At 46.3% G+C, this 121,896-nt stretch overlaps 1 protein-coding gene across 1 annotated transcript; it reads right to left on the reverse strand.

The window, feature by feature from the left end:
* Positions 1–62,356: 62,356 nt before the first annotated feature.
* Positions 62,357–120,940, reverse strand: ndufa10 (NADH:ubiquinone oxidoreductase subunit A10). The gene is made up of 10 exons (XM_080198759.1): positions 120,831–120,940; positions 119,031–119,199; positions 117,781–117,996; positions 116,656–116,742; positions 114,487–114,608; positions 98,902–98,981; positions 92,294–92,348; positions 79,535–79,620; positions 65,114–65,222; positions 62,357–62,619 (listed from the first exon to the last, which is right to left on the reverse strand). Exons 1-10 carry the CDS (start codon positions 120,885–120,887, stop codon positions 62,551–62,553), a joined length of 1,050 nt encoding a protein of 349 aa, XP_080054885.1. The 5' UTR covers positions 120,888–120,940; the 3' UTR covers positions 62,357–62,550.
* Between the last annotated feature and the right edge of the window lie 956 nt (positions 120,941–121,896).

Here is a 121,896-nt window from a genome sequence, read left to right on the forward strand (position 1 = left end):
TCATTTTAAGAGACTATCGTTCCACGGAATAGTGGGTACAGGATGGATGATGGCACCCCTTTCACTCCAGTGGAAAGGTCACAAGATGGATGAGGCAATAATTGAAGTAGAGGCTTTGCAAAATTTGATAACATTCTGCCAAATAATTGTTATTAATTTCAAGGACACGGTTTTATTTCTTTCAGCCAGCTGAAAGGTGACTATTAGTGCTAAAAGAGGGTGGGCAAATCATCTGAATTGAATTCAAAGAACAAGGAACAGCACAGCACAGGAACAGGCCCTTCGGCCCTCCAAGCCTGCACCGATTATGATGCCTGCCTCAATTAGGACCGTACACACTTACAGAGTCCATTTCCTTCCAGTCCAATCCTATTCACGTGTTTGTCTAGATGCTCCTGAAACGCCGCTATCATATCTGCTCCCACCTGAGCTCCTGCTCTGCCCAAGACCATAAGGAACTACAAAAGGTCATGAATGTAGCCCAATCCATCAGCAAACCAGCCTCCCATCTATTGACTCTGTCTACACTTGCTGCTGCCTTGGAAAAGCATAATTAAGCTCCCCACACACCCCAGGCATCCTCTCTTCCATCTTCTTCCGTTGGGAAAAAGATACAAAAATCTAAGGTCACGTACCAACCGACTCAAGTACAGCTTCTTCCCCGCTGTTGTCAGGTTTTTGAATGGACCTACCTTGTATTAAGTTGATCTTTCTCTACACCCTAGCTATGACTGTAACACTACATTCTCCACTCTCTTGTTTTCTTCTCTATGAATGGTATGCGTGCAAGAAACAATACTTTTCACTGTATGCTAATACAAGTGACAATAATAAATCAAATCAAATCAAACCAAAACCTCCCCGGGCAGCATGTTCCAGGCATTTACCACCTTCTGTATAAAAAACTCGCCCCGCACATCTCCTCTAAACTTCTGCCCACACACCTATGTCCCCCAGTACTTGACTTTTCTACCCTAGGAAAAAGCTTCTGACTATCCACTCTGTCAATGCCTTTCATAATCTAGTAGAGTTCTATCAGACCTCAACCCTCAATCTTCGTCGTTCCAGTGAGAACAAACCAAGTTTCTCCAACCTTTCCTCATAGCGAATGCCCTCCATACCAGGCAACATCCTGGTAAAGCTTTTCTGTACCCTCTCCAAAGCCCCCACACCCTTCTGGTAGTGTGGCGACCAGAATTGTACACAATATTCTAAATGAGGCCTAACTAAGGCTCTGTACAGCTGCACTCTCTTAAAAGGGCAAGGGCCAATAATGTCTAATAATACATCTATCAGCTTCCTTTTGGGGGAGAGGGGTGTGGGTTCAAATCCAGAGAAGTCCCTCTCCAACCATTAATTGATGTAATGGCGTTCAGTAACATGGGCTCGCACGTCAGGCCCAGGCTATTGATCTGGGGACATGAGTTCAAACCTTGTCAATTAATACGTCTGGAATATAAAACTATTTCAGTAATGGTGACGATGCAACTGTCATCAATAAAAACCCATCTGGTTCACTGAGGAAATCTGCCATCCTTAGCCAGTCTGGTCTATGTGTGACCACAGCAATGTGGTTTAATCTTAAACCAAAAGAGAAAATGCTGGAAAATCTCAGCAGGTCTGGCAGCATCTGTAAGGAGAGAAAAGAGAACATAAGAACATAAGAAATAGGAGCAGGAGTAGGCTATCTAGCCCTTCGAGCCTGCCCCGCCATTCAATAAGATCATGGCTGATCTGAAGTGGATCAGTTCCACTTTCCTGCTTTCTCTCCATAACCCTTAATTCCCCTGTCTATCAGAAACCTATCTACCTGTGATTTAAATATATTCAGCGAGGCAGCCTCCACCACTTCAACGGGCAGAGAATTCCAGAGATTCACCACCCTTTGAGTGAAGAAGTTCCTCCTCAACTCTGATCTAAACTGCCCCCCTCTTATCCTGAGGCTGTGTCCTCTAGTCCTGATGTCCTTTCTAAGCAGGAAGAATTTCTCTACCTCTACCCTATCCATCCCCTTCATTATCTTATATGTCTCTATAAGATCCCCACTCATCCTTCTAAACTCCAACGAGTACAGACCCAATCTATTTAGTCTATCTTCATAGGCTAACCCCCTCATCTCTGGTATCAGCCTACAGAACCTCCTCTGCACTCCCTCCAAGGCCTTCCGCAAGTGCGGCGACCAAAACTGCACACAGTACTCCAGCTGCGGCCTCACCAGTACCCTGTACAGTTGCAGCAAGACCTCCCTGCTTTTACATTCAATCCCCCTTGCTATAAAGACCAGCATCCCATTCGCCTTCTTGATCACCTGCTGCACCTGCAGACTGGGTTTTTGCGATTCATGCACAAGGACCCCCAGGTCCCTCTGCACCGTAACATGCTGCAGCTTTTCACCTTTTAAATAATAATCCCTCCTACTATTATTTCTGTCAAAGTAGATAACCTCATGCTTGCTAACATTATACTCCATCTGCCAGGTCCTCACCCACTCGCTCAGCCAGATCCCTCTGCAGACTTTCCACACGCAAAAGAGCTGACGTTTCGGGTCCAGATGACACTTTGTGAAAACTAAAAGGCACAGAAAGTGAGAGATATTTATACTGCAGGCGGAGGGAATGGAAAATGGGTCACAGAAGCCAGGGGAGAGGCTGCTAATGGCAGCCCATAGAGAGAATAAAGACCAAACATCAGAGAAGCTGAAATCAGAGGGTAAACTGTGACAGATGAAGATGTTGGGGGGGGGAGAATGTTTGCGAGGAGGTATCAAAGGGGAAAGCAAAGGGGGAGAAAAGGTAAAAATAATGTAGGGGGGAAGAGTTGGGGGTGCAGAAAACTGAAGAAAGACGAGGAGAAATGAAAGGTGGAGAGCAGATAAAAGTTAAATAAAATAAAATAAAAACAAAGGGGTAGAGCAAAGCATCTGAAGTTGTTGAATTCGATGTTGAGAGAGGAAGGCTGTAAAGTGCCGAGCTGGAAGATGAGATGCTATTCCTCCAGTTTGCGTTGAGCTTCACTGGAACGTTGCAGCAGGACAAGGACAGACATGTGGGTACGGGAGCAGGATCGTGTGTTAAAATAGCAAGCAACCAGAAGGTCAGGGTCCTGATTGCACACAGACCAAAGGTGCTCAGCAAAGCGATCACCCAGTCTACACTTGGTCTCTCCAATATAGAGGAGACCACACTGGGAGCAGCAAATGCAATACACCAAATTGAAAGAGGTGCAAGTGAAACACTGGACCTTGGATGGGAAGCATAGACGGGGTAAAGGGACAGGCGTTACACCTTCTGCGATTGCATGGGAAGGTGCCATGAGTGACGGGAGAGGTGTTGGATACAGTGAAGGAGTGGACTAGGTTATCCTGGAGGGAATGGTCTCCGTAAGATGCTGACAGAGGGAGTGAAGGGAAGATGTGTTGGCGACACGGGGGGTGTTTGACTCTTAGGGTCCTCTGAAATGGCCAAAATGCAACACGGCGTGGTGGCACAGTGGTTAGCACTGCTGCCTCACAGCGCCAGGGCCACGGGTTTGATTCTTGCCTCGGATCACTGTTGGTGTGGGGTCTACACATTCTCCTCGTGTCTGTGTGGGTTTCTCCGGATGCTGTGGTTTCCTCCCACAGCCTGAAAGACATTGCGGATGGAGAAAGAATGGCTGCAACAATAGTGGCAATAGTTGTTTTAAAATGGCTTTTCTGGCTGAGATCTAAGCATGCTAGGGTTTTTGGTCAACTTATAATTAAAACGAGATCGAGAGACTCTAGTCTGGGAGCTGTGATCTGAAGCCTCTCGGATAAAGGAAGCTATTTATATTAATCCAGATATTGTGGCTGTGATTTATCTGGCTGTTATGTGTAGAACATGCAGTTGAAACTAAGCATAATCGTGTCAGTCACAATTAATTTCACTAGATATTCGAGCCATGTGATCAGTTTCTTGTTACACAGTTGGCTGGATGATGGAATCTTCTGGAAGCAGGTGGAGAATTGTGGATAAAAAGACATGTGCAGCCTTTGTTTGGCAGCGATAACTCAGAAGAGACCAACCATCGTAAGAAGAACTGTACCCTGAAGGATGCTTCAGAGAAGAAGAAGATAGATTCTACATCGAGGATATTTCTTGGCCAAGTTTTTCTTAAACTGAATAGTATCTATTTTCATTTAAGTAGTTAAAGTTAATGTCCAGTTAAAGTGTAGTTTAAGAGTTAAAGTTCAGTTGAGAATTGATGTTCGGTTAGAGTTAAAGTTCAGTAAAGAGTTAATGAGTTGCAACTGTTTATATTTGGGTTGGTACTAGAAGTGTTAAATTAAGAAATAGTTAAATTACTGCACTTGTTTGTCTCATTAAGCTCGAAATGATTAAATTAAGTTAAAGGTGAGTAACAACATGCTGGTTAGGTGGATTGGCCGTGCTAAATTCTCCCTTAGTGTACCCGAGCAGGCGCAGGAGGGTGGCGACGAGGGGATTTTCACAGCAACTTCATTGCAGTGTGAATGTAAACCTACTTGTGACACTAATAAATAAACCTTTCAAAGAAGAGTTGGAGGGCAGTTAGGAATGCGCTACAAATGTTGGCCTTGCCAGCGACACCCACATCCCATGAAAAAATATAAACAAATAGTATACTGTATTTACACAAAGTGTTCTGGTGCAACTAGCTCTGTCGGTACAATGTTCCCCTCAGGGGTAAATTCTCCTTTGCAATAACAGATGTTTCCATTACTTACAAAGACTGTCCTCACATCTCTAGATAAATTTACTGCCTCCTTTAGGGGGCAGCATGGTAGCACAGCGGTTAGCACTGCTGCTTCACAGCTCCAGGGTCCTGGGTTCGATTCCCGGCCTCGGGTCACTGTCTGTGTGGAGTTTGCACATTCTCCTCGTGTCTGCGTGGGTTTCCTCTGGGTACTCCAGTTTCCTCCCACAGTCCAAAGATGGGGTTGATTGGCCATGCTAAGAAATTGCCACTCAGTGTCCAGGGATGTGTAGGTTAGAGGGATTAGTGGGTATAATATGTAGGGATATGGGAGTAGGGCCTGGGTGGGATAGTGTTCGGTGCAGACTCGATGGGCCGAAGGGCCTCTTTCTGCACTGTAGGGTTCTAATGCTGACTTCTGTGTGGCTTTGTTCTGGGGTTCTAACACCCAGGAGGATCTGATCCCAACCAATTTCATATAGCCGAGGAAATTAACAAGGAGTTTGTGCTGAATTTATACAAGACACTAATTAGACCTCAACTGGAATATTGTGCACAGTTCTGGGCACCTCACTGTAGGAGGGATGCGAACACATTGGAGAGAGTGCAGAAGAGGTTTACGAGAATGGTTCCAAGGATGAGAAACTTCAGTTATGAGGATAAATTGGAGAGGTTGGGACTGTTCTCCTTGGAGAGAAGGCAGCTAAGAGGAGATTTGATAGAGATGTTCAAAATCATGGGCTGGACTAGACAGGGAGGAACTCTTCCTGCTTGTTAAAGGATCGAGAGCGAGAGGACACGGATTTAAAGCGATTTACAGAAGAAGCGAGTGTGATGTGAGAAAAGCCTCTCTCACCCAGCGAGTGGTTGGGATTTGGAATGCGCTGCCTGGGAGTGTGGGCAGTTCTGGTCCCCTCATTTCAGGAAAGATGTCATTTCACCGGAGACAATTCAGAGAAGGTTCACTAGGATGATCCCTGGTATGGAGGGACTGAGGAAAAGTTAAACAAGTTGGGACTCTTATCATTAGAGTTTAGAAGAATGAGAGATGATCCTATTGAAACATATAGGATTCTTAAGGGGCTTGACAGTCTAAATGCCAAGAGGATGTTTCCTCTCATGGGAGAGTTTCAGAGGGCAAAATCTCAGAATAAAGGGGCACCAATTTAACACTGAGATGACGAGGGATTTTTTCTCGCAGAGGAGCTTTGGAGCTCCTTGCCTCAGAGAGCTAAGGGGGCAGAGTCTTTGTGTATATTTAAGACTGTTAGGGAGGGACTTCCAGGATTTTGACACAGCGACAGTGAAGGAATGACCGACATGTTTAAAGTTTATATATCAATGTCACAAGCAGGCTTACATTAACACCGCAGTGAAGTTACTGTGAAAATCCCTAGTCTCCACACTCCGGCGGGTAAACTGAGGGAGAATTTAGCACGGCCAATGCACCTAACCTGCACATCTTTCGGACTATGGGAGGAAACCGGAGCACCTTGGAGGAAATGCAGACACGGGGAGAATGTGTAGACTCCACACAAACAGTGACCCAAGGCGGGAATCGAACCCGGGTCCCTGGCACTGTGAGGTAGCAGTGCTAACCACTGTCCTACAGGGCTGCCCCAAGTTGGGATGGTGAACTAGTCATCAGGGAACCATTAGATATTTGTACAAATCCATCTGGTTTATCAATACCAACTCAGAAAGATAATTCTTATGTGGCCTACATGTGACTCTAGATCCACAACAATGTGGCTAATGCTAAACTACCCTCTGAAATAAATGAGTGAGACACTTAGTGGCATAAAAATGTACATCTGGTACAAGTACAGTACAAAGAGCTACCCAGTGCCGACAGGAGCATGAACCAATGCTTTCTAGAGAAGTAGGTGAGAGAGGAAAAACTATAGAACATAGAACATAGAACATTACAGCGCAGAACAGGCCCTTCGGCCCACGATGTTGCGCCGACCAGTTAAAAAACAATGACCCTCTAACCTAAACCAAACCCTTTTCATCCATAAACCTATCCACGGACCATAAACCTATCCACAGATAGGTTTATGGTCCGTGGTATAAGATCTCTTAAACTGATGGAAGTTTATTGAATTGGAATGATGATAGTGTGAAATGGAAATCCACTTCTACCTAACTGAAGCAAATGGACTGAAACGTGTAATCGGATCTATATGAATGTAATGTTTATCCACTGGAAATAAATGATTACCCAAAGGTACATTGCAATGCGAATGTCGCATGTCACAACAATCATAGAGGTTTATAGCATGGAAACAGGCCCTTCGGCCCAATTTGTCCATGCTGTCCCTTTTTTTTAAACTCCTAAGCTAGTCCCAATTGCCTGCATGTGGCCCATGTCCCTCTATACCCATCTTACCCATGTAACTGTTTAAATGCTTTTTAAAAGACAAAATTGTACCCGCCTCTACTACTGCCTCTGGCAGCTCGTTCCAGACACTCACCACCCTCTATGTGAAAGAGTCGCCCCTCTGGACACAATCATCGTTACAATGAGCTGTTTAATGTTCTGCTGTGTCTCTGGAAGGCAATTTGTGCCCCCTCATTGTGATTGTTGTGATTCACTGGGGTTATTCTTCTTTCTTTGATTTTGAGGTTTCCCCACAGGCTGAGCTAATGGTTACCTTCACAGCGAAAGCAGAGAGCGGTTGGGAGCGTTGCGAAGTAATCAAAGCCAGAGCTTGGCACAATATCACCCGAAGCACGGGATAAAATATCCTGGCTAATATCGTCTCTCACTCTCTTTCCCCTTTGTTGATGGCGACACTACACTGGTGGATTCCAGTGCCTGTCCTGAGATCTGATACAGGACACAATGACACAGAAACTAGAAGCAGGCCATTCGAGCCTGGACTGCCATTCATTGCAATCACGGCTGATCTATAGCAAGGACATCCTTCCTCAGATAAGGATACCAAAACTGCACACAGTGGTCCATATAGGACGCAAAGGTCCAGAAACACAGATGTTAAGGGACATTCTAACAGATGCTAGGGAGACAATGAAGCAGGAATATTACTTCAAGTTATTCTTTAATAGTTCATGGACATTGCTGGCTCATATATTGCCCATCTCTAAATGCCCCTGAGAGCTGGAAAGACGGGAAGGATACAAACAGTTTACAAAGAGATGTTGATGGTGTAATCACCTCAACAAGGCTAATGAGGTGGGCACCTTAGAGTATGAGCTCCCTGATTGAAACAACGATTACCTGCCCAATCAGGGAGACTCATCTGTGTATATATTGAGGAGCAGCAAGTCTGCTGGCGCTCCGGATTCTGACTCTGTACCTGAGGAACTCTTAGGAGTGGAGATAGGTTTGTAATTAAAGGGAATCTGGTGAAGGACACTCATCTCTGAGGAGTTATTTCAGATAGATTAATAAATGGGCAAAAGATTGGCAAATAAAGTACATGACGATACAAAAATCTATGGTCACGTACCAACCGGCTCAAGAATAGCTTCTTCCCTGCTGCCATCAGACTTTTGAATGGATCTATCTCGCATTTAGTTGATCTTTCTCTACACCCTAGCTATGACTGTAATACTACATTCTGCGCCCTCTCCTTTCCTTCTCTACGAATGGTATGCTTTGTCTGTATAGCGTGCAAGAAACAATACTTTTCACTGTATACTAATACAGGTGACAATAATAAATCAAATCAAACGTGGGAAAATGTGAGTTGTTTGTTTTAGAAGGGAGAATTAAAAGTTAAATGGAGAAAAACTGCAGAAAGCTGCAACACAAAGGGAATTGGGGGGGATTTGCACACAAAACACTGAAAACTAGTACACAGGTGCAGCAGGCATTCAGAATGGCTAAGGGAATGTTGGCCTTTATTTCAAGGGGGCTGGAGTATAAGGATAGGGAAATCTTTCTGCAACTGTACAAGGTACTGGTGAGACTACATCTGGAGCAATGTGGGCAGTTTTGGTTCCCTTATTTAAGGAAAGATATTATTTCATTGGAGGCAGTTCAGAGAAGTTTAAAGTTTATTCATTATTGTCACAGGCAGGCTTACATTAACACTGCAATGAAGTTACTGTGAAAATCCCCGAGTCACCACACTCTGGTGCCTGTTCGGGTACACTGAGGGAGAATTTAGCATGGCCAATGCACCTAACCAGAGCGTCTTTCAGACTGTGGGAGAAAACCGGAGCTCCCGGAAGAAACCCATGCAGACATGGGGAGAATGTGTAGACGCCACACACACGGTGACCCAACCCGGGAATCAAACCCAGGTCCCTGGCGCTGTGAGGCAGCAGTGCTAACCATTGTGAAATGGAAATGTTCACGAGGATAATTCCCAAATTTGGAGGGATTATCTCAGGAGGAAAGGTTAAACAAGGAGAGATGATCTCATTGAACCATACAGGATTCTTAAGGGGCTTGACAGGGTAAATGCTGAGAGGATGTTTCCCCTTATGGACCAGAGGGCAGAGTCCCAGAATAAAGGGCATTAATTTAACACTGAGATGAGGAGGGATTTCTTCTCTCCCGGGGTTGTGGGCCTTTGGAACACCTTGCTACAGAGAACGGCGGGACAGAGTCCTTGTGTATACTTAAGGCTGAGATAGAGAGATTTTGATCACAAAAGGAATCGAGGTTTACGGGGAAAGGACAGGAACTTGGACATGAGCAATGTTGGTTAGATCAGCCATGATCCTTTTGAATTACAGAGCAGGCTACAGGGGCTGGATGGCCCACACTTGTTCCTATTGGATAGAGTGACTTGCTAGGCCATTTATAAGTTAGCAACATTACTGTAGATCTGGAGCTACATGTAGGCCAGGCCAAGTAATTTATTCCTATTAGCTTACTGAAGTTTTGTTGTGGTGAATATATGTTGTATGATTTCAAGATGGAATTAGTAAGAAATCTCACAACACCGGGTTACAGTCCAAAGGGTTTATTTGGAATCACAAGCTTTCGGAGCACTGCTCCGCTCACCTGGTGAAGGAACTGCACTCCGAAAGCTCATGGTACCAAATAAACCTGTTGGACTTTAATCTGGCATTGTGAGACTTCTTACTGTGCCCACCCCAGTCCAATGCCGGCATCTCCACAGCGTTGGTTTAAGGAGTGGAGGGAAATCATAGAAATCATAGAACCCTCCTGTGCAGAAAGAGGCCCACCAAGTCTACACAAACCACAATCCCACCCAGGCCCTACCCCCATATCCCTACATATTTAACCTGCTAATCCCTCTAACCTAAGCATCCTAGTACACTAAGGGGCATTTTTAGCATGGCCAATCAACCTAACCTGCACATCTTTGGCCTGCGGGAGGAAACCGGAGTACCCGGAGGAAACCCACGCAGACACGAGGAGAATGTGCAAACTCCACACAGAGTTTGGGCGGAAGGGGGTTCAGGATATTGACTTTGATAATCAAGGGGCAAATGGCCTTCTGTTACTCCTAGTTTCTATGTTTCTATATATTGTTATGAGCTCTGGTAGGCAGCAATTGCTTGCTGCCTTTTGTCCCACTGCCCTCTACTTGTATACCTGGGATGACATATCAATATCCCCCACAATATGATTGGACCTAGGTTGCCAAAACCAACAGATTTAAATTTAATAGGTTCTTGGTATCTGAGTGCCTGATTCAAATCGATTGGCTGAATTTAAACCATTCAAAAGCCTGAAAGCCTGTTATCTTGGTAACACTGCTGCCAATAAAAATATTTCAGTTTGGGCTCTCTGTGTACTTGAACATTTTTAACAAGCACAGAAAAGGCACCACCTTTTAAAGGGACCATGCAATGCCTTCCCCCAAGCATTTTGCAATTTAGAAGCACCAATCCACAATTATTGTACTCAACTTTGCGACAGTATTCATATATATATATATGATATCACAAGTCCCTCAGGTATGGGAAACAAGCAGAGAAGTAGTATCTAGGTAAGAGAACACCCATCTGTAAATAAAGCTCTGTGGTTTTAAACCCTCATGCTCCTAGTGCCATTTTCCAATGTACAACAGTAAGGATGGCAGATTTCCTCCCCTAAAGGACATTAGTGAACCAGATGGGTTTTTCCAACAATTAACAATGGTTTCATGGTCATCAGTAGATTCTTAAGTCCAGATGTTTATTGAATTCAAATTTCATCATCTATCATGGCGGATTCAAATCCGGGTCCCAAAAAAATCCCTATTGTGCAGAAGGAGGCCATTTGGCCCATCAAGTCTGCACTGCTACAATCCTACCCAGGTCTAATAAGAGGTTTATAAGATGATGAGAGGGATTGATAGAGTGAATGTGCAGAGACTATTTCCTCGGGTGGATGTAGCTGTTACTAGGGAGCATAACTATAAGGTTCATGGTGGGAGATAAGGAGGGATGTCTAAGGTAGATTCTTCACTCAGCGAGTGGTTGGGGTGTGGAATGCACTGCCTGCTGTGATAGTGGAGTCAGACACTTTAGGAACTTTCAAGCGATTATTGGATAGGCACATGGAACACACCAGAATTATAGGGAGTGGGATAGCTTGATCTTGGGATTGGACATAGCTCGGCACAACATTGAGGTCTGAAGGGCCTGTACTGTGCTGTAATGTTCTATGTTTCTATGTCTTATCCCCATAACCCCACTTATTTGCCTTGCTAACCCCCCAGACATTAAGGGTCAATTTTGCATGACCAATCAACCTAACCCACACATCTTTGGACTGTGGGAGGGAACCAGAGCAGCCAGAGGAAACCCTCGCAGACATGGGGAGAATGTGCAGACTCCACGCAGACAGAATTGAAACCGGATCCCTGGTGCTGTGACATAGCAATGCTAACCGCTGTGCCACCGTGACATCGTTGGGAGGCCCCAGAACATTACCCTGGATTATCGATCATTTTGTGCAATAATATTTGGGTTAACTACGTCCATCATGTTACAATCTGAGGAGCTTCCATCCAGTCAAATAAACATTACAGACATTACAAAATGGTCATTACAGATACTGCAAAGGTGCTTAAGTTTCTACACAGATCAGGTTTCACTCTAACATGCTTCAATGCTATTGTGATGCATGTAATATTCACCGCACACATTCAATGTGAGTCAGGCAGCCTGAGGGGGTTCTGTACAATTCCCCACCCTCAGTCTGCTGTGACTGAAAGATCTTAGACAGCGATCTCCCCTCATTGTGCCTCTGCAATGGGATGGCCTAAGCGGATCCCTCAGCACAGAGCCCTGGGTTTTGGAATGTGAAATAGAACCCCTACAGTGTAGAGAGAGGCCATTTGGCCCACCCAGTCTGCACCAACTTTCCGATAGAGCCTCTTATCCAGGTTCTCACCTCTCACCACCCCCACCCCAGCCCTGTAACCCCAAGCATTTACCCCATTAACTACCTACCATTTACCCCACCTAACCTGCACATCTTTGGACACTAATGATTTGGACTAGATAAATGACTTGGAAGAGGGGGTAGGTGGTGTGATCAGCAAATTTGCTGATGACACCAAGATGTCTGGATTGGCAGGCAGTGAGGAGCAGTGTCTGGCAATACAGCGGGATATTGATAGGCTGGTTGATTGGGCAGATATATGGCAAATGGAGTTTAATCCGGATAAATGTGAGGTGATGCATTTTGGCCGGAATAATGTAGGGGGGAGTTATATGGTAAAGGGTAAGCCCGTAAGGAGTATAGAATCGCAGCGAGACCTGGGGGTGCAAGTGCACAAGTCTTTGAAGATGGCAGTGCAAGTGGAGAGTGTGGTGAAGAAAGCCTATGGTATGTTAGCCTTTATAGGAAGGGGTATAGAATATAAGAGCTGGAGTCTAATGTTGCAGTTGTACAGAACGTTGGTTAGGCCGCATTTAGAGTACTGCGTCCAGTTCTGGTCGCCTTACTACCGGAAGGACGTGGAGACCCTGGAGAGAGTGCAGAGGAGGTTTACCAGGATGTTGCCTGGTATGGAAGGACTGGGGTATGAGGAAAGATTGAAGAAATTGGGGCTCTTTTCCCTTGAAAGACGCCGACTGAGGGGGGATCTAATAGAGGTATATAAGATTATGAAGGGTATAGATAGAGTAAACAGAGGTAAGCTATTTCCTATGATAGAGACATGTAGGACAAGGGGCCATGGACTTAAGGTGAGGGGGGAGAGGTACAACACAGATATTAGAGGGAGGTTTTTCACACAGAGGGTAGTGGGGGTATGGAATGCTCTGCCAAGTAAGGTGGTGGAGGCAAACACGCTAGAGTCCTTTAAGAGTAACTTAGACAGGCACATGACTGGGTTGGAGATGGGTGGATATAGGAGATTGTTTTAAATAAGGGTCATTAGCATTGGGGCGTCCCTGGTAATGTAAATAGTTATGGTATGATAATAATGGTTTTTCTCTTTTCATTCACAGGATTTAAGTCGGTCCACCTCGTATCCAACGAGGGGCATATACTTAACCTGTACATTTTTGAACACTAAGGGACAATTTAGCATGGCCAATCCACCTAATCTGCACATCTTTGGACACTAAGGGACAATTTAGCATGGCCAATCCACCTAACCTGCATATTTTTGAACACTAAGGGACAACTTAGCATGGCCAATCCATCTAATTTACACATCTTTGGACACTAAGGGACAATTTAACATGGCTAATCCATCTAATTTACACATCTTTGGACACTAAGGGACAATTTAACATGGCCAATCCATCTAATTTACACATCTTTGGGCACTAAGGGGCAATTTAGCATGGCCAATTCATCTAACCTATACATCCTTGGACTATGGGAGGGAACCGGAGCATCCAGAGGAAATCCATGCAGACACGGGGAGAACGTGCAGACTCCACACAGACAGTCACCCAAGGCTGGAATTGAGCCCCGGCTCCTGGCACTGCGAGGCAACACTGCTAACCACCGTGCCACCAATATCTCACCACCTGGGCCTCAGATGCACGCTGGTGATAAAACAGAGCTGGACTCAGCAGTGTTGAAGCATCTTAAGAGGCAGCCAGTTTGTTCAGAGAGGTGCTGGCTACTGGGGACAGGGGAAGGGACCCTTTCTAAAGAAGTGGCAGGACTTTCAGCTGGTTGGGGGGGGGGGGGGTGTGGAATTGCCAAACTGAAGGCAAACTGCTCCCCATCTGTAGTGTGACTCATTGATTAAGTAGCAATCTCTGGTGTATGATTGGAGTAGTGAAGGGGAGAGGATTTATGTCTTTGGCTGGCTGTACAATGCTCAGAGTAATGGCCAAGAGCAGAATTAAATCACTTTCTGGCCTCTCTAGACATTAATGAAAGAAACAATCGTCCCAATATGCAGAAAGCAGATTAAAATGCTTGCAAACTTACAGGAAATGTAGCTCATATAGCCTACGTTTCACACACATACAAAGCCCATTTAACTGGCGTCTTCCACACCTACTGTCATTTGGCAAATTAAACCACGTTTCCAAGAGCCTGAAGAATTTCATTAAGAATTTAATTACACATGACGGAATTCTGACAGACTCTGGAAGGTACATTAATGACCTCCAGAGGTAATACCTTGTTACTGCATTGCCTCCATTGAGGAGAATAGGTGACAATCACCGCGTTAATTGTGTCATCATTTGCTCAATAATAACAACAAACACTTGCATTGCTGTAGCGCCTTCAATTCAATAAGAAGCTCCAAGGTGTTTCATAGCTGCATTGTCAACCAAAATGGCTCACCGAATCCACTGGGGCAGAGAAGACACTGCTGCCTCACAGTGCCAGGGACCTGGGTTCAATTCCCGCCTTGGGTCGCCGTCTGTGTGGAGTTTGCACATTCTCCTCGTGTCTGCGCGGGTTTCCTTCAGGTGCTCCGGTTTCCTCCCACAGTCCAAAGATGTGCCGGGTGGGTGGATTGGCCGTGCTAAATTGCCCCTTACTGTCAGGGGGGCTAGTTAGGGTAAATACATGGGGTAATGGGGATAGGGCTTGGGTGGGATTGCTGTCAGTGCAGGCTCGATGGGCCGAATGGCCTCCTCCTGCACTGCAGGGATTCAATGATTCTGTGAAAAGGAAAATATTGGCGATGCGGGAATCTGAAACATAAACAGAAATGCTGGAAAATCTCAGCAGGTCTGACAGCATCTTTGAAGAGAGAATAGAGCCAACGTTTCAAGTCTGGATGACCCTTCATCACAGGGGGACACGATGACCTGATGCCCGGTTTGAGTTAGGTTTGAAGGAGAGGCCTTTTTTCAAAAATAATTCCTGGGGTGTGAGAGTCACTGGCTGGGTCAGCATTTATTGCCCATCCCTAATTGCCCCTTGAACCAAATATCTCGCTCAGCCATTTCAAAGGACATTTAAGAGTCAGTCACGTTTTTCTGGCTCTGGAGTCATATTAATGTTAAAAAAATTTATTTATTAGGCACAAGTCGGCTTACATTAACACTGCAATGAAGTTACTGTGAAAATCCCCCAGTTGCCACACCCTGGCGCCTGTTCGGGCACATTGAGGGAGAATTTAGCATGGCCAACGCACCTAACCAGCGCATCCTTCGGACTATGGGAGGAAACCGGAGCACCCGGAGGAAACCCACGCAGATACGGGGAGAATGTGGAGGTGACCCAAGCAGGGAATCAAATCCGGGTCCCTGGCGCTGTGAGGCAGCAGTGCTAACCACTGTGCCACCGTGCCAACTCTATGTAGGCCAGACCGGGTAAGGATATCAAATGTCATTCCCTAAAGCATGTTATTGAACCAGATGGGTTTTTCCAACAATTGACAATGGCTTCATAGTCATCAGTAGATTCTTAATTCCAGATTTTTATTGGATTCAAATTCCACCATCTGCCGTCGTGGCATTCGAACCCGGGACCCCAGAACATTACCCTGGGTCTCTGGATTAGGAGTCCAGGGCCAAAGGAGGAGAGGAAGGCAGAGAGGTTTAGGGAGGGAATTCCAGATCTTGGGATCCTCCCAGGCTGCCAATGGTGGAGTGATTAAGATCAAGGATGATCAACAGGCCAGGATTAGAGTAGTGGAGATACCTCAGATAATTTATGAGGCTGGAGGAGGTTACAGAGATAGGGAGGGGTGTAGGGGCTGGAGGAGGTTACAGAGATAGGGAGGGGTGTAGGGGCTGGAGGAGGTTACAGAGATAGGGAGGGGTGTAGGGGCTGGAGGAGGTTACAGAGATAGGGAGGAGTGTAGGGGCTGGAGGAGGTTACAGAGATAGGGAGGGGTGTAGGGGCTGGAGGGGGTTACCGCGATAGGGAGAAGATGTAAGGGCTGGAGGAGGGTACAGAGATAGGGAGGGGTGTAGGGGCTGGAGGTGGTTACAGAGATAGGGCGGGTTGTAGGGGCTGGAGGTGGTTACAGAGATAGGGAGAGGTGTAAAGGTTGGAGGAGGTTACAGAGATAGGGAGAGATGTAAGGGGGCTGGAGGAGGTTACAGAGATAGGCAGGGGTGTAAAGGTTGGAGGAGGTTACAGAGATAGGGAGAGATGTAAGGGGGCTGGAGGAGGTTACAGAGACAGGGAGGGGTGTAGGGGCTGGCAGAGGTTACAGAGATAGGGAGAGATGTAGGGGCTGGAGGAGGTTACAGAGATAAGGAGGGGTGTAGGGGCTGGAAGAGGTTACAGAGATAGGGAGCGGTGTAGGGGCTGGAGGAGGTTACAGAGATAAGGAGGGGTGTAGGGGCTGGAAGAGATTACAGAGATAGGGAGCGGTGTAGGGGCTGGAGGAGGTTACAGAGATAGGGAGCGGTGTAGGGGCTGGAGGAGGTTACAGAGATAGGGAGGGGTGTAGGGGCTGGAGGAGATTACAGAGATAGGGGGCGGTGTAGGGGCTGGAGGAGGTTACAGAGACAGGGAGCGGTGTAGGGGCTGGAGGAGGTTACAGAGATAAGGAGGGGTGTAGGGGCTGGAAGAGATTACAGAGATAGGGAGCGGTGTAGGGGCTGGAGGAGGTTACAGAGATAGGGAGGGGTGTAGGGGCTGGAGGAGATTACAGAGATAGGGAGCGGTCTAGGGGCTGGAGGAGGTTACAGAGATAGGGAGGGGTGTAGGGGCTGGAAGAGATTACAGAGATAGGGAGCGGTGTAGGGGCTGGAGGAGGTTACAGAGATAGGGAGGGGTGTAGGGGCTGGAAGAGATTACAGAGATAGGGAGCGGTGTAGGGGCTGGAGGAGGTTACAGAGATAAGGAGGGGTGTAGGGGCTGGAGGAGGTTACAGAGATAGGGAGGGGTGTAGGGGCTGGAGGATGTTACAGAGATAGGGAGGGGTGTAGGGGCTGGAGGAGATTACAGAGATAGGGAGGGGTGTAGGGGCTGGAGGATGTTACAGAGATAGGGAGGGGTGTAGGGGCTGGAGGATGTTACAGAGATAAGGAGGGGTGTAGGGGCTGGAGGAGGTTACAGGAATAGGGAGCAGCAAGCCTAATCTGGAATTTAAAAAGAATGAGAATTTAAAAAGTTAGATTTTGCTTAATGAGGAGTAAATAGAGGCTGTCAATCACAGAGTGATGAGTGAATGGGACTTGCTGCGAGTACGGACACAGGCAGCAGGGCTCTGATCTATTCCTTGCTGCTGTTAGCAACATATTTGTGTGACAGCTTCTATTCTAATTCCCCAGAAATGGAAGTTCCTACTTGAGAAAATGAGCAAAGATTAACAGCAGCCTGGCAAAGTTACCATAGCCCCGGATAGAGCTGCCTTGTTGTTCCAGTATCTCACAAACTCCAAAGATGTGCAAGTTAGGTGGATTGGCCGTGCTAAATTGAGTTTTATTGCTAAAAAAGCAATAAAACTCAATGTAGGTTAGAAAATGTGACTGTATCCCATCCATAGTCGACTGCATTATGGTGGGTCTATGGTCCAAACCAGGCTGGGTGAATTTTAAGGTGTCAAACAGCAACTCAGGAGATGTCCTTTTTGGGAAAAGAACTTTGAATTTTACAAGTAGGGAAAGCATGATGTCATCTACTTTGTAAAACAACGACAAAAGGTAGATCTGCAGACAGAATTAAACCAGAAAGCCATTGAACCTGCCCAGGTTCATCCAAGCAGCCTTCTCGTAAACAGAAATGGTGTTGAAAATGGGAGAAGGATTCCTTCCAACCTGTTTCAGCTTTGAGTTCACCAACCTTTTGGAAATTCGACTTCAAGAAGCCTTGCAGCTTACGAAGAAACCATTGCTTTATAAGATCTTCACTTTAATGAAAGCATCAAGTCATCTAAGAAACTACTAACCTGCTGCAAAAGCTATTGATGCAAGCATAATTGTAATTGCATATTGTTCTACTTTCATCTGAATCTAATCTTTGTGCGAATGATTCTGTGTGTGAGTTGAGTTGTCTGTGCCCAAAAGATATTCGGATATTGCATTCATGAGTGATGGATCCTTTATTGCCTTCTTATTGATAAGGAGGAGAACTGAAGACTTCCTAAGATTTCTTCAGTCTGTGCTGCTAAATTGTGTACAGTTAATTTTTTTATAGGGCATTTCATACAACCCCTAGTAAAGATAATAGTTTCTACTCACGCACACAGTAAATTTACATATGATGCAAAGAGGTAGACCCGAAAATAGCTGTTTCATCGTGTCCTGTCAGTAATGTCATAATCTTTAGTGGTTGACAAATGGTTTGTCCGTTCAGACAATGGTCACTTAATCATGTCTTTACTACAGTTTTGGTGCTGTTAGCAAGGTCATTCAGCTGCATCCTGTTGATAGATATAGTGAAACATCCACCTTAGTCTGCGCTGTCTATTTCATGTATATGCCAGTCTACAGTCGGGGTGCTGCTGCTGATGTGCTAATTTTTCTGGTCCCCTGGCTAACCCCCTACAGATCTCAATCTCTTCTCCCACAAACTGAGTGAGATATTATGCTATAAACCTCTGAGGCAAGGTATTGAAAGAGTGGCATATACTTACACAGACCATCAGCACATTCCACCATTTAACTTCCTTGAGCCTCTTCCTGTTGGATCAACTCCCCAACTTCATCTAACACTGCCCCTTCTTGAATATCTCTCAATCCCCTCACTCAACCAAGATCTTCCGAGCTGAGTTTTCAGTTTTCCAATTCAAGGGAAACTTGGCGAGGTGGATCTGAAACTGGCTTAGTAATGGGACACAAAGTGGAAGGCTGTTTGAGTGACTGGAGGCTGGGGTCCAGAGGTGTACCACGAGGTTTAGGGCTGAATCCCTTATTATCATCATCATAAATGATATGGATGATAAAGTGGGAGAAAGGGTCAATCAGTTTGCAGATTGGGAAAGTGGTTAGTTCTGAATAAGGAGGTTACAGGAAGATGCAGAAGGATTGGTCAGGTGGGCACAGCAGCCCAGATGGTATTTAACCTCGATAAGTGTGAGGTGATGCACGTGGGCAGAAGAAACAAGAAAGGGAGTATTTAATAAACACCAGGACACTGGGAAGCTGAGGAACAGAGGAATCTTGGAGTCACTATTTACAGATCCCTGAATGTGGCAGAGCAGGTAAAGAGGATAGTTTAGAAGGCATACAGGGCTCTTGGTATCAGTCATGGTATAGAGTATAAGAGCAGGGAGGTAATGTTGGAGCTGTACAGAGCATTGGTGAGCTGTATGCAGTTCTGGTCACCTCACTATGGGAAGGACGTGATAACACTAGAGGGGGTAAAGGGGAGATTCACCAGGATGTTATCTGGGATGGAGTGTTTGAATGAGAAGAGACTGGATAGGTTTGGATTGTTTTCCCCAGAGCAGAGAAGGCTGAGGGGGACAAGACTGATGTGTATAAGATTATGAGGGATATAGACAGGGTGAGTAGGGAGCAGCTGTTCCCCTTCTTTGAGGGGTCAGTCATGAGAGGGCATTAGGGGCAGGAGATTCAGTGAAGATTTGAGAACAATTTTTTTACTCAGAGGGTGGTGGGAATCTGGAATGCGCTGCCTGGGAAGGTAGTGGAGGCCGGAAACCTTACAACCTTTAGAAAAGTATTTGGATGAGCACTTGAAACATCAGAATATCCAAGGATATGGGTCATGCGCAGAAAAATGGGATTGGAGCAACTTTAGTTGTGAAGTTGTACGAATGAAGTAGTGGCATGATGGGAAAATTGGTCAAGTATTTGGTACAAAATAAGGGAAGCTGATCAAACTATTCCAAAATGCCAGACTCCCGTAAGACTTAATAAGACTGACTCTGCATAACTTAAGACATGAATAAGACCAGAGAAGGTTAAGCTGTGTCTGACCTCGGTAAGACCTGATAAGGCTGACTCCACATGACCTAGGGGTGTATGAGTAAGACAAGATAAGGTCAGGGGTGAAGGAGCCACCAACCTTTTTCTGTTCTATCAAAAGACAAGATAAAGGTATGACTGATGAGACAAAGAGTTCTAGGAGGTCAGCGGGCTGTACCATGATTTATGACATTGCTTATGACGGTACTACTGATCAAATTTCTCAATAAACTCTGGTCACACAAACTGATAATGATTATGTATAAATACTGAACTGATTCTTTATGTAAGGGCGGACTTGAGGAAGAATCAGTGAGTCGTAACAACGGCTCTCTGAACACAAGTTTTTGCCAATACTTCATGCAGTCTTTTGTAAATAAAGACAAGTTATTTGTTGGAACGGACTTTGTTGAGTCTTTCTACCAGAGTCAAGAAGCAGGAAAATTTCCACTTCAACATAGTAGTAGTTACTGCCAGTACAAACGCAATGGGCTGAAGGGCCTTTTCTGTGCTGTATTATGATTCTATCCTCAACAGACTCTTTGAAGGAGAAAGAAATAGTGCGTGCGGAGACTTGAGATCACAAGAAAGGTAGTTGAATGCGTTGCTTCAAAGGAGGAACTTTTTTTATATTAATAAATAAGAAAGTTTAACAGTTACTCAGCAGAACTGTAATAACTATGAAAACAGGAGCACGAGTAAAACAGGTTAAACTCGCCAAAGCCCCACCAAGCTCAAAACCCACAAGTGCCAGTAAAACAAAACAATTACGAGGACATTCTGTATTCAAAATGACACTGTAGCTATGAGCAACTCAAGATCCAGATAATATTCACCCACATTACAGAAATATACTTTAATTTCATTGAAATCACTTCAATGCAGAAGAGGCCATGTGGCCCATCGGGACTGCACCAACTCTCTGGCAAAGTATCCTGCCCAGACTTTGTCCACACGCTATCCTTGTAAACCCACACATTTAGCATGGCCAATCCACCTAACCTACACATCTCGGGACACTAAGGGGCTATTTACTATAGTCAATCCACGTCTTTGGACACTAAGGGACAATTTACCATGGCCAATCCACCAAACCTATACATCTCGGGACACTAAGGGGCAATTTACTATAGTCAATCCACGTCTTTGGACACTAAGGGGCAATTTAGCATGGCCAATCCACCTAACCTACACATCTCGGGACACTAAGGGGTATTTACTAAAGTCAATCCACGTCTTTGGACACTAAGGGGCAAATTAGCATGGCCAATCCACCTAACCTACATATCTCCGGACACCAAAGGGCAATTTAGCATGGCCAATCCACCTAACATACATATCTTCGGGCACTAAGGGGCAATTTAGCATGGCCAATCCACCTAACCTACACATCTTTGGAGACTAAGAGGCAATTTACCATGGCTAATCTACCTAATTTACACATCTTTGGACACTAAGGGGCAATTTAGCATGGCCAATCCACCTAACCTGCACATCTTTGGACACTAAGGGGCAATTTAGCATGGCCAATCCACCTAACCTACACATCTTTGGACACTAAGGGGCAATTTAGCATGGCCAATCCACCTAACCTGCACATCTTTGGACACTAAGGGGCAATTTAGCATGGCCAATCCACCTAACCTACACATCTTTGGACACTAAGGGGCAATTTAGCATGGCCAATCCACCTAACCTGCACATCTTTGGACACTAAGGGGCAATTTAGAATGGCCAATCCACCTAACCTGCACATTTTTATAGTGCGGGAGGAAACCAGAGCACCCGGAGGATACCCACACAGACATGGGGAGAAGGTGCAAACTCAACACAGACAGTGACCCAAGGCCAGAATTGAATGGCTCCCTGGTGCTGTGAGGCAGCAGTGCCAACCACTGTTCCACCATTCCACCCTAAAAAGTAAAATATTAAGTACAAGAATCTTGGTGTAGCTTGTTTAAACATTCAGTTTCTGCTCTCTCTGTGATGGCTCACGATATTTCTCAGAACTGTATGAGCTCAGTAAAGCCAAGTGATTGATTCTCAGAACAGAATGTGGACTTTATCTCGAAAATCAGTTGTAACCAGGCTTGAAAACAATTCCTTGTTGGACAAAAGCCGCAGAAAAAGCCTCGAAGGGAAATGTAAAGTTTTTTTGGGAGTTCTCAGAAACCATCAGCTTGGTTTATTTCCCAATTGCCTCATGTTTTAGTGCGAGTGGTAGCGGAAGAGAAAACATAATCTGCGAACATTCTGGAAAGGAGCAGATTGATTCTGATAAACTCCAGCTTTTGTCTCCAGAGAAATCAACTCATTCTGGCAACCTCAGCTCCCGGTGAACTCGGCTGTTCCCTCATTTTGAGTTTCTGCAGTGAGTTAAAAGGTGAAATGTTGCCTCCAAAGTGAGGGGATTGGGCGCAGGTAACAGGAATGGAGGGCTATCCGCAAGGACTGAGGGAAGAAAATGGCACCTACTATTCCTAGAATCATAGAGTCCTACCCGTGCGGGAGGAGACCATTCAGTCCATCGAGTGTGGCACTGCCAAGTCGGGTGGTGGAGGCGGACACACTGGGATCGTTTAAGAATTACCCGGATAGTCACGTGAGCAGACTGGGAATGGAGAGATACAAATGAATGGTCTAGTTGGACCAATGGGCGGCACAGGCTCGGAGGGCCGACGGGCCTGTTTCCTGGGCTGTACTGTTCTTTGTTAGTTCTTTGAGTCTGCACCAACCACAATCCCACCCAGGCCCTATCCCCACAACCCCATGCATTTACCCTAGCTAGTCCCCTTGACGCTCAGGGGCAACTTGTCATGGCCAATCCCCCTGCACGTCTTTGGACTGTGGGAGGAAACCGGAGCACCCGGAGGAAACCCACACAGACACGGGGAAGAATGTGCAGGCTCCACAAAGACAGTGACCCAAGCCGGGGATCTAGCCCTGGTCCCTGGTGCTATGAGGCAGCAGTGCCAACCACTGTGCCCCCATACCGCAGTTACAGCATTAACCTTCCCACTGTTGGTGGGGGTGGAGGGGGGTCTAACACGATGCCCCAGGCATTTCTCAAATCTTCTATGGTGATACCTCTTGCTAAGGCACTGGGGAAAAGGCAGGGTGCATGCCAGCTGAGTACGCAGTGCATGGCAGCCAGGGTGACTGGAATGCAGGAAGTCCAATGTGTGAATATGGCCGGGATTCTCCGATCTCGTTTGCCCCAACTCCCCCCGCTGCCAGCGAGGGTGGACAATTTGGCGCTCAGCCAAAATTCCATTCACTGCAGCGGGACTGGAGAATCCCAGCCGCGAGTGAGGTCGGAGAATCCCAGCCATGGGCGAGGTCAGAGAATCCCAGCTCCGGGTAAGGTCGGAGAATCCCAGCCATGGGCGAGGTCGGAGAATCCCAGCCATGCACAAGGCTGGAGAATCCCATGGATTGGCCATGGTAAATACATGGAGTTACAGGGATGGGGGTTGGGGGGGGCCCTGGGTGCAGCACTCTTTAGGAGAGTAAGTACAGACTCAATGGGTCGAACAGCCTCTTTCTTTAGGGATTCTATTGTATTCTCTGATAAGATGTTGATGAGCCAAGAATAGATCGGAGGAGTGAGACATTGACTGGACATAAGACTGAGCAGAGAAGTGGCAGATGGACTCCAACCCAGATAAGTGTGTGGTGATTCATTTTGGCAGGTCAGATAGGATGATAGATTATAATATTAAGGGTAAGACAGCGTGGAAGGTCAGAAGGATCTTGGGGTCCGGGTTCATAGGACGCTCTAAGCGGCTTTGCAGGTGGAGGATGTGGTTAAGAAGGTGTATGGTGTACTGGCCTTCATTAATCGAGGGATTGAGTTTAGGAGTGGGGAGATAATGCTGCAGCTGTATAAGACCCTGGTCAGACCCCGCTTGGAGTACTGTGCTCAGTTCTGGTCGCCTCACTACAGGAAGGATATAGAAGCCATAGAGAGGGTGCAGAGGAGATTTACAAGGATGTTGCCTGGATTGGGTGGCATGCCTTATGAAGATAGGTTGAGCGAGTTTGGTCTTTTCTTCTTGGAGAGACGAAGGTTGAGGGGTGACCTGATAGAGGTGTATAAGATGATGAGAGTTATTGATCGAGTGGATTCTCAGAGGCTTTTTCGCAGGGCTGAAATGGTTGCTAACAAGAGGACACAGGTTTAAGGTGCTGGGGAGTAGGTACAGAGGAGATGTCAGGGGTAAGTTTTTCACTCAGAGGGTGGTGAGTGCGTGGAATCGGCTGCTGGCGGTGGTGGTGGAGGCGGATACGATAGGGTCTTTTAAAAGACTTCTGGATGAGTACATGGGGCTGAGTAAGATGGAGGGTTATGGGTATGCCTAGTAAGTAGGGACATGTTTGGCGCAACTTGTGGGCTGAAGGGCCTGTCTGTGCTGTAGTTTTTCTATGTTTCTATGAGTGCCAATGAGTTGGTGGGCAAGAGTAGCGTGCAGGGAGGCTGGGTGGTGGGGTGTTGAGGATTCTTCAAGGAGGACAAGGGAGATGTGGTGACCAAATGATTTGGATTCTGATCTAGTACAGAGCTTCTCAGGTGAAGGAAGAAAGGCAAAACCATTGGATGAAAATGAAAGGAAGATCTTGCATTTCCTCTTGCTCGGGCCACTCCAGTAGTTAACGGAATGAAATATAGCTGGAAAATAGTCGGTCCGCCCCTTATCTTTCCCATCAGTTCACCTCCAGACCTTCCGAGGACCAGGCATCTCACTGCAAAGCCTGTCTTCCAATATACCTTCCATGTTGACTGTTACTCCTCTCGCCCTTTGGTCACCAGTGAACCATACTTGCCCATTCCAACAGAGGTACACAGCAACGTCAGTAGCTGTTATGTACAGTGGGGGCATGTCCTTTTAAGAGAATGGGTCAGGTGACTCAGGTCACAAGCTCCACCCAGGGGAGGAGCTTACCAAGCCAGTCTTGTGCTGAGATACAGACATGTTAACAAACGTGTTCCAGCTAGTTGACTCCCTCGTGGTCTCTTAATAGACCATATTAGGCCTCATACCTAATAGTAACCAACCACACAAAGACTTACTGATCAAAGTCCAAAAAACCTTTACTTTTAGATCAAAATCTCCAGCTTCAGCCAGGCAAAATAATAATTCTACTCTAACGTTTCACTGTTTATCAAGTACACAACACGTTTTTCAGAAGTGTATGTCCCAGATGATTTGCCTTGGCAGCAGTGAGAGCCTCCACTCTGCAAACTGTGAATTTCTTTCCCTCCGCCATCAATTGGTTTGTGTAATGGTGTCAGATTGCAAACCCAGTCGAGGCTTTTGTAGCTCTTTTCCATCCAACTGTACCTTTGTGTTCCTGAATGTGCTTTCGACGGTTCTGACAAGTTAAATTGAACAGGAGGAAATGATTTAAAAGCATTTCATAAAAGCTGGACGGTTTGAAAGATACATTATGGCCCAGTGCATCCTTGAGCTGATTCAAGATTGACAAACTACTGCCCGCACTCATTGCATTCTACCGTGCCGCAGAGAGCAGGGACTTTGCCAAAGTCCCGGGTTTAATTACTTGGAGTCACGCAGAACATTAACATCACCAAATTGGAACAAAGTTTAAAGCTTATTTATTAGCCACAAGTAAGGCTTACATTGACTGCAATGAAGTAAAAATCCCCTAGTCGCCACACTCCGACACCTGTTCGGGTACAGTGAGGGAGAATTTAACGTGGTCAATGCACCTAACCAGTACGTCTTTCAGACTGTGGGAGGAAACCGGAGCACCCGGAGGAAACCCACGCAGACACGGGGAGAATGTGCACAGACTGTGACCCAAGCCAGGAATCGAATTGGGGTCCCTGGCACCGTGAGGCAGCAGTGCTAACCACTGCGCCGCTACTAAATCATTGTGGCACTGAGTTCCTCTTTCTACGTATCTCCAGCTCACTTCATAAATTTAGAACTTGGTTCTGGGACGTCGGTGTTGCTGGCTAGGTCAACGTTTATTGCCCATCCCTAATCACCCCTTGAGAAGGTGCTGGGTGAGCTGCCTCCTTGAACCCGCTGCAGTCCCTGAGGTGTAGGTACACCCAGAGCGCTGTTAGGGAGGGAGTTCCAAGTTTTGACCCAGCAACAGTGAAGGAATGGCCGATATATTTCTGAGTGAGAAGAATTTCCAGGTAGTGTTATTCTCAGGTATCGGCTCCCCTTGTCTTTCTAGATGTTAGAGGCTGTGGGTGTGGAGTGATCTGCTTAAAGAGCGGTGGTGAGTTCCTGCGGTACAGCATAGAACCCCTACAGTGCAGAAAGAGACCATCAGCCCATCAAGTATGCAGTGACTCCCTGGCAGTGTATCTCACCCAGCTCCTCCCCTCCATCCCATCCATTTACCCCTCACATTTCCCATGATCAATCCACCTAACTTGCACACCTTTGGACACTAAGGGGCAATTTAGCATGGCCAATCCACCTAACCTGCACATCTTTGGACACCAAGGGGCAATATAACATGGCCAATCCACCTAACCTGCACATCTTTGGACACTAAGGGGCAATTTAACATGGCCAATCCACCTAACCTACACATCTTTGGACACTAAGGGGCAATTTAACATGGCCAATCCACCTAACCTACACATCTTTAGACACTAAGGGGCAATTTAGCATGGCCAATCCACGTAACCTGCACATCTTTGGACACTAAGGGGCAATTTAACATGGCCAATCCACCTAACCTACACATCTTTAGACACTAAGGGGCAATTTAGCATGGCCAATCCACGTAACCTGCACATCTTTGGACACTAAGGGGCAATTTAGCATGTCCAATCCACCTAACCTGCACATCTTTGGACACTAAAGGGCAATTTAGCATGTCCAATCCACCTAACCTGCGCATCTTTGGTCACTAAGGAGCAATTTAGCATGGCCAATCCACCTAATCTAAACATCTTTGGACACTAAGGGGCAATTTAGCATGGCTAATCCATGAATTCAATAAAAATCTGGAATTAAGAATCTACTGATGAGCATGAAACCATTGCCGATTGTCAGGAAAACTCATCTGGTTCACTAATGTCCTTTAGGGAAGGAAATCTGCTGTCCTTACCTGGTCTGGCCTACTGTGACTCCAGAGCCACAGCAATGTGATGAACTCTCAGTTACGCTCTGAAGTAGCCCAGCAAGCCATTCAGTTGTTACTACAGAGAAATTGAACAAGAATATTAAAATTCACACCCTCGAGTCTATCCTATGTCAATTTTGCTTTTCTTGTGATGACCCAGTCGAAAGTTGACCTCACCATTTCTGTTTACTCCCATTCCCACTGAAACCATCCGAGCACAACGTTGGCCTCAGAGAGGGAATATTATCCTGGAGGAAAGCTGGACATTGCAACAGCTTGACAAATCTCAGCTGGAAAAAGCCCGAATGAGCAGAGAGTATTCTGATATTCAAATGTAGTTTATGTGGATTAACACTCTAACAAACTGCAGAATACATCAACATTTGGTGTACAGCATTGCAGGAAGTGTAATAGTCGGAGCAGTAGCTACTTAGCAGGTAGCAAGTGAATATGGAGAGTGTATATGTGTATATTGAGTGTATATGAAAAATGTAGATGAAGAGTGTATACATATATATGAAGAGTGTACATGAAGAGTATGTGTGAAGAGTGTATATGAAGAGTGTATATGAAGAATATGTATGAAGAGTGTATATGGAGTGTATGCATATATATGAAGATTGTATATGAAGAGTATATATGAAGAGTGTATATGAAGAGTGTATACATATATGTGAAGAGTGTATATGAAGAGTATGTATGAAGAGTGTATATGGAGTGTATGCATATATATGAAGATTGTATATGAAGAGTATATATGAAGAGTGTATATGAAGAGTATGTATGAAGAGTGTACATGAAGACTGTGTATGAAGAGTGTATATGAAGAGTGTATACATATATATGAAGTGTATATGAAGATTATATATGAAGGGTGTATATGAAGCGTGTATATGAATAGTGTATATGAAGAGTGTACATGAACAGTGTATATGAAAAGTATGTATGAAGAATGTATATGAAGAGTGTATATGAATAGTATTTATATATATAAAGAGTGTATATGAAGAGTGTATATGACAGGTGTATGTGAAGGCTGTATATGAAGAGTGTGTATGAAGAGTGTGTCCATATGTATGAAGGGTGTATATGAATATACTCATACGAAGATTTGATTTAATGTCACATGTATTAGTATAGAGTGAAAAGTATTGTTTCTTGCGCACTATACAGACAAAGCATATCATTCATAGAGAAGGAAAGGAGAGGGTGCAGAATGTTGTGTTACAGTCATAGTTAGGGTGTAGAGAAAGATCAACTTTCTGTGAGATAGGTTCATTCGAAAGAGAATGTATGTTTATATGAAGAATGTACATGAAGAAGGTGTGCGTGAGTAGAAGAGCTCTCCTATCTTCTTATTCTTCAATGCAGACCCCTCCGTTTAGATTAACAGTTGTTGTCCTGGTTTGTTTGGTACAGTTGTGATAAGAGGCAGCAACAGAACAAAGAAGCGAGAATTGGCTAAGTTGGTAAATGATGACAATGTGACCAGACTATGGTTGGTTGCCAGATACGTGTAGCAGGTGGTAGTCTCACGTGAGATATTTTTGAAAGGTTGTTGGAGGCAACAAAGCCAGAGAGAGCAGGCTTTTGGAGAGAGGGAGAGAGTGTAAAATATTAACGAGCTGCTGCACAATGAAATGCAGACAAGGATTGCTGTTAGCTGAAATCACGCAGCTACAGGGAAATGTTTGTGCCATTTGCCAGCGATTCTGAATGCCAACTCCCTCCCAGAACCAGAGGCTGGTGCCAATGCTGGAGTCTAATGGGAATGGATAACAGCCAAAGTTACTTTACTTGTGTGGCACTAACACACTGTTTACCCTCAAAGTTAGCTCCACTGAACTTTATCTGGAATCATAGAGTCATAGAGGTTTACAGCATGAAAACAGGCTCTTCGTCCCAACTTATCCATGCTGCCCTCTTGTTTAAACCCCGAAGCTAATCCCAATTGCCCGCTTTGGCCCATATCCCTCTATACCCATTGTACCCATGTAACAGTCAAAATGCTTTTTAAAAGACAAAATTGTACCCTCCACTACTAATACCTCTGGCAACTTGTTCCAGACGCTCACCACCCTCTGTATGAAAAAAATTGCTCCTCTGGACTCTTTTGTATCTCTCCCCTCTCAACTTAAACCTATGCCCTCTAGTTTTAGAGCCCCCTACCTTTGAGAAAAGATATTGACTATCTAGATTTGTGCCCCTCATTATTTTATAGACCCCTATTAGATCAGACCTAAGCTTCCTATGCTCCAGAGAAAAAAGTCCCAGTCTATCCAGCCTCTCCTTTTAACTCAATCCATAAAGTTCCGGTAGCATCCTAGTAAATCTTTTCTGCAATCTTCCTAGTTTAGTAATATCCTTTCTATAATAAGATGACCAGAACTGTACACAGTATTCCAAGTGTGGCCTTACCAATGTCTTGTATGACTTCAACAATACATCCATCTCCAGGATTCAAAGTTCTGACCAGTGAAACCAAGCATGCTGAATGCCTTCTTCACCACTCTGTCCACCTGTGACTCTACCTTCAAGGAAATATGAGCCTGTACCCCAAGATCTATTTGTTCTGTAACTCTCCCCAATGCCCTACCATTAACTAAGTAAGTCCTGCCTGGTTCAATCTACCAAAATGCATCACCTCGCATTTATCTAAATTATACTCCATCTGCCATTGGTCAGCCCACTGGCCCAATTGATCAAGATCCCGTTGCAATTGGAGATAATTTTCTCCATTGTCCATTATGCTGGTGTCATCTGCAAACATACTAACCATGCCTCCTATATTCTCATCCAAATCATTAATATAAATGACAAATAACAGTGCACCCAGCACTGATCCCCGAGGCACACTGCTGGTCACAGGTCTCCAGTTTGAAAAACAACCCTCTACAACCACCCTCTGTCTTCTGTCATCAAGCCAATTTTACATCTATTTAGCTCCCTCACCTTGGATCCCGTGAGATTTAACCTTATGCAACAATCTACCATGTAGTACCTTGTCAAGGTACATTATCTCCCCAAACTGTAATGATCACCTTACAGAAATATTAAAGCCTCCATCATCACACACAGATTAGCATGTGCATTGCATCAACTGCCCAATCAATCCTTCAACCTCCTTACAGAAGAAAAACATGCACAATACACCTAAATACCCTGCAAAGACAATGGGATTGAACATTATCAGAGGATCAGTGCTGAGGGAGTGTCGCACTGTCTGAGGGTCAGTGCTGAGGGAGTGTCGCACTGTCTGAGGGTCAGTACTGAGGGAGTGCTGCATTGTCAGAGGGTCAGTACTGAGGGAGTGCCGCACTGTCAGAGGGTCAATACTGAGGGAGTGCCGCATTGTCAGAGGGTCAGTACTGAGGGAGTGCCGCATTGTCAGAGGGTCAGTACTGAGGGAGTACCGCACTGTTTGAGGGTCAGTACTGAGGGAGTGCTGCACTGTCAAAGGGTCAGGATTGAGGTAGTGCCGCACTGTCAGAGGGTCAGTACTGAGGGAGCGCCACGCTGTCAGAGGGTCAGTACTGAGGGAGTGCCGCACTGTCTGAGGGTCAGTACTGAGGGAGTGCTGCACTGTCAGAGGGTCAGTACTGAGGGAGTGCTGCACTGTCAGAGGGTCAGTACTGAGGGAGTGCTGCACTGTCAGAGGGTCAGTAGTGAGGGAGTGCTGCACTGTCAGAGGGTCAGTACTGAGGGAGTGCTGCACTGTCAGAGGGTCAGTACTGAGGGAGTGCTGCACTGTCAGAGGGTCAGTACTGAGGGAGTGCTGCACTGTCAGAGGGTCAGTATTGAGAGAGTGTTGCATTGTCAGAGGGTTAGTGCTGAGGGAGTGCTGCACTGTCAGAGGGTCAGTACTGAGGGAGTGCTGCACTGTCAGAGGGTCAGTACTGAGGGAGTGCCGCACTGTCTGAGGGTCAGTACTGAGGGAGTGCTGCACTGTCAGAGGGTCAGTACTGAGGGAGTGCCGCACTGTCTGAGGGTCAGTACTGAGGGAGTGCTGCACTGTCAGAGGGTCAGTACTGAGGGAGTGCTGCATTGTCAGAGGGTCAGTACTGAGGGAGTGCCGCACTGTCAGAGGGTCAGTGCTGAGGGAGTGCTGCACTGTCAGAGGGTCAGTACTGAGGGAGTGCTGCACTGTCAGAGGGTCAGTTCTGAGGGAGTGCTGCACTGTCAGAGGGTCAGTACTGAGGGAGTGCCGCACTGTCTGAGGGTCAGTACTGAGGGAGTGCTGCACTGTCAGAGGGTCAGTACTGAGGGAGTGCCGCACTGTCTGAGGGTCAGTACTGAGGGAGTGCTGCACTGTCAGAGGGTCAGTACTGAGGGAGTGCTGCACTGTCAGAGGGTCAGTACTGAGGGAGTGCTGCACTGTCAGAGGGTCAGTACTGAGGGAGTGCTGCACTGTCAGAGGGTCAGTATTGAGAGAGTGTTGCATTGTCAGAGGGTTAGTGCTGAGGGAGTGCTGCACTGTCTGAGGGTCAGTACTGAGGGAGTGCTGCACTGTCAGAGGGTCAGTACTGAGGGAGTGCTGCACTGTCAGAGGGTCAGTACTGAGGGAGTGCTGCACTGTCAGAGGGTCAGTACTGAGGGGTTGTCGCACTGTCAGAGGGTCAGTGCTGAGGGAGTGCTGCACTGTCAGAGGGTCAGTACTGAGGGAGTGCTGCACTGTCAGAGGGTCAGTACTGAGGGGTTGTCGCACTGTCAGAGGGTCAGTGCTGAGGGAGTGCCGCACTGTCAGAGGGTCAGTACTGAGGGAGTGCCGCACTGTCAGAGGGTCAGTATTGAGGGAGTGCCACGCTGTCAGAGGGTCAGTACTGAGGGAGTGCCATTCTGTCAGAGGGTCAGTACTGAGGGAGTGCCACGCTGTCAGAGGGTCAGTACTGAGGGAGTGCTGCACTATCAGAGGGTCAGTACTGAGGGAGTGCTGCACTGTCAGAGGGTCAGTGCTGAGGGAGTGCCACACTGTCAGAGGGTCAGTACTGAGGGAGTGTCGCACTGTCAGAGGGTTAGTACTGAGGGAGTGCTGCACTGTCAGAGGGTCAGTACTGAGGGGTTGTCGCACTGTCAGAGGGTCAGTACTGAGGGAGTGCTGCACTGTCAGAGGGTCAGTACTGAGGGAGTGCTGCACTGTCAGAGGGTCAGTACTGAGGGAGTGCCACGCTGTCAGAGGGTCAGTACTGAGGGAGTGCCGCACTGTCAGAGGGTCAGTACTGAGGGAATGCTGCACTATCAGAGGGTCAGTACTGAGGGAGTGCTGCACTGTCAGAGGGTCAGTACTGAGGGAGTGCCACGCTGTCAGAGGGTCAGTACTGAGGGAGTGCTGCACTGTCAGAGGGTCAGTACTGAGGGAGTGCCACGCTGTCAGAGGGTCAGTACTGAGGGAGTGCCGCACTGTCAGAGGGTCAGTACTGAGGGAGTGTCGCACTGTCAGAGGGTCAGTACTGAGGGAATGCTGCACTATCAGAGGGTCAGTGCTGAGGGAGTGCCGCACTGTCAGAGGGTCAGTACTGAGGGAGTGCTGCACTGTCAGAGGGTCAGTACTGAGGGGGTGCTGCACTGTTAGAGGGTCAGTACTGAGGGAGTGCCACACTGTCAGAGGGTCAGTACTGAGGGAGTGCGGCACTGTCAGAGGGTCAGTACTGAGGGAGTGCCGCACTGTCAGAGGGTCAGTACTGAGGGAGTGCCACACTGTCAGAGGGTCAGTACTGAGGGAGTGCCGCACTGTCAGAGGGTCAGTGCTGAGGGAGTGCCACACTGTCAGAGGGTCAGTACTGTGGGAGTGCCGCACTGTCAGAGGGTCAGTACTGAGGGAGTGCCATTCTGTCAGAGGGTCAGTACTGAGGGAGTGCCACACTGTCAGAGGGTCAGTACTGAGGGAGTGCCACACTGTCAGAGGGTCAGTACTGAGGGAGTGCCGCACTGTCAGAGGGTCAGTACTGAGGGAGTGCCGCACTGTCAGAGGGTCAGTACTGAGGGAGTGCCACACTGTCAGAGGGTCAGTACTGTGGGAGTGCCGCACTGTCAGAGGGTCAGTACTGAGGGAGTGCCATTCTGTCAGAGGGTCAGTACTGAGGGAGTGCCACACTGTCAGAGGGTCAGTACTGAGGGAGTGCCGCACTGTCAGAGGGTCAGTACTGAGAGAGTGCCGCACTGTCAGAGGGTCAGTACTGAGGGAGTGCGGCACTGTCAGAGGGTCAGTACTGAGGGAGTGCGGCACTGTCAGAGGGTCAGTACTGAGGGAGTGCGGCACTGTCAGAGGGTCAGTACTGAGGGAGTGCCGCACTGTCAGAGGGTCAGTACTGAGGGAGTGCCGCACTGTCAGAGGGTCAGTACTGAGGGAGTGCCGCACTGTCAGAGGGTCAGTACTGAGGGAGTGCTGCACTGTCAGAGGGTCAGTACTGAGGGAGTGCCGCACTGTCAGAGGGTCAGTACTGAGGGAGTGCCGCACTGTCAGAGGGTCAGTACTGAGGGAGTGCCGCACTGTCAGAGGGTCAGTACTGAGGGAGTGCCGCACTGTCAGAGGGTCAGTACTGAGGGAGTGCTGCACTGTCAGAGGGTCAGTACTGAGGGAGTGCCGCACTGTCAGAGGGTCAGTACTGAGGGAGTGCTGCACTGTCAGAGGGTCAGTACTGAGGGAGTGCTGCACTGTCAGAGGGTCAGTACTGAGGGAGTGCTGCACTGTCAGAGGGTCAGTACTGAGGGAGTGCGGCATTGTCAGAGGGTCAGTACTGAGGGAGAGGAGGAAGATAATGAAAGATAAAAATGCAGAAAGGGAAAGTGAGGAGGAGGGAGGCAGATGGACTTGGCCAACTCCACTGGAGACTGATGGAGATGCTGTTCTGCGACTTGTCTTTTCAACTGGATTGCGTGCAAGCAAGAATCTTGTACTGGTGGAGGGTTGAGCTTGAGAGCTGTGCTGTAAGCAATCTCCCAGCACGCTACAATAACCAGTCGCACGGGTTCCAAACTGTTCTATCATACCAGGACTTTAATACAATCCAAACATTTAACAGGAAAGACAAACACACCAGAAAAGGTGGTTAACCAATTCTGCCCCCACTGAGACTGCCAGAAGGTATCTCACTCACTGGCCTCAAACCCAATTCCTCTGAGGGCGGTTTGGGAAAATATTGAGATATATGTGTGACCTCATTGCAAAATAAGTTCCCTAAACTGCCTCTCCACGTTGAGAAGAGAATGGTTCCCATTATTCTTAAAGATGCCCTTGAACTCCTGGATAGTTATGCTGCTGTATCCCCAAATTGTGTACATCCCTGACCCGTCTATCTTGATCGGTGAAAAAAATCAATAAAACTCGGTGTAACACATGGTGTAGAATCATAGAACCCCCTACAGTGCAGAAGGAGGCCATTTCTCCCATCGAGTCTGCACCAACAACAATCCCACCCTGGTAATCCCTCTAACCTACGCATCCCAGGACATTAAGGAGCAATTTAGCAAGGCCAATCAACCTGACCCTCACATTTTTGGACTGTGGGAGGAAACTGGAGCACCTGGAGGAAACCCACGTAGACGCGATGAGAAAGTGCAAACTCCGCACCGACAGTCACCCAAGCCGGGAATCGAACCTGAGTCCTGGCGCTGTGCTACATGAAGCATAATGACAAGGTGGTGGCCAAGTGGTATTATCGCGAGGCATTCTCGGGATCTTTCACCTGGGAACCTGGAGGGAATGCAGAAACTTCTCTTAGGCAGTCATCCAGCTTTAGTGATATATGTGGAATCATAGAATCGTAGAATGATAGAAAAACTACAGCACCAACAGGCCCTTCAGCCCACAAGTTGCGCTGATCTTATCTCAACCTACTAGGCTTACCTATAACCCTCAATTGTATTAAATCCCATGTACTCATCCAGAAGTCTCTTAAAAGACCCCATCGAATTTACCTCCACCACCACCAATGGCAGCCGATTCCACTCACCCACTACCCTCTGAGTGAAAAACGTACCCCTGACATCTCCTCTGTACCTAGTCCCCAGCACCTTAAACCTGCGTCCTCTCATAGCGACCATTTCAGCCCTGGGAAAAAGCCTCCGAGAATCCACTCGATCGATACCTCTCATCATCTTATACACCTCTATCAGGTCACCCCTCAACCTTCGTCTCTCCAAGGAGAAAATGTTGAGCTCTCCCAACCTATCCTCATAAAGCATGCCACCCAATGCATAGTTATATTTTAAATTAAAAACCCACCTTTCCACATTCAGATCAACAATGATTCGAGATTGAGGAGAATCCTTCTATATTTCAGTGAGTTGGTTTAAAGGGGGTTCTCCTTTACCGGAATGTTCTCTCCCTCCCTATCTGCCAGGCTCATGTTAATTTCCCCTCTCTCTTTGACGTGTTTGGTGAATTGTGGGGAAGGTTTTGCCAACAAGCTCTCCAGGATAAATAACCCACACAGCAATTCATATTAGCCCAAATGAGGCATGCGGAATTTACAGTGTATTTGCTTATTGATGTTTTGTACAAGTTCCCCAGTTCTTAATCTCCAGATGTGCCATTATATGACTCGCTATAACTGCCAAAGCCTCTTATAACACATCAGCCCAACTCCATAAGGGGTAGTGAAAGAGATCTCTCTGTTAACCAACACAACATAGTTGCTGTATGCTCTTAACAACACCAACATAGTTTCTGTCGTTCTATTGCAATAGAAGGTGTGGTTGAAAAATAACATAGGAATGGGCTAGATGGATAGTTAGCGCTGATGCCTCACCGCACCAGGAACCCGGGTTCAATTCTGGCCTTGGGTCACTGTCTGTGCAAAGTTTGCACATTCTCTCCGTGTCCACGTGGGTTTCCTCCAGGTACTCCAGTTTCCTCCCACATTCCAAGGATGTGTGAGTTGGGTGGATTGGCCATGCTAAATTGCCACTTTGTGTCCAAAGTTGTGCAAGTTATACAAATTGGCTATGCTAAATTGCCCCTTAGTGTTCAAAGATGTGTAGGTTAAGGGGATTAGCCATGCTAAATTGCTCCTTAGTATCCAAAGGTGTGCCGGTTAGGTGGATTGGCCATGCTAAATTGCCCCTTAGTGTCCAAAGATGTGCTGGTTAGGTGGATTGGCCATGCTAAATTGCCCCTTAGTGTCCAAAGATGTGTAGGTTAGGTGGATTGGCCATGCTAAATTGCCTCTTAGTGTCCAAAGATGTGTAGGTTAGGTGGATTGGCCATGCTAAATTGCCTCTTAGTGTCCAAAGATGTGTAGGTTAGGTGGATTGGCCATGCTAAATTGCCCCTTAGTGTCCAAAGATGTGCCGGTTAGGTGGATTGGCCATGCTAAATTGCCTCTTAGTGTCCAAAGATGTGTAGGTTAGGTGGATTGGCCAGGCTAAATTGTGCCTTAGTGTCCAAAGATGTGTAGGTTCAGTGGATTAGCCATGCTAAATTGCCCCTTAGTGTCCAAAGATGTGCAGGTTAGGTGGATTGGCCATGCTAAATTGCCTCTTAGTGTCCAAAGATGTGTAGGTTAGGTGGATTGGCCATGCTAAATTACCCCTTAGTGTCCAAAGATGTGCAGGTTAGGGGGATTGGCCATGCTAAATTACCCCTTAGTGTCCAAAGATGTGCAGGTTAGGGGGATTGGCCATGCTAAATTGCCCCTTAGTGTTCAAGGATGTGTAGGTTAAGGGAATTAGTGGGGTAAATACAGGGAGTGGGCCTGGGTAAGATGCTCTATCGGACAGTCGGTGCAGACCCGATTGTCCAAATGGCCTCCTTCTGCACTTTAGGGATTCTATTCAATATCATAGACAATTCAATTTTAGGCATTTACTTATTCCATTTCTTACTTAAATTTATCTGTTTCAGCCCAGATCAAACAAATTATCTAGCCTCTATCACATTGTTATTTGTGGCTGCTCACTTATGCAGACAGTGGGTGTTGCGTTTCCAACATTACCAAACACTTTGAAAAGTAATTAATTGGTTGTAAAACACTTTGTAGATGTCCAGTGGTCATGACTGATAATAGATAATGGTTTTGTGAAGTGGGGGGTGGGGTTTGTGTCTCACAAATTTGATTGAGTTCTTTGAGGAAATGGCAAGAAAATTTGACCAGGGCAGGGCAGTGGATGTTGTATATATGGGCTTCAGTAAAGCTTTCGATAAGGTACCACATGGCAGGCTGGTACAGGAGATGAAGTCATACGAGATCCAAGGTGAGCTGGTAAGATGGATACAAAACTGACTTGGGCATAGAAAGCAGAGAGTGGCACAAGAAGGGTACTGTTCTAACTGGAGGTCTGTGATAAGCAGACAAGGATCAGTGCTGAGTCTCTGCCGTTTGTAATATTTACAAATGATTTGGAGAGAAATGTAAGTGGCCTGATTAGTAAATTCACAGATGATACAAAAATTAGCAGAGTAGGAGATAGTGAGGAGGATTGTCAGAGGATACAGCAGGATATAAATCGGCTGGAGACCTGGGCCGAAAAATGGAATTTAACCCAGATAAACGTGAGGTGGTGTGATTTGGAAGGTCTATTACAGAAGGAATGTATACAGTAAATGGGAGAGCCCTTAGAAATATTAGCATACAGAGGGATCTAGGTGTACAGATCCACAGTTCCCTGAAGGTGGCAACTCAGGTGGACAAAGGAAGGTGTATGACATGCTGGCCTTCATCAGTTGGGGAGTTGAGTATAGGAATTGGAAAATCACATTGCCGCTGTATAAGACTTTGGTTAGGCCACATTTGGAGTATTGTGTACAATTCTGGTCACCACACTACCGGAAGGATGTTGATGCATTGGAAAGGATGCAGAAGAGATTTACCAGGATGTTGCCTGGTTTGGAAGATTTGGGCTATGAAGAAAGGTTGAACAAACTTGGATTGTTTTCATTGGAGCATCGGAGGATGGGGGGCTGTGGGGGGTGGTGGATCCTGATAGAGGGTTTACAAGATTATGACAGGCTTGCATAGAGTGGATAGTCAGAGTCTTTTTCCCAGAGTCGAAGGGTCAGTTACTCGGGGGCTTAGATTGAGAGTGAGAGGGGGAGAGTTTGAAAGAGATGTAAGGGGCAAGTTTTTCACACAGAGGGTGGTGAATGCCTGGAACGCGCTGCTGGACGAGGTGGCGGAAGCAGATTCTATAACAACGTTCCAGAGGTATCTGGATAGATACATGAATAGGCAGGAATAGAGGGATATGGACCACATAGAGGCAGGAAAATATTAGATTAGAGAGACTTCTGTGTTGGCACAGACTTAATATAGAACATAGAACACTACAGCACAAACAGGCCCTTTGGCCCACAAGTTGCACTGATCATATCCCTACCTACCAGGCCTATCTATAGCCCTCAATCCCATTAAATCCCATGTAATCAACCAGAAGTCTTTTAAAAGACCCCAACGAGTTCGCCTCCACCACCACCGACGGCAGCCGATTCCACTCACTCACCACCCTCTGAGTGAAAAACTTACCCCTGACATCTCCTCTGTAAAAACTTACCCCTGACATCTCCTCTTGGTGGGCTGAAGGGCCTGTTCCTGTGCTGTACTGTTGTTTGTTCTTAGTTCAATCTTTCTTTTGCTTTGCTTTTTAACCCCTTCCTTGCTGGCATATCGAATGAAGTCTCACCACACCAGGTTAAAGTCCAACAGGTTTATTTGGTAACACAAGCCACTAGCTTTCAGAGCACTGCTCCTTCAGCAGGTGAGTGGGATTTCAGTTCATAAACAGGGCATATAAAGACACAAGCTCAATTTATAAAATAATGGTTGGAATGCGAGTCTTTACAGGTAATCAAGTCTTAAAGGTACTGACAATGTGAGTGCAGAGAGGGTTAAGCACAGGTTAAAGAGATGTGTATTGTCTCCAGCTGGGACAGTTAGCGAGATTTTGCAAGTCTAGGCAAGTCAGGGGGTTACAGATAGTGTGACACGAACCCAAGATCCTGGTTGACGCTGTCCTCATGTGTGCAGAACTTGGCTATCAGTCTCTGCTCAGTGACTCTGTGCTGTTGTGTGTTGTGAAGGCCGCCTTGGTGAATCAGGCATCTGGAATCGTTGCATTCTTGAACACACACATCTCCATCAAGGGCGGTCACCTCAGCACCTCACTGTACCACAAGCCTACAGATAACCTCACCATGCTCCACTTCTCCAGCTTCCACCCTTAACATGTTAAAGAAGCCATCCCCTATGGACAAGCCCTCCGTATACACAGGATCTGCTCAGATGAGGAGGATCGCAACAGACACCTTCAGATGCTGAAAGATGCCCTCATCAGAACAGGATATGGTGCTCGACTCATCGATCGACAGTTCCGATGCGCCGCAGCGAAAAACTGAACCGACCTCCTCAGAAGACAAGCACGGGACACGGTGGACAGAGTACCCTTCATTATCCAGTACTTCCATAGAGCAGAGAAGCTACGACATCTTCTCCGGAGTCTTCAACATGTCATTGATGAAGACGAACATCTCGCCAGGGCCATCCCCACACCCCCACTTCTTGCCTCCAAACAACCTCAAACAGACCATTGTCCGCAGCAAACTACCCAGCCTTCAGGAGAACAGTGACCACAACACCACACAACCCTGCCACAGCAACCTCTGCAAGACATGCCGGATCATTGACATGGATGTCATTATCACACGTGAGAATACCATCCACCAGGTACAGGTAAATACTCTTGCAACTCGGCCAATGTTGTCTACCTGATACACTACAGGAAAGGATGTCCCGAAGCATGGTACACTGGGGAGAACATGCAGACGCTACGACAACGGATGAATGAACATCGCTCGACAGTCACCAGGCAAGACTGTTCCCTTCCTGTTGGCGAACACTTCAGTGGTCACGGGCATTCAGCCTCTGACCTTCGGGTAAGCGTTCTCCAAGACGGCCTTCACGACACACGACAGCGCAGAGTCGCTGAGCAGAGACTGATAGCCAAGTTCCGCACACATGAGGACGGTCTCAACAGGGATCTTGGGTTCATGTCGCACTATCTGTAACCCCCACGACTTACCTGGGCTTGTAAAATCTCACTAACTGTCCTAGTTGGAGACAATACACATCTCTTTAACCTGTGCTTAACCCTCTCTCTACTCATATTGTCTGTACCTTTAGGAGTTGATTACCTGTAAAGACTCGCATTACCATTATTTTGTAAATTGACTTTGTATCTTTATATGCCCTGTTTGTGAACTAAAATCCAACTCACCTGATGAAGGAGCAGCGAGTGCTCCGAAAGCTAGTGGCTTGTGCAACCAAATAAACCCGTTGGACTTTAACCTGATGTTGTGAGATGTCTTACTGTGTTTACCCCAGTCCAACACCTGCATCTCCACATCATATCGAACGCTGCCAATGCGGGAATAAATACATGACTTGATTCCTTATATTCCTGATCAACAGATGCACCTAAACCCAGCTCCAGAGGAACATCCACTGCTCCCTGCACTATTGACATGCATTATCAATCAGAAAGGCGTAGGATGGATGAGGGATGTAATGTCCTCACTATGTTCAGGGTTGTGGGTTTTAATAAAAAGATGTGGTTTGCACATGTGGGTTCAAACAAACAACAACGGATTTATCCTGGGAGGTCTTTTCCAGATGAGGTGCTGCATTTTGGAACGTCAAATCAAGGCAGGACTTTCACAGTGAAGGGTACGGCCTTAGGGAATATCGTGGAAGAGAGGGGCCTCGGAGTTCAGGTGCACGGTTCTCTAAAGGTGGAATCACAGACAGATAGGGGAGTGAAGAAGACTTTTGACATACTGGCCTTCATCAGTCAGGGCATTGAGTATAGAAGTTGGGAAGTTATGTTACAGTTGTACAGGGTGTTGGTGAGGCCACACCTGGAGTATTGTGCTCAGTTTTGGTTGCCTTGTTACAGGAAAGATGTATGGGTGGCACGGTAGCACAGTGGTTAGCACTGCTGCTTCACAGCTCCAGGGTCCTGGGTTCAATTCCTGGCTCGGGTCACTGTCTGTGTGGAGTTTGCACATTCTCCTTGTGTCTGTGTGGGTTTCCTCTGGGTACTCCGGTATCCTCCCACAGTCCAAAGATGTGAGGGTTAGGTTGATTGGCCATACTAAGAAATTGTCCCTTAGTGTCTAGGTTAGACGGATTGGTGGGTATGATATGGGGGTAGGGCCTGAGTGGGACTGTGTTCAGTGCAGACTTGAAGGGCCTCTCCCTGCACTGTAGGGTTCTATGATCTATGTTATTAAACTGGAGAGAGTGCAGAAGAGATTTACAAGGGTATTGCCAGGACTCAAGGGACTAAGTTACAGGGAGAGATTGGACAGACTAGGACCTTTTGCTTTGGAGCTTAGGAGACTGAGAGGTGATCTTATAGAGGTGTATAAGATCATGGGGGGCATGGATAGGGTGAATGCACTCAGTCTTTTTCCCAGGGTTGGGGAATCGAGAACTAGAGGGCATAGGATTAAGTTAAGAGGGGAAAGAATTGATGGGAACCTGAGGAGCAGCTTTTTATGATGTGGAGAACTCTCAACTCATCTGACAAAGGAACAGCATTCCGAAAGCTAGTAGCGTTTATTACCAAATAAACCTGCTGGACTTTAACCTGGTGTTGTGAGACTTCTTACTGTGAGCAACTTTTTACACAGAGGGTGGGACATGTGTGGAGTGAGCTGCCGGAGGAAGTGGGTGAGGCAGGGACATTAACAACATTTAAAAGACATTTGGACAGTTACATGGATAGGAAAGGTTTAGAGGGATATGGGCCAAATACAGGCAAATGGGGTCAGCTTAGATGGGCTTTTTAGTCAGTATGGACCAGTTGGGCTGTCTCCATGCTGTAGATTCTCTGATTCTAGGTCTTGACCGTACAGAGTACAAACTAGGAGCCTGTGCAACACCCTAATGACATTGCCACTAAATCATATGACGTGCTCTTAAAACAACCTGTCATTACTTAAATATATAACATACATAATTAACACCATAACACATGCCAGTTAAATCCATAATAATATTCATTGATTTACCTTTTTGAATGTTCTATCATATTACAATATTTCTGTGCCTGGGAAATAAATATTTAAACTTTGATCTAATATAAATGGAGTAAATGTGTGATGTAAGGCTTATCAAAATGTTTATGTTACAAAGATATGCATTTATTTACTTCTGTTCGCATCCTGTAGCTGGTTCCATGTGACTTACAACCACTGGGCTTTGAAGTACGGACATTGGGCCGGATTTTCCAGCCCTTCCGGCTTGCAGGATCATCCAGCCCCGCCGATGGTACTTGAAGATCCACCAATTCCTCCTGCCACCGGGAAACACATCACAGAGTGGGGGGGTTCCCAGGAAACCCTGCCCTTGTTCGTTTACACACGATCAGATGCCACAACCTGAAAATGAGATCCATGGTCAGTTTATTTGCTTTTGCAGATGTTGATTGGGGGAAGGAATGTTGGCCAAGTCATTGCATGGTAATCGTTGGTGTCCACTTGACTGAGCAGAACGCGCCTCCGCTTAAATCCCCTCTGAGCGATGGCCCCTTCTGCAATTCGGCAACCAACGGTCACTAGGTTCCGGGGCACAGCTGGAGGGCAGTTTAGACACCTGGAGAGGTGGTTCAGGCCTCCAGCTAAGAGGCCCAACCTGCCGGCGTGGGGTCAAGAGCTACTCTGTGGAGGGACCGAATGGAGGAGTGACTAACAGAGATATTGGCTCCATGTTGAAAGGCCCTCTCTCTTACTTACCCTCTCTTACCGTCTGTTGCTTCTCTCAAACCCGAAGGCTTCTGATCAGCACTCCTGCTTCGAGAACTTGTCCTCCAACCTCACACGCACAACAAGCCCCATCTCCACGCTAGGTAAAGGAGTGCTCCTGCGAGGATCGCAAACGGTGACCGCTTCCCTGTAGCCAAGTGCGACGGGCCACAGGAATGTTCTCCCCTCCCATTCCCCCCATTTCCCAGCAGGAAAATCCAGCCTGGACTGTGTGTTCAATTCCCCCATCCGTCTTTCCCCATCTATTCAATACAATATCAAGGGTAGGAGTCTTAGCAGTGTAGAGGATCAGAAGAACCTTGGGGTCCGTGTCCATCGGACTCTTAAATCGGCCTCACAGGTGGAGGATGTGGTCAGGAAGGCGTATGGTGTAGTGGCCTTCATTAATCGAGGGATTGAGTTTAGGAGTCAGGAGGTAATGCTGCAACTTTATAAGACCCTTGTCAGGCCCCACTTGGAGTACTGTGCGCAGTTCTGGTCGCCTCATTACAAGAAGGATGTGGAAGCTATTGAAAGGGAGCAGAGGAGATTTACAAGGATGTTGCCTGGATTGGGAGGCATGCCTCATGAGGATAGGTTGAGGGAGCTCGGTCTTTTCTCCCTGGAGAGACGAAGGTTGAGAGGCGACCTGATAGAGGTTTATAAAATGTTGAGAGGTATAGATAGGGTGGATTCTCAGAGACTATTTCCCAGGACTGAAATGGTCGCTACGAGAGGACACTGGTTTAAGGTGCTGGGGAGCAGGTACAGAGGAGTTGTCAGGGGTTAGTTTTTCACTCAGAGGGTGGTGAGTGAGTGGAATCGGCTGCCGTTGGTGATGGTGGAGGCGAACTCGCTGGGGTCTTTTAAGAGACTTCTGGATGAGTACATGGGATTTAATGGGATTGAGGGCAATAGATAGGCCTGGTAGGTAACGATATGATCGGCGCAACTTGTGGGCCGAAGGGCCTGTTTGTGCTGTAGTGTTCTATGTTCTATTCAGCTGACAAATCTCCGGAAGAAAACTCTCTCCCCGATTGGAAGTGAACGTGTGTCCTGCCCCTCTCCAGTGGGTGCAATGGTGAGGATAAGGGAGAGCGGGGAGGGGATTTTCCTGCCTTGTCCGCCATGGGAATGTTAGCAGGCAGTGGGGGAGGGGGAGGGGGGTGGGGAGGGGGGGAGGGTGTGTCTGAGGGGGGTGGTGTGCGTGGACCATGCAAAGATCTGTTGACCTCAGGTGGGATTTTCTGGTCCTGGGGGCGAATGGGGTTGGCGAATCCCACCCAATATCTCCAAAGGCGGTCGGCAAAAGTAAATAATAATTTTTTTTTCCCCCTGGTTCAAATCTGATTTGTCGCTAACAAGCAAGGATTCCCACAATTCTCTGCTTTACGTGTAAGAGCCCACTTGTTAAAAGATTTACCGCTTTCCTTCACATCTTTGACTCGCCACTTTGAGCGTCGTAAAGAGCGACTGAGCCACTCGCTGGGATAGCAACGGTTGCCGAGGGGGCTTCCTGCTTCAAGGGAGTAGGCCCGACCCCAATTGGCCATCTGGGCGTCAATCATTCTCTCCCCCCTCCCCCGCCGACCCCCACCTCACTCCCCTCCGCCCAAACAATACCGGCTGGCGATCAAATTAAAAATGTTGAAGATCGCGGAATGCAATCAGGAAAAAAACCACAATGATTGCTCACTGTGTTTGTCGGCGTGGAATCTCCAGGAGTTCTTGGCTGGACGCGTTTGTTTTTGTGAGCACAGCTGATGCTAAATGCCGGGCCATTCCGAGTCCCAGGAGGGAAGCTTGGAATTCCTGCTCCTCGCTGGATTTGGTCTGCTCTGAGGAAAGATGCAAAGGCCGGTCCCAGAACGTCCCAGATGTTCTTCTGATGATTTTCAACAAAATAACTTTATTAAATAATGAGGCACGCACAAGGAAAGTCAATTTGCAATATGCTTAACTACCGTTGTAGCTGTACGCACAATCTTTAAATTTGCCCAGTTCCAAATCCTTCTATTTTCCTAAACTCAGGTCTCAACCTCTCCCAAGCAACATCCCATAGGTTTGAAGCCTGTAGGCAAAATCCAACAAAAGGTACCACACCGGGCAGCTATATCTTTTGTGGTTGCTTCCGACTTAGGGTAGGACTTAGGATAGGCTTCTCAAGGCTTGTTGGGAGTTGACACAGTTTCTTACTATATATTTAGACCTGAGTTTGATTCCTGGCTTGGGTGACTGTCTGTGTGGAGTTTGCACATTCTCCTCGTGTCTGCGTGGGTTTCCTCCGGCTGCTCCGGTCCCCTGCCACAGTCCAAAGATGTGCGGGTTAGGTGGCGTTATGGAGTTATGGAGATAGGTAGGATTGTAGTCGGTGTAGGTGCGATGGGCTGAATGGCCTCCTTCTGCACTGTAGGATTCTATACTCTTTCTCTCTTTTGCTCTTCCCTTCTCTGAACTGTCCCCTTCAGCAATTTGCCTTAATCCCTTCATATCGTGATTTCACCTTTTTGACCATCTTTTGGGCTGTGGGAGGAAACTGGAGCACCCGGAGGAAACCCACGCAGAGATGGGGAGAACATGCAGACTCCGCACAGTCACCCAAGCTGGGAATTGAACCCGGGTCCCTGGCGCTGTGTGATGGCAGTGCTAACCACTGAGCCACCATGATGAGTTCAAGGACTTCTCTGCAGATTTGACCAGAACAATCTAGGTTGACAATCTGTTCTTGTACTGAGGGAGTGCTGCACTGTCAGAGGTGCCCTCTTTCAGAAGAGACATTAGTTGAAGGCCCTTTTGCTCCTCTAAAGGTTCTATCACACTCCCTTGAAAGAGAGCAGGGCAGGCGCTGGCTGTCCTGACCCATATTTATCCCTCAAACAACAACACAAAAGCCAATTATCCGGCCTTCATCACATTGCGTTTGTGGGATCTTGCTGTGCGCACATTGGCTGCCAAGTTTCCGAAGCAGGGCACAAGTACCTCATCGGCTGCAAAGCATGCGGAAGGTCCTCAGGTCGTGTGGAAGTCAAAGATTAACCGGAAAGAGAGCCGCGTTGTCGAAGCTTTGCATCTCGCGCTCATCTGGGACAAACGCAAGAATACCAAATTTCAAATGACTGCTTGGGCTCCAGGAAGAATGGGTGCTGATGGGTGGGGAAGTCAAATCTGATTGGCCAAGGTGTTGTCCTGGAGAAAGCAACGGGGAATCCAAAATTCCGGAGCAATTCAGAAGAGACGCAAGATATATCGTTCACCAGAAAGACGCCAGAGGAACACAAGCCTTCCTTTTGTTTTGGAGGTTAATGTCACATTTCTAGAGAGTCCTGAACATTTCAGGAATGTTGGCAGCTCCTAGTCAAAATGCTAGGATAAAGGCTATGACATTTGAAGAAGAATAATGACTTCAACAATATTCCTCATCAAATCACTCACTGCAATAAGGGATTTATTGTTAGTTTTGGAGTCAGTGACGGCGAATGCAGATTTCAGCCTGGAAGGTTAGAAAGTCAGCTTTTCTGAAACTGCTGTCTGAATAACCATCCAAAGTGCAACAACCATCACCGCAGTTTTCCAAAAGGTCGGTGTCTGTGTAAATATTTCTGGAATGACTTATCCAGAGTCGTCAGGCCACAGGGACCTATAATTCATTAACAGCTGGCGTAAGCCACGTTCAAAACTGGTAAATAAAGTTTGCTTCTCTGTGGAACACCCACAGCAGAATATCGCAACCCATTACTAGGGAAGAAAGCCTGTAAAAGCTCAGCAGAAAGTTGGGATGGTGACACTGTGCGTAATGTTCCACAATAAATATCATCAGTAACCATCCCCCCCCCCAAATCCACCCTGGGATCATATTCTGTTTCTTTGCATAGTTGGCAAAGTGCAGCAGTACTGTGTTAAACTCATCACAATGTGTTACACAGTCAGCCTGACCCAAACAAAGATAAACTCAAATACGCACAAGGGCTTCTTTCTTCCCCTCTGTTATCCCATTTAACCCATGACATGGGGCAGCACAGCACTGCTGCCTCACAGTGCCAGGGACCCAGGTTCAATTCAGGCCTCGGGAGACTGTGTGGAGACTGCACGTTCTCCCCATGTCTGCGTGGGTTTCCTCACACATTCCAAAGATGTGCGGGTTAGGTGGATTGACCGTGCTAAATTGCCCTTAGTGTCCAAAGATGTGTGGGTTAGTTGGATTGGCCATGATAAATTGCCCCTTAGTGTCCAAAGATGTGCAGGTTAGGTGGATTGCTCATGCTAAATAGCCTTAGTGTCTAAAGATGTGTAGGTTAGGTGGATTGGCCATGCTAAATTGCCCCTTAGTGTCTAAAGATGTGTAGGTTAGGTGGATTGGCCATGCTAAATTGCCTTTAATGTCCAAAGATGTGTGGGTTAGGTGGATTGGCCATGCTAAATTGCCCCTTAGTGTCCAATGATGTGTACGTTAGGTGGATTGGCCATGCTAAATTGCCCCTTAGTAACCAATGATGCATAGGTTAGGTGGATTGGCCATGCTAAATTGCCCCTTAGTGTCCAATGATGTATAGGTTAGGTGGATTGGCCATGCTAAATTGCCCCTTAGTAACCAATGATGCATAGGTTAGGTGGATTGGCCATGATAAATTGCCCCTTAGTGTCCAATGATGTATAGGTTAGGTGGATTGGCCATGCTAAATTGCCCCTTAGTGTCCAAAGATGTGCAGGTTAGGTGGATTGGCCATGCTAAATTGCCCCTTAGTGTCCAAAGATGTGCAGGTTAGGTGGATTGGCCATGCTAAATTGCCTTTAATGTCCAAAGATGTGTGGGTTAGTTGGATTGGCCATGCTAAATTGCCCCTTAGTGTCCAAAGATGTGTAGGTTAGGTGGATTGGCCATGCTAAATTGCCTTTAATGTCCAAAGATGTGTGGGTTAGTTGGATTGGCCATGATAAATTGCCCCTTAGTGTCCAAAGATGTGCAGGTTAGGTGGATTGCTCATGCTAAATAGCCTTAGTGTCTAAAGATGTGCAGGTTAGGTGGATTGGCCATGCTAAATTGCCCCTTAGTGTCTAAAGATGTGTAGGTTAGGTGGATTGGCCATGCTAAATTGCCTTTAATGTCCAAAGATGTGTGGGTTAGGTGGATTGGCCATGCTAAATTGCCCCTTAGTGTCCAAAGATGTGTAGGTTAGGTGGATTGGCCATGCTAAATTGCCTTTAATGTCCAAAGATGTGTGGGTTAGTTGGATTGGCCATGCTAAATTCCCCTTCGTGTCCAAAGATGTGTGGGTTAGGAGGATTGGCCATGCTAAATTCCCCTTCGTGTCCAAAGATGTGTGGGTTAGGAGGATTGGCCATGCTAAATTGCCCCTTAGTGTCCAAAGATCTGTTGGTTAGGTGGACTGGCCATCCTAAGTTGCCCCTTAGATTAGGAGGGTAAATACGTGGGGTCACGGAGATAAGAGCCTCTGGTTGGGACTGTTGTCAGTGCAGGCTCAATGGGCCAAATGGCCTCCTTCTGCATTGTAGATTCTATTTCCCATTTTTGTCAATGGGATCAGGGAATTGTGACAATGCAGAAGAATGCCATTAGGCCCATCGAGATATATCCATACCATTGGGCGGCACGGTAGCACAGTGGTTAGCACTGCTGCTTCACAGCTCTAGGGTCCTGAGTTCGATTCTCGGGTCACTGTCTGTGTGGAGTTTGCACATTCTCCTCGTGTCTGCATGGGTTTCCTCCAGATACTCCCATTTCCTCCCACAGTCCAAAGACGTGCGGGTTAGGTTGATTGGCCATGCTAAGAAATTGCCCCTTAGTGTCCAGGGATGCGTAAGTTAGAGGGATTAGTGGGTGTAATATGTAGGGATATGGGGGTAGGGCCTGGGTGGGATTGTGTTCGGTGCAGACTCGATGGGCCGAAGGGCCTCTTTCTGCACTGTAGGGTTCTATGATCAATAAGGCCATCCAATTCTGTCTCCGTAACAGTGCCAATCACTGACCTCTGCCGATGAAACTCTAATTAATCCTTTCTTAATTACAGATTTGACCCTCTGTTTACTTCTGGCCTCATCCAAAATCTGCTGCCTCTTCTCCAAACTTACACAGGGTCCAATTCACTGGTCAGCCCGGTGTTCACTGATTTACATCAGTTCCATTTTAAAATTCTTTCCAGATCACTGCGTGCTCTCTCCTCTCCCTATCTCCATATCCTCCTTTAACCCTTTGAGATATCCGAGCTCCCATAACTCTGACTGTCCCTGATGTCTTTAAATTTCATTCGTAGCGTGTGCACTGCACTGGCAAGTTTGCCCATCCCTACTTACCTTTGAAAAGGATTTCAATGATTCCACCTTAGATGGTCATGTCCTGACCTGCCTGAATCCTAAGCTCTGGAATTCCCTCCCTAAACTTCTTCACCTCTCCTTGAAACTTGGCAAGGCTTTGGTGATAGACTCATAGAGGTTTACGGCCAAACATGTCCATGCCGCCTCTTTTTTTAACCATTCAACTAGTCCCAATTGCCTGTGTTTGGCCCATATCCCTCTATACCCATCTTACCCATGTAACTGTCTAAATGCTTTTTAGAATTCAAAATTGTGCCTGCCTCTACCACTGCCTCTGACAGCTCATTCCAGACATTCTGTGTGAAAAAATTGCCCCTCCAGACCCTTTTGTATCTCTCTCCTTAAACCTATGCCCTCTAGTTTTAGACTCCCCTTTGGGAAAAGATGTTGATTATCTAGCTGATCTGTGCCCCTCATTATTTTATAAATCTCTATAAAATCATCCCTCAGCCTCCTACGCTCCAGGGAAAAAAAGTCCCAGTCCACCTAGCCTCTCATAACTCCAACCATCAAGTCCTGGTGGCATCCTAGTAAATCTTTACTGCGCTCTTTCTAGTTTAATAATATCCTCTCTATAACAGGGTGTACTCGCATTTCCATTTAGCGTCAAATTCTGTCTGACAACATCCCTGTAACACTCTCTGCGACTTTTTAATCACGTCAAAGACACAACAGAAATGTAAGCCAGAAGATTTCCTTCCCTAAAGTGCATTAGTGAACCAGATGGGTTTTTACAACAATTGGCAATGGTCATCAGTGGATTCATAATTTGTTTTTTGATATAAATTCAAGTCTACCATCTGCTGTGGCGGGATTCAAACCAGGGTCCCCAGAACATTAGCTGAGTTCCTGGATTAATGGTCTAGCAATAATATCACTAGGCCATCACCTCCCCTACAAACGAATGAGGAGAAACTAAATGGTACCAGAGGCTGCAGGAACAGAAGAACCAGGGGCATTTGTACACAAACCTTTAAAGGACAAATTGCTAAAAGATTATACAGGATCCAGAGCTCTATTAATAATGGAATCAAAGATAACAAGGAAGATATGTCAAACATTTCTGAACATTGTTCAAGCTTTTGTTTAATATTGTATCTGAAAACAGCATTGCCAACAGTGCAGTACTGAGGGAGTGCTGTACTGTCAGCAATGCTGTTTTCAGATACAATGTTAAACAGGGCTTCTGACTAGATTGTTGTGCTGAGGCTCTTGAGTGAGACTTGAACCTGAAACCTTGTGACTGAGGTAAGAGTGCTCCTACTGACTGAGCTACACTGTCGACAGCCAATTAACTGGTCAGCGCTGTACTGTACAGCCCACACCTTAAACTACTGATTCCAGTGTCCAAACTATGCAGCAAAACTCAATGCACAAGGTAAGATTTCATGGGGTTTAGGGGTAATTTATCAGTTTGGATAGAAGACTGGCTGATGAACAGATGGCGGAGAGGATAAATGGGTCTTTTTCTGGTTGGCAAGATGTCTGGTTGGCAGCGCTGAACCCTGAGAGGTTCAATCCTCAGGCCCCAACTATTTGAGGGCAGTGCGGTGGCACAGTGCTTAGCGCTGTCTGTGTGGAGTTTGCACATTCTCCCCGTGTCTGCGTGGGTTTCCTCCGGGTGCTCCGGTTTTCTCCCACAGTCCAATGATGTGCAGGTTAAGTGGATTGGCCGTGCTGAATTGACCCTTAGTGTCAGGGGGATCAGCAGGTAAATGTGTGGGGATAGGGCCTGGGTGGGATTGTGGATGGTGCAGACTCGATGGGCTGAATGGCCTCCTTCTGCACTTTAGTGATTTTAAGATTTACAATCTATATTAATGATTTGGAACACGCTAAAATAGATGGGATGGCAAGTTGCAATGAGGAAATAAGAGCCTTACAAATGGATATAGATAGGTTCGGAGAGTGGGCCAAAATGTGGCAGCTTTCGTTTAACATGGATAGATGTGAGGTTATCCATTTTGGTTGGAAAAAATGGCAAGGCAACTTATTATCTAAATAGGGAGAGAATTCGGGGTGTTCCAGTGCAGAGGGATCTGAGTGCCCTTGTGCATGAGTCACAGAAAACCAGTATGTAGCAGGTAATAAGGAAAGCAAATGGAGTTGTGGCATTTATGGCTAAAGGAATAGAGTATAAAGTAAGGAGGTGTATACAAGGCATTGGTGAGACTGCACCTGGAGTATTGTGCACATTTTTAGTCCCCTTATTTGTGGAAGGGATGTAGTTTTGAGGCAGTTCAGAGGAGGTTCACTAGATTGATTCCAGAGATGAGGGGTTTGTCGTATGGAGAGAGATTGAACAGTTTAGACTGATACTGTCTGTAATTTTGAATATGAGATGATATCTAATTGAGGTGTATAAGATGCTAAAGGGGATTGACTGGGTAGATGTAGAGGATGTTTCTTTGTGCGGCCAATCTACAACGAGAAGTCATAATTTTAGGGTGGTAGATATAAAACAGAGTTGAGGAGAAACTATTTCTCCCTAAGGGTTGTGAATCTGTGGAATTCGCGACCCCAAAGTGTGGTGGATACTGGGACAGTGAGTGGAGTTGAAGAGATAGACAGATTTTGAAGGGTTATGGAGAACGGGAAGGAAAATGGAATTGAGATTAGGTTGAGATCAGCCAAGGGATTGGTTTAGGTTAGAGGGTCATTGCTTTTTTAATTGGTCGGCGCAACATCGTGGGCCGAAGGGCCTGTTCTGCGCTGTAATGTTCTATGTTCTATGTTCTATGATTGTACTAATCGGTGGAGCAGGCTCGAGGGGCTGAGTGACCTCCTCCTACTCCCAGTTCCTCTGTCAAGACAAGCGGGAAAGAAGACATTGAGGGGTGACTTTATGGGAGATGGAGGATTGCTCAGGAGCTGGAAAAGTGTTAAACCCAGAATATTACATTCGATCGAACTGCAGCAGGAAGAGCCAGGGCTAGTTTAGAACCGAGGTCAGAACATTCTTCTGTTGCACGAAGAGTGAGCACTGGGAGAAACTTCCAGAACCAGGAGTGGAGACTGAAAAAAAACCCAGGAACGGTTAAACAATCCACAAGAGAGACAGGGTTGCAGCGGGGGGGGACATTTTATTAGCTCCCTGGATGGATGAGAGACAGCGATTCGCAACCTCCCTCATCCTCCTTATTCCATATTCAGAATATACTAATTTAGGGTTCTTTTTGTGCTCATTTTGAATGCCTTCCAGAATACTAGAAAGAACACCAATTAAGACGTCAAAAAAAAAGGCAGTTGGAACATCCCGAGGGCACATCCCTACTTTCCAAGCTTTGAAATGCGCCTCACTCGCAGAATTAACACCACGTCGTCAGTTTGAGTGTCGTCTGGTTCCCCTCTCCCCTCTCCGCACCCCCCTCCTGCCCCCGCGCTCCTCCCCAATTGGATGTGAAACCACAATCAATAAGGACTGATTTGGGATTCGACTCACGGCCTTAAGGCAGGGCCACCCCACTGTTACAATAATAGCTTTCAGGTTAAGCGGTGGCTTTGATATTTCCCTCTCGCTGTTCCTGCATTAATGTAATCCACTTCCATTCATTAGGCAATTATTTTAACTGTTATTAATGGCCCTTGCTCATATCCTCATCCAGGCTGAGACGCAATGAGAAACAGGAGGGTGATTTCACTCGATTTTAGTGCCTTGGGCAGCAAGCGTGAATATTTTGGGTTTTATGGGCACTGGGTGGATCTAATCTCTGCGGTCCCTGTTTTTATTCTGATTTTTGCACAGACAATAGGCTGGGAGTCCCTCTCAGGGCTGGAGGGAGACGTCGGGGGGTTCTGGAATGAGGTGTTAGCCCCCCCATTTCCCCCTCACACCCCCCAACGCACTCCCTGCCATTTACTCCCAGGCTGCCTCACTCTCCCATGATGTGGAGATGCCGGCGTTGGACTGGGGTAAACACAATAAAAAGTCTGACAACACCAGGTTTAAATTGGACTTAAACCTGGCGCTGTCAGACATCTGACTCAGTCTCCCAAGTAGTCATGATGTGGGTATGCCGGCGTTGGACTGGCGTAAACACAGTAAAAAGTCTGACAACACCAGGTTTTAGTCCAACCTATTTATTTGATAATATACTCGCGAGTATATTATCAAATAAATAGGTTGGACTAAAACCTGGTGTTGTCAGACTTTTTACTCAGTCTCCCAATACAGAGTGGGTAATGGGATTGAAGAAGTGTAGGCTTTCCAGATCAGTGTGAGACACGCCCTGGGTCTAAGTCCAGTCAACAAAGAGGGGCAGGTTGCGTACAGCACGGGAACACAAGAAATAGGAGCAGGGGAGGCCATTTGGCCCCTTCAGCCTGTTTTGCCATTCAATAGGATTGTGGCTGATCTGATTGCGGCCCTGACTCCAAGTTCCTGTCTGCACCTTGCCCACCCACCGCCACCCTTCCCCCCTCAGCTTAAAAATTGGCAAGTCACGTTGCAGCTTTATAGAGCCTCAGTGAGGCCGCACTTGGAATATAGTGTTCAATTCTGCTCGCCACACTACCAGAAGGACGTAGAGGCTTTGGAGAGGGTACAGAAAAAGTTTACCAGGATGTTGCCTGGTATGGAGGGCATTAGCTATGAGGAGAGGTTGGAGAAACTTGGTTTGTTCTCGCTGGAGTGACAGAGGTTGAGGGGCGACCTGATAGAAGTCTACAAGAGGCATGGACAGAGTGGATAGTCAGAAGCTTTTTCCCAGGATGGAAGAGTCAATTACTGGGGGGCATAGATTTAAGGTGCGTGGGGCAAGGTTTAGAAGAGATGTAAGAGGCAAGATTTTTACACAGAGGGTGGTGGGTGCCTCGAACTTGTTGCCAGGAAGTAGTGGAAGTGGATACAGTAGTGACTTTTAAGGGGTGTCTGGACAAATCCATGAATAGGATGGGAATAGAGGGATATGGCCCCCTGGAAGGGTAGGGGTTTTAGTTCAGTCGGGCAGTATGGTCAGTGCAGGCTTGGAGGGCCGAAGGGCCTGTTCCTGTGCTGTAATTTTCTTTTGTTCTTTGTTCCCTTCTCCAGAGGTAAGTCTAACCCAGCCTTGAATATGTCCAATCACCCAATCTCCACTGTTTTCTGCAGAATTCCACCCTCTGAGAAGAAACAATTCTCATCTCAGTCTTAAATAGGAAATCCCTTATTTTTAACAGTACTGTCCTCGTTTTAGCTATCCCCACAAGGAGAAACACCCTCTCCGAATCCACCTTTGTCAAGGACCTCCTCCCACCCACAAATGACCAAGAGCTTCTCTGTTTCTATAAAGTCATCTCGAACTCCAGTGAGCATAGAACATAGAACATAGAACATTACAGCGCAGAACAGGCCCTTCGGCCCATGATGTTGCGCCGACCAGTTAAAAAACAATGACCCTCTAACCTAGACCAAACCCTTACCATCCATAAACCTATCCACGGATCTCTTAAACGCCCCCAAACTAGGCACATTTACAACTGCAGCAGGCAGGGCATTCCAATCCCTCACCACCCTCTGGGTAAAGAACCTACCCCTGACATCCGTCCTATGACTACCACCCCTTAATTTAAAGCATGGACGGGTCCAACCTGTCCAACCTTTACTCATGAGCTAAACCAAACCTTCACGGCAGGAATCAGTCGAGTGAACTGCTCTTGATGCAATTATATCCTTCCTTAAGTAAGGAGGCCAAAACTGTACCCAAATATGAGATCTCAGCAGGGTGGTACGGTGGCACTGCTGCCCCACAGCGCCAGGGACCTGGGCTCGATCTCCAGCTTGGGCTGCTGTCTGTGCGGAGTCTGCATGTTCTCCCCGTGTCTGCATGGGTTTCCTCCAGGTGCTCCAGTTTACTCCCACAGTCCAAAAGACGTGGTTAGTTGCATTGGCTGTGCTAAATTCTCCCTCAGTGTACCCGAACTTGTGGCGGAGTGTGCCAATTAGGGGATTTTCACAGTAACTTCATTGCAGTGTTAATGTATGCCTACTTCTGACAACAATAAATAAACTTAAAACCCTCTACAGTTGTACCAGTACATTCTGCCAATTTAGCACGGTCAATCCACCTAACCTGTTGGACTGTGGGGGGAAACCAGAGCACCAGGAGAAAACCCACGCAGACACGGGGAGAATGTGCAGACTCTGCACAATCAGTGACCCAAGCCGGGAATTGAACCCGGGTCCCTGGCACTGTAAGGCAGCAGTGCTAACCACGATGCCACCGGTTTTATTAAATAGGATTGTGAAGATAAAAAGCACTGGACGAGTTCCTGAGGTCACGAGAGGTGCGATAGAAATGTGATCTCTCTCTCTTTTGGAACTCTGACGAGCTCACTCACTCGGATCACGGAAGGAGTGGAGTCTCTGGAATCAGGACAAGCTTCTCACAGCGGGACTCCTTTTATACAAGGCTTTGAAAGCCTGAGCTCCTGCTGGCTGCATTGTGCTGTGTGAAGTGATAATTATGGATCTAAAGTAAAGCAAATACTCATTTCCCCGTGAATCTCTGGGCGCATTTACTCACAGCTGGGTGAAGTGACTACTACTCCGTAATGGTCAAAGAAATGGAAGCCATTGAGCAGATTATGAATACTCCATTATCCTCCTAGTCCCTTAACAAATGCAAGTTCAGGTGTTTTGCTCATCAAGTTCAGGAATCTCCGTGACTGTGAAATACGAGTGCGTCCATCTCCCTGATGGATGCCAAATGAGGCGGCCTTCATGAAACACGACAACGCAGAGTCGTTGAGAAGAAACTGATAGCCAAGTTCTGCACACAGGAGGATAGCCTCAACCGGGATCTTGGGTTCATGTCTCAGTATCTGTAACCCCCACCATTTGGCCTGGGCTTGCAAAACCTCACTAACTGTCCTGTCTGGGTACAATACACATCTCTGTAACCTGTGCTTAACTCTCTCTCCACTCACATTGTCTGTACCTTTAAGACTTGATTACCTGTAAAGACTCACATTCAACCAATATTTTGTAAATTGAGTTTGTGTCTTCATATGCCCTGTTTGTGAACTGAAATCCCACTCAACTGATGAAGGGGCAGCGCTCCAAAAGCTAGTGGCTTGTGCTACCAAATAAACTTGTTGGACTTTAACCTGGTGTTTGAGAACTCTTACTGTGCTTACCCCAGTCCAACGCCGGCATCTCCACATCACCTCAAGATAAAGGGGAGGCGGTTTAGAACGGAGTTGAGGAGGAACTTCTTCACTCAAAGGGTGGTGAATCTCTGGAATTCTCTGCCCGTTGAAGTGGTGGAGGCTGCCTCGCTAAATATTTTTAAGAAGCGGGTTGATGGGTTCTTGATAAGAGAGGGGATTAAGGGTTATGGGGAGAGGGCGGGAAAGTGGAACTGAGGCACAGCAGATCAGCCATGATCTTGTTGAATGGCGGGGCAGGCTCGAAGGGCCAGATGGCCTACTCCTGCTCCTATTTCTTATGTTCTTATGTTCTTATCACAGATGCTACATGATCCAGACACAAAACACACGCTTTACATCCAAGACACGTAGGCAGGATTCTCCAGTCCTGCTGCAGTGGGCGAAGATTTGGCTGAGCGCCAAGTTTACCGTTCTCACTGGCAGTAATAGCTGGGTGTGAATGGCCAGAGAATTCCGGCCATAATTTAATACAGAAGCACACATACCCTTCCAGGTAAGGGGAAGGAAGGGAATTTTCACAGTAACTTCATTGCAGAGTGAATGTCAGCCTACTAGTGACTAATAAATAAACTTTACCTTAAATTTAAAGTTTGAGGAATGCATTACTTCCCCTGTAGAGTTCTATTACTCAAAGTTCACGGGTTACTGTAAATATGGAATATCAGCCTCTGCATTCCCGATTTCCACTGCTGTCCCATTCACAACTCTGCTAACACCCAAGTTTTGGATAGGCCTCCAACATCCTGGTGAACTGGTGCGATGACAATAACCTTTCTCACAGCGTCAGTCAAACAAAGGAGATAATTACTGACCTCAGGAAATGTAGTGGAGAGCATGCCCCTGTCTACATCAATGGGGATAAAGTGGAGATGGTCGAGAGCTTCAAGTTTCTAGGTAGCCAGATCACCAACAACGGTGGCACAGTGGTTAGCACTGCTGCCTCACAGCGCCATGGACCCGGGTTCAATTTCCAGCCTCGGGTCACTATTTGTGTGGAGTTTGCACGTTCTCCCCGTGTCTACATGGGTTCCTCCAGGTGTTCCAGTTTCCTCCTACAGTCCGAAAGATGCGCTGGTTAGGTGCATTGGCCATGTTAAATTCTCTCTGTGTACCTGAGCAGGCACCGGAGTGTGGCGGCTAGGGGATTTTCACAGTAACTTCATTACAGTGTTAATGTAAGCCTACCTGTGACTAACTATCCACGTTACTCCACATCGACACTATAGGTAAGAAAACCCACCAACGACTCTACTTTCTCAGAAGACTAAGGAAATTTGGCATGTCAGCTATGACACTTACCAGCTTTTACAGATGCACCATAGAAAGCATTCTTTCTGGTTGTATCACAGCTTGGTATGGTTCCTGCTCTGCCCAACACTTTAAAAAACTACAAAAGGTCGTGAAAGTAGCCCAGTCCCTCACTCAAACCAGCTTCCCATTCATTGACTCTGTCTACACTTGCCGCTGTCTTGGAAAGGCAGCCAGCATAATTGAGGATCCCATGCAGCTCGGACATTCTCTCTTTCATCTTTTTCCATTAGGAAAAGAAGATACAAAAATCTGAGGTCGCGTACCAACTGACTCAAGAACAGCTTCTTCCCTGCTGCCATCAGACTTTTGAATGGCCCTACCTTGCATTAAGTTGATCTTTCTCTACACCTTAGCTGTGACTGTAACACTACATTCTGCAATCTCTCCTTTCCTTCTCCACGAACGGTATGCTTTGTCTGTATAGCATGCAAGAAACAATACCTTTCACTGTATACTAATACAAGACAATAATAAATTGAATCAAATGAAAACCATTGGGAAATCTTTGATCCAAACACACACTGTATGCAAGTTAAAAGCAAAATACTGCGGATGCTGGAATCTCGCTGAAATCTCAGCGAGTCTGACAGCATCTGTGGGGAGAGAACAGAGCCAACGTTTCGAGTCTGGATGGTGCTGATAAAGAACACTGCTGTCTCTCCACTCATAAGGATTGAACCAGCTCTCTTCTATTCAACATCCTTGGTTGGTCATAATAAATGTTTAAGTTTCTTTTTCACTGTGAAAATCCCCTAGTTGTCACACTCCAGTGCCTGTTTGGGTACACTGAGGGAGAACTTAGCATGGCCAATGCACCTAACCAGCACATCTTTCAGACTGTGGGAGGAAACCGGTGCATCCGGAGGTAACCCATGCAGACATGGGGAGAATGTGCAGACTCTGCACAGGCAGTGACCCAAGACCAAGAATCGAACCCTGCCGCTATGAGGTAGCCCTGCTAATCACTGTGCCGCCCAGAGGTCATGGGTTTGGCAAATGCATCCTAAGGAGCTTTGGCGGGTTCCTGCAGTGTGTCTTGTAGATGCACTGACAAAGGGCCAGCTCTGATGGAGTGACTCAAAATGTTGACTCTATTCTTTCCCCACAGATGCTGTCAAACCTGCTGAGATTTTCCAGCATTTTCTGTTTTTATTCTTGTAGATGGTACACACTGCTGCCACTGTGCGTCGCTGGTGGAGGGACTGAACGTGGATGCGATGTCTACCAAGCAGGCAGCTTTATCTTGGATGGGCATTGAGCTTCTCGAGTGTTGTTGGAGCTGCACCCATCCAGGAAAGTGGGGAGTGTCCCCTCGCACTCCTGACTTGTGTCCTGTAGATGGCTTTGGGGAGTCAGGAGGTGAGTTACTCTCCGCAGGATTCCCGGCCTCTGATCTGTTCTTGTGTTTATGTGGCTGGATCCAGTTCAGTTTCTGCATTCCACACGAGTCACTTGGCAACATTCCTCATCCAAATAGCACAGAGCAGCACACGACATTTTTTTCAGCTCTCCACATTTTCACAAGTGTTTTGTTTTAAACATAAAAGCTGGGGAATAATTGAAATGTGCATCGTGTTACAGTGGGCAATTCCCATTGCAATGCTGTAGCAATCCTCTAGGCCCACCTTTCAGATTCTGCCCTGTTCCATATTTGCCAAACACACAGCCCCTCCCCTCTTCACTGTCGCGTCTGTTATTATTTAATTGGCCTTCATCTGTGAGAGGGAAGGATAGGATACATCCTGCGGTGCTGGACTGTATTGCCAGCTACAATTTGCATTTATTTAGTGCCGTGAACATAATAAAGTGCCCCCAGTTAAGACACTTTGGAAGAGCAACATGAAACGAAATATAAGGCTAAGCTACACAAGGAGGTATTGGTTCAGATAATCAAAAGCTTGCTCAAAGCAGTGGGTTTTTTTTGGAAAAACAGGGGTGGGAGGTTCAAGGAGGGAATTTCTTGAAGTGATTAATATGATGGGTGGCACGGTGGCAAGCACTGCTGCATCACAGCGCCAGGAACCCGGGTTCAATTCCATCTTTGTGTGATATGTGTGTGTGTGTGTGTGTGTGTGTGTGTGTGTGTGTGTGTGTGTGGAGTTTGCACATTCTCCCCGTGTCTTGTGGGTTTCCTCCCACACTCCAAAGCTGTGGGGGTTAGGTGGATTGGCTATGCTAAATTGCCCCTTAGTGTCCAAAGATGGGCACGTTAGGTGGATTGGCTACGCTAAGTTGTCCCTTAGTGTCAAAGGTATACTGGTTAGGTTGATTGGCCATGTTAAGTTGCCCCTTAGTGACACAAGATGTGCAGGTTAGAGGGATTGGTTGTGGGAAATGTGTGGGGTTACAGGGATAGGGCCTGGTTGGGATGCTCTGTCAGAGAGTTGGTGCAGAATTGGTGGGCTTAATGGCATCTTCCTGTACTGTTGGGGTTTTATGATTCTATAATGACATTGTACACCTGGAGGACAAATACACATTTCAAACAGATCACAGTAAAAGCTCTTGTGTGTGAGGGTGCAGTATTGGCAGGGAAGTGTCGGGATTAATGCACCATTAAATTCAGCACCACTCCCTTCAATCCTGCCCAGAGACATCACTGGTATTTCCTTGAAGATTGCTCAGAGCGTGTATAACAGCTGAAGTTTTAATGATGGGTCACAAGCAAAGACATTAACAAGCTGCACAGGAAGCCTTGCTCAACAAGAAGCTCAGGTATTTAGTGCAGAAATGTTGCATCCCTGAGACGCTGGAACTTTGTCCAGTTCATGTGTAAAGAACTCATTCACTTTTCTCTGACCAACACTCCTTTGAAGTGGCTGCACCATCAGGTCAGCCTGTGGCCCTGCTTCTGAAGCAGCAGCTTTCATTGTCAGGGAAATGGAGGGTTCATTGGGCAGCTTTCCCCTAATCGCCTGCTCATTATCAGGAAGATTCTCCTCCGCACTCTACAAGCACAACGTTGGAAGCTTGCATTATGGTAGGGATAGACCATAGGAGCAGGAAGAGGCCATTCAGCCCTTCGAGCCTGCTCTGCCCTTCATCACTATCATGGCTAATCGTCCAACTCAATAGCCTAATTCTGCTTTCGCCCCATCATCTTTGATCCCTTTCGCCCCAAGTGTTATATCCAGCCGCCTCTTGAATACATTCAATGTTTTGGCATCAACTACTTCCTGTGGTAATGAATTCCAAAGGCTCACCACTCTCTGGGTGAAGAAATGTCTCCTCATCTTCATCCTACATGGTCTCCCCTGAATCCTCAGACTGTGATCCCTGGTTATGGAGTTCCTCCACCATCGGGAACATCCTCCCAGCATCTACCCTATCCAGTCCTGTTAGAATTTTATAAGTCTCTATGAGATCCCCCCCTCATTCATCTGAACTTCAGCAAAAACAATTCTAACCTAGTCAATCAATCCTCATACATCAGTCCCACCATCCCCGGGATCAGCCTGGTAAACCTTCGCTGCACTCCCTCGAGAGCAAGAACATTAAACTTTGGAGTTTAATGTGGAGAAGTGTGAGGTAATCCATTTCGGTAGGAATAACAGATGTGTTGAGTATAGGGCTAACGGGAGGACTTTGAATAGAGTGGAGGAGCAGAGGGATCTAGGTGTATGTGTACATAGATCCCTGAAAGTTGGGAATCAAGTAGATAAGGTTGTTAAGAAGGCGTACGGTGTCTTGGCGTTTATTGGTAGGGGGATTGAATTTAGGAGTCGCAGCGTCATGTTGCAACTGTACACAACTCTGGTGCGGCCGCACTTGGAGTACTGTGTGCAGTTCTGGTCCCCACATTATAGGAAGGATGTGGAGGCTTTGGAGAGGGTGCAGAGGAGGTTTACCAGGATGTTGCCTGGTATGCAGGGAAGGTCCTATGAGGAGAGACTGAGGGATTTGGGGTTGTTTTCACTGGAAAGAAGGCGGCTAAGAGGGGATCTTATAGAAACATATAAGATGATTAGAGGTTTAGATAGGGTGGATGGTGATAGCCTGTTTCCTCGGATGGAGAAAACTAGCACGAGGGGGCATGGCTTTAAATTAAGGGGGGGTAGTTATAGGACGGATGTCAGGGGCAGGTTCTTTACCCAGAGGGTGGTGAGGGACTGGAATGCCCTGCCTGCTGCAGTTGTAAATGCGCCTAGTTTGGGGGCGTTTAAGAGATTGGTGGATAGGTTTATGGACGAAAAGGGATTGGTTTAGATTAGTGGGTCAATGTTTTTTTTTTAAAAATAAGACTGGTCGGCGCAACATTGTGGGCCGAAGGGCCTGTTCCGCGCTGTAATGTTCTATGTTCTATCCTTCCTCAGAAAAGGAGACCAAAACTGCACTCAATACTCTTGGTGTGGCCTCACCAAGGCCCTGTATAATTGCAACAACATATCCCTGCTCCTGTACTCGAAACCTCTCGCAATGAAGGCTAACATGCCATTTGCCTTCTTTACCACCTGCATGCTTACATTCAGTGACTGGTGCACAAGGACACCCAGGTGCCGCTGCACACTCCCCTCTCCCAATTTATAGCCATTCCCTGCCACTTTTCTGAATGCCCCTGACACCCCCCGCAACGCTTTCGAACGCGGCAGCACGCAGCAATGGGGAGCGGCACTGGGGGAACAGGGAGACGGCACCGGGGAACCTGCAAGGTTCACTGCTGGACCAGCATAGATTCTAGAACAATACTATGTGATAGATTTTGTTCTTAAACTTGGAATTCAGGGGCGTGACATCACTGGCACAACTGCCCCACATTTGGAATGTTTGCCCCCACTCTGTTACGTGTTATCATACTTTGCCTCCTGTAAATCAACAGGATACAGCAGGTTTGAGGTTGAGTTTTATTAAATACGTACAATCGGTTAATAAGGTGCTCAAACTTCTGCACAGGTCGAGGGGTAACTCGAGACTGAATAGTCACGCCAGGCTCGGTTGGGAACTTGCCACTCCAGCTCAGAAGCAGAGTTCCGGAACATTCTCTTCCTTTCACATCAATTCCCATTGTCCTGAAAGCCACTCAGTTATTTCAACCAGATCCACTTATCCCCAACGTCGGCATTGAAACCGTCTGCATACTTTCGACCGGGGAGCTGAAAGGAGGGAACACAGGGCGCTGGTAAGTACAGGTTGCAAGAAAACAGATCTGAAATTCTTCCACGTGGCTTTACATCAGCGTGCACACAAACTCCCAGATAACAAGCAGAAAAATAATTGGTATTTGTTAACTACTTTACCCCACACGATCCTGGTTAGAGCAGCTGTTCATTTTTGTTTAGATAGATTGAATCCTGTAAAAATCTTCTGCTAAGATACAATCTATTGAACTCTGCCACATGATTCACATGTAGTATTGTGTCTTTCACATATTTAAACTTTCCAAGAAACTCTAGAGGATGGAACTAAGCAGGAAATGGGAGAAGATCTCTCTCTACTGTGGACGGAGAAAGAACAGTGATTTAACAACAATAATGGCAATAGTGGTTTTAAAATGGCTTTTCTAACAGAGTGAAGCATGCTGGGATTCTTGGTCAACTTCTAATTAAAACCAGGTGCAGGTCTTAAGGTTCCTCTGGTCTGGGGAGCTGTGATCTGAAGCCTCCCAGATAAGGGAAGCATGTCAGCCACGACTCTCACCCATTTTTACAGATGCACTATAGAAAGCATTCTTTCTGGTTGTATCACAGCTTAGTATGGCTCCCACACTGCCCAAGACCGCAAGGAACTACAAAAGATCGTGAATGTAGCCCAATCCATCACGCAAACCAGCCTCCCAACCAATGACTCTGTCTACACTTCCTCAGAAAAGAGCCAGCAAAGCCAAGGACTCCACACTTCCCGGACATTCTCTCTTTCACCTTCTTCCATCGGGAAAAAGGTGCAAAAGTCTGAGGTCATGTACCAACCGACTCATGAGCAGTTTCTTCCCTGCTGCCATCAGACTTTTGAATGAACCTACCTCGAATTAAGTTGATCTTTCTCTGCACCCTAGCTATGACTGTAACACTACATTCTGTCCTCTCTCCTTTCCTTTGCTATGAACGGTATGCTTTGTCTGTATACTGCGCAAGAAACAATACTTTTCACTTTATGCTAATACAGGTAAGATTAATAAATCAAATGAAAGCACCAAGATGAGACTGGTAATGGAGGATATTCTGTGGCATTTCGCTTCCTCTTTTTGGATGATTCTCCTGCAATGCTGTGCAGCGCTGGTCAGAGAATCTAAAACACAGGGGCACAGTCTTAGCAAACGGGGCCGGTCATTTAGGACAGAGATGAGGAGAAATGGGTTCACTCAAAGGGTGGTGAATCCTTGGAATTCTCTATCCCAGAGGGGTGTATATTGTTGAATACATTTATGGTTTGGAGGAGCAGACACGTTTCTGGTCCTTTGGGGAATTGAGGGATATGGGAGAGGGCGGGGAAATGGAGAATGAAGGGCCAGGATTCTGGGATGTAAACTGCACATTCTGGTTGGCAGCTCTCAGACACGGTACAACACCGATGTACTTTCTCCACTGACACTTGTTACTGACCTGAACTGCTGGCTATTTCATTTTAAAGATATATATATATAAATTAAGTCACCAGGAGTTTAAACAAAACCCCCAGAAAAGCTGAAGTGCTCAAAAATTTGAACTGCTGCATATGAAAAACTATCAACCAGCGTACCTGAGGAACAGAAAGATGCCGACTGTACAGTGACTGTGCTGACAGCGGAACCACATACTCAGTGTCAGAGGGACAGAAAGATGCTTCACACTGAGGCACTGGAGGCTGCGTGGGGAGGAGGGAAGGGGGAGCGAGAGATAAATTAAAAGGGCAATCCCCCCGATAATTCATGAGCAGCCAGCAGTCTGCTTGGGACAGATACTGGAAAGGGTGGAGGGTGACACAGCCAGAGGAAGGCAGGCAGCTGGAACAGATCAAGCCCGCTCTGCAGATTAGACCATCAGAGATGAACTGAAGTCTGCCGGTCACCTGCACTGACTCTGATCCGGGGAGTGCTTCACACTGCCTTTATAAATCATAAATATGAAGGAGGCCATTCAGCCCATTGAGTCTGCACTGACTACAATCCCACCCAGACCCCATTCCCACAACTCCATGCATTTACCCTAGCTAGTCTCCCTACACTAAGGGGCAATTTAACATGGCCAATCCACCTATTCTGCATGGACTGTGGGAGGAAACTGGAAAACCTGGAGGAAACCCACGCGGGCACGGGGAAAGCATGCAGACTCCACACAGACAGACAATGACCTGAGCCAGGAATCGAACCTGAGTCCCTGGCACCATGAGGCAGAGCTAACGACTGTGCCGTTGAATGGTGTACAGGGGAAGAGAATCAAAATAGAAAGAAAAAACATTCACTGGAAAAGCACCTGATCAGACACACATTACACCAGACTGCCCAATTCAACAATACGTAAAAATCACAAACACAGAACGCACAGCAGTAAAAACATTGTGAGTGTTGAAGATTAAAGGAAGACAGAAAGTGCTGTGGAGTGACCTTGTTCAGTACTGGCAGTGTTGTGTGTTTGTGGGGTAGAGATTCCAGCCAGTGTCCAGCTGCCTTACCTGTCTGTAGGCGTGAGCCATCTGATCAAACTCGTGGGCGCCAATCGTGACCTCTGGGAGATACCTGGGGAACGATGTCAGGTCAGCCACGCGCTGCTTGTTCTCCACCCTACACAAGGAGAAAAGTGAATTTGAGTTGGTGTTGTCCCTGTGAGAGATCGGTACGTGGGTAGAAACATTTTGCTAAAACGCACTGAAGCTGTGTCACGCTCGTAACTTAAGTGCTCCAGTCAGAACCGTAACAAAGGAGGAACTGCTCGATCAGAAACCACTGAGGGACATTTCACGTCCAGATAAATTAGAACATCCCATTAACTTCCCCAAAAGCAAAATACATTAGTCAGTAACACCATGCACGCACGACAATCTGGTACAGCAGTGACTGTGGGACAGTCTGTATCCAATGTATTCAATGTAACAATAGCACCCTCCGCTGATCGAGTCCTGGACTGCATCACAGACAACCACAATCACACGGAACAAATCTTTACCATTCATCATCACAGCAGATGATTTTTCTGGCAGCTGGTATCTTCTCAGTCAACACCAACAGTTAAAAGGTTTCAATCGCCTTCTGATATTCACTCAGCTTCCTACCAAACTCTTGCACTTGCCTTCTTTCAGGTGAAGCCATTCCACTGGGCCCTGCCCCAATACGTAGTGCTGAAGTGTGTTGGCCTTCTAAATTCTCCCTCAGTGTCCCCGAAGCAGGAGTGTGGCGGCTAGGGGACTTTCATAGCAACTTCATTGCAGTGTTAGTGTAAGCCAACTTGTGACACTAATAAACTTTAACACAAGCGGTGCCCCCAGATGGACAGCTCCAGTGCAAGGAGAGATCATAAGCTGGGTGTTGTGACAGAAAAGGGCAGTTTTCACCCTCAGTGAAATTCATAGAATCCCCACAGTGCAGAAGAAACCATTCGGGCCATTGAGTCTGCACTAACTGTGACAGAGCATCCCACCCATGCCCTCTCCCCTGCAGTCCCGCACACTTACCATGGCCAATCCATCTAACCCGCACATCTTTGGATACTAAGAGGCAATTTAGCATGGTCAATCCACCTAACCCACACATTTTTGGACACTAAGGGTCAATTTAACACAGCCAATCCGCCTTACTCGCATATCTTGGGGCTGTGGGAGCAAACCGAAGCACCCGGAAGAAACACACACACAGACACGAGGAGAATGTGCAAACTCCACACAGACAGTCACCCAAGCGGGGAATTGAACCTGAGCTCTTGACGCTGTGAGTCAGCAGAGCTGCCCATTGTGATGCCCAAATTCAAGGGCACAGAAAGACTTCAGGGTTGTGCTATACCTCACAACATACTCAAAAATATTATGGCAGAAGAGACAAGAATAAAAGATTGATAATTTGCTGCAGAGGAGAGACAAATATTATGACAATAAATTAGGAATTAGCCTGCGTACGTCAAATTCCCTCCCTCTGTTTTTTAACTGGTTTATTAACCTATTTACTCCAACATATGTTGTGAAAATCAGAACTTTGTGCGTCAACAGCAGAGATCAGGAACTACTAAGTCCTGACTGACCTCGGAGTCTCTGTACACAAGTAGACCGGGGCATACTGCACCAGCACAGGGCTGCAATTTTAGGAACTTTGGGCTGATACCAGACAGGCTTGCCTGTGCGTGAAGCTAAACGGCACAAACACCCAGATCATGTCACCAGAGTGCCATTAAAAACAAGTGTCATAGGCAGGGCACACGGGGAGGTCCCTAAATCCGGAGCTCCAGACAGGGGACATGGGCAGGAAGAGGCCCCAATTCCATGAAGTTGAAGAGCAGGAGAAGAACTGTGCTTAGCAGTGAAGTGGTTTCAGGGGAAGCGCTGAATATCCAAGTGACTCCATGCCGTGGGCCTTTGGGGATGAAGGGACCGCTTTGGAGCAGCTGTGTTCTCTTCGATGCGGTCAAAAAGCCGAAGTTGCTGCTTCAGTGCAGGTTTAGGAATCTAGAGCAACAGCCCACCTTCTGGAGATGAAATCAAAACCCTGTGAGATGGGCTGTTGTTGAGGTTGTCTGAATGGGTGTGACTTGCGGAGAGAATTCCAAGGTATGGTCTTCAAAGGTGAAGACAGGAATCTCTTGTGAAGGAGACGGAGTTTCAGTGAGATCGTTTGACTGAATGTTTACTGACGTCTGCATGGGTTAAGAAATCCGTGGACTCTGTTTTGGTCGCAATTGCACAGAGTGGTGTGTTTGACCACAATCTGCCTGTTGGTTAACATGTATCTTGTGAGATAGTTTTATTTTTCTGACCTTGTGTAGTAAAGTTTATTTGTTCCTAACCTGGGGAATCTGTGGCATTATTAAATGAGAAAGTCAGGGTCCACTCTAATCAAAATGTGACTGGTCACAAACCAGATCTTACCAACAACCTGGGGTCTAGACAAGGATCACAACATACATCATTAAAATAAAGAGAGATACAGGCATGTGGGGGAAGGCAATGGCCTAGTGGTATTATCGTTAAGCAATTAATCCAGAAACTCAGCTAAACCCTGGGAACCAGGGTTCGAATCCTGCCACGGCAGATGGTGGAATTTGAATTCAATTTAAAATAATTAAAAATCTACTGATGACTATGAAACCATGGTTTTTTCTGACAATAAACAATCTGGTCCCTTTGGGGAAGGAAATCTGCCGTTGTTACCTGGTCTGGCCTACATGTAACCTCAGGGCCACAGCAATGTGGTTGACTCTCAACTGCCCTGCAAGGGCAACTACGGATGGGCAATAAATGCTGGCCCAGCCAGCATGTCCCACAGATGAATAAAGAAGTGTTTGTGCAGTGGCATCACTTTCCAACCTTACGGTTGGACAGATTCACAATAGATCCATTAGCTTTTGAAGTTCTGCATTACTGATAAATCTGGGCTGATCTGAGTTTCCTAAACTCATTTCAGCCACTTATCCAGATACACAGTGGCTCCTGGAGTTGGCAATCTGAATGCAGCCCTGTAATCTGACATTCAAAGCCAATGGTTTTCTGGGCAATGCCTAAGAAACTTTAAATCATTTGTTTTACAGTTAGGCAAAAGAGCGAATGATCATGCAAACCCTTGTCAAATGAGTGATACCACTGTAATTTAATACAAGCATCCCATTGTTTACCAGGCTGCAAAGACTTTGCTGCTTCTGCCCATTAAAGCGACATCAAGTCTTTGAAAGCACAGAACAATGGGCATGTTTATTACAGAGCAGAGAGTGACTCAAACAAAGGACATACTCGTGCCATTTCAAATGAGTTCACGTCACATTATTACTAACAATGGATTAGCTCAGCACAAGGCAAAGATTTCTGATCAGAGGAAAGCACACTGACAGGCCTGCAACCCTTTTGTAATCTAATTAAATGGCCCAGAATTTACTAGCAAAATAAGAGGGGCCATGGTGCACAGTTATCAACATGTTAAACATTTTTAACTGTTAACCTCACACAAGCAGGGGGTCACCATTAATCACAGCAGCATGATGGCACAGTGGTTAGCACTGCTGCCTCACAGCACCAGGGACCCAGGCTCGATTCCCAGTTTGGCTCACTGTCGGTGTGGAGTTTGCACATTCTCCCCGTGTCTGCATGGATTTCCTCCAGATGTTCTGGTTTCCTCCCACAGTCCAAAGATATGCTGGTTAGGTGGATTGGCCATGATGAATTGACCCTTAGCGTCAGGGGAATTAAGAGGGTAAATAGGTAGGATTATGGGAATAGGGCCTGGGTGGGATTGTGGTCGGTTCAGGCTCAATGGTCTCCTTCTGTACTGCAGGGATTTTATGAAAAAGAGCCCCTATGCCCATCGTGTCTGTCTCTACCATCACACATCTGCTCTAATCCCATTTACCAGTGCTTGCTCCATAGCCTTGTATGCTAGGGCATTTCAAGAGCTCATCTAAATACATATTAAACGTGAAATTTCCTGCCTCTACCACCCTTCCAATCTCCCATCACCCTCTGAGTAGAAAAGCTTTTTCTCAAACTCCTCTAGGTCTCCTGCCCTTACTGTGTTAATCTATGCCCTTGGTTATTAACTCCTCTCATAAGGGGAAGGATTTCTTCCTATCACCCTATCTATGTCCCTCATAATTCCGTACACTTTAGTCAGGTCCCCCACCTTGGCCTTCTCTTATTTATATTTATGACGCTGATTGAGCAAGTTTTTTTGAAAATCTTCTCCGATCCCTACAGTACAGGAGAGATCATTTGGCCTATTGAGTCTGTACCAACTCTCTGACAGAGTGTCCTACCTAGGCCCTCTACCCCGCCCTATCCACAAAACCCCACACATTCACCACGGCTAATCCACCTAATCGGCACAGGTTTAACATTTAATTATTTTCTGACTTTTTCTTTAGTCTTCTTTCTCTCTCATTCTTCCCCTCTCTTTATTACAATCCCAGTTGTTGTTATAACTGGACAGGAAGATCCCAGAATGGGATCCTGGCTCAAAACACCATAACCTTTAGTTATTTTTTAATCAAACGTGGAGGAACAGAGTCACAGGGCTGTTAATTAATTTTAACAACAAGGAACATGCATTTATTAAATATAGAAAGAATCATAGAATCCTACAGCCCAAGAGGAGGCCATTCAGCCCATCGAGTCTGCACCAGCCACAATCCTGCTGTGATTAATGGTGACCCCCTGCTTGTGTGAGGTTAACAGTTAAAAATGTTTAACGTGTTGATATCTGTGTGCACCATGACCCCTCTTATTTTGCTAGCAAATTCTGGGCCGTTTAGTTAGATTACAAAAGGGGTTGCGGGCCTGACAGTGTGCTTTCCCCGATCAGAAATCTTTGCCTTGTGCTGGGTTAATCCATTGTTAGTAATAATGTGATGTGAACTCATTTGAAATGGCACCCACAATCCTATCCCCATAACCCCATGCATTCATCCTAGCTATCCCCTGACACTGAGGGGCTATTTTGCTTGGCCAATCCACCTAACCAGCACATCTAATGCAAAGTTTAAAGTTTATTTATTAGTTACAAGTAGGCTTAACATTAATTCTGCAATGAAGTTACTGTCAAAATCTCTCTAGTTGCCACACTCCGGCATCTGTTCAGGTAAACTGAGGGAGAACTTAGCACGGTCAATGCACCTAAGCAGTATGTCTTTTGGACTGTGGGAGGAAACCGGAGCATCCAAAGGAAACTCATGCAGACACAGGGAGAACATGCAGACTCCGCGTAAGCAATCAAACCCAGGTCCCTGGTGCTGAGGGGCAGCAGTGCTAACCACTGTGCCACCATGCTGCCCATATGGGAAAAAAATGAATTATAATATATTGCTTCTTAGGTATATAACCTCTTAGGTTATTAAGTACACACAAGGTTTAAGATGAACACATATGCTGGACATGCAAGATTAACATGTATGACAAAGTACATTTGAAGCCACAATGATCTCATTAGCATACAAAGTCCCTTTTTAAATACACACTCCTCTGAACCCTAGTTAGTGTCAGTGGTTTTCTCCTCAGAATTCACCCCCACCTCTTGCGATGACTGTCACATGAGAGTTTCCAAACTCCACATTAAATTTTTTTAAATCTTGCATGGTAATACTTTTGCTTGGTGTTTTGCATCCCGAAATCCAATCCAGGTTTTTCAGACGACACTTTTAAACAAAGCTTCCATTCCACTTTTACTAGAGAATCCACTCCGGGTTCTTGCACCAACCTCGTTAGGATTTTCTTTTTCTGACCGCTTTCGAAATGATCACAAACTCTTGAAACCCAGATTTTTATTAAACTAACACCAAACGTCTAAGCTACCTCAAAGAGGTGGATGGGGGTAAGGCAGTTGACGTGGTATACATGGATTTTAGTAAGGCGTTCGATAAGGTTCACCATGGTAGGCTTCTGCAGAAAATGCAGATGTATGGGATTGTGGGTAATCTAGGAAGTTGGATCAGGAATTGGCTATCAGATAGGAGACAGAGGGTGGTGGTGGATGGTAAATATTCATCATGGAGTGCAGTTACGAGTGGTGTGCCTCAGGGATCTGTTTTGGGGCCACTGTTGTTTGTAATTTTTATTAATGATCTGGATGAGGGTATAGTTGGGTGGATTAGTAAATTTGCTGATGACACCAAAGTTGGAGGTGTGGTAGATTGTGAGGAAGGGTGTCATAGTCTGCAGGGAGACTTAGATAGGTTGCAGAGCTGGGCCGAGAGGTGGCGGATGGAATTTAATGCGGAGAAGTGTGAGGTAATTCACTTTGGTAGGAGCAACAGATGTGTCGAGTATAGGGCTAACGGGAGGACTTTGAATAGTGTGGATGAACAGAGGGATCTAGGTGTGTGTGTACATAGATCCCTGAAAGTTGGGAATCAAGTAGATAAGGTTGTCAAGAAGGCGTACGGTGTCTTGGCGTTTATTGGTAGGGGGATTGAATTTAGGAGTCGCAGTGTAATGTTGCAACTGTACACTACTCTAGTGCGGCCGCACTTGGAGTACTGTGTGCAGTTCTGGTCCCCGCATTACAAGAAGGATGTGGAGGCGTTGGAGAGGGTGCAGAGGAGGTTTACTAGGATGTTGCCTGGTATGGTGGGGAGGTCCTATGAGGAGAGACTGAGGGATCTAGGGTTGTTTTCGTTGGGAAGAAGGCGGCTAAGAGGGGATCTTATTGAAACATATAAGATGATTAGGGGTTTAGATAGGGTGGATAGTGATAGCCTTTTTCCTCGGATGGAGAAAGCTAGCACGAGGGGGCATGACTTTAAATTAAGGGGGGGTAGCTACAGGACGGATGTCAGGGGTAGGTTCTTTACCCAGCGGGTGGTGAGGGATTGGAATGCCCTGCCTGCTGCAGTTGTAGATGCGTCTAGTTTGGGGGCGTTTAAGAGATCTCTGGATAGGTTTATGGACGAAAAGGGATTGGTATAGGCTAGTGGGTCATTGTTTTTGTAACTGGTCGGCGTAACATCGTGGGCCGAAGGGCCTGTTCTGCGCTGTAATGTTCTATGTTCTATGTTCAGAGGCCTCTGTCCCACTTTAAATCCAGTTAATGTAGCATTTTGTTAAATCTTCCTCAATTTCTTCTGAATCTTGGTCCCATGTTGTCTTTACTCCCTATTCCCTGGTTATCTGGACTGTAATCTTATTCCTTAAGAAACATGCATCTTTGCAACCTCCTTGTCCTGTCCAGTTTCTCCTGGCAGAGTTCAGAGAGCTGTTCACTCCTCCGTCACCTGTCTCTAACTGCCCTGGCTTCCAGGTACAAACTAAAGAATCAAGGAAAGCTCTCTCTCTCTCTGGGAAGTGGGCTTCCGGTTGCTAAGCAATGTCTGCAACTGTATGTGCTCTTCATGCTGTAACTCTCTCTAAGCGCAATAGCATCACAGTTGGAACCAACCCCTGCACATACAAACATCTTTGCTCGGCGTGAATGCAAATCCAGATCGCCGCTAGCACAGAAACATTACATTAAAATAACCTAAAACTAGACCTTATTTCTAACGTTTACCAATACAAACTACCTTGGATTTCCTAACACTCTCTCTATCCACACTTCCCGCTGCCTTGGCAAAGCAGCCAGCATAATCAAGGACCTCACACCCCCTGAACATTCTCTCTTCCACCTTCTTCCGGCGGGAAAAAGATACAAAAGTCTGAGGTCGCGTACCAACTGACTCAAGAACAGCTTCTTCCCTGCTGCCATCAGACTTTTGAATGAACTTACCTTGCATTAAGTTGATCTTTCTCTGCACCCTAGCTACGACTGTAACACTACGTTCTGCACTCTCTCCTTTCCTTCTCTATGAATGGTATGTTTTGTCTGTACAGCGTGCAAGAAACAAGCTTTTCACTGCATACATGTGACAATAATAAATCAAATCAAAAATCAAATGGATGAAGTTAATTTGAATCTAATTCACTATTTCCTTTTACACTGTTCACATGATACTTGTTCTCGACAATAGACTGATAGTCACAACGTTCATGGATAATGTGTTCTTTCTGGCAATCATTATCAGCTCACATTTCACTAATTCCCTACAGTACAGAAGGAGGCCATTCGACCCATTGAGCCTGCATTGACAACGATCACAACCATGCCCTATCCCCATAACCCCACAGATTTACCCTCGTAGTTCCCCTGACACAAATCCACCTAACCTATATATCTTTAGACACGAAGGGACAATTTAGCAAGGCCAATCCCCCTTACCTACACCCTTTCGGACTGTGGAAGGGAACTGGAGCACCCAGAGGAAAGCCACGCAGACGTGGGGAGAACGTGCAAACTCCACACAGACAGTGGCCCAACCCGGGAATCGAATCCGGGTCCCTGGTGCTGTGAGGTAGCAATACTAACCACTGTGCAAATTATTTCCAATAATTTGAGGCACTAAGAATTTAAGGACTGAAGGCTGCTTCATGAAAAATAATCAGACTTTTGAATGGACTTACCTGGCATTAAATTGATCTTTCTCTATACCCTAGCTCTGACCGTGACAGTACATTCTGCACTCTCTCCTTTCCTTCTCTATGAACGATATGCTTGGTCTGTAGAGTGCGCAAGAAACAATACTTTTCACTGTATACTAATACATGTGACAATAATAAATCAAACCAAATCAAATCAAATGAATTAACTTAATTTGAATCGAATTCATTATTTCCTCTTACACTGTTCATGCGATACTAGTTCTCGACAATGCGCTGCTAGTCACAACGTTCGTGGATAATGTGCAAGTTGCCAAGAGTACAAAGTGAACGCAGGACAGGAAGAGGCTATTCAGCCAAGGAGTTCCACGCAGTGATTGTACTCCAGCATTTTCTGACTCCCCCCAAGTAAAGAAAGATCCCACTGCACAACTCCAAGGAAGAACAGCAAAGTTCAACCTGGTGTCTCGGTCGATACTTATCCCTCAAGCACCTTGGCTAAAGCAAAATCTCATTACAAAGATGCTGAGTGGGATCTTGCTGTGCCCAGATCTGCTGCATTGCTTGCTACACTAAACCTGCTCCAAGATGCCGCACATTCACAAGATTGGTCCTTTCAATATCTGGTGTGAGTATTACAGACCGCTATCACTTTGCTGCTAATGTTAACACTGACCAGTTAATTGACCAAGGTGGCATTTTATATTCACTGAATATTTATTTAATGCTAGTTTAAGGTGCCTGCAATTTAAATTCTAATTGGTGATGGGCTATAAGCAAGCCTGACATTGCTGCAACTTACAATGCACAACACAACGGGGTGGCATGGCGGCACAGTGGTTAGCACTGCTGCCTCATAGCGCCAGGGACCCGGGTTCGATTCCCGACTTGGGTCACTGTCTGCACGGAGTCTGCACATTCTCCCCGTGTCTGCGTGGGTTTCCTCCGGATGCTGTGGTTTCCTCCAACATTTCAAAGATGTGCGAGTTAGGTTGATTGGCCATGCTAAGTAGACCCTAGTGTCAGGGGGATTAGTAGGGTAAATATGTGGGGTGATGGGAATAGGGCAGTGGTTGGGCCTGGTTACCCGAACAGGCGCCAGAGTGTGGTGACTAGGAGATTTTTACAGTAACTTCATTGAGGTGTTAATGTCAGCCTACTTGCGACACTAATAAATAAACTTTAAAAAACAATGCTAATTCCCACACACAAGAATAATCAGGGCAAGAGATTTATGAGGCTTGTAAAACTGAGTGTCATAACTCAGAATGGAAATGGGAAAAGGAAACGATTTGTTTTTCTTCAGACAAAAAAGTAGTCTTTGTTGTCGAAGCTTTTTGTCTTGCACTCATCAGAACGATTTGCATGAATACCAAATGTAAAGTAACAATTCAGATTACATGGGTATGACTTGACAGTTATCTGTCAGTCACCATCAATTACTGCATTCTCCATGGCAACGCCTCTACCAATCAGTACTCTCTCCTCATGCAGTATAAATTCCCTTTACATTCTTGTAAATTGCCCTAAGACAAAAAACTTTGACAAAAACAGATCTCTTTTTTCAGAAATACTCCAGGTCACCAAATGATTATTACGTTTTTTTTTCAGTAAACTTCAGAAACATTCAGCTATTCTTTATTTAAGATGTTACAGGCTGTGAAAGTGCACAGCTCTTGCCCTGATATTCACCTGTTGGAGATCAGGGCCAAATACCGAGAGTCACCATATAGCACAGAACAGACCATCTGGCCCATCGAGTCAGCACCGACACATTAGAAAAATCAGAATTCCCACCTAACACAAACTTTTGGGGTTTGCCCCTTCGTCAGGTGACTGGAGAGAAAGTTTACTATCAAATAAACTTGTTGGACTTTAACTTGGTGTTGTGAGGTTTCTTACTGTGTTTGCCCCAGTCCAACGCCGGCATCTCCATTGCCATGACTACCATCGACACTGCAAACTGCTGGCTCCAAGTGGAGAGGATCTCCAAGAAGATCGCGCATATCGACACAGACATCCAGTATTCTGTAAACTGTGTGTGCCTTTACATACACTGTTTGAGACCAGAACTCTCCACTCACCTGATGAAGGGGCAAACCCCGAAAGCTTGTGGGTTTACTATCAAATAAACTTGTTGGACTTTAACCTGGTGCTGTGAAACTTCTTAACTGTGTTTACCCCAGTCTAATGCCGGCATCTTCACCCCAAGAAAACAATCCAAGCCTACCCAGGGAAAGAAAAATTGCTCTCAAACAAACTCCCAATCCCATTGCTTTACACAAGTGAAATACAGCAGATGTTGGAAAACATAGAAACATAGAAAAACGACAGCACAATACAGGCCCTTCGGCCCACAAAGTTGTGCCGAACATGTCCCAACCTTACAGCTTACTAGGCTTACCTATAACCCTCGATCTTACTAAGTTCCATGTACTTATCTAAAAGTCTCTTAAAAGACCCTATCGAATTCACCTCCACCACCGTTGCCAGCAGCCAATGCACCTGAAACAGCACTTCTTTCGGACTGTGGGAGGAAACCTGAGCACCCAGAGGAAACCCACACAGACATGGTGAGAATGTGCAAACTCCGCACAGACAGCGACCTAAGCCGGGAATTGAACCCAGGTCCCTGGCGCTGTGAGGCAGCAGTGCTAACCACTGTGCCGTCTGGTTGCAAGGCTACACATGCTTCCAATCTGCCAAAATAGTCCCCCAGCGACAGCAAGGTGGAGAATCAATAAGATTTCAATTATTCCACCTCATCAACATATACGTCAATTGTAAAAAAACGCAGGAATCAACTTTTCCCGAGATGGAACTGATTTGCTGTCATGAGTAACATGTGTAACTCTGTCTGCCTTGTTGGTACAGTAAGCTAGATTTGATCTTTAGAGGGCCCCATTGCACAGCGGTTGACCATTCCATTGAAAACATTACTCCTAAAGATCTGCCTGCAGTACATTCTCAATGTGGAATTCAGAAAGGAAAACAGAGATGTGGTTTATGTTGGAACAACGAAATCCTGCAAAAGCCAACAGTGAATACCAGACTGGCACTTATGTTGCTCTGGATTTACTGGTTTCTAAAGGGCACTTTACTGATTTTTGTTTATAATCGCCATTTTTTTTTTAATAGTGCCTTGGACCATTCCCAAACCAGCAGAGGCAAAGTGGCCTGCTGCACGTGCAGTGTCAATGGCAGCCAACTCTCAACCAGGAACAGTACTCCTCCTGAGCACACGGCAAACATCAATTTTCTCCATGCAGAACAGAAAGAGAGAGAGAGCAATGATCGCAACGTACAAATTCACAAAAGGGCAGATAGGGAAAGACTGGCTGATTTAACAGTCTTGCTTCAGCTACAAGCATCATAACCTTCAACACAGAGACAGTCACAAAGGCCTCACTACAGCAAGAGGCTGTCCGCTCACTCAGCTGGTTGCAAAAGGTCCCTTGACAATATTCTGAAGAAGAGCATGCGGGGTGGTTTTCATAAGACATTAGGAGCAGAATTAGGCCATTTGGCCCATCGAATCTGCTCTGCCATTCGATCATGGTTGATAAGTTTCTTAACCTCATTTGATCCCTTTACCAATCAAGAACCTATCTATCTCTGTCTTAAGTACACTCAATGACCTGACCTCCTCTGTGACAATGAATTCCACAGATTCACCATCCTCGCTCTCCAGTGCAGTGAAGATGTGTCTAGCCTGTCCTGCTGTGTGTCTGTGAGATTGTTAGAGATTTCTGAGGAGTAGCCAACAGGGTCAATGAAAGGAAATCAGTGGATGTTATCATACACATAGATTTTCGAAAGGCACTCGTTAAGTGGCACAGTGGTTGGCACTGCTGCCTCGCTGCACCAGGGATCTGGGTTCAATTTCCGGCTTGGATCGCTGTCTATGTGGACTGTGCACATTCTCCCTGTGTTTGCATGGGTTTCCTCCGGTTTCCTCCCACAGTCCAAAAAAGTGAGAGTTAAGTGGAGTGGCCATGCTAAATAGACCCTCATGTCAGGGGAATTAGTTAGAGAAATTCCTCCTCATCTCGAATCTAAAGGGTTGTCCCTCAGATCCTAGTCTCTCCCACTAATGGAAACATCTTCCCCATGTCCACTCTATCCGGGCCTCTCAATAAGTTTCAATCAGATCCACCTTCCCCCTACCCCGCTTCATCCTTCTAAACTCTGAGTTCAGGCCCTGTCAGCAGACTGACATTCATCCCTCAATCAACATCACACAAAATAAATTATATGCTCATTATCACATCTCTGCTTGTGGGATCTTGCTGTGCAAAGACAACAGTGACTGTGGGCACCGGCATCAGATATTCTGATGAAAGAACATCAACTAGAAACATGAATTCACTTTCCCCACAGCTGAGTATTTCCAGGATTCTTGCCATTAACCCCAAATCCATAAACCTTTAAAGGTTGTGCAAAAAAAAACTTCATGTGGTGCCTTCGTAGAGTCCCTACAATACAGAAGGTGGTCATTTGGCCCATCGAGTCAGTACTAACCACAATCCCACCCAGACCCTATTCCCGTAACCATCATTTAACCTAGCTAATTCCCCTGACATTAGGGTCAATGTAGCACGGCCAATCCACCTAACTCACACTTTTTTGGACTGTGGGAGGAAACCGGAGCACCTGGAGGAAATCCACGCAGACATGGGGAGAATGTGCACACTCCACACAGGCAGTGACCCCAGCGGGAATTGAACCCGGGTCCCTGGCGCAGTGGGGCAGCAGTGCTAACCACCGCGCCACTTACCGAATGCCTTTTGAAATCTGTGTGTACAATAACATCCACTGATTTCCTTCACTTGTGGGATTGTTCATTCCAATGGACAGCAGACAAGCAGACCAGCAAACCCTACTACCCTGAACACGAGTATTGCAGCGCTCCCACAGCTGGGTGCCAAAGGGTTGTTGCACCCAGTGTATCCAGCAGGCGGTTTCCCATCAATGCATAAACACTTGTTTAGTATTTCACTACTGGACTGGAATCTGAATGTTTGCATCAAAGTAGAAAAATCTGTAAACGCATGGCGGATACATCAGTAACTACGCAGAGAAAATAGTAAGAAGTCTCACAATGCCAGGTTAAAGTCCAACAGGTTCATTTGGAATCACGAGCTTTCACAGCGCTGCTCCTTCATCAGAGTTGGGTTCACAAACACAGCATATATAGACACAATTGCAAGATAATTACAGATTGGAACGTGAAGAATGTTTGGAATGCGAGTCTTTACAGGTAATCAAATCTTTACAGGTACAGTTTGAGTGCAGAGAGGGATAATCACAGGTTAAAGACATGTGAATTGTCTCAAGCCAGGGCAGTTAGTAGGATTTTGAAAGCCCAGGCCAAATGGTGGGGGTTACATGTAGAGTGACATGAACCCAAGAATCCGGTTGAGATTGTTGCATGAGGCTTGAGACAATTTACATCTCTTTAACCTGTGCTTATCCCTCTCTCCGCTCACACTGTACATGTAAGACTTGATTACCTGTAAAGACTCGCATTCCAACCATTCTTCACATTCCAATCTGTAATTAGCTCGCAATGGTGTCTCTGTCAATATATGCCGTGTTTGTAAACCCAGCTCTCGACTCACCTGATGAAGGAGCAGCACTCCAAAAGCTCGTGATTCCAAATAAACCTGTTGGACTTTAACCTGGTGTTGAGACTTCTTACCGCGCCCACCCCAGTCCAACACCGGCATTTCCCACATCATACAAAGAAAAAGGCAGGGTTAATAGTTCAGGCGTACCCTTTTGCAACAAACAGTAACCTGAGTCTTTCTCTTTACAGATGCTGACACATCTTCTGCACGTTTCTGGCATTTTAATTGAATTCTCTTTCAGATGTTTGATTTTTTATTGACATCTTTGTCCTGATCTTCAGACAATTATTCACAGCAAAGGGCAACTTATTCCTGACAGTGTTACCCGCCCTCCAGCTACCCAGCCCCCATTAGGTGCAGCCCATGTACTCACAGCAGTCTGAGCAAATGGAAGGAGACGTCACTTTGCTCCAGCCACGGTCCTTTATCCCATTTTAGGAGTCCAATGTCCTCAGCAACCTGCAATCACAGCAAAGGCAGTTTGGTCAGAGACTGTGTGTCAAAGCGTATTTTCCCATTGGGTAGGGAGAGGGAGGTTTGATCAGGGTAGATAGCTCCCTTAGCTATCACTACCGCAAGGACATGGAAGCAAATGGCCTCCTCTAAGGTGGCAGACTCATCCCAACAACAATGTGCATTCATATAGCACCTTCGGTGTAATATAATGTCCCAAAGTGTTCCCAAAGAAAACTTTATCAATGAGAGAGTTTAAAGAACATAATAACATAAGAAATAGGAGCAGGAGTAGGCCATCCAGCCCTTCGAGCCTGCCCCGCCATTCAATAAGATCATGGCTGATCTGTCATGGCTCAGTTCCACATTCCCGCCCTCTCCCCATAACCCTTAATCCCCTCGCTTATCAAAAACCCATCAACCCGCGTCTTAAAAATATTTAGCGAGGCAGCCTCCACCACCTCAACGGGCAGAGAATTCCAGAGATTCACCACCCTTTGAGTGAAGAAGTTCCTCCTCAACTCCGTTCTAACCCCCCCCCCCCCCCATATCTTGAGGCTGTGCCCCCTAGTCCTACTGTCCTTTCTGAGTGGGAAGAGTCTCTCCACCTCTATCCTATCCATCCCATTCATCATCTTATATGTCTCAATGAGATCTCCCCTCATTCTTCTAAACTCTAACGAGTACAAGCCTACTTTATTCAGCCTCTCCTCATAGCTCAACCCCCTCAACTCCGGTACCAGCCTAGTAAACCTCCTCTGCACTCCCTCCAAGGCCAAAATATCCTTGCGTAAGTGCGGCGACCAAAACTGCACACAGTACTCCAGCTGCGGCCTCACCAATGCCCTATACAGCCGCAGCAAGACCTCCCTACTTTTATATTCAATCCCCCTCGCTATGAATTATTATTATATATAATTATTAGGGATAGGATTTATAATTATTTGGAGAGTAATGAATTGATTGGAGATAGTCAGCATGGTTTTGTAGCGGGTAGGTCGTGCCTTACTAACCTTATTGAGTTTTTTGAAAAAGTGACCAAAGAGGTGGATGGGGGTAAGGCAGTTGACGTGGTATATATGGATTTTAGTAAGGCGTTTGATAAGGTTCACCATGGAAGGCTTCTGCAGAAAATGCAGATGTATGGGATTGAGGGTAATCTAGGAAATTGGATCAGGAATTGGCTAGCAGATAGGAGACAGAGGGTGGTGGTTGATGGTAAATATTCGTCATGGAGTTCGGTTACAAGTGGTGTGCCTCAGGGATCTGTTTTGGGGCCACTGCTGTTTGTAATCTTTATTAATGATCTGGATGAGGGTATAGTTGGGTGGATTAGTAAATTTGCTGATGACACCAAAGTCGGAGGTGTGGTAGATTGTGAGGAAGGGTGTCATAGTTTGCAGGAAGACTTGGACAGGTTGCAGAGCGGGGCCGAGAGGTGGCGGATGGAGTTTAATGCGGAGAAGTGTGAGGTAATTCACTTTGGTAGGAATAACAGATGTGTTGAGTATAGGGCTAACGGGAGGACTTTGAATAGTGTGGATGAACAGAGGGATCTAGGTGTATGTGTACATAGATCCCTGAAAGTTGGGAATCAAGTAGATAGGGTTGTTAAGAAGGCATACGGTGTCTTGGCGTTTATTGGTAGGGGGATTGAATTTAGGAGTCGCAGCGTCATGTTGCAACTGTACACAACTCTGGTGCGGCCGCACTTGGAGTATTGTGTGCAGTTCTGGTCCCCACATTACAGGAAGGATGTGGAGGCTTTGGAGAGGGTGCAGAGGAGGTTTACCAGGATGTTGCCTGGTATGGAGGGGAGGTCCTATGAGGAGAGACTGAGGGATTTGGGGTTGTTTTCGCTGGAAAGAAGGCGGCTAAGAGGGGATCTTATAGAAACATATAAGATGATTAGAGGTTTAGATAGGGTGGACAGTGATAGCCTTTTTCCTCGGATGGAGAAAGCTAGCACGAGGGGGCATGGCTTTAAATTAAGGGGGGGTAGTTATAGGACGGATGTCAGGGGTAGGTTCTTTACCCAGAGGGTGGTGAGGGATTGGAATGCCCTGCCTGCTGCGGTTGTAAATGTGCCTAGTTTGGGGGCGTTTAAGAGATCCATGGATAGGTTTATGGACGAAAAGGGATTGGTTTAGGTTAGAGGGTCATTGTTTTTTTAACTGGTCGGCGCAACATCGTGGGCCGAAGGGCCTGTTCTGCGCTGTAATAGAACATAGAACACTACAGCACAAACAGGCCCTTCGGCCCACGAGTTGTGCCGATCACATCAACACCTACCAACCTACAGACCTATCTATAACCCTCAATCTCATTAAACCCCATATACTCATCCAGAAGTCTTTTAAAAGACCCCAGCGAGTTCGCCTCCACCACCACTGACGGCAGCCGATTCCATTCACTCACCACCCTCTGAGTGAAAAACTTACCCCTAACATCACTTCTGAACCTCCCTCCCCGCACCTTAAATCTGTGTCCTCTCGTAGCAACCATTTCAACCTGGGGAAATAGCCTCTGAGAGTCCACCCTATCTATTCCTCTCAACATTTTGTAAACTTCTATCAGGTCGCCTCTCAACCTTCGTCTCTCCAGGGAGAAGAGTCCCAGCTCCCTCAACCTAACTTCATAAGGCATGCCTCCCAGTCCAGGCAACATCCTTGTAAATCTCCTCTGTACCCTCTCAATAGCTTCTACATCTTTCCTATAGTGAGGCGACCAGAACTGCGCACAATACTCTAAATGAGGCCTGACAAGGGTCTTATAAAGTTGCAGCATTACCTCCCGACTCCTAAACTCAATCCCTCGATTAATGAAGGCCAGTACACCATACGCCTTCTTGACCACCTCCTCCACCTGCGAGGCCGATTTAAGAGTCCTGTGGACCCGGACCCCAAGATCCTTCTGCTCTTCAACACTACTCAGACTTCTGCCCTTGATAGTGTACTCGTTCATCCCGTTGGTTCTGCCAAAATGGACGACTACACATTTATCTGTGTTGAAGTCCATCTGCCACTTCTCCGCCCAGTCCTGCATCCTATCTATGTCCTGCTGCAACTTTTGCCATCCTTCCAGACCATCCACAACACGACCAACCTTCGTGTCATCAGCGAACTTACTTACCCATCCCTCCACTTTCTCATCCAGGTCATTTATGAAAATGACAAACAACAAGGGTCCCAGAACAGATCCTTGAGGCACTCCGCTGGTGACTGACCTCCATTCAGAAAAAGCCCCATCCACAACCACTCTCTGCCTTCTGCAGGCAAGCCAGTTCTGGATCCACAAGGCCAAAGGCCCTTGGATCCCATGCCCTCTCACCTTCTCAAGAAGTCTTGCATGGGGGACCTTATCAAACGCCTTGCTGAAGTCCATGTACACTACGTCCACGGCACTTCCTTCGTCAATGTGTTCAGTCACATTATCGAAGAACTCAACTAGGCTCGTAAGGCACGACCTGCCCTTGACAAATCCATGCTGACTATTCCTGATCATGTCAAACCTCTCCAAATGTTCGTAAATCTTGTCCCTCAGAAGCCTCTCCATCAGCTTACCAACCACTGAGGTTAGACTCACCGGTCGGTAATTTCCCGGGCTATCTCTGTTCCCTTTCTTGAAAATAGGAACTACATCCGCAATCCTCCAATCCTCCGGAACCTCTCCTGTCTCCATTGACGATGCAAAGATCATCGCCAGGGGCTCTGCAATCTCTTCCCTCGCCTCCCACAGTATGTGTTCTATGTTCTATATGAAGGCCAGCATCCCATTAGCCTTCCTGACCACCTGCTGCACCTGCAGGCTGGGTTTTTGCGACTCATGCACACGGACCCCGAGGTCCCTCTGCACCGTCGCCTGCTGCAGTTTTTCGCCACGTAAGTAATAGTCCTTCCTACCATTATTCCTACCAAAGTGGACCACCTCACACTTGCCAACATTAAATTCCATTTGCCATTTCCTGGCCCATTCACCCAGCCTATCTAGATCCTTCTGCAGACTCTCCACACCCTCCGCACAATTTGCCGTTCCACCAATCTTGGTGTCATCAGCAAATTTCGACACCATACACTCGGTTCCCTCCTCCAGATCATCTATATAAATGGTAAATAGCTGAGGCCCCAGCACCGACCCCTGGGGCACTCCACTGGTTACCAACCGCCAATCCGAATAGCACCCATTAACCCCCACTCTCTGCCTCCTATTTGACAACCAATCCTGTATCCGCGCTAACACCCTACCCCCAACTCCATGCCCCCTTACCTTCTGCAATAACCTCTTGTGAGGTACCTTGTCAAACGGAGGAGAAGGGTTTTTTTATTCATCCGTGGGGCATGAGTGTTGCTGGCTGGCCAGATTTATTGCCCAACCCTAGCTGACTGAGGGCAGTTAAGAGTCAACCACATTGATGATTTGATTTGGCTCTAGAGTCACATGTAGGCCAGACGGGGTAAGCAAGGCAGATTTCCTTCCCTAAGGGACATTAGGGAACCAGATGGGTTTTTCTGACAATCAACAACAGTTTCATGGTCATCAGTACATTCTTAATTCCAGGTTTTTAAAAATTGAGTTTAAATTTCATCATCTGCTGTGGTGGGATTCAAAACTGGATCCCCAAAACATTAGTGAAGTTGCTGGATTAATAGTCTAGTGATAACACCCCTAGGCGATGGTCGAGAGACTGGGATAGGAAATTCCTGATCCAAGAGTCAAACAGTTGAAAGGACAGCAATTTTGATGGTTTGAGTTCTAACGAGAGGCTGGATAGACTGGGACTTTTCTCCCTGGAGCGTAGGAGGCTGAGGGGTAATCTTATAGAGGTCTATAAAATAATGAGGGGCATAGATCAGCTAGATAGCCAATATCTTTTCCCAAAGGTAGGGGAGTCTAAAACTAGGGGACGTAGGTTTAAGATGAGAGGGGAGAGATACAAAAGGGTCCAGAGAGGCAATTTTTTCACACAAGGGTGGTGCGTATCTGGAATAAGCTGCCAGAGGTGGTAGTAGAGGCGGGTACAATTTTGTCTTCTAAAAGGCATTTAGACAGTTACATGGGCAAGATAGGTATAGAGGTAATTGGGATAACTTAGTGGTAAAAATTGGGCAGCATGGACAAGTTGGGCTAAAGGGCCTGTTTCCATGCTGTAAACCTCTATGACTAATGGTGGCGCTATTAGGAAAATACAGCATAAGAGCTGATAGTGTCTGGACCAATATTAATTCCTAAATCAACTGCATTGAAATACATCATCTGGCTGTACATTACAATGCAGTGTGTGGGATCTTACTGTGCATAAATTGCCTTGCACATAACAGTGATTTCAACTCACGAGTCTATGGCTGTGAAGCACTTTGTGAGGTGTCTTCAGGATGTAACAGTCGCTATATAAGGGCAAGGATCTTTTGTACAAGGATGCCACTGAAGACAGTAGAAATAAAGAGTGTGCCGGAGCTGTACTCAAGGCCCAGGGTGAGTCTGAGTCTGTGCTTCAAATCAGATGGAATTTCTCATCTGCCCGTCTCAATGAGGAAAAAGGCTAACACAAAAAATCTGAGCAAAATAAACCAGATTATAGCATTATAGCTCAGATCTATGGAACACCATTATAATCAGGCTCTTGCACTTTATACATCCATTATCATGGTTTGGAGTATATGAACAAAGCCTCACTGCAGATATATAGAGATCTTGGTGAGATCAAATCTGGGGCACTCTTTACAGTTTTGGTCTCCTTACTTTAGATAAAATAAGTCTTAAACAGGATTGACTGCTGGGATGAGAGGAATGTCCTAAGAGAGGTCAGTAGAAGCGGCCACGCCCTTCCTACCATTTAGGAAGAACAAGGGGTGATTTCATTCACACACGTCGAACTGTAAGAGTCACAGACGTTTACAACACAGAAAGAGACCCTTCGGCCCATCGTGTCCATGGCGGCCCATCAAACACAGAAGTGATGTTAGGGGTAAGTTTTTCACTCAGAGGGTGGTGAGTGAGTGGAATCGGCTGCCATCAGTGGTGGTGAAGGCGAACTTGCTGGGGTCTTTTAAAAGACTTCTGGATGAGTATATGGGGTTTTATGGGATTGGGGGTTATAGATAGGTGTTGATGTGATCGGCGCAACTCGTGGGCCAAAGGGCCTGTTTGTGCTGTAGTGTTCTATGTTCTAAACACCTATCCTCTCTAATCCCATTTTCCAGCACTCACTCTATAGCCTTGTATGCTATGACATTACACTTGCACTTCCAAATGCTTCTTAAATGTTGAGGGCTGCTGCCTCTACAGACAGCGAGTCCCAAACTCCCACCACCCCCGGGTGACAAAGTTTTTCCTCACATCCCCTGCCCTTTCCCTTAAATCTCTGCTGCTGGTTATTGACCCCTCTACTAAGGGGGAAAGGTTTCTTCCTAACTGCGTGGCTTATGATTTTCTACACCTCAATCAGGTTCCCTCCCTCCCTCCCTCCGCGCAGCCTTCTCTACTCCAAGGAAAACAAATCCCAACATATCCTGAGAGGGACACTGGTGGAAGGGGGATCAAGGGGAGGAACAGAGGGGGAAACGAGGAAGAGTGAGGGAGGGCAAGGGGGAGTAAGAGATGCCCTTCAAAACTAGAGCAGTAATGGGTACGCAAACACAAAGTTTAATATCCAGGTATTGATCGTGAATTAAGACTGGCCGGGTTCGCCTGCCTTGCAGTGTTAAGATCTAGCTCGTTATACATTCAGCTGGATAGGAAATGACCACTTTGTGAGTGTGCGCGCGCAGATATTGAACTGCCATGGTGGTCGGGTTGAAGGGAGGGGAAAGGAGTGTGTTCACAAACAACTTGCAGATGACGGCTGGGCTGACTGCTAGTACAGACACTGCAGCAAAGCATTTGAGATCACGCAATCCAGGGCTTGGCTCTGCTTAAAAGTGGATCTGTCAGCACTCAAGGGTTCTGAATGGAAACTATGATAACCACACGGTGCTTAACACGCAAGCTCAGATTTTTGATAGGGGATTCACACACGGGGAAGGCAGATGGTGAGCCAGTCCATCCAAACTAACACTGATGCTTCAGAAGATGGTATATGTATAGTGCCACTGTCAATAACAAAACATAGCTGTAGCGCTTAGGCAGTTCACACTATATCCAATCACTGCGGCCACATGCTTTTAATAACTCAACTGGAAAAGTTCAGACCAATTACTGCCAAAATCAAGTTTTATTTTTGGAGGGAGGGGGTGTGAAGTGGGGAGGCGGGGTGGGGGGTGCGGGTTGCGGTGTGATGGTCATACATACACATGTCCAATCCAGCACATCACTGAGAAAATCGGTACAGCTGGCGCCTCGAAACCCCAGAATCTGGATTCGAATCCCGTGCAGATATTCAAAGGTTCCTCTCCCTTCACTGGAAGATTGGACGTGAAATACCTCTGGGCAATTCATAACCTAGTTCTTTGACCTGCAACCCCAAATGGGTCAAATCTGAAGGAAAAGTGGGCAGCTTCATTTCATAGAATCATCAAATGGTTACAGCCCCAAAGGAAGCCAGTCAGCCCATTGTGTCTATGCCAGCTCTCAGCAAGAGCCACTTTGCAAGTCCTAGCACCCCCACCGCCCCTCAGCCTTCCAATTTTTTTTTCTTCAAATAATTATCCAATTTCCTTTTGCAAGCCTGGAATGAATCTGTCTCCACCACATTCTAGGCAGAATAAAGGCGGCAGTGGTATTGTCACTGGACTAGGCGTCCAGAAACTTGGTGTAAAGCTCTGGGGACCCAGGTTCGAATCCCGCCATGGCAGATGTGGAATTTGAATTTTTTAAAAATCTGAAATTAAGAATCTACTGATGGCCATGAAACCATTTGTCGATTGTCGGAAAAACTCATCTGGTTCACTAATGTTCTTCAGTGAAGGAAATCTGCCATTTTTACCTAGTCTGGTTTACATGTGACTCCACAGCCACAGCAATGTAGTTGACTCTCAACTGCCCTCTGACAAGTTTTTTAAAGTTAATTCATTAGGGTCACAAGTGGGCTTACATTAACACTGCAATAAAGTTACTATGAAAATCCCCCAGTCGCCACACTCTGGCGCCTGTTTGGGTACACTAAGAATTTAGCATGGCCTATGAACCTAATGAGCACATCTTTGGACTGTGGGAGGAAACCGGAGCACCTGGAAGAAACCCATGCAGACAGGGGGAGAACATGCAAACTCCACACAGACAATGACCCAAGCCAGGAATTGAACCTGGGTCCCTGGTGCAGTGAGGCAGCAGTGTGCCATCATCTGCCCCAAAATAAATAACACAAAATGTATGTGGACAAAGAAATAAAATACGAGAGGGAATCTTCATTAAATGGCAAGGATGCAATTCATCATTGAGTTTTCCCCACCTCTCCAATTTGCAGATACAAACCTTTGTACCGTGATAGATTGACAATACATTCCAGATTGTCTGAGCACAGAATAAAATCACAGAATCCCTACAGTGCAGAAGGAGGCCATTTGTTTCATCAAGTCTGTACTGACTACAATCCTACCCAAGCCCTAGTCCCGTAATCCCACACATTTACCCTAGCTAATCCCCAGACACTAGGGTCAATTTATCATGGTCAACCTACCTAACTTGCACATCTTTAGACTGTGGGAGGAAACCGGAGTACCTGGAAGAAACCCATGCAGACACGGGGAGAACATGCAAACTCCGCACAAACAGTGACCCTAGGCTGGAATTGAATTTGGGTCCCTGCTGCTGTGAGGCAGCAGTGCTAACCACTATGCCACCGTGCCACCCGATGTTCCTTAATCCTCAAAGTGCAAATGTGGTGGATTATTTGTGTTGCATTGTGATAATAAATTTAATGCTCTAACTTGCCCAATGTAGGCCCGAACAAGATAGAATTCACTCAAAATTAAATAAACAGGGCGCAGGCAGGCCCATTGAGCTGGTTTATTCTGGCAAGGAAGGGGTTTCAGCAGTGTTTGGTACACCACTGCAGCACTTTCCCAGGCAAATGCAAACTCCAGAACAAACAAGGCAAAAGGCTTTGCTTTGCGCGGCTTGTTTCACTTTAACTGAAATTGCCAAGACAAAATGTCGAACATTGCGCCTTTGATACTGGGAACAAAAATACACAAAAGGTCAATCGGGATCAGTCGGTGCTCTCCTTGCAGCAACAGACCCGACATGAAGTCCTGGCTCTTCATCTTCAACCATACGTCATTACAAAAACCTCAGCCATGTTTTGATGAAAGAGTATTGCTGGTATTCTGAAGCCTCAGACAGGGAACACATGCTCCAAGAGTGACTGGCACAGTTACTGAAAAAGGAAGAATGCTGCTGCATAAGTGGATTTGATTTTTCACTCAAACAGAACCAGCCACGGCTGAGGATTGCGAAGGAGTGTTTCGATACAAGATCAGTGATATCATTCGCCCCATCACTGCTGCCTTATACTTCCGGCTGTCTAGACTCTAAGCTCTGGAATTCTGTACAAAATGCAAGTTGCTGTTGCTGACAAGGCGCTGTTGACACTTTACAGTGACACATGGCTAGATCGGTCAAATCAGAGAAAACAAAACACACTACAAATTAGAGAACAAGATTTTCCCCAATGCCCCTGTCCACATTCACAGGCAGTCAGTAGCCGCCATCATCAAATCATGGCTCTTTGCAATCAAAATCTGTGTGTCAGGGTTTAACAATCATGATGTCCATTCACAGGAATCCAAAACAATCCCACTTAAAAGAAACTGGAGGAACAGCGTCTCATCTCCCGACGAGGCACGTTACAGCCTTCTCGTTCCAACATCAAATTCAACAACTTCAGATGATGACCTTTACCCCACCTCCACCCCTTTGTTTCCATTTCATGTCATTTTTAATCGTCCTCTACCTTTCATTTCTTTATTTTTCTCCCCCCCCCAATTCTTTCAACCCCTTTGCTTCTCTTTACCCAATTTTACCTCTCATCCATCTCCCCCTCCCCCCATATCTTCATCTGTGACAGTTTACTCTCTGATTTCAGCTTCTTTGCCGTTTGGCCATTCACATCTGTTCTTTCCGTGGACTGCCATTAGCAGCCTCTCCCTTGGTTTCTGTGGTTATGGCTCATCTTTCATTCCCTCACCCTGCAGTATAAATATCTCCCACTTTCTATGCCTTTTAGCTTTGACAAAGGGTCATCTGGACTTGAAGCATCAGCTCTTTTTGCTCCAGACAGATGCTGCGAGATCTGCATTTCCAGCATTTTCTCTTTTGGTCCCAATTAAAACAAATTGGGCAGATTTGCTGACAGATGGAATAATGTCCGAAAACAATAAGGACACAAAAGAAAGCATTACAAATACCAACTCTGCACATCGTAAGAACTGTTCTGTCCATTTAATCAGAGTCTGAACTCCTTCCAGCTGTCCTCAGACACAATGCCAAAGGAATAACAGCCTTGGGCTGATCTGTTACATGGGAACAATTGCGAAATTGTTTAAATTAGGGGAGAAAATGGTGTAGTGTAGATAATGGTGTGGTGGTATTGTCACTGGACTCGTAATCCAGAGGCTCAGATTTGATTTGATTTATTATTGTCGCATGTATTAGCATACAGTGAAAAGTATTGTTTCTTGCATGCTATACAAAGCATACCATTCATAGAGAAAGAAAGAAGAGAGTGCAAAATGCAGCATTACATTCATAGATAGAAGACAGATAGATAGGACAGTACAGCACAGTACAGGCCCTTTGGCCCTCAATGTTGCGCCGAGCTATGTCCAATCCCAAGATCAAGCCATCCCACTCCGTCATTTTGGTGTGCTCCCTGTGCCTATCTAATAACCACTTGAAAGTTCCTAAAGTGTCCTGCTGCACTATCACAGCAGGCAGTGCATTCCACACCCCAACCACTCTCTGAGTAAAAAAATCTACCTCGGACATCCCTCCCATATCCCCCACCATGAGCCTTATAGTTATGTCCCCTAGGACATAACTAGGGTGTAGAGAAAGATCAACGTAATACAAAGTAGGTCTATTCAAAAGTCTGACAGCAGCAGGAAAGAAGTTGTTTAGTATGTGACCACAGACTTTTGTATCTTCTTCCCAAAGGAAGAAGGTGGAAGAAAGAATGTCCAGGGTGCATAGGGTTCTTGATCATGCTGACTGCTTTGCCAAGGCAGAGGGAAGTGTAGACAGAGTCAATGGGAGACTGGTTTGCATGACAGCTGAGTTACAGAGAGAGACTGAATAGGTTAGGATTTTATTCCCAGGCGCGTAGAAGAATGAGGGGAGATTTGATAGAGATGTATAAGATTTTGATGGGTATAGATAGAGTGAACGCAAGCAGGCTTTTTCCACTGAGGCTATGGGAGAAAAAAAACCAGAGGGCATAGGTTGAAGGTGAAAGGAGAAAAATTTAAAGGGAATATTAGGGGGGACTTCTTCATGCAGAGAGTGGTGGGAGTGTGGAATGAGCTGCCAGATAAAGTGGTAAATGTGGGGTCACTTTTAACATTTAAGAAAAACTTGGACGGGTTCATGGATGAGAGGGGTGTGGAGGGATATGGTTCAAGTGCAGGTCAGTGGGACGAGGCAAAAAAAGGTTCAGCACAGACAAGAAGGGCCAAAAGGCCTGTTTCTGAGCTGTTATTTTCTATGGTTCTAGGAATTATTGCTTTGGGGACCTGGGGTTGAATTCCAGATGAGGTGAGCTGGTGGGTCGATAAATTCATTCCAATGAGGCAGTCACACTCCCTTGAGGTTGGTTTTTTATTCATTGAAGATGTGTGCTGCCGGCTGGGCCAACACTTATTGGCCATTCCTAAAGGAGTGGTTGAGTCAACCACATTGCTGTGGCTCTGGAGTCATATGTAGGCCAGACCAGGTAAGGACAGCAGATTTCCTTCCCTAAAGGAGATCTGTGAACCAGATGGGTTTTTCCAACAATTGACAATGTCTTCATGGTCATCGGTAGATTTTTAATTCCAGATTTTTATTCTATTCAAATTTCACATCTGCTTCACAGGATTTGAACCCAGATGTCCAGAGCTTTACCCCGAGTCCCTGGATGACTAGTCCAGTGACAATACCACTGCCTCCCCTATTCTGCCTGAGAATGTGGTGGAGGCAGATTCATCCCAGGCTTGCAAATCAAATAATTATTTGAAGAGAAAAAAATTTGTGGTGGGTGGGTGGGGGAGTTTGGGTGGGTGGGGGGGCGCAGTGCGCACGGGGACAGGTGTGTGTGGGATGGAGGATATGACTTGCAGAGTGACTCTTGCAGCGAGCTGGCATGGATACAATGGGCTGAATGGCCTCCTTTGAGGCCATAACCATTCGATGATTCTATCGATCTGTGCCCAGAACATTAGCCTGGGTCTCTGAATTACTAATCTAGTGATAATACTGCTACTCCACCAGATCCCCATTTCAGTTTCAGGGAGGTCGGGAAGGTTCCAGAAGACACAAGAGAGGGGAAAGGGACTCTAAGAAGCAGACTTGACCATGATATGGTGGTGGTAAGGGAGCAAGGGCAGTTGCAAATATATAAACAGTGCTGCAAGTGGGACCGCTTCCTGTCCAACATTGCACAGAAACACATTGTACAGAAGAAGGATAGCATCACTGGAGAAAACTGTGAGCAGCTGGACAGTATGGGACAAAGCAGTTTGCAAGAATGTTAAACAACTATTCCTACCTTCTCTGCCTCAGGAAGCTGGGTTGTGTCGTACTGCAACACTTCAGATTTCTCACTATAAGAAAACACAGAAGTGATTACTGTTGCACCCGGAGAGACGGACTCTGTTACGTCAGGCTGCCATTATATCAAAAAGAAAGACAAACGTCACCACGACTGTCAAATTCCTCTTTCAAATAACACAGTAGCAATGAACCAAAGGATTGAAAATATCTCAACTGCAACAGCCCTCTGATTTACTATAAGAGAAACGCATAGGAGTACGTAAAACCATTTGTCATATGAGGAGCGGTTGAGGACTCTGGGTCTATACTCGATGGAGTTTCGAAGGATGGGAGCAGCAGGAGAGCAAGGAATCTAATTGAAGCTTACAGAAATAGAGTGGAATGTGGAGAGGATGTTTCCACTAATGGGAGTGATGGAACTCAAGGGCACAACCTCAGAATGAAGAGACGCTCCCTTAAAACTGAGGTGAGGAGGAATTTCTTCAGCCAGAGAGTTGTGAATCTGCGGAAGTCTGCCGCATCAGGCTGTGAAGGCCAGATCATTGAGTGTCTTTAAGACAGAGATAGATAGGTTCTTGATTAATAAGAGGATCAGGAGTTATGGGGAAAAGGCGGGAGATTGGGGATGAGAGAAATATCAGCCATGACTGAATGGCAGAGCAGACTCGATGGGCCGAGTGGCCTAATTCTGCTCTTATACCTTATGGAACAGTAGGTTCATTTCACCTGGCTCCTCTTCCTCTCTTTTCCTCTTTCCCTGGTGCCATGCTAGGTGGATTGGCCAAGCTGAAATGCCAATTAAGGTCCAAAGATATGTAGGTTAGATGAATTAGCCATGCTAAATCAAGGAGAAAATAGCGAGGCATCTTGAGGAGAATTGTTTGATAGAGCAGATGCAGCACGGTTTCGTTAAAGGGAAGTCGTGTCTGACGAATTTATTGGAATTCTATGAGGATGTGTCTAGGGCGGTGGATAGAGGAGAGCCGGTGGATGTGGTGTTTCTTGATTTTCAGAAGGCTTTTGATAAGGTGCCGCACAAGAGGTTATTGCAGAAGATTAGGGGGCATGAGTTGGGGGTAGGGTGTTAGCGTGGATAGGGGAATGGCTGTCAAATAGGAGGCGGAGAGTGGGGGTCAATGGGTGCTATTCGGATTGGCGGTTGGTGACTAGTGGAGTGCCCCAGGGGTCGGTGCTGGGGCCTCAGCTATTTACCATTTATATAGATGATCTGGAGGAGGGAACCGAGTGTATGGTGTCGAAATTTGCTGATGACACCAAGATTGGTGGAACGGCAAATTGTGCGGAGGGTGTAGAAAGTCTGCAGAAGGATCTAGATAGGCTGGGCGAATGGGCCAGGAACTGGCAAATGGAATTTAATGTTGGCAAGTGCGAGGTGGTCCACTTTGGTAGGAATAATGGTAGGAAGGATTATTACTGACATGGCGAAAAACTGCAGCACGCAGCGGTGCAGAGGGGCCTCAGGGTCCTTGTGCATGAGTCGCAAAAACCCAGCCTGCAGGTGCAGCAGGTGGTCAGGAAGATGAATGGGATGTTGGCCTTCATAGCGAGGGGGATTGAATATAGAAGTAGGGAGGTCTTGCTGCAACTGTACAGGGCACTGGTGAGGCCGCAGCTGGAGTACTGTGTGCAGTTTTGGTCGCCGCACTTACGCAAGGGTATTTTGGCCTTGGAGGGAGTGCAGAGGAGGTTTACTAGGCTGATACCGGAGTTGAGGGGGTTGAATTATGAGGAGAGGTTGAATAAACTAGGCTTGTACTCGTTAGAGTTTAGAAGAATGAGGGGAGATCTCATTGAGACATATAAGATGATGAATGGGATGGATAGGATAGAGGTGGAGAGGCTCTTCCCGCTCAGTAAGGACAGTAGGACTAGAGGGCACAGCCTCAAGATAAAGGCGGGGGGGGGGGGAGCGGTTTAGAATGGAGTTGAGGAGGAACTTCTTTATTCAAAGGGTGGTGAATCTCTGGAATTGTCTGCCCGTTGAAGTGGTGGAGGCTGCCTCGCTAAATATTTTTAAGACGCAGGTAGATAGGTTTTTGATAGGCAAGGGGATTAAGGGGTATGGGGAGAGGGCGGGAAAGTGGAACTGAGCCACGACAGATCAGCCATGATCTTATTGAATGGCGGGGCAGGCTCGAAGGGCTAGATGGCCTACTCCTGCTCCTATTTCTTATGTTCTTAGGTTAAATGTGTGGGATTGCGGGAATAGGATGGAGGAGAAGGCATGCGTAAGATAGTCTATCGGAGAGTTGGTGCAGACTCAATGGGCTGAATGGCTACTTCTGGCCTTTACTGTTGAGAAAGGCATGGATGTTAGAGAACTTGGTGAAATAAACAGTGATGTCTTGAGGAGTGTGCATATTACAGAGATAGTGGTGCTGGAAGTCTTAAAGTGCATCGAGGTAGATAAATCCCTGAGACCTGTGGAAGACTATAGGATTGCAACGTTAACACACAGCACTCCTCCAATCCTGGTCTCTTGAGCCCCTCGATTTGAATCCCTCTGCCATTGGTGGCTTTCCTTTCAGCTGCCTGGGCCACGAGTTTCCACCAAACCCTTTCGCCTCTCCTTTTCTCCTTTAAGACCGTCCTGAAAAGCCTACCTCTTTGGTCATGCTTTTTGGCCCAATATCTCCCACGTGGTTTGATGTCAAACTTTGTTTGTTAACCCAATGGCGAAGTGCCTTAAGAAATTAGATTATGTTAACGACACAATTTAAATACAAGTTGTCATTTGCGAAATGCCTTGGGCCATTCTTGTTACATGAAAAGTGCGGTGCAATTGCAAACTGTAAATGTAAAGTTTAGTCAGATGCTCCCTGATGGCAAATATCCATAATGTACCTTTGATTTCACAAAAAGAGGCGGGGCAATAATGTACCGTAAGAGTACGGTACACGTGTAAACGCTACTCAACAGACAAGGTTAATTATGAGCTAATAACATATGAAAGGAGGAGGAAAAATGGTTCAATGCAAATCCCATTTCATAACAAGACTCCTCTGGCAAACTGTACACACAAACATTGCTTAAACAGCAACGTACAAGCATAACCACCCAATGTGTTACGAATTACGCATGCAACAGCCAAGTTTCTTTTTGGACAAAGGTCAGTAGTGGGATTTTATTCAAAACAGCCTTTCCCCTGCATTTCTCTGCGCACTGTCTAATGCATACATAATTATCCCTGTTGCTATTTTTGAAATCCCTGTCATTTTTTCCAGAAGAAAATATCTAGTGTTCTTGGCTTCGGTACAGGAGCAAATTCATACGAAGCATCCTGCCCAACATTTTACTTAAATGTCACAAAAACAAACGTAGCTGATGCTGCCTTAAAGGGTTTGTGTATCCGGAAAGGCCACCATTCACCCTTGGTTAGACTGTCCAATTTTAAAATCATCATACATCAAAACTGACAAACCAGGAACACACATTTGAAAGGGGTCAGGTTCGAAATTTAGAATCATAGAATCTCTACAGTTATTCTACAGAATCCCTACAGTGCAGGAAGAGGCCATTCGGTCCATCAAGCCTGCACCAACAACAACCCTGGCCCTACCCCTGTAATCCCACATATTTATCCTGCTAATCCCCCTGACACTTAAGGGGCAATTTAGCACGGCCAATCCACCTACCGGCGCATCTTTGGAGTGTGGAGGAAACCAGAACTCTCAGAGGAAACCCACACATAATGTGCAGACTCCACACGGACAGTCACCCGAGGCCGGAATCGAACAGGGTCCCTGGCACTGTGAGGCAGCAGTGCTAACCACTGTGCTACCATGCTGCCCTTTTCCTGGATGGTGAGGTGACTGGAGCCAAGAGATCAGTCAGATGCCCAAAGCTCCACTTCAGGGATGCTTGCACGAAGGCCCTAAACATCGATTTCTGCATGTGGGAGACAGTGGTTGGGGAAAGAGGAAGATGGCAACTTCACCCGTGGGTGGCTATGCACCAACAATGATTACCACAGGTCAGCAACAAGTGCCAACACCAAAAATAACAAGCTACAAATCTGATAACACCTCAGGCGGCATGATGGCACAACTCCCTCTCACAGACTGGTCCCTGTAGTCATCGGGGAAAGTACAAAACTACTCTGTCCCCCAACACAATTGTTTTGCTGAAAGTCTTATCTGACACAGATGGAAGAAGGCCCACGTTGTCCAATGCTACTTTACAGCCCAGTGTGATTGGATCAGTGCGTGAATGCGGGGGTGCACTGGCTTTCCTCCCCATACAATCGCCAAACCCTATGCTCAGACTCTATTGGCTGCACAGTCACGCACTCAAGCCTGATGAAGATGGGTTTGAGGTCAGTTAGGGTATGTGCAGTCTAGGGAAATGTAGGAGAGGGTTAGTGAGCTCGCTACAAAATACAAAACAGAAAGTAGGGGTGGCACGGGGGTTAACACTGCTGCCTCACAGCATCAGGGACCCAGGTTCAGGTCACTGTCATAGAATCCTACAGTGCAGGAGGCCATTTGGCCCATCCAGTCTGCACCAACCACAATCCCACCCAGTCCCTATTCCTGTATGTAATCTCATATATTTACCCTATTAATCCACTGATGCTAGAGTCAATTTAGCCTGGCCAATCCACCTAACCCGTATACCTCTGTCTGTGTGGAATCTGCACGTTCTCCCCGTGTCTGCGTGGGTTTCCTCTGGGTGCTCCGATTTCCTCCCACAGTCCGAAAGACATGTTGGTTAGCTGTATTGGCCACGCTAAATTCTCCCTCAGTGTACCCGAACAGGCGCCGGAGTGTGGCAACTAGGAGATTTTCACAGTAACTTCATTGCAGTGTTATTGTCAGCCTATATGTGACACTAATAAATAAACATTAAACTTAAGACTTAACTTTAGAGATTTTTATCGAATGAAATCCCACAGGGATTGGCACGGGACTTACTTTTACTCACCATTCACACTAAGAACCTGGACATCCAAAGTACAAAGTTTGCAACTGACATAAAATTGAGTAGTGTGGCTATAGAGAGCAGACTGTGACAAAATATGGGAAGATGTGAATAAATCTGCAGAATTTCCCCTTGTGTTCAGAAAATGAACTTTAAATATAAAAGGGAGGTAATACCTTTAGCTCGGGACAAACACGTCAGGGAAAATAAACGTGTCTTAGTTAAGGAGTGAAGAAGCTGACAAGTCTGCAAAGATGAGGTTAAAAAGGCCATTAAAAAAACACAAACAAAAAACCAGGGGTTCATTTTTTTTTAAGAGGAAAGGAATTGAAAATCAGAAGTTACGTTAACCTCATAGTGAACTTGTGGAGCATCAAGAATAGTTCTGGTTTCCCGATTACAAAGAGGATGTGGGCTACTGGGGCAGGTGCAAAAATAACTGACCAGGATGTTACCACAGCTGAGAGAATATACCTATACCTGAACAGCCGGGGGCCATTTCCTCTTATCCAGGGAAGTTTGAGGGGGCAATTTGATAGAGGCATTTATGGTTATGCAAAGATTTGATCGAGTCAGGATAGAAATGTAGCAACTTTCTGGCAAGACCAGAAATAGGGAGCAGAACCAGAACAGCACAGTGGTTAGCACTGCTGCCTCTCAGTGCCAGGGACCCAGGTTTAATTCTGGCCTTGGGTGAGAATGGCATGATGGTACAGTGGTTAACACTGGGTTCAATTCTGGCCTCGGGTCCCTGTCTGTGTGAAGTTTGCACATTCTCCCCGTGTCTGTGTGGGTTTCCTCCAGGTGCTCCGGTTTCCTCCCACATTCCAAAGGTGTGTGGATTAGGTGGATTGGCCAAGGTAAATACGTAGGGTCAAGGAGATAGGTCGAGGAGAGGGCCTGGGTAAGGTGTTCTGTCGGAGAGTCAGTGCAGACTAGATGGACCGAACGGCGTCTTCTGTACCGTAGGGATTCTATGATTCTAACCCAAGAGAGCTGTGAATAAATCCATTCAGGAACTCAGAATGATGAGAATCTGGCACTCACCAGTACAGGGATTAGTAAAGGTGAACAGTATAGATACATTCAAGATTGCCACATCAGGGAGAAGTGTTTAGAAGAATATATGATAGGGTAAGTAATGACTAATAAATAAACTTTAGAGGTAGGAGGAAGCTCGAGTGGAACTACAAGGCCAGCATGAACCAGGTAGACCGAAGGGCTTCATAGAATTACCATAGAATCCCTACAGTGCAGGAACAGGCCATTCAGCCCATTGAGTCTGCACTGACCACAATCCCAGCCAGGCCATATTCCCATAACCCCACATATTTACCCTGCTAATTGCCCTGACACCAGGGTCAATTTAGCATGGCCAATCAACCTAACCCACATATCTTTGGGAGGAAGCTGAAGCACCTGGAGGAAACCCACACAGACACAGAGAGAATGTGCAAACTCCACACAGACACTGACCCAAGGTGGGAATTGAACCCGGGTCCCTTGTGCTGTGAGGCAGCAGTGCTAACCACTGTGCCATCGTGCGTGTTTGTACTTTAAATTTTTTTTAAAGGTTATTGTGTGCTGACACTTTAAATGTTTCAAATTGATTACCATTTGTACCACACAACACAAATGAATGAAGATTCTCAACACACCGACCTGATCTCTGGGAGAAAGGACTTCTTGTATGCCTCTTCGATGCTTTGTAGATAAGCTGAGGAAACTTGCTTTTCGTAACTCTAGAAAAGCAACAGACAATTCAGTTAGACTTGATGATGCAACTAAAATTACCATTCGCTGGCCCATTGAAACAAAAAACTGGATACTCAATGAAAGGAGAAAATCAGGTGTCAAATAAGGGAGAAGATTGTCCCCATCATTCTTGTTCTGTAACTTCAACTGGTCCTCAAGAAACTTCAATCCAGGATGATAAGAATACATCTGCAGAACTGCCGTGCGTTTAGCAAATGAACTTCAGTATAAATGGGATGGCAGATCATGTTGCAGCTTTATAAAGCTTCGGTTAAGCCACATTTGCAGTACCGTATGCAGTTCTGGTCACCACACTACCAGAAGGACGTGGAAGCTTTGGAGAGAAGGTTCACCAGGATGTTGCCTGGTCTCGAGGGCGCTGGCTATGAGAAGAGGTTGAATAATCCTGGGCTGTTTTCACAGAAAGATGGAGACTGAGGGGAGACCTGATAGAGGTCTATAAAATTATGAGAGGCATAGACAGGGTGGATCGTCAGAGGCTTTTTCCCAGGGTGGAAGTGTCAATTACAAGAGGACACAGGTTCAAGGTGCGAGGGGGAAAGTTTAAGGGAAATGTGCGGGAGAAGTTTTTCATGCAGAGAGTGGTGGGTGCCTGGGAAGTGCTGCCAGAGGTGGTGGTGGAAGCAGGTACATTAGCAACATTTAACCGGAATCTGGATGGGTACATGAACAGGGAGGGAATAGAAAGATACGCACCGAGTAAGGACAGAAGGTTTAATTTTAGTTTAGTTAGGGCATCATGATCAGCATGGGCTTGGAGGGCCAAAGGGCCTGTTCCTGCGCTGTACTTTTTATTGTTCTAGTATCTTTTGCTAAGAGAAATAAGGAAGCCAAATGCTCCATGGAAAATGAAAGTGTCTAAACCAAGGCAAGGAGCAGAAGCAGCTGAGGAAAGGATACACTGAGTTGCACTTTAACCATGTAGCTAATAGGGCCATTATGATAGACAGAGTGTGTGCGCGCGAGGAGGGGGAGGGGGCGAGGTAGAGCACGCGAGGGAGAGCGCGCGGAGTGAGTGAGAATGAATGAGAAAGTGTGAGTGAGTGTGCATGCCCACCCTCCCTATGTGAAAGTGTGAAGGCTGTGACTGAGAGTGACTGACCGTGAGGGAGTAGCCATTTCCTCACTCAGCTGCACACTGGAATGGATCACTGACCGACGCTTCCCACACATAAAATGCTTTATATAAACCACCATCAGATGGAAAGATAAGTGCTATTGTTTATTTTCAGTCCTTTTCAGTGTGATCAGGGCATCATTTCCTGAACACTCTTATTGCTTTCATCAGCAGTGTTGTGGAGGAATTGGCACAGGATACCAGCACAAAGTGTTCGCAGTCAGGAAGGTGCGGGCTGCTGGTATCACAGAGTGACAGCTTTCAATTTCCCCAGGAAGGGGTCTGCAGAGAGGAAATGGAATGGACATATTCACCTCTTGTTAAAGACTGATTGGAGCTCCAGCCGTGTCAGGAGGCCGGGGAGCCTCTTTTCACAAACAAATATCTGAAACTAGCTGGAGTTTTCTTTAGAGATGGCTGCTAGTTGAAGACGAATAGAATCTCAAAACACCTGATGGGCTGGTTTCTCATTCTCCTGACCCAGCCGAAACCCAGCCACTTTGCAGGTGACACTCCTTGCTACACATGCTGTGTGGCAATCTGGCTGGGAGCAGACACAGCCCCGGGACTGAGTCAAACACTGGATTACATTCGTAGAGAGCTGCTACACAACAATGTGGATTATACTAACTCATACCAAGCGCTTATTTAGTGCTCTCATCATGCTCCTTTCACTTTGTTAGATCTGGCAATTGTGTGGCTGCTTCAAGCATGTCAGCTTCTGTAACTCATGCATGTTGCCTGCTCCGCTCATTGGAATATTCTCTTTTTATATATTCAGTCAAGAGATTTTTAAAAATTAATTTATGGGACACAGGTGTCACTGGCCGGGCCAGCATTTATTGCCCATCCCTAGTTGAGACTGTGGTGATGAGCTGCCTTCTTGAAACACCGCAGTCCATGTGCTGTGGGTTGCAACTGACTGGCTTTCGAGGCCATTTCAGAGAGCAGTTGAGAATCAACTGCATTGCTGTGGATCTGGAGTCACATATAGCCGAGACCAGGTAAGGATGGCAGATTTCCTTCTCTAAAGGACATCAGTGAACCAGGTAGGTTTTTCCGACAATCAATAAAGTATTGGCCGTGCTAAATTCTCTTTGCGTGCCCAAACAGGCGTCAGAGTGTGGCAACTAAAGGAATTTCACGGTAACGTCATTGCAGTGTTAATGTAGGCCTAATATTAACAGTAATAAATAAACTTTTAACTTCAATGGTTTCATGGTCATCAGTAGATTATTAATTCCAGATATGTGTGTATATGTGGCTCCAGAAGCAAAATAATCAATAAAATGGGTTTAAAAAAAGTCTAAGCTTAACAGTTTGTCAATACAGCAAGAAACCTAGAAGTCATGGGATTTTTGCAACTCTTTTCAGTCAAACTGGTAAGTCCATTGTCTGTCCCACACTGTTATTTAGAACGGGGAGCAGGAGTTGGCCATCAGACCTCTCCAGCCTGCTCCGCTATTCAATAAGATCGTGACTGATCTTTTCATGGACTCAGCTCCACTTACCCACCCGATCACCATAACTCTTAATTCCTTTACTATTCAAAAATCTATCTATCCTTGCCTTAAAAATATTCAACGAGGTAGCCTCAACTGCTTCATTGGGCAGGGAATTCCACAGATTCACAACCTTTTGAGTGAAGGAGTTCCTTCTCAACTCAGTCTGAAATCTACTCCCCCTTATTTTGAGGCTATGCCCCTTAGTTCTAGTTTCACATGCCAGAATGTGCTTTACTCAGTTCCCACCAAGTGTCTACCTGCAAGTTCCAGTAAACCAGCTTTACTCCACACAGCTGTTCCCCCAACCTGCTTTACAACTTGGTCAAAGAGCAGCTTAAAAAAAACAAGCCATGCCACAGGCAAACCATGTTCAAATTGTATAATCCCTCTGCCACAAGCAGCGACAGACAGAACTGCTTCATACACACAGTTAAGCTGCTGTTAGTGCAGAAAGCGGGGCTGTTTATTTCACTTGCACACATCATTCAGTAACTATCATCGCTGAGGCATTTGCGTTGTACCATGCAGAGTTGTTTATAGACTGCACAAAATCAAATCGTGAAGGAAACAAGCCAGTGACTCTCAAATGCCAACTACAAACATCTACACTAACATAGAGTAGAACGGAATCACAGAATCCCTACATGCAGAAGGCTATTTGGCCCATCGAGCCTGCACTGACAACAATCCCACCACCCATGGCCTATCCCCGTAACCTTATGTACTTATTCTGCTAATCCACCAACACTAAGGGGCAATTTAGCATGGCCAATCCACTTAATAAGTCTCACACCACCAGGTTAAAACCATGATCTCCACATCAATCCACCTAACCCACACATCTTTGGAGTGTGGGAGGAAACCGGAACACCTGGAAGAAACCCACGCAGACACGGGGAGAACGTGCACACTCCGCAGTCACCTTAGGCCGGAATTGAACCTTGGTCTCTGGTGTTGTGAGACAGCAGTGCTAACCACAGTGTTACTATGCCACCCCAAGCATTTATACTCAGCCTCCAGAGTCATAGAGGTTTACAGTATGGAAACAGGCCCTTTGGCCCACCTTGTCCATGCTGCCTTCTTTTTTTTAATCCATTAAGATAATCCCAATCGCCTGCATTTGGCCCATATCTCTCTACACCCATCTTACCCACGTGACTGTCTAAATACTTTTTCAGAGACAAAATTGTACCTGCCCCTACCACCACCTCTAGCAGCTTGTCCCAGACACTCACCACCCACTGTGTGAAAAAATTGCCCCTTTTTTATCTCTCCCCTCTCACCTTAAATCTATGCCCTCTAGTTTAGACTCCCCTATCTTTGGGAAAAGATATTGACTATCCATCATATCTACGCCCCTCATTATTTTATAGATCTCTGTAAGATCACCCCTAAGCCTCCTACGCTCCAGAAAAAAAATCCCAGGCTATCCAGCCTCTAATTACAACTCAAACCATCAAGTCCCTGAAGCATCCTGGCAAATCTTTTCTGTGTATTCATAAGCTAAAGGGTAGGGAGAGAGAGAGAAAGATTAGGGGAGTCTTAAGATGTGATCAAAGAGGTATAGGCTTCAGAGAATGGAGAGAGGTAGCAAAGTGGGAAGCAATGTGCAAAGTAGGTTCCGGATACTGGATCATTCTAGCTAATGCGGAGCAGCAGAAGAGCTATAATGGAGGTAGAAAGGGCACAATGGATTGACTTGTCATTAACCGGTTCTTAATTCAACGCAAAAAGGGCAGAGAGAGCCAACTCAGACTGGGAGGGGCAAATCTTGCCCCCCAAAGCTCCTTGGGATGTTTTGCTATATCCAAGGCATTACACAAAAGCAACCTGTTGTGGAACGGTAGGTGAGCTGGAATGGAATTCAGGAAGCAGTGCGAAATGGGAGAAGAGGTTGCGGTTAGGAGGTGCGATGGTGGTTACTTAACTGCAAGAGGGAGAGACAGAAAACAGAGGGTGCTGGTGATGGCCAGAATACAAGGTTTAAAACATGCCGGGTGGTTTCAGACTAAAAGTACTGGCAAGTAGGGCAATCAAAATGGAGGTGCGTAGTGTTGGGGGTGGGGCAGATGTGGGAGGGAGCAGATTATGATCAGAATGCGATGACCGGAGTATAGAGCTGAATGTTACCAGCAAGCAGGAGAAGCCAGACAGATATCACATTGTCAATGAGGGATATCATATGAGATATCAAGGGATATGTGAAAAGGCGGGGGCAGGGATTGGGATATTGAATTCGATGATCAACTATGATCAAGATGAATGGAGGAGTAGGCTCGAAGGGCCGAATGGCCTACTCCTGCTTCTAGTTTCTACGTACATGAGGTAGGATGGAGGGAGAGGGGAGCTCATTGGAATCTGGCCACATCCCAGAGACAGAGGCATCAGGAGGTGCCACTGCGAGTTAGGAAAGTTAACATAAAGGCAGCCAGGGTGGCCTAGCTGGGAGTGTTACGGAGATGGATCAGTGAGCAGAGACAATATGTGAGGGTTGTGAGATTGAAGAGATTGAATTCCAGAAACAGAGATTGAGATCAAGAGTGAGGGACAGTGTGACAGTGTAAATAAAAGGGTGTCAGTGCTCACAGCAACTCAGCCACAGACTGAAACAGGGAGAGGCTGAGAAATTTAACAAAAGCACGTTCAAGAACCAGAGAGAGAGGCAAGGAAATTCGGAGGTGTCAGCCACTCAAGCCTGCTCTAGCATTCAATTCCATATTCCCCCCTTGATAACCTTTCAGTCCCTTGCTTATCAAGAATCTATCCAGCTTTGTCTTCAAAAAATTCTAAGAGTCTACTTCCACTGCCCTTTGAGGAACTATGTTCCAGAGGGAAAACATCTCTCCCCATTTCTGTCTTAAATGGGCATTATTGTGTTTTAATACTGATAGAATAATCAGCGTGCAGGCAGGCATGGAGGTGATCAGACATTGCAACAGTTGCTTATTTTCCAGCAGCAGCCAAACCTGCAAACAACATGGATCCTACGCTCCATAAAGCACTGACTCACAGAGTAGAGCAACCCAAATAAGAAACACAGTACCTAACAAGCAACTCCTTAGTTTCAGCAGTGACCCCCTCTTTCTAGATTCTCCCACAAGAGGAAACATCCTCTCCACGTCCACTCTGTCAATATCCCCTCAGCATCTTTTATAGCTTTTGAGGGAGAAAAAGTTATTGTTCAAACTGTATTAGTTTAAACCCTCCGGGATAAATGACATGTCTGATGAAAGCCAGAAATTACATTACTGAACATAGAATCAGAATCTCTGCAATGCAAGAGGCCATTTGGCCCATCGAGCCTACACTAACAACAATCCCACCCAGGCCCTATCCCCGTAACCCCACATATTTACCCTGTTAATCCCCCAACACTAAAGGGCAATTTAGCATGGCCAATCCACCTGACCTGCATATCTTTGGACTGTGGGAGGAAACCCACACAGACACAGGGAGAAAGTGTAGACTCCACATAGGCAATGGCCCGAGGCCGAATTGAACCCGATTCCCTGGTGCTGAGAGGCAGGGACTGTGCATGGGCCAAATCTTTCGAGGTGTGTGAGGTCAGAAAGCTACAAGCTGGGTAAGGAAGGCCAGATTATAACATAGGGGTTATTTCCAGGCTACTTTCTGTCCATCTTCAAAAGTTGCAAAATAAAGGCAATAAACTACGAATGCTAGAATCTGAAGCAAAAGATGCTGGAAAATCTCAGCAGGTCTGATAGCATAGAATCCCTACAATGCAGAGAGAGGCCATTTGGCCTATTGGGTCTGCACTGACCACAATCCCACTAGGCCTTATTCCACTAACTCCATGCATTTACCCTGCTAATCTCCCTGACACTAGGGTCAATTTAGCATGGCCAATCAACCTAACCTGCATATCTTTTTGACTATGGGAGGAAACCAGAGCACCCGGAGGAAATCCATGCAGACACGGGGAGAACATGCAAACTCCATACAGACAGTGACCCGTGGCTGGAATCAAACCTGGGTCCCTGGCACTGTGAGGGGGCGGTGCTAACCACAGCAACTGTGTAGAGAGAATAGAGCCAACGTTTCAAGTCTGGGGTCACCCTCAACTTTTTCAAGGAGTTCGATAGAGCTCTTATAGGGAAGTGAAGTGGGAGCACGGGGCAAAAGGTGGGATCAAGAGTTGTATGATCTGCCATAATAAATAATAATAATAATAAATAATAATAAAGTGTCGAGTATAGGGCTAACGGGAGGACTTTGAATAGTGTGGATGAGCAGAGGGATCTAGGTGTATGTGTACATAGATCCCTGAAAGTTGGGAATCAAGTAGATAAGGTTGTTAAGAAGGCATATGGTGTCTTGGCGTTTATTGGTAGGGGGATTGAATTTAGGAGTCGCAGTGTCATGTTGCAACTGTACACAACTCTGGTGCGGCCGCACTTGGAGTACTGTGTGCAGTTCTGGTCCCCACATTACAGGAAGGATGTGGAGGCTTTGGAGAGGGTGCAGAGGAGGTTTACCAGGATGTTGCCTGGTATGGAGGGGAGGTCCTATGAGGAGAGACTGAGGGATTTGGGGTTGTTTTCGCTGGAAAGAAGGCGGCTAAGAGGGGATCTTATTGAAACATATAAGATGATTAGAGGTTTAGATAGGGTGGATAGTGATAGCCTTTTTCCTCTGATGGAGAAATCTAGCACGAGGGGGCATGGCTTTAAATTAAGGGGGGGGTAGTTATAGGACGGATGTCAGGGGTAGGTTCTTTACCCAGAGGGTGGTGAGGGATTGGAATGCCCTGCCTGCTGCAGTTGTAAATGCGCCTAGTTTGGGGGCGTTTAAGAGATCCGTGGATAGGTTTATGGACGAAAAGGGACTGGTTTAGGTTAGTGGGTCATTGTTTTGTAACTGGTCGGCGCAACATCGTGGGCCGAAGGGCCTGTTCTGCGCTGTAATGTTCTATAATCATAATGAATGGGGCAGCAGGCACGATGGGCCGAATGGTTCTGATTTCTATGTTTCCTTGCTCACCTGTTTACTTCAAAATGGAGGCAGAGCTTGTGGTCTTAAACCTGCTGAACTCAGTATCGAGTTCAGAAGGCTATAAGGTGTACAGCTGAAAGACGAGGTGTGGTTCCAAAAGCCTGGGTCTCCCTTCACTGGAACACTGCAAGCAGCCGAGGAAACAAGGTCACAGTGGGAGCAGGGTGGAGAATTAAAAGGATAGGCAACAGAATGAGGCCATGCGTCCAGCCTTAATGCAGGAGCAAACATCTAACCTAGTTCTGGTGGCACAGTGGTTAGCACTGTTATGCCGAATGGCCTCCTTCTGCACTGTAGGGATTCTAAGTTGGATTCCCGCTGTAGAGGACAGCACCCGCTGAGTTTTTGCAGTATTTTGTGTTTTCATTCCAGCGATTAAATATTTGACATTATTTGAAGCATATTGAAGAGGAACTTTTTGCACAACAGCAAACACCTTAGATTCTGGAAGTCTGATCTAACAACAGAAAACGCTAGTGTGGCAACATCTGGGAAGGGAAACCGCATTATGGAGGCAATGGCCGAGTGATATTATCGCTAGACTATTAATCCAAAAATTTAGCTAATGCTCTGGGGACCCGGGTTCGAATCCCACCACGGCAGATGGTGGAATTTGAATTCAATAAAAAATATCTGGAATTCAGAATCTACTGATGACCATGAAACCACTGTCAGAAAAAACCATCTGTTTACTAATGTCCTTTAGGGAAGGAAATCTACCATGCTTACCCAATCTGGCTGAAATGTGATTCCAGAGCCACAGCAATGTGGTCGACTCTCAACTGCTCTTGAGCAATAGGCAATAAATGCTGGCCCAGCCACTGACGCCCATGACGCACAAATGAATTGAAAAAAAAAGCTTAGCGCTCCTTTATGAGAACCTGGTGAATTTTGTAGTTCTCACCAGAATCTTTTAACTTAGCCGCCCATGTTATGCAAGTGCTGACTCCCCCCTGAGCTGCTACTCCCGGTTCTAGAAGGACGAGGCATGCCAAAACCAATGCAGATCGGAAGTAGCTCAATTCGAAGGTGACAAGGGCACCTTGCCTGTAGCAATCAGAAACAGCCCTCACCACAGTCAGGCAGTCAAGATTTTTAACGGGTGTTTAACTTCAACAATAATCTTTTGAAGCATTCTCGAGGGTAAATCCTGCATAGATCAGCACTCAAAGGCTCAGGGCAATTCGGAATTCAGCCGTCAGATGAAAGCAATTACATTACTGCAGGAAACTGGCAAGGCAGACATCCGCCCTGGAGACATAGCTATCAGGACACCTTGGGATTTTACTTTCTTCTGTCAATAATGTTTTTGGTTATGGGAGGGCAGGATGGAAGTGCAAGTTGGGTGCAGCGAATCAGAATGTCGGGCAGGAAAGTTTAAAGAAACCAACACGAATATGAGCAAAGCACTTCTTGCATCTGTCCCTTCCATCCTGGCATAAGACCACAAAATATAGGAGCAGAATTAAGCCATTCAGCCCATCGAATCTACTCTGTCATTCAATCATGACTGATAAGTTTCTCAACCCATTCTCTCACCTTTTCTCCCATAACCCTTGATCCCCTTACCAATCAAGAATCTATCTGTCTCTGTCTTAAATACACTCAATGTCCTGGCCTCCACAGCCTTCTGTGGCAACAAACTCCTCTGGCTGAAGACGGGTGGCATGGTGGTACAGTGGTTAGCACTATTGCCTTCAGTGCTGGGGACCTCGGTTTGATTCGCAGCATGGGTCACCGGCTGTGTGGACTTTGCACATTCTCCCCATGTCTGTGTGGGTTTCCTCCAGGTGCTCTGGTTTCCTCCCACAGTCCATGGATGTGCAGGTTAGGTTAAATGGCCGTGCTAAATTGCCCCTTCGTGACAGGAGGACCGGCTAGGGTAAATGCAAGGGTTTATGGGGATAGGGCCTGGGTGGGATTGTGATCGGTGCACCTCCATGGGCCGAATGGCCTCCTTCTGTGCTGTAGAATTCTATGATAAGAAATTCTTCATCTCGGTTCTAAAGGATCCTCCCTTTACCCTGAGGCCGTGTCTTCGGATCCCAGTCTCTCTCACTTATGGAAACATCTTCCTCATGTCCACTCTATCCAGGCCTTTCAGTATTCTGTAAGTTTCAATGCGATTTCCCCCTCATCCTTCCAAACTCCATAGAGTAAAGACATCACAAAGGGTTGGACCCTACTGGAAGGTGTTCCCTGTCAGTTCCATCTTTAACTTCTATCTGTAAAACAAAGCTGCAAGCGGCTATGTCTTACTAAAAAAATGTAAGCTCGGCCTGCGCCTTGAAGCGAATGCTTGATTTTAATCACAAGGACAAAGAGCACCTTGTGGTAAAATCGAACATTCCTTCAAGGTCACGTTGCCTTCAAATCACGCTCCATGCCCAACGCAAACATATCTCGCCTTCGCACACAGCATAGATGCCTCCACACAGAATAAATTAAAGAATCCAACAGTGCAGGAGGCCATTTGGCTCATCGGATCTGCACTGATGACAATCCTACCCAGGCCCTTTCCCCGTGCATTTACCCTAGCTAGCCCTTCTGATGCTAAGGGGTAAGTTAGCGTGACCAGTCCTAACCTGCACATCTTTGGACCATCATTCATCATCTCCAGAAAGAGTCTGTATCTCGAAGATGCCTATTATGACTCTGGGGCATTCGAAACCACTTCAAGTGGATATTTTGTTGTGTGTGTAGGGGAAAGAAAAATCACTGCCCCTGGAGATATCCCATGAATGTGAGCCACCAGTCGAGTCAGGATTCGGTGACAACAATTGACAAACAAATATCAAAAACACTGAGTTTTTCACATCTACCGAGTAGTTAACAGTGCAGCACAGCACTGACAGTTCACCCACTTGCTTATGTCCTTCAGGTGATCAATTCAACCTTCAAGCGCACCTTCAAGGAGAGCGCACTCGCCAAGAGGACATTTCACAGACTCAGCCAGCCCCTACAGTGCAGCAGGAGGCCATTCAGCCCACTGAGTCAACACCAATTCTCTGAAAAAACATTGTACTCAGGCCCTCCCCCTGCCCTATTCCTGTAACCCATTTACCATAGCTAATCCACCTAACCTACACATTTTTGGACACTAAGGGGCAATTTAGCATAGCCAATCCACCTAACCTGCACATCTTTAGACACTAAGGGGCAAAAGATCGTGGCCAATCTGCCTAATCTGCACATCCACAAAGAACAAAGAAAATTACAGCACAGGAACAGGCCCTTCAGCCCTCCGAGCCTGCACCAACGATGCTGCCCGAATGAACTGAGACCCCCTACCCTTCCAACGACCATATCCCTCTATTCCCATCCTTTCATGTATTTGCCAAGACACCCCTAAAATGTCACTATCGTATCTGCTTCCACTACCTCCCCTGGCAGTGGGTTCCAGGCACCCACCACACTCTATGTAAAACCTTGCCTCATACATCTCCTTTAAACCTTGCCCCTCGCACCTTAAAGCTACGCCTCCTAGTAATTGACATCTTTCGCACGGTGGGAGAAAACCAGAGCACCCGAAGGAAACTCACACAGACGTGAAGAGAACGTGCAGACTTCACACACAGTCACCCAAGGTCGGAATCTGGGTCCCTGGTGCTGCAAGGCAGCAGTGCCAACCACTGTGCCACTCTGTGCTCCCTCCAAAAACTGAATGCAGCTGACCCCAAACAAGTGAAGGTAACTTCTTCCAAGACTAATTTCTCACTGAATGATCTTAAACCTGGACAATTGTATGAGGCTTTCCCTCTGTTCAGTGGAGAGAAGGAAGTTTAACATCAATCTCCAGTAGGTAATTTTTGAATCAACGTAACCTTCTGGCATTTTGCTCAACATTGTCCCCTGGTCTGTTTCAGAAAATGGGAAAACAGTCTGCCCCAAGGAATCTAACAATCCTGCTCTACTCAGCTGTCAAGCATAGTACAGCTTCTCATGTAATAGTACTTCTCCTTAGCGATGTCCATTTTAACTACCTATCTCTACTGGAAAAACCAAGGCTGCTTGGCTGTCCAGCACGGTCAGTACAAGTGATGCATTAGTTTCAGTGCTTTGCCAGCACGGTCATTACCACTGCGACTCTGCAGTCTTTTGGCTTCCTGCACAAAGGCTTCTGGCTAGCCTATCACATAAAGATTTAAAGTTTATTTATCAGTGTCACAAGTAGGCTTACATTAACACTGCAATGAAATTACTGTGAAAATCCCCTAGTTGCCCTGTCCGAGTACACTGAGGGAGAATTTAGCATGGCCAATGCACTTAACCAGCATGGACTGTGGGAAGAAACCAGAGCACCCGGAGGAAACCCACGCAGACACTGGGAGAACGTGCAAACTCTGCACAGACAGTGACCCAAGCCGAGAATCGAACCCAGGTCCCTGGTGCTGTGAGGTAGCAGTGCTAACCACTGTGCCATTCGAGGCAACTAACTCAATGCATAGAATAAGGTATGCTTCAGGGTAACCTAACATAAAACTGGAATATACAGAAAGGAAACAACCTGCGCAAGATCCATCTTTTTTTGTACCTTTTGGTACCTTATTTCTAATCAAAAAAGCCAATTGAGTCCAATCATAGTCAAACCAGATCCAAACTGACAAGACAGGACATTGCAGCAAGTCTTCGGTTCAATCAAACAAGATCCAAAGAGCTGAGATGGCTTTAAAACATTACGTGGTGTGGAGGTGCCACTGTCGGCCTTCAAAACACATGACAGCGCTGAGTCATTGAGCAGAGACTGATAGCCAAGGTCTACACACATAACAACGGCCTCAATCGGGATCTTGGTTCACGTCACACTATCTGTAACCCCCACGACTTGCCTGGGCTTGCAAAATCTCACTAACTGTCCTGGCTGGAGACAATACACATCTCTTTAATCTGTGCTTAATCCTCTCTCCACTCACATTGTCTGTAGCTTGAAGACTTGATTACCTGTAAAGACTCGCATTCCGACCATTATTTTGTAAATTGAGTTTGTGTCTTTATATGCCCTGTCTGTGAACACAAGTCCTCACTCAGCTGAAGAAGGAGACTGACGCTCTGAAAGCTAGAGCTACCAAATAAACCTGGAGTTTAAAACATTACAACAGGGAAAGCCTTGGTTTAACCTCATTGGCTGCCCTGATCCTTTACTCTACCCCAGCCTGGAAAAACCATGACTGCCGGGGTCAGTACATTCTCCCACCCCACCCCCAGTGCAATGGGCTAGCCTCATCCCCTGCCCGATTAGCATAGGCCCATCTTCCAACCAACAAGTTACACCAACATTTCCTGACAATCTCACTGACATGTACTAAAAGTGATGTGAGGCTGCTGTGGTACACCTTTAAGTGACTGTGGTGGTATTTTCTGCACATATCACTAGGGAGGGGGTGATGCAATGTACCAGTTTACTTCAAGGAAGTAACCAACTCAGATCTGTGCACAGGTTCTCTGGCTGTGTAACACTACTAACTTGTTAACACATCCTTAATAAATTAAGATATTTGTGTGTTAATCAGTCCCAAGGTTGGTGTCTTGATGTTAATGGACTAAATAGGAAGAGAGAGAAGGAAAACACAGCATAAACAAGGCCCAGAAAAAGTGGGTTTGCACAATATTCTCCCCTTCACTCCCTCTGTAGACGATGTCTACACTTCCCGCTGCTTGGGAAAGCAGCCAGCATAATTAAGGACCCCACACATTTTCTCTTCCACCTTCTTCCGGAGGTCATGTACTAACCGACTCAAGAACAGTTTCTTCCCTGCTGCTGTCAGACTTTTGAATGGACCTACCTCGCATTAAGTTGATCTTTCTCTACACCCTAACTGTGACTGCAACGCTACATTCTGCACTCTCCTCTCCTTCTCTATGAATGGTATGTTTTGTCTGTATAACACGCAAAAAACAATATTTTTCACTGTATGTCAATATATGTGTCAATAATAAATCAAAAATCAAATTTTCATGCAGGCAGGTTAAAATTGGAAGCTACCAAACTGCCATCTATGCGCGCTCGAGACAGCGCGCTAAAGAAAAAGCAACCAGGGAAGTTATTTAAATTTAAAGATTAAAATCAATCCCACGTGGTAAAGTGAATACATTTTAGGCCCTAAGGTGAGGAAGTGGGGAAAAAGAAAATCAAAGAAGTCTGATTCTGGGTCAAATTTTAGATCATATATTTACAGCTTGGAGACAGAGAACTGGGCTTATGCATGGGGGTAAAATAGTTATGTTAGTTTCCCCAGCAATCTATCTGCCAAATCAGGTTATGAATGGAAAGATACACAAAACACTAATTATCTTCGGCAGTGTAAATTGTTGCTCTCTTTGAAATTGAAAGATGAGTGCTAGATAAAAAGTTTTGACAACATGTTCTTTCTTCAGCAATGCTCAAGTTCGGTATGTTGATAAGGTGGTAACGTGGCACAGAGGCTAGTTAGCACTGTTGCCTCACAGCGCCAGTTTGATTCCCAGCTTCGGTCACTATCTGTGTGGAGACTGTACGTTCTCCCCATGTCTGCATGGGTTTCCTCTGGGTGCTCCAGTTTCCTCCCACAGTCTGAAAGATGTACTGGTTAGGTGAATTGGCCATGGTAAATTCTCCCCTGTGTACCCGAACAGGTGCTGGAGTGTGACGACCAGGGAATTTTCACAGTAGCTTCATTTGTGACTAATAAATAAACTTTAAAACTTTAAGCAATTATTCAAATGCACTAATCTAACACTGGACATCAAACTCAACCCATAATGAAGGAGCTGCTTATTTGGAGCTCTCCTAACGGTTAGGCAAGTTCAGCCACTTAGCCATACAGACACGAGAGATGCCAAGGTCAATCTGTAGGAACGCTATAGTATGCATATACCTCCTTAGATTATTAAAGGGGGGGAAAAGAGATGTTGCAGGTTTTCCCTCCTATTCCCAGCCCATGCAGAAACCCCTTCCCACAGCATTACATCATCATCAAGGGACTCATGTATTTCCATTCAGCCGTTCGAGCCTGCTCTGCCGTTCATTACGATCATGGCTGATCATCAAATTCAATATCCTGATCCCACTTTCCCCCCCGTATCTCTTGTGGGCAGCACCATGGTTAGCATTGCTACCTTACAGCGCCAGGGACCCAAGTTTGATTCCCAGCTTAGGTCACTGTCTGTGTGGCGTTTGCATGTTCTCCCCGTGTCTGCGTAGGTTTCCTCTGGGTGCTCCAGTTTCTTCCCACAGTCTGAAAGTTGTGTTGGTTCGGCACATTGGCCATGCACAATTCTCCCTCAGTGTACCCGAACCAGGCGCCAGAGTATGGCAACCGAGGGGATTTTCACAGTAACTTCATTGCAGTGTTAATGTAAGCCCATTTGTGACACTATTAAATAAACTTTACTTTATCCCTTTAGCCTCAAGAGCTATATCTAATTTCTTCTTGAAATCACATAATACTCTGGCCTCCACTACTTTCTGTGGTCATGCAGACAAGCCCACATCCCATTGCACCCTGAAGCCATGCATCATGTGCTTTAACACATTACACTAATGTCAACCAGCAACAAGTTATGAGATTCTGCTTTGGCCTTAGACCTAGACTGGATGAGGTAGGATAAAGCTAGACAGGACCTCACCAGGTGAAGTTATTCCCAGGAATTACCCATGGTATAACCCTTCATTGTTCATCAAAGTAGTTCAATGCTTGTCCACTGTTGTGCACAATATTGCTGGTCTCCAAACCAATGCATTCATTATTAGACACAAATATGCAATCATCTAATACGAATTCATTCAGTAGCAGCAGCCTCTGTTATCAGTCCAAACAACTACAGGACAGCAATATAAGGCAATGAAAGGAGTCTTACCTCACCATGCTGCTTCAGTCGCTTCTGTATTTCCACAACAGGATTGTCCAGGTAGATAACCAAGTGAGGGGGAAGGAACTCACAAATGCTGTTCAATTTTAGTTCGTTGTAGTGATCAACACCTGAAAATGGAACAGGATGTGAGTATAAGAACTGGAAAAAGATCTGATTACAAACAGAAATGAAGAAATGCAGGAAATAAACAGCGGGTCAGGCAGCATCGGTGGAGTGGGAAAACAGAGAGTTAGCATTGCAGGTTGATGAATATTTTGCGCACCCGCAGTATTTTACTTTTGTACGGTAAAGGCAAGGTAAAGTCAGAGGTTTACAGTATGGAAACAGGCCCTTCACCCCTTTCTTATAACCACGAAACTAGTCCCAATTGCCCGCATTTGGCCCATATCCCTCCATACCCATCTTATCCATGCAACTGTCTAAATGCTTTTTAAAAGACAAAATTGTACCTGCCTCTGCTACTACCTCTGGCAGCTCGTTCCAGACACTCACCACCTTCTGTGTGATAACATTGTCCCTCTGGACACTTTTATATCTCTTCCCTTTCATCTTAAAGCTATGCCCTCAGTTTTAGATTCCCCTAACTTTGGGGAAAGATATTGACTATCTAGCTGATCTATGCCCCTCATTATTTTATAGGCCTCTATAAGATCACCCCTTAGCCTCCTATGCTCCAGGGAAAAAGTCCCAGTCTATCCAACCTCTCCTTGGAGCTCAAACCATCAAGTCCCAGTAGCATCCTAGTAAATCTTTTCTGCACTCTTTCTAGTTTAATAATATCCTTTCTACAATAGGGTGACTAGAACTGTACACAGTATTCCAATGTCCCAGATAACATAGGGTGTTCTCCCCTGAGGGGGAGAACTGACTGGTGGCGATTTCACCTGAGGATCCCCACACCTCAGGCGAGAGGCAAGGTTGAGAAGACGGGGCCTTCATAAACAGCCTTTACTTTTGTAAAGGTCTGATAAAGACTGAAGCAGAAGGAAATTGGCGACTGGTGAAGAGCAGGCACTAAATTGGTGGCTGTAATTAACACAGATGAGGACAGCAACAAGGGAGATATTAACAAACTAGCAGAATTAGCAAATAAATGGCAACATGGATAAGCTCAAGGTGCTACATTTTAGTACAAGGAATAAGGATGTCAGATATTCCTGGAAAAACTAATATTTAAAAAAGCAGAGAAATCAGGGGATTCAGACACACCACGTGCTATATGTAGCATGGCAGGTTACTAAAGCCGTTAACACACCAAACAAAACAGAGATTCATTTCTAGAGGGATAGAATTGAAGGGCAGAGACATGACTTTGAACCTGTCTCTAGCCATGATGATACAGACTTGGGGATATTGTGCAAACCTCTGGCTGCCAGATCCAAAAAACAATTTTGAAAGTTGGAGAAGGTGCAAAAAAAGTACCAGAATGAACAAAGAATGTATACCCAGCAGGAAAGAGTCAATAATGCTCCTATTTTTAGAGAAGGAAAGACTAAAGGGTAACCTGATTGAGGTCTTTAATATTCTGAATGGATTCGGTATAGTAGACAGAGAGAAAATGAATGATGGGATAGACACAGAGAAAGCGTTTCTACTTGTCGGTGGGGTGAAAACTCAGGGGCATAAATAGAAGACAGTCATTAATAAATCCAATACCCAGGAGAACTTCCTATACTCAACATTGATGAGAATGTGGTGAGAATCACAGGTATAGTGGGCACACATTTATTTAAGGGGAGTTAAGATAAGAACATGAGGGAGTAAAGAGGACTCGCTGATAGGATGAAAACAAGAAGTGGAGGTGCATGCACACCACCACGCATCTTTTAGGCTGAAGGGCCTGTAAATAGTTAATGATACAGATCAGCAAGTAGAATCAGCCAGGGTACACGTTGCTGATCATTATTCAACAGCCCATGCCTTTGAGCTGTGCCAGCACGTGGCAGCGCTCGAGTAGCCTGATGACACAGAGACTCGTGAATGAGGCCAGCCTCTTGGGCAATGCTGCAGGTGTTGGAGGAATCCTGGCCCACAAGTGGTCACTGCCTTCAGTGAAAGAGGGCAATTAAAAAGCCAACCCACTTCCATCTTTCTCAACAGCTGGGGAACACAAAGATTGCAGAATACTGTTGCTAATAAAAAGGTGCTACTTACATTGCTTCCGGATGTAGCCCTGTTTGAACATCGCTTCCAGAAAAACAAAGTCACTGAAGGGCGACCGTTCCAACACAACACCTTGCCCTAAAGGCACAAACACAAATAGATCAATCGCACTTCTTTGTCAGAGTTTATCCCGATTGCTGCCTACACTGTGATACAGCTGACACTAGTCGAAAGCTCTAGAACCAGGGCCATAATCGAAACATTAGGGCAAAACCATTCAGGGGAGATGTTGGAAATCACTTCCACACGGAGGTTTGGAACTCTCAAACAGTGGTGAATGCTGGCTCAATTGGTAGGTTTAAATCTGAGATAGACACATTTTTAATGAGCAGGGGTATCAAAGGATATGGACCTCGGACAGGTACATGGAGTTAGGCCACAGATCAGCTATGATCTTACTGAACGGCAGAGTGGCCCTGAAGGGCTGAACGGCTTTCGTCTGTTCCTAACCCTTCTGTACATTACTATAACGTCTACTTAGAGAATCTCTTTATACCCATTCCATTGCCTCGACTCCAATCCTTACATCTCTCATCAAAATTTCATCCATTGCGTATCATTGTTGGTTCACAATATAAATCAACATTAACACTTTCACAATGAGGAACCCAAGCTACTTCGATGAGTAAGCAGGTTTATCCAACAAGATTAGGCACGCCAGGTGTCGGAGGGAGTCAGAGGACTGCAAGTGCTGGCTCTGCACTTGCTTCTGACTGAACTCCAGTTCAGTGGCGTTACATATTTAAGAGGTTGGAGGAAGAACTGATCACATGATTTGACGATGACACCATTAGGGTGTTGTACAGTTTGTACTCCCATGCAGCAAAAGCTCCCAGAATAAGTCTGTTGCTATTAGTTTGAACCTAGACGTGCAAACCACATTCTTTCTTTGTTTGAAACCCACAAACCCCCTAACATAGTTAGGACATTACATATGTCTGTTCCATTTGACTTCAGTGAGCTTGTACCTATTTCATTCCATCACACATAACCACAAAAGCAATTATGAATTTACCTAAGTATTTTTCTCAGGAAATCAGATCCATGGAACTTAATGTACAGCACTGGCAAGTTTGTACAACTAGAAAAGTAAGCAACTTCTTAGCAGCCTCACACCTGTTTGTAGAAGGTGCTCCAGAGCGTCAGAATACTGCAGGGTGCGAAGATGGTACATCCAGCTCTGCAGCCGGTAGGAATTGCCATCCGGGGATTTGGGATCAGTATAAAACTTTTCCACACTGCAGTTACCATTGAATAAAGAGCTTAACTTCTCGCCATTGCCTGTTTTCCAGTCCCAGTAATGGATATCAACTTCCGGGATGTATAACATGTCTAAAGAAAGCAGAACGTTGATAAATTGCAGTAAGAATACTGTATTGCAGAGGAAGAAATAACTACCTTAATGGCTTAAAAAATACTTATGACTATACTAGGGTGGAGATGCTGGTATGGACACAGGTAAGTAGTGTCACAAACACCAGGTTAAAGTCCAACAGGTTTATTTGGAATCACGAGCTTTCGGAGCACTGCTCCTTCATCAGCTGAGTGGTGACTCACCTGATGAAGTTTTATGAAGTTAATGATCCTTCCTATAATTGTAACAGATAATAGAGTTTTCTTGTAAAGGAGGAGCATTAAAATAACTTCCATAAACCACAATCCTCCTGTCTGAACCATGAGTGCCTTCAAAGTAGCACATTGCCTCCTTTGGATTTGCTTGATTGTATCGAGGGCTCTGGGAGACATTTCACAGTTATGTTTGTGATTATTCACCATTTCCAGGAGATGATGTCAGAGAGTTAATATAATCTGTGGTTGGCCACTGCCTATTTCAGCCCAACTTACGTTTTTGTCCTACACACAATAACTACCATTCAACTGCATTACGTCAACTAAATGGTGGCATAATGGTTAGCACAGCTGCCTTACAGCGCCAGGGACACAGGTTCAATTCCCAGCTTGGGTCACTGTCTGTGCAGAGTCTGCACATTCTCCCCATGTCCGCATGGGTTTCCTCCGAGTGCTCCGGTTTCCTCCCACAGTCCAAAAATCGTGCTGGTTAGGCGCATTGGCCATGCTAAATTCTCCCTCACCATACCCGAACAGGAGCCAGAGTGTGGCAACAAGGGGATTTTCACTGTGCTGTTAATGTAAGCCTACTTGTGACACTAGATGGTACAGCTGTTTCTGGGCAGCATGGTGGCACTGTTAACTTCATTGCAATGTTCACGTATGCCTACTTATGACACTAAAACTTTAAAGCACAGGAGACAGCAACACAGGGCAAAATAGAAAAGCTCAGCAGAAATAATGGACAGACATTCAACATTAGCTGTGTGAAGAATGCCACAGCCCCAGAACTTTACCTAATTTCTCAGCCAAACTCTTTGCCAAGGCACCTTTCCCAGAGGCCAGATTTCCATCGATGGTGATGATTTTACTGTTGGCTTTGAACTTTTTCATTGTTCTTTCACCAAGCATGTAGGCCCACCAGCCATACTTCAGCTCTCTGTGGGAACTCAGATGGATCTGAGCCTGGAGAACAATGCAGGACAATACAGGTCATAAGGCATGCAGCAAAACACACTGCCCTTTCATTGCACATAGCTCTTTCCAACAGCAGATCTTAGAGACTGATTTGTGGAGTTCAAATGATAAAAAAAAAATCGGCTGGGTGGATTTGGTCCAGCTTTTTTTGGATGTGAAGAACCTGGGCAGTTTTCCAAGTCTGAGTAAATGTCAGTGCTGCAGCTGTACTGGAAAAGATTGTTACTATTGCCGGAACATGCTCAGGTCTTGCAGCCTTTGCAGTATCCAGTACCTTCAACTGTTTCTTGGTATCACATGGAGTGAATCAAATTGGCTGGAGACTGGCATCACTGGAGGAGGCTGAGATGGATCATCTATTCAACACTTCTGGCAGAAGGTTACTGCGTAAGTTTCAACCTTATCTTTTGCACAGATGTGCTGGGCTCCTCCATCATTGGGCCTGGGAATATTTATGAGCCTCCTCCAGTGAACTGTTTAATTGTCCACCACCATTCATGGCTGGATGTGGCAGGACTGCAGAGCTCAGATCTGAACTGTTGGTTGTGGGATCACTTAGCTCGGTCTATCACTTGCCGTTTTTGCCATTTGGCACTCAAGTAGTCCTGTTTGGTAGCTTCACCTCATTTTTAGTATGACTGGTGCTGCTCCTGGCACACCGTCCATGCCTTTTCATTGACCCAGGGCTGAGTCCCCAGCTTGATGGTAATGGCAGAGTGGGGGATATGCCAGACCATCAGGTTACAGGTTGTGGTTGAGTACAGTTCTGTTGCTGCTAATGGTCCACAGCACCTCATGGATGCCCAGTTTTAAATCGCTGGGTGTGTTCTGAGTCTAAACAGAAAATGTTGGATAAATGCTGGGGCGGCACAGTGGTTAGCACTGCTGCCTCACAGCGCCAAAGACCTGGGTTCCATTCCCGGTTTGGGTCACTGTCTGTGTGGACTCTGCACGTTCTCTACATGTCTGCATGGGTTTCCTCTGGGTGCTCTAGTTTTCTCCCTCAGTCCAAAGATTTGTGGGTTAGGGGCATTAGACATGCTAAATTGACCATTAGTGTCAGGAGGATTAATAGGATAATTACGTGGGGTTACAGACATAGGGCCTGGGCAGGATTGTTGTCGGTGCAGACTCGATGGACCGAATGACCTCCCTCTGCACAGTAAGATTCTAAACAGAAAATGTTGGATAAACCGAGCAGGATTGGCGGCGAGAGAGGGACAGAGTTAATGTTCCGAGTGCGATGTGACTCCGGCTTGTCCAGCACTTTGTGTTTTTAATGTCAGATTTGCAGCAACCATTTAAAGAAAATAACAGTGACCTTCCGCTGACCCCCGGGGTCAAACCCTCTCCTGACCTCCCCTTGACCCCAGTGACCCACTGACCTTGGCCCTCATCCCCGCCCCACCCTCCGGGCCTCCCATTGACACCGAGACCCCTGCCCCGCCTCCCCATTCCCGGGCCTTCTGCTCTCCCCCATCCCCAGTCCCTTCCCCCCTTTCCACCCGGGGCCGCCTCTCCCTCACTCCTCTCCCGGCCTCTCTCCCCCCCCCCCGGGTCCACCCCGCTTTCCAGGGACCCATACCCCGGGTTCTCCCCTCCCCCGCGGTCCCCCTCACCCCGGGGACTCTCCCCGCGCTCCGGGCCGCCGCCGCCAGCAGCCTCCGCGCCGCCATCTTGTTGTGGGTCCTTCCTCCCTCGCCGGCGCTTGTGGAGGTGGCCAGCGCGGTGCCTGTGACCCACTGTGATTAACAGTGGGCAGAGACAGCTTATTGCTTTGTGAAATCACGTTGAACAATGCATTTGTGTGCTGCAGTTTCTGTAAGTAAATTTAAACTGAAGTTTAAAGTTGATTTATTAACAGCTTTACCAGCTGCAAGTCTGCTGGAGCTGAACATTATCTTGTAATTGAGTCTGTGTCTATATATTGCCCTGTTTGCGAAACAAATCCTGCACTCACCTGATGAAGGGGCAGTGCTCCGAAAGCTCATGATTTCAAATAAAGCTGTTGGACTTTAACCTGGTGTTGTGAGACTACGCCCACCCCAGTCCAACACCGGCATCTCCACATCAGAGCTAAACAGAAGCAGCGTTCTTGTCCCTCACTGAAATAGTGCCTATGGTGTAGAGTGGATCAATTTGGCCAAACTATAATCAGCAACGAGTAACTTCTCTGAGGGAAAACAGTCATCTGTAGCTAAAAACAGAAAATGCTGGAAAATCTCAGCAGGCCTGCTTCACAGTTCCAGGATCGATTCCCGGTTCGGGTCACTGTCTGTGTGGAGTTTGCACATTCTCCTCGTGTCTGCGTGGGTTTCCTCCGGGTGCTTTGATTTCCTCCCACAGTCCAAAGATGTGTGGGTTAGGTTGATTGGCCATGCTAAAATCGCCCGTTAGTGTCCTGGGATGCGCAGGTTAGAGGGATTAGCGGGTAAATGTGTAGGGATATGGGGGTAGGGCCTGGATGGGATTATGGTTGGTGCAGACTCGATGGGCCGAAGGGCCTCTTTCTGCACTGTAGGGTTCTGTGATCTTCTACGATCTAGGTCCGACACATCCATGAGGAGAGAAGAGACCCAATGTTTTGAGACTGGATGACCTGTCGTCCGAACTTTGTTGAGCTCCATGGCGCTGTGAGGCAGCAGTGCTAACCACTGTGTCAATGTGCCGCCCATTCTCCACTGC

This window comes from Carcharhinus amblyrhynchos, chromosome 11 (assembly GCF_965287045.1).
Source record: "Carcharhinus amblyrhynchos chromosome 11, sCarAmb.v2.hapA, whole genome shotgun sequence".
NCBI lineage: Eukaryota > Metazoa > Chordata > Chondrichthyes > Carcharhiniformes > Carcharhinidae > Carcharhinus > Carcharhinus amblyrhynchos.

Coding starts and splice junctions, on each gene's coding strand:
- ndufa10 (XM_080198759.1), bottom strand. CDS start 120,887: ATGGCGGCGCGGAGGCTGCTGGCGGCGGCGGCCCGGAGCGCGGGGAGA. Junction 119,200..120,830: donor GCGCGGGGAGAGTCCCCGGG/GTGAGGGGGACC, acceptor ATTGTTCTCCAG/GCTCAGATCCATCTGAGTTC. Junction 92,349..98,901: donor TCCTTTCTCCCAGAGATCAG/GTCGGTGTGTTG, acceptor GTTTTCTTATAG/TGAGAAATCTGAAGTGTTGC.